At 39.7% G+C, this 115,674-nt stretch overlaps 3 protein-coding genes across 5 annotated transcripts in view; 1 reads left to right on the forward strand and 2 right to left on the reverse strand.

Moving 5' to 3' along the window:
- LOC122655107 (peptidyl-prolyl cis-trans isomerase CYP20-1-like) overlaps positions 1–299 on the forward strand; it is a 348-nt gene extending 49 nt beyond the window's left edge. Inside the window, exon 1 of the mRNA XM_043849346.1 lies at positions 1–299. This exon is cut by the window's left edge and continues 49 nt beyond it. Coding sequence (XP_043705281.1) covers positions 1–299 — 299 coding nt within the window.
- Positions 300–3,703: 3,404 nt separating this feature from the next.
- LOC122657375 (BON1-associated protein 2-like) lies at positions 3,704–30,039 on the reverse strand. Its single transcript, XM_043852064.1, has 2 exons — positions 29,458–30,039; positions 3,704–3,746 (listed from the first exon to the last, which is right to left on the reverse strand). Exons 1-2 carry the CDS (start codon positions 30,025–30,027, stop codon positions 3,735–3,737), a joined length of 582 nt encoding a protein of 193 aa, XP_043707999.1. The 5' UTR covers positions 30,028–30,039; the 3' UTR covers positions 3,704–3,734.
- Positions 30,040–39,006: 8,967 nt separating this feature from the next.
- Positions 39,007–112,255, reverse strand: LOC122640166 (protein unc-13 homolog). 3 transcript variants are annotated; one of them, XM_043833324.1, is made up of 26 exons: positions 111,931–112,255; positions 111,770–111,834; positions 108,802–109,072; positions 108,572–108,638; positions 108,333–108,483; positions 101,541–101,705; positions 101,328–101,426; positions 100,782–100,991; positions 100,579–100,680; positions 99,658–99,885; positions 97,570–97,650; positions 85,611–85,703; positions 85,321–85,506; positions 84,633–84,791; positions 83,577–83,669; positions 78,902–78,973; positions 59,921–60,038; positions 59,633–59,805; positions 46,492–46,576; positions 45,815–45,949; positions 41,497–41,603; positions 41,338–41,415; positions 41,161–41,256; positions 40,194–40,289; positions 39,935–40,118; positions 39,007–39,309 (listed from the first exon to the last, which is right to left on the reverse strand). In XM_043833324.1, the coding sequence occupies exons 1-26, from the start codon at positions 112,103–112,105 to the stop codon at positions 39,146–39,148; spliced, it is 3,453 nt and encodes a 1,150-aa protein (XP_043689259.1). In that variant the 5' UTR covers positions 112,106–112,255; the 3' UTR covers positions 39,007–39,145. The 3 variants fall into 3 exon arrangements, 2 of the variants coding, with proteins under 2 accessions (XP_043689259.1, XP_043689264.1); XM_043833329.1 differs by lacking the exons at positions 111,770–111,834; positions 111,931–112,255 and having other exon boundaries at positions 39,008–39,309; positions 108,572–108,648; positions 108,802–108,943; XR_006329633.1 differs by lacking the exons at positions 39,007–39,309; positions 39,935–40,118; positions 40,194–40,289 and having other exon boundaries at positions 41,212–41,256; positions 41,338–41,424.
- Positions 112,256–115,674: the final 3,419 nt, after the last annotated feature.

Here is a 115,674-nt window from a genome sequence, read left to right on the forward strand (position 1 = left end):
ACGATGCAAGCTTGAAGAAAATAACTCACAATGTATACTTTGATGTTGAGATCGACGGAAAACCTTCTGGTCGTATTGTCATGGGCCTCTTTGGGAAAACAGTTCCTAAAACCACAGAGAATTTTCGAGCGCTTTGCACAGGGGAGAATGGTATTGGGAAGAGTGGGAAACCTCTTCACTACAAAGGGAGCACATTCCACAGGATTATTCCCAACTTTATGCTTCAGTGGAATTCTAAATCTCAATTCCAGAAATATATTGTTGTGTATGAATCACTTCAACACTTCAGCAGTTCTTGAATGAATAGAGTACTCGATTTTTGTGGATTAAAAAAATATATATATTTCTAAATCTCAGGAGCCTTTAAAGATCTTGGTTGCGAATGGATTCTTATGAGCTCCATTCCTCCGAAGCCGACTGTACTCCATTCTCCTTAGCTTCAGTTTTGGAGCTTTGATTTTCAGTTTTTGAGGTTTTATTTTAGGGTTCATCTTTCCCAAATGATTTAGGGTTTGATTTTCAGTTCCAAACCCTAAACCATTTGGAGAAGATGAGGGCATTTTGGACATTTTATTTTAAATTATGGTGGGCTTTTATTAGAAGGGTATTTTGGTCATTAGATACCCTAAAACTAACTTCTAACGTTCTAATTAACGATAGGGACCAAAATGCTACAAAATTTTGAAAGTAAAGAGGAGTTTGCAATTAGAAAAGTTGTAAGGGGGGCATTTGGATAAATGGGCATTTTCAGGGGGCATTTGACAAAAACCCTAATTTAAATGGACCCCCACTAGAGATAAACCATATATAAGAATTTGTTAGAAAAACAACGCCCTAGAATAACGATTTTGTAGAAGAAAAACGAAAAGAAAGAGAAGAACAAGCACACAAGACAAGATTTACGTGATTCACCCCAAGAAGGAATGCTCCATCCATGGCCGAGCGATAGAACAATTCCACTACCTTTGTGAAGTAAAATACAAACCCTCAATTTCACGTCTCTCATAGAGATAACACCATTATATAAAAAAAACCCTAACTCAGAAAGTACAGAACTGTCTCTATACATCCACCTAGTCTTATTCGGACCTGAACCAACATATGTCGAAATACCTATCAAATCGAAGATCTTGACGAAGGTAAAACGATCCGCCAAAGAATCATCACAACACTTTCTGGAATAAGACCAGGTTTCACCAATAACACTTGCGCGGGTGGGACCCGAATGAGGCCCATATTTAAAAGAAGAAGAAGAAGAAGAAGAAGAAGAAGAAAGAATGAAAGGTAACGGGAAAACAGATGTTAGTTGAGTAAGGCCCCTGGTTGTAAAACCTTTTTCTATCCAAAACCAAAAGGAAGACAAAACGGTGTATCAGTCAAAGAGACCGGAAAGTTCATAGCTGTATGCTTCTGTTTCTTTATGTGTAAAATTTGTAATTAGTGTGTGGCCCATTAGTCCACATCAGGAATTGGAGGAAACAGGGGAGGATGCAAACTTAAGCGGTTGCGTTAGATATGTATTCTTGGAATCCATTCAGGTAGAATTCGCATTCAGGGGATAAAATAACTATTTTTATCATTAATTATCCAAGGGGGACATATTTTATCCCCTAAATATGTTCTTCAATGGATATTCAAAAATTCGATTCGATCTGTGTTCTGAATCAATCCAAAACTAATCAAATACGAATATGATAATCCCTCTATTTGATCGATTATTTTTCAAATTATTTAGCAATCCGATAGTAGTAAAATATCTTAAATATATCTCTGTGTTCGTCTATCCTTGTAAGTTACCTTGTTGATTTTTGTTATCTTTTTTTTTATAATTTTGTAAGTTAAGATAATGTGATTTTTTTTCTATATTTTCTATTGATTTATATATATATATATATATATATATATATATATATATATATACATTGTTTTATGCAATGTGATACATGAAATTACATATCTATGTGAGAAAATCAAAGACTAAGAAGAGTAGAAGAAATGGTCGTTGTTGAACTCTCAGGTGTCAACCCTAATCCTCATCATAAAAACAGTCAAGATGTCAACGGATAGTCGTAAATTCGTATTTGATCTGCATTCATATCCATATAGGAGAATCCGTATTAAAAAACATACTATTTGGAAGCTATCTGAATCCGTCCGAAAACCGATAGGATATTATCCGAATCCATCCGAATATAAACGGATATAAATATGATAATGCCACTATCCGACCGAATTCGATCCATTTACATCTCTATTTAGGGGTGGTTGTCCAATGGATTCTATATAGTAATGGATGGGAAATGTGTCGGGCACTAGTCTTAGTACTTTTATCCTCTGAATTTGCCTGCCCGTACCTGACATCAAGTACATCTAATAGAGGGAGGTGGACTCCACTTCGAGCAATAAGTTCGGACAGGGGATAGGATAATCATTTCCATCTCCTTTGTCAGATGTACTTGACGTCAAGTACGGGCAGACAAATTCAGAGGATAAAGATCCCTAATCTTACATGCAGCGTTCACGTACGCACGTCTAAAGAAACTGAACCGACATTATAAAACTGCGCTGGTCAAAACCTGATAGCTATTGAAGAACATATTTACTAATTTAACTTTGGAACTTAGAGAGCCACCAATGAATTTGGAACTCACGTTTTGCTTAGGTTATATGGAACCTTAAGCAGCTTCAAACCTAGAATTTTCATAACGAAGCACATTGGAGCGTGTCCTTGTCAAGTCATGTATACACTAATGGCAATTTTACATTTTTACCCTCGTCAAAAACATAACATAAAACTTTTTCCCCATCTACCAACAATTAAAATTAGTACGCCATTAAAAGATTTTGTTACTATCTAAAACAAGTTAACATGGGAACTGATAGCCCTCACATTTCTCTAAGTGGTTTGGTTAATTTATATTTTTTAGATATTAGGGTATTTTAGGAAGTTTATTTATTTGAAATCATAAGCAATAGCTAACTTTGGGGATTAAGTAACATATTTTCAAAATCAAAACTATTGAATATAAAATAAATTTTAAATGTACTTATCTTGTAATTAATTTAATTATCTATTGGATCCAATCTAGGCAATTTCCCCTTTCTTTAAAGATCAACAACTTAGAAAGGAAATAAAAAAAAAAAAATTTCTTCCTCCGTTTGCAAAAGAATAAACTCCTTCGAAGAACAAAGACAAAGGGCTTAGTGGTTTCTCTACAAGTCTACATGCCCGGAATGGAACCAAAGGGCGTTGGTAGAATACTTGCTCATTTCTTTCATAGACGACGAAGGTCCAAGTTTGATAGCTTGGACGGGGCTCAACTTTTGTGGTTAAGTGAACAGTGTATCTCAAGGTCTCTACTCTGTGTGTCAAATTTATATTTAAAATAAGGGAGAATGTTCTCTGTGCTGTAGCGCAACCTGCGTCCAGATACATGGGCAGTCTGTGCAGGGGCGCATGGTGGTCATTGTGCCCACCTCCATGTGCTTGGGCCCAGATTACGCTCTGAAACAGAGAATTTGTGAAAAGTAACAAAATAAGAGGATGCAAAGACAAACATGGAATGGAATATTTGAAAATATTTTAATTCTTTGTACGTCCAAATAAAGATTCCACGCAAGCAAATACATGTAGGAATTACGAATAACAAAAGAAGTAAATATTTATTAATCAAAATAAAAGTCCATTAATTTGTCCAAGAAGTTAGCAAGGCAGGATGATATGGCAGCAACAATTAAACCCCATATTCCCCCCAAAAAAAGACAAATAAACCCTATACCCGTGCCCGTAATTGTAGGGCACTGGAACAGGAACACTAAGGGCTGTTCCGGCTGTTCCACTTCTACTGACAGCATTGATCTTCTGATTCGCGGCGGCGGCCGGAAAACCTAAAGACTGGGGCGGCTGAACGGGCCAAGCTTTTGTAAAGCTTTGCGACCATCCAAACACCCTGACAGAGAAATTAATGATACCGTTACGTACGTTCACCATTGCGATCTCTCAAGCGGTAACTAAGAAAATGTAAGTATTGTGGAGGCTTATAATCTCCCATGAAATCTGAGATTGGAATTTTTGAGGTTCCAACAGTCTTGACGACTCCTGAAGACGTCTTGCATTGCACCTCCACCGTAATCAACTGAACCGAATTGGGTAAAGGCAGCGGCGGCTCTAGCTTCTCGTTCCATGATTGGTAGCTTCCTCCTTCCCCATCCATTCTTGTCCATCTCTGGTTATCTGAGTCAATTCTTACCATCACAAATGTATTCAGATCGTCCGTCGAGGCACAAGCCCTCGGCAGAGAGAATAGTGACTTCCAACGAACGTGTTGCCTTCTCCATGTTTGATTGATTAAAAGTTCTTGTCGCTTAATCTTCTCTTCAAACTTACTATATAGTTTTAAGAGAAGAAAGACGTAACGAAAGCAGAAAGAAGAGTCCGAGAAGCGATTTCTGAATTTTCTGCCCTCGGGTTTGGTTGCCAAACACTAAAAAAGTGGATCTCGGAACTTGGATCGATTCGATTTTCAAAATCTTTGTTTCCTTCCTTGTACCCAACTTAAAAAGAAAGTACTTGTTGACTTTCCGTTGTCTCTAATTTATGTATGACGTGGATTAGTAATGATTGTGTAACACGTCATATAAATAATAAACAAATAAGGATCGAGATCCTCTACGACGCGCTGTCCGTGGCGGCCTGAGCGACGCAGACTTAGCAGCACGTATAAAGACTGCCTTACCTTTGCCCAAACATCTTGCCCGAACTGGGGTAAGGCGGTCATTGTGCATGCGGCCAAGTCTGCACTACACAGGCCGCTACAGGCATTTGTGCCGTAGAGGATCTGAATTGAATAAATAATCGCAAGGGACGTGGCCTAAGAAAGTTGAGGGTCTTGAGTTTGACTCCGCCTCCCCCATTGGATCACCCGCCTGAGAGGAAACACCCTGGAGAATATGGGGCCTTAGTATCTCCCAGTTCGTGTGTGTTGCAGGGTCGTGCATGAGCCCTGAGGGAATTAGTCAGCCAAAGGTCGAACACGTCCAGATCCTAAAATTAATAATAATAAATACAAATTTATTACTTGTAAGTAATAAATACTATAGGCTCTAGCCATTGCGGAGTCTAGGGGAATCCAAATCATCTACGGCCTGCCTGCCCGTAGCAGCCATAGCAGCCCACCAATGAGGCGCCATGCAATGACCGCCTTACCCCTGCCCAAGCGCCTTGCCTGAGCAAGGGTAAGGCGGTCATTGCGCTGCTATGGCTGCTACGAGCAGCATGCCGTAGACGATCACGATCCAGTCTAGGGAAGGTCATAATGTACGCAGTCGTACCCCTACTTTTCGCAGAGAGACTATTTTCATATTCGAACCTATGACCACTTGGTCACAATGGAGCAACCTTACCCTTGCTCTAAGGTCCACCCTTAGTTGAAGTTTGATTGAGGATCTTTGTCACAATCTAAAACCATTTTGAGAGCATGCTTGAGTATTAATTCAGGTAAATGGAGGTATTAGGTTACAAATAATAAAGGATAAAAGTTGTCTGTGAAAGATTGTACCACCCATGCCCAGACTTAGACGAGAGAGGGGGGGGGAGAAATGATCACCCCGCCCTCATGAAAGACAGAAATCTCATCTCATGATGCCAATGTGTGTGCTCTCATTGATCGAATACGCACACAAGGGCCACTCTCCTCCATAGAGAATGCTGATCCAACTATAAAATAAGGGGTTTTGGAGGAGAGTGTGGGATCCCACATTATGTGTCTTGACGTGTAATAAATTTAAATAACCATAGACACTCTTTAGTGCAAAAAACGTTCTCGTGAAATTTTTTGAATAAAAAGAATACGCAGAGGAAGAACAAAGGAAAAAACAAAAACCCAATAGTGAGTCTATGAAGAAAGGTGGCAGCTGACTGTTTTGGATGAGGATGTCAATTTGGGATTAGAATCAAGAAATGTCTCGGAACCAACCTGCCATTTTACTAAATGAGACTATTCTCGGAACTAATTATAAGATTGAATATCAAATGTGATTGAATAATTCTGAGATGGACTCTTAAAGAGACCAGAACTGAAAGACAAATAAGGGTGTGGAAGAGAGTGGATCCTACTCTTTATTAAATAAGAAGAGTATATTGAAATCTACCCTTAAAATTATATCACTCACCCAATTGTCTTTTAAGGAATGTTTTTTTCTTTTTTTTGGTAGAAAGGCAAACTGTTGAAAAGAACAAGATAAACGCCCATGGTCTGGTATAATCTCACCAGCTACACAAGGATCAGAATTAAGTCAAACTGTCCTTCCTATACTGGACAGTGCCCTCCTGGCAAGGGAATCTGCAACACTATTTGCGGCCCTTTGAATATAAGTAAAATTACAGTAGTTTAGATTGGTACATAGATGGCAAATGTCCTCCAAGATTAGCTGAATATATAAAGGAGGAAGAACAGACGTAGACTTCAAGTAAGAGATTACACCTTGATTATCACTCTCAATCTGTACCTTTAGTGTTCCTTCAGAGATGGCCTCTCAGAGCCCTTCTCGAATTGCTAAAGTTTCACCAATCATGATATCACTGAAATGCACTGGATTGGAAACCGCTAGTTTCAAACGACCTAGGTGATCACGAATCAAGAAACCTAGTTCACTTCTCTTGCCATCCTTACTCAATTCAACATCGCAATTTATTTTATGAAAACCCATTCTTGGTGGTGACCAAATTGGGTTGGAAATCTTTAACACTGACTGTGTTCCACCCCTAGGTTTGTTTCCAACTGATAGAAATTTCTCAGAAGCAGAATGGGCCGTAGCTATCACCTCCTCGGGACTCCAATTCCGTGTGCCAAATATGAGATCATTACGGGCTCGCCAAAGAAACCAAGAATGTTAGTTAGTGAAGTAATTTTCAATCGTTCGAGTCTTCCTTCCAAGTTTTATTTTAAGGAGAAAGTTTTCTTATGGAAATGTGTTGTAGACTTGAATCATGTAAGGAATGACGTTCATTAAGTGACGTCAATGTGAGCATGCATTAATATTGCTGTGATGAAAGAGTTATATTATTGTACCGAAGGATATATTAATTTAAATGGACCCACTAGAGAGATAAACCATTATATATATATATATATATATAGGAGACAACTGGAAACAAGAGGAGGGAACTGTGTGGGTGGGACCGGAATTGAGGCCCATAGTTATACAAAGAAGAGAAGAATGAAAGGGAAAATGAAAACAGCTTTAAGTTGAGTGAGGCCCACGGTTATAACACCTTCTTCTATCCAAGGGGGAGGGGGAACTTTTTTTTATTTATTCCCTCGAATCGAAGGGGTGGCTGCCCCTCTATGGGTTGTAATTGGCAGTGGATGGGATAGAATCCGGATCCTCTGTCGTACTGTAGTCTGTAGGGTGCGGTGCAAATCCTACAACACAATCGAGATCACGTGGTACACATGTGTTTTTGTCCTTTGGACTTTTTTTGTTTGCCCTTTTTAGCTTCTTTCTCTATTGCTATAAAGGAACATATAGAAAGGAATATAGATCGAATACGACACTTCGCACCTTCGAAAGTGTTCGAGAGAGTTTATTAGTAAAAGAAAAAGAGTGTTCCAGAAAATTTGTGAATGAAAGCAACAATTAGGACAAGTGGATCCTAAACACTAAAAAACGCTTTCCTGATTAATAAAAAATTGAGTAATAATAGAAGCTTTTGAGGGAAAAACAAATAAAAAACAAAGGATACGGAACTTTGAATACTTTATAGGTGTTATAGGCTTATAGCCAGCCTCAATGAATGATCCAACTAGGAATGAGATTTTACTTTCTTCATCGGAGTTGGGTCCCGCGATAACAGACGAATCCGCAGTAATAGAATTCAGAACAGCTGTGAAGGAATGAAGGTTTCAGAAAAACTAAAAGAGAGGGAGTGTAGTTGGGTTAGGAATCATTATCGTCTACGGTTCCTGATCGATGTAGTTCCTTAGTACCTCTCACAAGAGGAGGATGAGACCCACTTGGGGCATTAGACCGAACACTCTGTCTAGGTGGGGTCTATCCTTCTCTTGTGAGTAGGGATGTAAATGAATAGTTGAAATTCGTTTTCATATCTATGTCTGTATTCGTTTAGCACTATCCGAATCCGTCCGAAAGCTAAACGGATGTGGATATGGATAGGCTATAGCTATCCGAAAAGCTATATGTACATGTAAACGGATAAAATATCCGATATGTATCTGTTTAGCATTATCCGAATCCGTCTGATAGCTAATCGGATGCGGATGCGGATATAGCACTATCCGAGATGAACGCGATCTGTTTACAGCCCTACTTGTGAGAGGCACTAGGGAACCGCACCGGTTAGGAAACCGCACCGATCAGGGAACCGCATACGATAAAAATTCGTTAGGTTACCCCATCTTCAAAAACCCCCTCTCCAAGGGCAAAGTTTTGTCAATGTAAGGGTAGAAGCTAAGCTCCACCTTTAGGTCCCTCTCGACATCGCCTCCATCTATCTCCCCAAATCCATAGAGACTCAGAAAGGCCAGCTACCATGGAAGAAGCTCTTAGCTAGGCGACTCAATGGTCTCACTCACTTGTCGAACATCAGATCCAGAAGACGTGCATGGAACTGTAGTAGTAGAAATGCAACAATGACCTATAACATAAGATGCATTACTGGTAGTGGTGAGATTGCAATGTCTCTGGAGAAGGAAGGGAGAAGTGGTGGTTATAGAGAACAAGGTGTTAGATTCTATATCTAGATTTGTATGGGACGGAAATGTAGAATCACGAAAAATCTCACATCGCTTCGGGGTGTGCCATAGAATGCGCATAAATGTTATGATATTTTTACTTGGTATGATACGTTTTAAAACCGTGAACCCACCTGCCAAAATGTACAATATCGTGTCATCGGTGGAGTCGGATTAATAGCACTTCATTGGGATCAAAGTCAAGGATGGGTTTGACTGTCGGGGATATATCCTCAGTGGAAGCATAGATGTAGAACTACGTAAAATCCCACATTGCCTAGGAATGGATAGGGATGGATAGGTGGTGCAAGTTTAGCCCAGCGAGCCCAAGCCTACCCGAACCAATATGGCTTGGGCTAGGCTTTTCAGCCCGCAGATTGGGCTAGGGTTGAGATTTTCAAGCATGGGGTATGGTTAAGTTGGGTCTAGGCTAAGGCCTTGGGCTGAGCCTAGATTGATCTGGCCCTGTATATATAAATATATAAATATATAATATATGATTTTAGATAATACAATCTTTAAAAAAAACAAGGCTAGCTTGACCTAACCTAACCCTAAAATGATAAAAATAAGAGTTGGTCAAGGTCAATGAGGGCCACCTGACCCAACCAATCAAGGTCAATCAGGTCTGAGCTAGGTTAGGTTGAGCCTGGTTGAGCTGAGCATGGGCTGCGATATCCTAACCCAACATATAGCTGGGTTGGGCCTATGTTAAGCTAAGGGAACCTAAGGTTTTGACTGTTGCTTTAAAAAAATCCAGCCCAGACCTGATTACACCCTTAAATTTGGGCATTTTGGAATCACGAAGGCGTGGCCAGCTAGGCCAAAGATCATATTATGATTTCTAGTTTTTGTTTCTTGACAGCTATCTGGCATTGGATATATTGGAATTTAAAAACGAGAAAAAGAACTCTGTTCGGGAGTGTTGACGTAGTGTGGTCTACGTCAACACTCCCTTGAGTCTATCTCTCTCTTCCTTATATGAAAAGACACCTATGACCCCTTGTTTTGAGAAGGAGAGAGATAGACACATGGGAGTGTTGGCGTAGGCCACACTACTGAATAGAAAACTACTTCCATTTAAAAATATTTTGTGATGATTGTACGATGAATCTTTGGAATTCACTTCTTTGTCGGAAAGGTGGCTTGTTTGAGGTGAGGAGAGAATCATTTCATCCATCACTTTTGGTGGTTGGTTTTGTGGTTGATTTGGATGAAGAGAGAATCACTTCATCCATCCTTTATGATAATTGGATGGAACTCCTACAATATATAATAATGCCATGGGTATTATTTCATACCTCACCATATATAATTAAGAGATTAACTATGAGATGAGAGTGATGAGATTCTCTTCAGCACAAGAGAAACTTTCTTGGAGAAGTTGTTTTGAGTTCTTGGCTTCTTGGGGGAAGACTAAAGAGGTAGACAATAATGGTAGCTGAGCCAACTGATGCACTTTGGATTCCTTGACCGATGCGGTTCCCTAGTTCCTCTCACAAGAGGGGGGTGGGACCCATCCGGGACACCTGATCGAACAGTCTGCCCAGGTGGGGTCCACCCTCCACTTGTGAGAGGAATTAGGGAACCGCACCGTTCAAGGAACCGTACACAAAAAAAATTCCAATGATGTGGCATAATCTGTTGAACTAAGTTAAAAAGGCATTTGTTGAACAAAAGGGGCGGGCGGCGTTGCCGACAATTTAGGAATTTAATTAGGATATGAAAGTTTTAAGTTAATTTGAGATGCATCTTAAATGATCAGGCTTATTAAAAAGTAAGTTGGATACCCCAGCGTAGTAGTGGCTCTCAACATGGAGACCATAATATGAAAAATAAAAAAAATTCCCATAATTTATATCCAGGACATTCGTTTCACACTGGAATTGCACAATTGACTCCTAGAACGTGCATTTGCTATTTTTGTAATTTATAAGGGAATGAAGGGTATTTATGAAAACAAAATAAACATGTGATTTCCTCTGAAATGTACGTTGCTGAGACCAAAGAAGATGACAGCTTTTATTTGTTGTTAGTTTGCTATTGAGCCTCAAACTTGAGACCTCCTGGTGATCATGGGCATGAAGAGAGCACTACAGTTCGTAGTGCTCACCAACTGCACTAGACAGATGTTGATATATATATATATATATCTTATTTACCAAAATAAAAAAAAAAAGGCTATATCTCTTTGGAAATTTTCACAAAATAAAGATATGAGAAAAATAATGTCGGCAGATTCAGGGGTGTCAAAAAAAGCCTGGTCAGACCAGCCCACCTTGAGCCCATAAAGGTCTTAGGCTAAGTGGTTCAGCCTGCAGGGCAGGCCAGGGCTGGAATTTGCAGTCCGATGCTGAGCCGGGTTGGGTTTGGACTGAGTTGGACCCGGTCTAGCAAAACCCAGCCCGACCTTATGTATACAATAAGATGTCACACTTTTTTTTTTATGTTTCCATTCACCACCAACACCTTTTTTTTTTTTTTAATTACATCACCCAGATCGATCTTTACTTTTTTTCTTTTTTTTTAATATATATTTTTAGCTTTCAAAGCTTGAGAATGAGCAGACCAATGGTCTCTCTCTTATTAATGGCAATATACAAGGGTTGCCAGGGTCAATCAGGGCCGGACTTGATTGGGCTGAGCTCAACAGGAATGGGCCAGGGCTGAGATATCCCAACCCGACTACGGGTTGGGCTGGGCCTGGGCTGAGTTCAGAAACCTTAGGGTTGGGCTGAGGTTTAAAAAAATGCTCCAACTCGACCCATTAACACCCTACCTGATTGTATGGCCCCTGAGTTAACGCCAGACTTTCTATTTGAGGTTAGTAAAGTTTTATAGTTTTCCACCCAAGGCAATCTGAAGTCTGGGAGCCTTGCGGCATCAACAATCGACAAGGATTTGCAGTTAAGAATTCAACACGAGCACGCAGATGTGGAAGAAGTGCAGTTTTTCATGAATTTAATTTAATCTACTCTGAAATAGGGTTTATAAAATTTAACCAACGAAGCAAAATTCTGTTGATGTTTACAGGACGAGACTGCATCTGCGATTGAAGCAGCAGAAGCCATAGGTTCTCCCCAATTTGTGAGTTTCATCGGTGAAGCACATGAAGATGTTTCCACCGTTGAATCAGATATCGAGTGTTACGTGCAGGTTTAGTAGTTAGTGCATGTAATGGGCGAGTGCTTGGTCAGCAGGTGGTGTAAGTAGTGGTAGACGTGAGTTAAGTCCTTATTTGGTTTAGTTTCATTATTGCATGTGAAGTTGTTATCACATGTGGTTGTTAGTCATGGGTAGTGCTATCAGCATGTGTAGGGGAATGTGGGTTCAATTTATGTACGTGGGTGAGTGTTGGTAGGGAGGTGTATCACAATATAGCCTATTTATTCCATTAAAGTTAATGAAAGGGAGGAGATTTGCAACCAACAAACATCTCTCTGAGGTTGAGGCAAGGTTTCCTCAATTAAGCCTACGTTATCTTCCCTGGTTCCTATTTCCATCTTTAGACTCAGCCATCTTCTCTCCAAAATAGGTAAGCAGCGCACGTACGTGCCAGCCTCGCTAAAAATTCTCTATTGAGAAAGAGGCATGACTTCCTCCGTAAAGTCAAGAGGATCGGCTTCCTCCTAATTAAGCCAAACTCATTCCTTATTTTCTCTCTCTCCTTCTTTCTCTTCCTATTTTTTCTCTTCTCTTTCCTTATTTTATTTTAGATTATCCGTGCACTTATCATTTGGTCTCAGAGCCTATTGATCCTATGGCTATGGGTATGCAGATTGAGATCATTGAGGTCATGCATTCATCCATTCAGAACATGATGACGATCTCCAACGAGATGGTTAAAGTTTATCAACGCGTTCAACAAAGTTTGGCGGAGTTGAGGAAGGAGAAAGTGAAGAAGAAGAAGAAGAAGAAGATGATGACGAAGGAGAAAGTGAACAAGAAGAAGATGATGATGAAGAAGGAGAAAGTGAAAAAGAAGAAAAATCTCAAGCAATGCAATTCATTCTCCGCTTCCTTCATGGTGATAACATTCTCTTCAATGAGATCGACGAACCATGAGATAACCAATCATTATTCATTCATTGGGATTTTTCCTATTACGATATGGGATCCTGACGGACGCTTCCTCAATTTCATTGTCCTTGAGGACAAGGACGATTCAAAGAGAGATGGAATGTTACGTGCCTTTATTTTAGCAATTAGGATATTTTTAATAATTAAGATTTTAGTTATTATTAGTTATTTATGTATAATTAATGGGAGGGAGTTAAAAGATAATGGGGGTTGTGTTGTGCGTGGGTGGTTTTGTGGAAGAGTTGTAGGATTTATAATTACTTGTTTTACTTTGCTCTCTGCAGCCATTGAAAATGGGTTGAGCAGAGCAATTAAAGGCGAGAACGTTAATGCCAAACCCAGTTAGCGATCCGGATTTGGGTACTGGTACTACTGATTTAGCGTGGGAGGAATTACTAAACGCGGATTTGATTGCAGAAACAAGCATTGTTTGCACAATACCTTATTGATGTCTTTTGCCCTCCTTTGAAGAAGAAGTAGTAGTTACCTGTCAGAGCAGCAGGAGGTGGTCGCCGGAGCTACAATGGTTGATGGAGCAAGAGCTGTTCGCCGGCGCAGCTGGTGCTTCCAAACCCTTCTCGCTCTAGGTACAAGGTATGCAATTAAGGGTATTATGGGCAAAATTGTCTTTTCAAAACGAAACTAATAAGTTAGCACTCAGGGGTACAAATGTAATTTAAAGATTTTCATGAATGGTAGACGTAATAGTTTGAAACCCCAACGGTGGTATACCTAAATTAGATGACGCAAAGGAAGAACAAAGAGATTTTTTTTTTTGGATAAAGACGAAAGAATAAAGAGATTGAATGGTTCTGAGAAGGGAGCCGACTGTTCAATTTAGGATCAGAACCACGAAATGTCTCGGAACTAATCTGCGCACACTATTAAATGAGACGATTCTGGGAACTAATTTTTTTTTAAATTGGAGAGCTTTAATGGGAGGGGGGGGGGGGATCTCTTATTTGAGGAGTTGGTCTTTTGCCAACTGAGCTGACCCCTTGGGGTCTTGGAACTAATTTTAATACTGAATATCAAATGAGATTGAATAGTTCTCAGATGGGACTCCCAAAGAGACCAAAACTAAAAGACCAATAACGAATCGGCCAGGTTTGGAACCGTTAGGATTGGTTTAAAATGTTTATTTCATTTATTTATTTATAATTACATAATATTGAAGGAGGGTGAACGACCTTCCCCCTTAATTAAACGGAACAAGATCCTAGTTTCGAGACAGTAATATATAAGAAGGTTCTAAGATTGGTTCCCTTAGGCACAAAGCCGGTAAATAACCATCTCATTATCCAAAAAGGTTAAAAAAAAAATCTGCATACTACACCAATAAAGGTGTGAAAGAGAGTCTTAACGTAGACCTTACTATTTATTATGTGAGAAAAGTATATTGAAATCCACCCTTAAAAAGGGAGGTACCCGACAGGACCATGCTGCCCCAGACGCAGTGAGGCGCATAATAACCGCCTTACCTCCACTCGAGCAAGATGCTCGGGCAGGGGTAAGGCGATCATTGCACACCTCACCATGTCTAGGTTACACGGTCCTGTGGGGCAACTCAGCAGTAGAGATTCCAAATTGCACTTTATCAAGGAAACCTTTTCTCAACACTCACCCAATTGTGTTTCAAGGAATGGTAGTGGAGTTTACCCAAAAAAAAAAAAAAGAGGAATGGTAGTAGAGCAATATCTATCAATTGAATCTTCCTTCCAAGTTTTATTATCTGGAGAATGTTTTCTTATGGTAATATGTTGTATCATGTAAGGAATGACGTGCCATTACGTGACGTCTATGTGGGCATGCATTAATACCGCTCTGATGAAGAATTATGTTACTGTACCGAAGGATCTATGAATTTAAATGGGCGCACTAGAGATAAACCATTATATAGGAGACAATTGGAAACAAGAGGAGGGAATTGTGTGGGTGGGACCGGAAGTTATATAAAGAAGAGAAGAATGAAATGGAAAATGAAAACATCTGTACGTTGATTGATTGAGGCCCATGATTATAAAACCCGAATAATTATCACCTCCAATTCGCTGGCACCTCCAATTCCTCTAATAGGGCGGGAGTGGACCCCATCTTGGGAAGTGTTTTTGGGCACGGGGTAAGGTGGTCATTTCTGCCCCCATGTGAGGAATTGAAAGGGGAAGTGAATTAGAGGGGATAACCCTTTCTTCTATCCAAAACCAAAAAAATGTAGAGAAAACAGTGAATATTGAGTCAAAGAGAGCAGAAAGGTCATTGTTGTTTGTTTCTGTCTCTCTCTGTGTGTAATATGTTGAGGTCGGATGGGGGGATCCGGTTGCTCTCCAGAGAACCCAGTGCCTAGGGAGTATCAGGGGGCATTCAAAGACTGGGCTGTGCCGCACACATCTCGACCTTGAACCGTTGGATGTCGTGCCTGCCAGATGGCGACATCCTAATCCTTATATTGAGCCCAAATTAAGGATTATCTTTGTATATGAGGCCAACTAGGTCATCTTGATAATATTGTTAAGAGGGTCTATGTTTCTGCCACATGATAGATTGGATGGGGTTCAAAATCCTTGACTAGGTATCGATCAACCAATCTAAAGGTTTCTGGACACATAAGTGTATCAAAGTTCATTTAAAACAAAGTTTACCAAGTCACAAAATAAGATTATCAAAAGACAAACACAAACGTTTGAAAAGAACTTGCAACCCTTTGAACGTCCAAAAAAAGATTCCAAGAAAATATATGCATGCACTTAAGTTGGCAAACAAGGTTGCTATGCAGCAACAATTAAACCCCGTATCCATGCCCGTATCCATGCCTGTATCCGTGCCTGTTCCCGTATTTGTAGGGCACTGAAACTGGAACACCAAGGGCTGTTCCACTCCCACTCCCACTCCCACTCCCACTCCCACCAACAGCGTTGATCTTCTGATTGCCGGTGGCCGGGAAAATTAAAGGTGTGGGCGGCAGAACGGGCCAAGCTGCTGCAATGCTTTGTGATCCGATCGTCCGGACAGAGAAGTTAATGATACCGTTACGTTCGCCATTGCGATCCCTCAAGCGGTAACTAAGGAAATGCAATTATTGTGGTGGCGTATAATCTCCCATGAAATCTGAGGTTGGAATCTTTGATGTTCCAACACTTCTGACTCCTAAAGAAGTCATGCATTGCACTTCCACTGTAATCAACTGAACCGAATTGGATAAAGGCGGCAGCGGCAGCGGCAGCTCTAGCTTTTCGTTCCATGATGGGTAGCTCCCTCCTTTATCCATTCTTGTCAACCTCTGGTTCACTGAGTCAGTTCTTACGATCACGAATGTATTCTTCTTTACAGATCGTCCATTAAGGAGTAAACCTTCCGCAGAAATAATGTTGATTTCCAAACAACGTTTTGCCTTCTCCATGTTTGATTAAAGGTTCTTGTGTGATCCAATTGCAGAGAACCCTCTCCCTCCTATATATATAAATACTGCAAGAGGTGAAGGAAGAAGTGGAGAAGGCGCAGGAAATTGGGGAAGACTTAGAATTGACGAGGTCAAGGGTCAAGGGTCGTCCAACTTGAATTTTTTTTTTTTTTTATTTTTATAAGTTTCCTCGTTTTTTCTTTTGTTTCTATTATAGGTATGACGTGAATATTAGGTGATTCCCATTTGCGACGCCATATAGGTAACTACTATTTCCGGTTATCCTCCGCGGAGATGTTAATTCCGGTTAACTCTTTTTGAAAATATTTGGCAACTCTCGGGAAACATCCCCGCAACTGCGAAGATGGGGAAATACATAATATTCGAAGAGGAGGAAGTTACCCTCCTCAAGAAAAATTCTTTAACCTCGGTCTCGTTTGTTTGACGGATAAAAAGCGACAATGTGTGTAGCGCAATCATTCGATGGCCCACAATATTTGGACCGCGTGCCCAAACATTGTAGTCTGTTAGATGTGCGTTACACACTGTGTTGCATTATAGAAGATTCAATTCTTTGAAAATTTGAGAGAGTGGGTCCCACATATTGTGGGTTGGGTTGACAAGAAAAAAAAATAATGAAATATATACTTTGTAATGGAAAGAGATTTAGTGGGAGAAAGAGGAAATAGACATGAGGTGAGATTTCATGGGGAAAAAAAGAAATAAGAGGAGAGAGAGAGAGAGAGATAGACTCAAAAATAACTTTTTTTTATGAATAATGCCAAAATTCTACTGATAAATGCATTTAATGAGCTTGTTCGAAAGTTTCCCACCCAAGCTAACCAAATAGTCACATTTGCTGTAGCTTTTGTGAAACAAGAATAAGTTTCCCATCCCTTTTTACCTTTTTTCACTTTTCTTTACACGCTCTATGTCTGGAGGATCCGCAAATCCCTTAATAAATAAGGTCTTGGGGGTTTGGAAATTTTTTTTTTTTTTTAGGTCAGAGAGGGTGTTTAATTTGGATGGTGTGAATAAAGTTTTGAGAAACAATGAAGGGCATTATTGATTTCTGATCATAGGAGAGTAGAACATTTATGATCCTAAATGGGTGTACTTTTGCTTCATCGCAATGATAGAAAACTTTCTCGTACACAAAAATCTTTAGAATCTCAAGACTTTTTTGAAATTTCCTATGATCTTTAGTTCATCTTCAACCAAGGAGTATTGACATGGTCAAAAAACACTTTTGCAAAAACGTTCTCGTCAAGCAAAAGTGTTATGAATCAGAAATGACACAAAAGGAAAAAGAAAAAAGAAAAAAAAAAACAATAGTGAATTCTTGGAGAAAGGTGGTAGCCAAGTCTTTGGTTAAAGGTGTTAATTTGGGAATGGAGCTGGACCTGTCATGTTACTAAATGGAAGAATTCTAGGAGCTGGTTTTAGGATATATTTTCAAATGGGATGGGATGGATTTTCCAAAAGGTTTAGAACTGACAGAAGAATAAGGAACCAGTTGGAACTAGATTTGGTATGACTAATTTAAAATGCATATTTACTTATTTACGGTTACATAACTTATAAAATAGTTATGATGGAATTACAATCTATTGGTTTTAAGCGTTACAATCTTGTTGTAACCAACCAACCTAATTAGTTATAACAAAAATTTTCCTTTGCCGTGACCCAAGGGACATGACATGAACAATATTCCAAGTTTCTTTGCTTAAAAGCCACACATAGGTAGTCCACGTCCAGAGGTCATAGCAGCCACATCCATGTGGTTTCAATTGGGTTGAGCCATGAGGATATTTTGTGTAACTTGTTTTTCCGGACTTGATTCCAATCTTAAAATGGGATCGGTTAGAGTCCAATCCATCTATGGTTTCTGTCATTACGGGGTTTGGGGAGGGTCATAATATACATAACCTTACCCCTGTTTTTACAGAGAGACTGTTTTCAGATTTGAACCTGTGACCACTTGGGTCACAATTGAGCAACCTTTACTATTGCACCATGGCCCGGCCTCTATAAAAAGAATCTGCATGCTACACCAATAAGGGTGTGAAAAAGAGTGTGAGCATGAACTCCACTATTTATTATGTTAGAAGAGTACGCATATTGAAATCTTCCCTTAAAATTGTATCACTAACTTATCAGGGAAGCCTTTCCTCAACAGACACCCAATTGTGTTTCAAGGAATGTTATTGGAACAATTTTAATCATTTGAATCTTTCTTCTAAGGGGTTTTTTTTTTTTGTTTTTAGAGAGTTTTTTTTATTGAAAATGTATTGTTTCATGTAAGGAATGACGTACATTAGTGTCGCGCATTAGTGATGAAGAGTAGTGTTACTTTACCAAAAAGATATATTAATTCAAATGGACCCCCTTAGAGATAAACCATATATAAGAACTTGTTAGAAAAACAATGTCCATAATGGCGATTTTGTAGAAGAAAAACGAAAAGAAAGAGAAGAACAAGCATATAAGACAAGATTTACGTGATTCACCCCCAAGAAGGAATGCTACATTCATGGCCAAGCGATAGAACGATTCCACTACTTCTATGAAGTAAAATATAAGCCCTAAATTTTACATATCTCATAGAGATAACAACATTATATAAAAAAATCCTAACACAGAAAGTGCAGAACTAGTCCTAGACATCCACCTGGTCAGATTCGGACCTGAACCAACATAAATTGAAATACATATGGAATCGAAGATCTCGACAAAAATGAAATAATCCATCAAAGAATCACAACACTTTCTGGACTGAGATCAGACTTCACCAATAACACTTGTGTGGGTGGGACCCAAATGAGGCCCATAGTTAAAAGAAGAAGAAGAAGAATGATAGGTATTGGGAAAACAGATGTAAGTTGAGTAAGGCCCATGGTTGTAAAACCTTTTTCAATCTAAAACCAAAAGGAAGAGAAAACGGTGTATCAGTCAAAGAGATCAGAAAGGTCATAGCTGTCTGCTTCTGTTTCTTTATGTGTAAGAATTGTAATTAGAGTGTGGCCCATTAGTCCACATCAGGAATTGGAGGAAACATGGGAGGATACAAACTTAGGCTGTTTTTGATATGCATTCTTGGAATTCATTCTAAGTAGAATTCAAAATTTTATGGGATAAAAATAATTATTTTTATCATTAATTATCAAAGGCGGACATATGTGTCGGGCACTAGTCTTACAAGCAGCGTTCACAGACGTGTAAAGAAACTGAACCGAAATTATAAACCTGCGCTGGTCAAAACCTGATAGCTATTGAAGAACATATATATTTAACTTTGGAACTTCGAGCCACCAATGAATTTGGAACTCACGTTTTGCTTAGGTTATATGGAACCTTAAGCAGCTTAAAACATAGAATTGAATTTTCATAACGAAGCACATTGGAGCTGTATCCTTGTCAAGTCATGTATACACTCATGGCGATTTTACATTTTTACCCTCGTAAAAAACATAACATAAAACTTTTTCCCCATCTACCAACAATTAAAATTAGTACGCCATTAAAAGATGGCTTTGTTACTATCTAAAACACGTTAACATGGGAACCGATAGCCCCGACATTTCTCAAGTACCCATATCCAGTGCACAAGGCTCCCACGTTTAGCAGGGTCCACGGAAGGTCAAATGTACCACCTGACGTTTCTCAAGTGGTTTGCTTAATTTACATTTCTTATTTTGAAGAAAGAAGGAGGTTGTGGTGGTTCCCACAAAATGTGATTAAAAATAAAAGAATTGAATAAAAATGCAAAAAACAGAAGAAAAAAAATGGAAAGAGAAGATGATATTAGGGTATTTTAGAAAGTTTATTTATTTATATTTATTTTTTTGAAATCATACATAAGCAATAACTAACTTTGGGGATTAAGTAAATATTTTCAAAATCAAAACTATTGAATATAAAATAAATTTTAAATGGACTTATCTTGTAATTAATTTAATTATCTATTGGATCCGATCTAGGCAATTTCCCCTTTTCTTTAAGGGTAAAGTACACGTACCCCCCTATAATGTAGCCAATGTTCCTCGTACCCGCCTAAGCAGCTCAATATTCCACGTACCACCCTTCAATATTCCACGTACTACCCCTGCTTTACACCCCAAATGTCAGATAGGTCCAATCCGTTAAATACCACCGTTAGGTGCCAATATTTTGACCATTTTACCCTTTGCTCCATTTTCTTTAATCTGAAAAGACTTAATTACCCTCACTTATTTGTTGCCCTAAACTATTTGAAAATGACCATTTTACCCTTTGTTTTATTTTTATAAATGAAAAGACCTAATTGCTCTCATTTATGTATTATCCTAACCTAATTTGAAAAGACTATTTTACCCCTAAATATTTGTTCCTAAAAACCCCAAAATGCCCTCATCTTCCCCAAATTCATATTCTTTTACATACCACCACCACCGCCACCCACCATTAACACCATCACCAAAGCCAATACTACCACCACCACCCACCATTGCCGCAACCACCACCACCTACCATTCTAGAAATCAAATCCTGATTTGGGGGTAAGAAAAAACATAGATTTTTTTTATTTATTTATTGGTAGATGCAACAAAGTAGCACCACCTCTGTTCGCTTAGTTCTTTCCTTGTCAATGCATTTAACTTAATTTTCAGTCTACAACCAGCACAATATCTTCTAAAGTAACAATACTAATCTGTTACTATTACACGCATGCATGGGTAGTGGGTTTAGTTATTGAGATGGTTACCTAACTGGTTGAGTAGTAGTGGTTTATAGTAGTTGCACATGTTGGGTGTAGTGTTGTACTTAAGAGTCATTGTTGAGTTAGTTATTTAATTATGGGTCAAGTGTTGGGAAGTTACTATAACTCCTATGTTGATGTTGTACGTGGCTTATGAGTCACGAATATGCTGTCCTATTTATTAGCAGGTCATTAAGGGAATGATATGAAGAATTTATCCCAACTGATCTCTCTTGAGATAGAGGCAAGGTTACCTCAGTATAACCTATCGTTCTTTCACTTCTTTCCATTTTCTACCTCATCTTCAAGATAGGGAAATGTATCCAAGCGACGTACGTACCAGCTTGGTATCAAAGCCGGAACATGGATGAACGGGTGGAGTGACTAGAGGAAGAAGTAAGTTCTCTCAAGGAGGGACAACAACAAATTCTTCAAGAGCAACGCCAGGTTTTGTCTCGGCTCAATGAGCTCTTTGAAAAATTCAGGCCCTCTCAACCTCATTCGCAATACGAGGTGGGGGAGAATTCAAAAACTACCGCCCCGCCACCACAGACACAACCATTCAGTCATCCAACAGCAACACGCTTCTCCAACTCCAAACAAACGTTTACTCCCAAATTGGTCAAATTGGACTTCCCACGTTACAACGGGGACGAAGACACGACCAGTTGGACTTGTCGAGCTGAGCAGTTTTTTGAATTTCATCAGACACCACCAGAGGAGAGGGTGGCACTAGCCTCATTTCATTTGGAAGGGGACGCACAGACGGCACAGTTATGGTTTCAAATATTCAAACAAGACCAGGAAGCGGTGAATTGGCGGGTATTTTGCGATGGGCTGCATTCTCGGTTCGGGCCAACTCTCTTTCAAGACTTCTTTGGGGAACTAGCCAAGCTGCAACAAATTGATACGGTACGTGACTACCAATCTCGATTCGAGAAGTTGCTCTCTAAGGTGGGTCCCTTGCCACCACCAATACAGGTGAGTTTTTTCATTAGCGGGTTAACAGATCAAATCAAGGCCGATGTACATGCCGGCTGCCCCACCACCTTGTCTGCCGCCATCGGCTTAGCCAGATTATACGAAGCTCGAGATTCCAGCCAATCTCCGAACAACAACGGAATTGAAAAAGGGAGGTCCCCTCTTCCTATCAATCGACTAACTCCTTTTGAGATGCAAGAACGACGAACGAAAGGACTATGCTATAATTGTAATGAAAAATTCGTCCCAAGCCATCGCTGCAAGAAGTTATTCTTGATCGAGGGTTGTGATGAAGAGGGAGATGACGACGTAGAGGCCCTACCACCAGACCGTGGAAAGTTTTAGACCTTGAGGACAAGGTCAAAAATTAAGGGTAAGGGAGTTGTTACACGCATGCATGGGTAGTGGGTTTAGTTATTGAGATGGTTACCTAACTGGTTGAGTAGTAGTGGTTTATAGTAGTTGCACATGTTGGGTGTAGTGTTGTACTTAAGAGTCATTGTTTGAGTTAGTTATTTAATTATGGGTCAAGTGTTGGGAAGTTACTATAACTCCTATGTTGGTGTTGTACGTGGCCTATGAGTCACGAATATGCTGTCCTATTTATTAGCAGGTCATTAAGGGAATGATATGAAGAATTTATCCCAACTGGTCTCTCTTGAGATAGAGGCAAGGTTACCTCAGTATAACCTATCGTTCTTTCTCTTCTCTCCGTTTTCCATCTCATCTTCAAGATAGGGAAACGTACCCAAGCGACGTACGTACCAGTTACACCTGTAAACAAATTCTCATAGTGTCACAGCAGGAAACAAATTCTCCTTTTTACTCTGTTTTTCTCCCAATTTCAATTTTTCTTTTCACATTGTTTCCCTTTCTCACTTTTGGAGTTTGGTCTTTGAATAAAGGGAAATAGAGAGGTTAGGATAGAGAGAGAGAGAGAGAGAGAGAGAGAGAGAGGAGCAGTGCCTTCCACTAAAAATCAGAGATGGAAGTATTAGAAACTCTGGTTTTATTTGGTAACAGAACTTCCAAATCTTTCCATTTTGCGAAAGACTCATCGCAAATCGCAATTTTTTGTTTTCTTCTCTTGATCAATTATTATCTTTTTAGTTGTTTTCTTGCATTGGACATCAAGATTAGTTCAAAAAAGTTGAATTTTAAGTATATAAGTTTCATCATTGGGTTAGGGTTTCATCGAATTGGTTGACAAGAGGGTTAGGGTTTCATCGAATTGGTTGATAAGAGAAGCTTGTACTGAAATTGATTTGTTTCCAGAGAATTCACCTCGTATTTGTCTTAGAACCCAAAGCCAATGGTGGGTGGTGGTGGGTATGTAAAAGAAGATGATGATTTGGGGAAGATGAGGGCATTTTGGGGGGTTTTTAGGAACAACTATTTAGAGGTAAAATAGTCTTTTCAAATTAGGTTAGGGTAATACATAAATGAGGGAAATTAGGTCTTTTCATTTATAAAAATAAAACAAAGGGTAAAATGGTCATTTTCAATTAGTTTAGGGCAACAAATAAGTGAGGGTAATTAAGCCTTTTCAGATTTAAGAAAATGAAGCAAAGGGTAAAATGGTCAAAATTTTAGCATATAACGGTGGTATTTAACGGATTGGACCTATCTGGCATTTGGGGTGTAAAACAAGGGTGGTACGTAGAATATTGAGCCACTCAGGGGGGTACGAGGAATATTGGGTGCATTATAGGGGGGTACGTGTATTTTACCCTTTCTTTAAAGATCAGCAACTTAGAAAGGAAATTAAAAAAAAAAAATTCTCCCTTCGTTTGCAAAAAAATAAACTCCTTTGAAGAACAAAGACAAAGGGCTTAGTGGTTTCTCTACAAGTCTACATGCCCAGAATGGAACCAAGCGGCGTTGGGAGAATACTTGCTCATTTCTTTCAAAGACGACGAAGGTCCAAGTTTGATAGCTTGGACGGGGCTCAACTTTTGTGGTTAAGTGAACGGTGTATCTCAAGGTGTCTACTCTGTGTGTCAAATTTATATTTAAAACAAGGGAGAATGTTCTCTGTGCCGTAGCGTAGCCTGTGTCCAGATACATGAGCAGTCTGTGCAGGGGCGTAGAGTGGTCATTGCGCCCACCCCCATGTGCTTGGGCGTAGGCTGCACTGTGGCACAGAGAATTTGTGAAAAGTAACGAAATAAGAGGATGCAAAGACAAACATGGAATGGACTATTTGAAAATATTTTAACCCTTTGTATGTCCAAATAAAGATTCCAAGCAAATACATGTAGCAATTAAGAATGACAAAAGAAGTAAATATTTATTAATTTTTTACCAAAAAAAAAATCCATTAATTTGTCCAAGTTAGCAAGGCAGGATGATATGGCAACAACAATTAAACCCCAAATTCACACCCCCCCCCCCCCCCAAAAAAAAAAAAACAATTAAACCCTATACCAGTACCAGTACCCGTGCCCGTAATTGTAGGGCACTGGAACAGGAACACCAAGGGCTGGTCCGGCTGTTCCACTTCCACTGACAGCATTGATCTTCTGATTCGCGGCCGCGGCCGGAAAACCTAAAGACTGGGGCGGCTGAACGGGCCAAGCTTTTGCAAAGCTTTGCGACGATCCAAACACCCTGACAGAGAAATTAATGATACCGTTACGTTCACCATTGCGATCTCTCAAGCGGTAACTAAGAAAATGTAAGTATTGTGGAGGCGTATAATCTCCCATGAAATCTGAGATTGGAATTTTTGAGGTTCCAACAGTCTTGACGACTCCTGAAGACGTCTTGCATTGCACCTCCACCGTAATCAACTGAACCGAATTGGGTAAAGGCAGCGGCGGCTCTAGCTTCTCGTTCCATGATAGGTAGCTTCCTCCTTCCCCATCCATTCTTGTCCATCTCTGGTTATCTGAGTCAATTCTTACCATCACAAATGTATTCTTCTTTACAGATCGTCCGTCGAGGCGCAAGCCCTCGGCAGAGAGAATGGTGACTTCCAACGAACGTGTTGCCTTCTCCATGTTTGATTGATTAAAAGTTCTTGTCGCTTAATCTTCTCTTCAAACTTACTATATAGTTCTAAGAGAAGAAGACGTGACGAAAGCAGAAAGAAGAGTCCGAGAAGTGGTTTCTGAATTTTCTACCCTCGATCGGGTTTGGTTGCTAAACACGAAAAAAGTGGATCTCGGAACTGGAATCGGTCGATTTTCAAAATCTTTGTTTCCTTCCTTGTACCCAACTTCAAAAAGATAGTACTTGTTGACTTTCAGTTGTCTCTAATGATGTATGACATGGATTAGTAATGATTATGTAACACGTCATATAATTAATAAATAAATAAGGATACAGATCCTCTACGGTGCGCTGTCCATAGCAGCCTAAACGGCGTAGACTTAGCTGCACATGCAAAGATCGCCTTACCCTTGGCCAAACACCTTGCTCGAGCTGAGGTAAGGCGGTCATTGCATGTGCAGCCCAGTCTACGCCGCACAGGCTGCTACAGGCACCTGTGTCGTAGAGGATCTGAATTGAATAAATAATCGCAATGGACGAGGCCTAAGGAAGTTGAAGGTCTTAAGTTTGACTCCGCCTCCCCCATTGGGCCACCCGCCTGAGAGGAAACTCCCTGGTGAATATGGGGCCTTAGTATCTCCCGGTTCATGTGTGTTGCAGGGTCGTGCATGAGCCCTGAGGGAAATAGTCGGCCAAAGGTTAGATATGTCCAGATCCAAAAGTTAATAATAATAAATACAAATTTATTACTTGTAAGTAATAAATACTATATAGGCTCTGGCCATTGTGGAGTCTAGGGGAATCTAGATCGTCTACGGCCTACCTGCCCGTAGTAGCCATAGCAGCACACTAATGAGGCGCGGTGCAATGACCGTCTTACCCCTGGACTACCACGATCCAGTCTAAGGAGGGTCACAATGTACACAGTCATACCCCTACTTTTCGCAGAGAGACTATTTTTAGACTCGAACCTATGACCACTTGGTCACAATGGAGCAATCTTACCCTTGCACTAAGGTTCACCCTCAGTTGAAGTTTGATGGAGGATCTTTGTCACGATCTAAAACCATTTTGAGAGCATGCCTGAGTATTAATTCAGGTAAATGGAGGTATTAGGTTACAAATAATAAAGGAGAAAAGTTGTCTGTGAAAGATTGTACCACCCATGCCCAAACATAGACGAGAGCCCGGGGGGGGGGGGAAGAAATGATCACCCCGCCCTCATGAAAGACAGAAATCTCATCTCATGATGCCAATGTGTGTGCTCTCATTGATCGAATACGCACACAAGGGCCACTCTCCTCCATAGAGAATGCCGACCCAACTATAAAATAAGGGGTTTTGGAGGAGAGTGTGGGATCCCACATTATATGTCTTGACGTGTAATAAACTTAAATGACCATAGAAACTCTTTAGTGCAAAAAACGTTCTCGTGAAATTTTTTGAATAAAAAGAAGACGCAAAGGAAGAACAAAGAGAAAAAAAAAAAACCCAATAGTGAGTCCATGAAGAAAGGAGGCAGCTGACTATTTTGGATGAGGATGTCAAATTGGGATAGAATCAAGAAATGTCTCGGAACCAACCTGCCATTTTACTAAATGAGACTATTCTCGGAACTAATTATAAGATTGAATATCAAATGTGATTGAATAATTCTGAAATGGACTCTCAAAGAGACCAGAACTGAAAGACAAATAAGGGTGTGGAAGAGAGTGGATCCTACTCTTTATTATATAAGAAGAGTATACTGAAATCTACCCATAAAATTATATCACTCACCCAATTGTCTTTTAAGGAATGTTTTTTTTTTTTTTTTTTTTTTTTTTTTTTTTTTTGGGTAGAAAAGCAAACTATTGAAAAGAATAGGATAAACGCCCATGGTCTAGTAAAATCTCACCAGCTACACATGGATCATAATTAAGTCAAACTGTCCTTCCCGTAACAAACAATGCCGTTCTAGCAAGGAAATCCGCAACATTATTCACAGCCCTTGGAATATAAGTAAAATTACATTAGTCCAAATTGGTACATAGATGGCAAATGTCCTCCAAGATTGGCTGAATATATAAAGGAGGAAGAACAGAGCGTAAGTAGGAGATTTCACCTTTTGTATTATTGCTCTCAATCTGTACCTTTAGTACTTGTTCCTTCAGAGATGGCCTCTCAGAGCCCTTCTCGAATTGCCAAAGTTTCACCAATCATGACATCATTGAAATGCACTGGATTGGAAACCGCTAGTTTCGAAGGACCTAGGTAGGTGATCACGAATCAAGAAACCTAGTCCACTTCTCTTGCCATCCTTACTCAATAATGCAGCATCGCAATTTATTTTATGAAAACCCATTCCTGGTGGTAACCAAATTGGGTTGGAAATCTTTAACACTGACTGTGTTCGATCCACCCTTAGGTTTGTTTCCAATTGATAGAAATTTCTCAGAAGCAGAATGAACCGCAGCTATCACCTCCTCCGGACTCCAATTCTGTGTGCCAAATATGAAGTCATTACGGGCTCGTCAGAGAAACCAGGAATGTTAGTGGACCAATTTTCAATCGTTCGAGTCTTCCTTCCACGTTTTATTTTAAGGAGAAAGTTTTCTCATGGAAATGTGTTGTAGACTTGTATCATGTAAGGAATGACGTTCATTAAGTGACGTCAATGTGAGCATGCATTAATATTGCTGTGATGAAAGAGTTATATTATTGTACCGAAGGATATATTAATTTAACTGGATCCACTAGAGAGATAAACTATTATACAGGAGACAACCGGAAACAAGAGGAGGGAACTGTGTGGGTGGGACCGGAATTGAGGCCCATAGTTATCTAAAGAAGAGAAGAATGAAAGGGAAAATGAAAACAGCTTCAAGTTGAGTGAGGCCCACGGTTATAACACCTTCTTCTATCCAAGGGAAAATTATCGCCCCCAGTATTAGGTGCGCTGCTGTGCGCATCGTGTGGTGCAGCAGCGGCCATGTGTGCATAACGGGTCCCACTCACACATGGCCTCTGTTGCACCGCATGATGTGCACAGCAATGCCCCCAGTATTGGGGACGATAAAGATCCCTATCCAAGGGGGAGGGGGAACTTGTTTTATTTATTCCCTCGAAGGGGTGGCTGCCCCTCTATGGGTTGTAACTGGTAGTGGATGGGATAGAATCCGGATCCTCTGTCATACTGTATTCTGTAGGGTGTGGGGTGCATATCCTGCAACACAATTGTGACCACGTGGTACACACGACACACATGGTTTCTGCTGTGCCGCAGGATGTGCATTGCACACCCTAAAGTATGGCAGAGGATTTTTATACAGATAGGATATGTGTCAAGGGTTGTTCGTACATGCAGTGTTCATGTACGTGTAGAGAAACTGAATTCCGAGATATATGGTTGGTCAAAACCTGACAGATATTGAAAGACAAAATGTTTTTTTATAGCTTCCACATATGATGGATTATCTCTAAACAATCGATTTACTACTTACCACAGGAGACGATGTCTGGAAATTCCAAATATAAGATAATAAAAGTAGGACTGAGTTTCTCTTAAGCCATAGTGAAAGAGGAATTCTTTCATCAACGGCTATCATTCTATTCGCATATGGGTTTTAGGGAACAATGAAAGATATTTTTGGACCTTCAACACATCCGGGGAGAATAATGGTTATTTTTAAGGGTGTTTTACACGTACCTTCCATGAGATATCATGTATCTACAAAAATCTTCCTTGAAGTATCATGTATCTATAAAAACACCCGTGAGATTTGGATATTTACACATGCCCCCTACTTTCCAAAATAATTGATAGTATACTCAAGTCATTAGTAAAATTTTGGCTTTTGAAAGATACTGAAATTAAAATCGAAATCAATGTAATTCTTAAAGGCGCTTTTTTTTCTTTTTTTATTTTATTTCATCTATTGTATGTTGAGCTCAAAGGATTATCTTTGTATATGACGCTAAGTTACCTAGGCCATCTTGATAATATTGTCCTGAGGGTCTAAGTTTTAGATTCAGAACCTCTATTTTCGAGCTGCCCCTATTGCCTTGTACCCCAGACATAGCAAGACGGTAAAGACCGCCTTACCATCGTTTGGGTAAGGCGATCGAGCAGGGGTAGGGCGATCTTTTTTGCCGCCTTGTGGTGTTTGGGGCGCACACGACAATAGGGACAGCTCGACAATTGCAGACCTCGACGCCTAAGTTTTTGCCACATGATAGATTGGATGGGACTCATAGATGATCAATTAATCTCAAGATCTCTTGATAATACGTGTATCAATTTAATTTAAAACAAAGTTCATCAAGTGACAAAATAAGATGATCAAAGACAAACTCAAACACAAACTTTTAATCCTTTGAAAGTCCGAAAAAGATTCCAAGAAAATATATGCATTAACTACCAAAGACGTAAATATCTATTAATTTGTCCAGTATGCATGCACTTAAGTTGGCAAACAAGGACGTTATGGCAGCAACAATCAAACCCCAAATCCATGCCCGTATCCATGCCCGTACCCTTGCCCGTTCCCAAATTTGTAGGGCACTGGAACTGGAACACCAAGGGCTGTTCCACTTCCACTCTCACTCCCACTGCCACTAGCAGCATTGATCTTCTTATTCGCGACCGCCGGAAAACCTAAAGGCTGGGGCGGCAGAACGGGCCAAGCCGCTGCAAAGCTTTGCGATCCAATCGTCCTGACAGAGAAGTTAATGATACCGTTACGTTCGCCATTGCGATCCCTCAAGCGATAACTTAGGAAATGCAAATACTGTGGAGGCGTATAATCTCCTATGAAATCTGAGATTGGAATCTTTGATGTTCCAACAGTCTTGACTCCTGAAAACGTATTGCATTGCACCTCCACCGTAATCAACTGAACCGAATTGGGTAAAGGTAGGGGCGGCTCTAGCTTCTCGTTCCATGATGGGTAACTCCCTCCTTCCTTATCCATGCTTGTCAACCTCTGGTTATCTGAGTCAGTTCTTACTATCACGAATGTATTCTTCTTTACAGATCGTCCATCGAGGCGTAAACCTTCCGCAGAGATAATGGTGACTTCCAAAGAACGTGTTGCCTTCTCCATGTTATTAAATTTTCTTGTAATAGCCAGTCTTCAATGGCTCTATCTTATATATTGGACTAGTACATGCAAGAGGCGAAGGGAAGAAGGAAGAGGTGAAGAAATTAAGCAGAAAGAATGAGTAGTGGTTTCGGATGAATTTCCCACTTTGGAACGGTCGTAACGTATATGAAGGTTTGGCCTAATTCTGATCCATGGATTGTGGAGTTTGTTTCTTCTCCACCTATGTGTAATAAATCTACTTCCTCCGTGTCCTAATTGGCGGTGCATTGTAGTGCTAGCTTGAGAGTTCGACACATGGAAAATGCGACATCTAACGATGTTGAACTTGAGAAGATTAAAAAACAAAAAAAAAGAAAAAGAAAAACTGTCTTGCATTGAACTTGCACCGTTCGATAAAGCTTCTTCCACGTGTCGAGCTCTCAAATCCGTACTATGACGTACCACCAGATACCAGCACTACAGAGGATTTTAATCCTTTCTTCTACCTAAAAAAAGAAAATTTTAAAATATAAGAATCATTGTGCGTACGGCATCAGCAAGGTTCGTGGAACCGGGTGACGGAGACAATTTTGACACGTCATAATACGTGGAACGCGCCGGCGCGTGCTGCCAAGTCAAGAGGAATATTAGGTCCCGCTTTATTTCTGTTTTAAAAAAAGAGAAACGTGTGGGTAGACCGGTATTGACGAGGTCAATGTTTGAACTAGAATTTAGTATGAGGTGAATTACGTGACAATTATATGCCACGTCATATAAATTTGAGTGTTTGAAACTTTTGAATATTCAGAGCAGGTGGAAATGGATTCAGATTTTGAAAATGTTTGGTAGTGTGGAAACATTCTCGCACCTGCGAAGATGGAGAAACATAAAATTCTTGGAAATTACTAGATTTTTTGTAAGACCTCAGTTCTTGCTTGACCGAGGATTTTCTCACGATAAAACATTATTTTACAAATCAGTTATCATTATCCTCTCATGTTCTCCGCTCGGTACAGTTGTCTGGTTTCTCTCATAGAAAGACGGAAATGACGACCTAACCCATTTTGATGGCCTGGCTTGACCCAAGGGACATGACATGAACAGTATTAATTCCAAGTTTCTTTACTTAAAAGCCACATATAGGTTGATGGAAACTTCATTTACCCGAAAAAAGAGAGAAAAAGCTAGACGAATACCTCAAAGTACTCCAATTGGGAGAGGATCTAGATCTTCTATGGCGCGGGCTGCCAGTCCTGCCGTGCTGGGTAGACACAAGGTGGCGTGTATTAACCACCTTACCCCTGCCCGAGCGGGAGTAAGGCAATCAATGCGCACCGCCTTGTGTTTGCGCAGCACAGGCAGGACAGGGCAGTGCACCGTAGAAGATCTGTATTGAGAGACGGTTGTAATATATCTTTACAAAAGAACAGTTCAAGTCTGGAGGTCGTAGCAGCGACATCCATGCAGTTTCAGTTTGGTTGAGATATGATGATATTTTATGTAACATTTTTTCGCACACTTAATTTCATTCTCCCATCTAAAATATGTCGTGTTAATTAGGACTCCTCAAAAACTAAAAATGTTGAATAATTAAGATAAGGGAAAAGGAATGCCACCTGGTCGTGCATTTGGGGTGTATCTACGTCCAGACATAGTCGGGCGTGAAATGACCACCGTGCACCCATGGAAAGGTAGGGGTGTGCAGGTCATTTCTTGCCTGACTGTGTTTAGGCATAGGAACACGCCCAGATGCACGATTGGGTGGCGTTCTTTCTCCCTTAAGATAATTAAAATGAAAGAGATCGAGAGAGACAAGGTCTGTTGGTTGCGTGGCTCCTGCACCAACACAAGGGACCAATGTGAGAATCTGTCCTAGCATCCAATATGAGTGGTGGGGTGATTATTTTGCCAACCCTGTGCGACCAAGCTGCATTCTCTTTCTCTTAAAATTATATCACTCACATATATCCTATGCTACATTAGTGGATTGAATCAAAAGGGTAGATCGAGGTAGGATCCCATTGGGATTCCACCTAACATGCCACATGGCAGGTCAATGCCACATCCTCTATGTGGTATTTACCAATACACAGATAGCCAAGTAGGTGTAATCAGAATCTCCCAAATTAATAAGTAGTTCATTACGCATCAGTCTCCCACAATGCAATATTGCTTTATAGACTATAGGGTAGGCGCGCACTATCATAATCATAATCTAATGAAAATTCCATTTCAGAAATTCTGTAATATTGGATTGGACTTGAAAAAACATTTTTCCAAAAATGTTTTGTAAAAATAAATATTAATAAATAAAATTATTTTTGAAAATTTTACAAATAATTTACCAAAGTGCCACCGGTGCTGGATTTGCATCAAATCAATTATAGACATTCTCAGTTCTCGATATTCTCCTAATAAGGGAAGTGTTAGGATCAGGATCCTTTGCAATACCAGCGGGGTGGCAGTGCACATCCGACGGTACAGCAGAGGTCAGGTGGCACACATGGCACACATGGCCTCTGTTGTGCCATTGGATGTGCACTGCCGCCCCGCCGGTACTGCAGAGGATTTTAATACATTCTATATTGAACATTTCTTTCGAATATAACCACACACTACAAACCCAGTGCACCGATATTCAAGGAGACATCAAACGGTGCACCAAAACTCGGAATATGTAACAGCATCGATAAGGACCACTCATGTCAAGGAACCGTTTGTACACGATAGATGAGAATTTTCTTCAAATTCAACTAACAGTAATACAGATGTAAAATTTTTGTTAAAATACAATTCAATGTACACACCATATATATCCTCACACATTTATGTCCTAGAATTTCCATTCTTGATGACTATATAGATAGAATGTCCAATCCCATCTCCCTAGTCGTAAGCAGTTTTAAATTAAAACGTAAGATCTACCAAAGCTATGTAAATACAAATAAATTGGATGGAGACATTCCCAACAATTCCATTGATTGGAAAGAGAGAAACGAAGACTAACATTGACAATATTTAGTATTGAATCATGATGTAAGGAATGACGTGCATTCTGTGACATCGTCTATGTTGGCATGCATTACTGCTGTGATAAAGAAAAGTGTTATTGTACCAAAGGATATATATTAATTGGGCCCCATTAGACATAAACCATAGGAGACAAAAGAAACAATAGGAGGACTGTGTGGGACCCGAATGAGGCCCATAGTTTTTTGTTTCTTTGTTTTTTTGGTGGACGAGGCCCATAGTTATATAATAAAGGAAAAAGGAAAACAGCTGTGAGTTTTTTTTTTTGTTGTGAATCTATCTTAAGGCCAACTACAAGCTAAGGGGGAAGGCTAAGACATACCCACAATCTACAATTAAAAGGGGAGGGGGGGAGATGTGTCTTTTTGGCACAAAATTCAATCCAGGAGAGTCGATCCCTTGGCCTCCTGGGGGGCACGCACTCAACCGGCAATGCCTCCCACCTACCGAACTAGCGATTATTCGTAAAACAGCTATGAGTTGAGTGAGGCACTTTGATAGTACAACTGTGAATAAGTCAACAACAAAAACGTCTATTTCTTTGTGTGTGTATGTGCGTGTGTAAAAGAGTATGGATCAGCTAACCACATGGGGGTGCCACCCCATATGGTAAGAACCAACCAAACAGAATCTTCATCTCATCTGGTTCGAGCTATAGAGATTCTGTTTGGTTGGTTCTCACCATGTGGGGTGGCACCCCGCATGGGTGGAGGATATGGACTCGAGCTATAAGCCTGGTCAAAACCTATTCAAAGGAAAAATGTGTTTTTTTTTTTTTTTTGGGGGGGGGGGGTTGGGGGAGAGAAGCTTTTTATACAACCCATTTACAATTTCCCACATGAGAGGATCAAGTTTTTCATAAGCTATGGTGAAGGAGGAATCCTTTCATCAACGGTCATCATTGTGCTTGGATGGGTGTTAAGGAATACTAAAAAGGTATTTCGAACCTTAGCATTTAGGAGGGAAATAATACTAACCTTACACTTTTGGCGGTTTTGGGTGAACCCTTCACCATGATTGAAAGAGAACTTTTCCCATAAAAGTATGATGTCCTTATTTTTCCTTCCATTTTTTATGAGAAGAAAATTAAATTAAATTAAAAGAAAAGAGCTAATACATTGTTCCAATATTCAGAGGTTGACAATGGTAACTTGGTACAGATAGCCTTAACTGCTAACCTCTGGAAAATGGAGCAAATATCCTTATTATCATCATTACAAAAAAAAAATTATTAAAGAAATGTAAATAGAGAGTTGCATTAAAACATGGAAAGATGCCCAATGTCATGGATGTGTCAATGGCTTCCAAAGTATATCCTGGAAATCTTAAGACACATTCCAAATATGAAAATTAGTCTAGCCTAAACTAAATGCTACTTTTAGACGTTTGAGAAGGCTTTAGGCTTTTGGCTTTTCAGCCTAAAAAATTTGTTTGTCAAAATATTATCCAATTCTATAAGACACCCCCCCCCCCCAAAAAAAAAAAAAAAAAAACCATGATATAGAAGACCAAGACCATAAGCCCATCCTGATGTGTTATTGTTAAAATGTCCTACACAAATTAGAATGGGATATTATATTAGTTTTATAATATAATCATCAAATAAGGAGCAAGTAGAAGTACCACATTGATTTGGAAAAAAATGAGTGATCGTCCAAAGAGAATGGAAATAATCGTATACTCACATGTCAACGATCCATCGATTTATCTTGTTCATAATCACCTTCGGATTAGGAGAGGTATTCACCATAACGACCTAGTTCCTATGCTTCCAAATAAAGTATGATGTAATAAGGACTACACTAAAAATCCATTTACAAGTTGTGGAGGAAGACGACAAAGAGTTAAACAACTCGAGAAACATGTAAGGGACTCGGATCTTAGGTCTAAGGGATCAGATTTCCAAATTCTTTTGGCAAACTCACACGAGAAAAAAAATATGTCAAGTTGTTTCAAAATGATTATGGCAAAAAGGACAAAGCATATCTAGATCTATCCCCCAAAATTGATTGAATTGGGATGGCTTCATGTAGCACTCTCCAAATGTGTAATTTAAACTTTGGATGGATATTGAGGTTCCAAAATAAATTCATCCATCTAGTCGATATGGATTAGACGAAAACAGAACCTTTAGAAGTTCACAAATGATATTTGGGTTGAGGAAAGTAGAAAGGATGTTTACATTCCAAGAGTTTGAAAGAGTATAATTGCTAATCTTTGCATTAGAGACATGGTTTGGTATGGAAGCTAGGAGAGCCTATAAGCCGGTTCGAAAGCCAAGGATCATAACAAAAGAAAGTGTCAACACTATTCCTATTTTTCAAAGGACCATGTGATGGAGGCGAGGAATGATATTAATGATACAATTCCAAGTCCATGATCCTTTCTTAGCAATAGTTCTTATGTCAAACAAAGATCTATTATGAAAGTATTTGTCCTTCAAATATTATCATAAAGGTATGATGTTGATTACTTGATTGGGACCGTGCCAAGTTTTATTTTAGGGTAAGATTAAATTCAATAATATAAACTCCATGTATTAGCGTTCACTCATTTGGTTGTCCATTCACCTTTTTGGTAGTTGTGGATTTTCAAAGCATTATTTTTCTTAATGAGTTTTTTTATTTTTTTGGGAGTTAAAAGTTTAATTTGTGAGTATGAGACCTTGGAGTCTAGTTGTCCATAAAATTTAGGTCATATCTGACTGACCCACCATGTGGTGGATACTTGGATTATATGCAAGAAACAATTGTCCTTTCTAGATGGACAGGATATTTCCTATAAAAAGAAAAACAACTCATTTTTGCCAGTGTTAATTCCTTTTGGGTTGAAACTTGACTTGTAACCTTTGGTAAAAGTCGTCTGAAAACAAGATAAAATTTGCATGCATTAGCAAAAATCGAATGGATCGATAATGGCTGAATTTGGTTCAAATCTTGAAACTTGATTTGTGAATAGGGGATCTTGGGGTCTATCCGCAAAATATTTGACCAGAAATGTAGTCGATAATGGTTCCTTCGCAAATTATGCAAGAAACAACTGCCCTTACCAAATGGGCAGAGAATATTTTCTACAAAAGAAAAGTAAACTCACTCTTATCCTTGATTTAGGAGACCCTAAGGTCTATATTTGTCCATTAAATATTTGACCAGTCATGTTGTGGATAAAGGTGCAAATGATATTTCCTACAAACGAAAAGTAAACTTACACGTGATTTATTTCTTTTGGCCACAAAGTCTGGGCTCCATCTGACCATGTGGTGGACGCTTGGGATCATAGAAGACGGTTCCTCGGTAGACGTTGTAGGAAACAATTGACCGTATCAACTGAGCAGAGGATATTTCCTACAAAAAAATATGTAAGCTCACAATCTTGTGGGTAATTGAAATACAAAGTAGTTTAACGCAAGACTATGACCTTAGAAAAGGACTAAAAGAGTTTATCCTTTTCCTTGGAAAGACCGGAATAGAGAGGAATTTGCTACTGAAACATTGGTAATTAACAACTAAAAGAAGGGCGAATGTTCTCTATGCCGTAGCGCAACCTGTGTCCAGACTCATGGGCAATCTGTGCAGGGGGCAAGCTGGTCATTGCACCCACCCCCATGTGCCTGGACGCAAGCTGCACGTGGCACAGAGAATAGTGCCCTATAAGATGAGAAATTTTCTAGAATTGAATTTTTTTTTTTTTTTTTTGTGAGAAAAATATCAACACATCTTGGTGTGGATTCTATTACACGTTCTCTCACATAAATAAGGTCCCTACACTTTCTCTCTTCCATAAAATCCCCTATTGACAATCTGTAAGCCCCTTAGGTCACCGGAATTAGATTTTTTTTTCGTGATGATAGAAAGCCATCAGTATCCATCTTGTCTAGCCTAGGGGTGTCAAATTTCAGGCCGATCAAAAGATCGGTTCCGCTTGGACTGAATCAAACTGAATCCTTTTCGGGGCATGTTTTGGTTTGGGCTTTATGAAATCGGTAGAGATCGAAAGCAATTAGGCCGACCAAACCAGATAAAAAACTGAAAAAAGTAATAACAAAAATAGTTTTTCATATAATGTATGAAAAACCGAATCAAGCTGATAACAAATCGATAAGAGCCCATTAGCCTAGCCCGATACAAACCCAAAACCGAATTGGATCAAAATTGAATGGATCCTAATCTTATCAGGCTGGAATTGGTTTGGACTAGTTTAGACCAAACACCGAATCAGCCCGTTGGAATTCAGACCGAACCATTCGATTAACACCCTTAGTCTGACCCTAGAAAGCAGCCGAAAATGAGAAACGACTCTAAATAAGAAGAGAGGGATCAGGGTTTTAAAATTTGGGAATAGAATCGGCCAAAGTCAATTCTGATTCTGGCTGATCCGATTCGATTGATCCCCTTCCAAAAACTAGAGTAAGGGTATATTTGGCCCAATTCTGGATTTTAAACCCTTAGGAGGGGTTCTCTCACTGTTGGATGCTTTTCTGTCTTCTTTTTCTGAGTGCTACGCAACATCTGGTTCCTCATGCTGGACTTTCGTTAGAAGGACTTATAGTTTGGCTTTCTTTTCTCCCTCAATCACATTTGTTCCAAAAGGAAATTGCTTCATAATGCATTCTAGACCCAAAATGTATTCCGAGAATGCATACAAAAACTATAGATTAACACAAGTTACTGAATTCTACAGATCAAACCACAATCCTTCCAATTCGGCTTCGAATGGACGACCACGAGCCCAACTCTTGCACAGATTTAGCTTGATCATCAGAGAATCAAAAACATAACACACCCATCCAGAAGCTCCAAATTACCTGAAACTTCCCTCAGTAAACAATAACCCTGTGCTCTCATTACTCTTAGCAAAGTCTCATTTGGGTCCTGACAGTGGAGGGATTAGTCTTTTCAAATACATTAAGGGGAGGAATATGATTTAAGGTCTCCAAAAAAATTGAAATGTGAGCATAATTCTACAGGTTTCCAAACCTTTTGTCCTGATACTAGATGGTTGCACCACTTCCCCCTGTGTTCTGGGAATATCACCGGTTGTTATACCCACAGTTCTATCGCTGTCTAGCCAGGAAGGCAGCCTTCATCCTTTCTAAAACCTCAGACAAACAAGATTTTAACAATTACCACATCTATGATCTAAGCAGAGAAGGGTATACCTAACATGGACAATGGAACTGTTTGCAAAACTAATTCCTGCACGTATCATCATCTCGCCATATTAGGAAAAAAGAAAGCAATCACATAGTGGAAGGTCATCATCACCATTATCGGCATGTAACTTTGGCAGACTTACGGTGCGAAATTGGTTAATTTTAAGCCTATTTAAGCCAAAGAGCAAACCAACCTGGCCTGATTTGTTTCAGAGAAAAGAAACCCCATGGCAACTGTGGATTTCCTGAAATTTTTCGAATACAAAATCCAAGGCCCTTGTATCCATATGAGAGTGAACAAAGTGAAAGAGAAAAAAAGGTTTCTTGGATCACAGGTCTAGGAAAATCCTCTGGTTTGGGGCACATATTTTTGTCCCATAGAAAAGTGATGCAACAACTCCAACCGTTGGAAATCTACGAAATGGCTTGGATTGACCATGTTTCAAATATGACTCTTTATACACCCCTCCCATGCATGAATGTCCATGCATCCTGTTTGTAGTCTGTGCACCATGTAATCCTAGCTTTTTCAGTGCTTTGTATTGCCATTTGGCCAACTCCATCTGAGCTCAAACCATGGGGGCTTCTTGTACACAAAATTTCAGCCACATCCAACCTGCCATGCATAGTGCAAATACAGATTTATCCTGGGCCAGCCACTCAGAACTTCAATTGCTAATTTGGATGGGGTAACCCCTTTGATCTGGTTACCTCATTAATTTACTTGGATAGTGATTTTACCGTAACAGGTTTATACCTTACAAGAAAACATTTTATGCATTCTCCAACACAAAGACTGGACTAATAGAGCATGAACCACCTTCAATAACTGGAATAACAGATACACTTTGTTGATGCTCACATATTACTAGTGTTTCACATTGAAATTACTTCTACAATCTGGTCATCCAAATTTACATCAAGAACTTGAGGTGCCCCAGAGACGACTATAATTGTCTACCATGCGGCTGGCTTGATTTCAGAAGTGGCTTCTTTGAGTTTCTTCTTAATGGACTTGAAACTTCTCTGGCTAGTCAAATGTATTGATGCACTTCTTTTAAATAAATCTGATATGAGAGGTGATATTGAACTGGACTCGTTTAATTGAGTGTCGTCATATTCTGCAGAGATGGTCAGGATTTAAAGCTACATGCTCAGATTGTATGAATACAAACAATTCTTTTAATATTTGCTAGATCACAAGGATTGGATTGTTGGAAACACTCCATGGAAAAGAAGAACTCATCTTAAACAAAAAGGCGCACATAACACTCAACCAGTAAAACTATGGAGGTTGCCAATCCATGATGTATCAAATAATTTGGCAAAATCACCAAGGTGGGGGTAAAACTGTAGATCTATTTGGATCTGCCTAGCACTCAAAACTGATCCTTTAAACTTTTTGCTCTCCCTCCTCCCACCCACCCCCCACTCCCGGGGAAAAAAATGAACAATGGGGACTATGGATAAAGACTGTAAAAGGACAAACCTCATTTATAAAAAACACAAATGGCTACTAAGCTACTATCTAAGACATTAAATTAACCCTAGGAAAGAAAAAAAGAGTCAGTCCCACTAACTTCAACCCAAACCTCTAAGGACTTAAAAAGCATACTCAAAATTCCAGGAGTGTATTAGAGTAAGCACTTGCAACATTGGGTATGCTTCAGTCACCTCAAATTGTATAGGGATATACCAAGAATATAAACAACCGATAAATGGAATCGGGGTAGGAAAGATGCTCACCTGAAGATTTGGGAAGTTGATATTGCCTTTTCAAAAATTTGGAGGCTTCTTCGTCCTTTTTATGGCATAATACCCGGAGTAGTGTGTGGGCATCTTCCAATTGCCTGTTGCCAGGTTTTGAACAATCCAATCCCGTTGAAATTTGTTCACTCGCACTCATCAACATGCCAATTACAGTTTCAGTCTGGAAAGAGAGAAAGGAATGTGAATTACAATTTCAGTTTTTGAATATAGTTATTGCTACTATGAGTCAACATACATCAAGGGAATATAACTTTATGATCTGAAGAGCCAAGTTTGCTTCTTTCTCGACCACTGATTGGGGAAGACCTTCCCCATCTGCTACAAAAAAATCCTACATGATAACAGAGTAAAAGTCCATTTGTCAGCATTAAGGCAATGGTGCAATCCTGTAAATATTACATTTGTAATGCTCTACAATTGTGTGCATTTACCCACACCAACACACACACCCCCCCTCCAATACACTGCTTGGACACTCCATGGAACAATATGCTACTGCTGAAAAATGGAAGAATTTAAATCTTAGATCAAAACACTATGTATGGATGGTATGAACTGCCTAAACAAGAATTCTTGAACGGCGAACAACCAGAGCCTATTACTCTCAAAACACTATGTATGGATGGTATGAACTGCCTAAACAAGAATTCTTGAACGGCAAACAACCAGAGCCTATTACTCACTACGTCGAGTCACTGGGACCCTACCTGCCCTTTCGAAAAGGGCTTTGCCATACCAGATCAATAGTCTCAACCAAAAGCCCTCTTTGACCATGTCCAGGAATCCACTTCTTTACTATTTAAATAGAAACCGAAAACCAACCTTAAAAAGGGCTTGCAGTTCTTGGCCAGACTTACCCACCTGCCTGTTTTAGCAGGGTTGGGCTTCCAATATCTCAACTTGTTGATCAGTGCCTCACAAATAAACAGCTATTCCATTCAGTTTTCTCCAGGTTTGTGTTGGCATAATTCATCAAATTAATAACTGGATTTGAGCTAGGACCAAATTTGACCTAAACAATTGCAATATCTTACAACAGATGCAAACCAGGGTGCTGTGTATGTGGTCTTAGTGTTTTCCCTATACCAAAAGTTCAAGACTAGGCATTCTTGCATCATTTGGATATCTTCAGAAATACACATGAAATATACCTCTTAACATTAGTGTTCCATAGCATGTGGTTTTTTATGCTTTCCGTTTACCTTCAACATGTTAAGGTCTTCTTGCAGCATTTGAATGTCAGTGTCAGAGAACACGCGGGAAGGGCCTCCATCCAACAACACCCAAACATAGCCCTCCTGAATAACAAAATATGTGCAGAATTTGAGCCATAAAAAAGTCAAAGTCTAATCGATTAGACTATGAAGGTGAGAGAATACCAGTGATGCTCTGCAAACACTCAAAACAATCTGATCCCTAAGAGTATCAGCAATCAAAGCACATATTTGGTCAAGGGCCTGCATTCACACTCCAAAAGATTAATATATGCCCATTCAAAATGAGGAAGGGAGAGAGGCACATTCACTTCATTAGCTTACAGTATCAAGTTGAGGGAGAACACTTTCCAATCGAGCACTTTCAACATTGCCTCGATACAGAAGAAACAGGAATGTATCTCTTAGATCCCAGAAGACAACTCTTGCTCCTTGAAGATCATTAATCAGATGTAAATGCCTTTCATATGAATCAAAAGTTCAACATCTTATGAAAATATGATATTATAGCTAAAATATAACTTGAAAAAAATAATATCAACTGCAAAGTCATTAATAATATCATCAAATAGGTTTTGAGTAAGGTTAACATGTGTACTTGTGAAGGTTAGAGTGTTGAGTAGTGCCTAGAGAAAGAAAATGTACAAACAAAAGAAACAAAAAACGATGGCAGGGAAAATTATTGATAGTGCACAAACCACCAGCCCAACTAGTATATAGCGACTGCTTAGATGACCTTTACTTAAAATATATGCTCTAGGGTCCTTTTCAAGAGCAGCTTGAATGATGATATTGACAGAGCCCAAATATTAATTTTCCATAGACACCTTGCAAATCTAAGTGGAAGGAAAGCTAAGAAACTCCAGTTGAGGTGTTTTCTCAGCACTAAGACCCTTCTGATTTTCAATTCATGTAACTATATGCTGTAGTGCACCCTGTAAAAGCTCTTTATATAGGGGCCTATCCAACTCAAGGCAGCAAGTCTTGATTCATGAAATGAAGAAAAAGCATTAGGGGAAACTTAACAAGGAATTCCTGGTTTTGAAGATTTTCCATTTAACTGCTCCAAAATCCAGAATGGCCCCCAAGCTTTTCGAATTTGAAATGCTTCAGTCTATTCTGTAATGGAAAAGTCAGAATTGCCCTAGTGAGAAGTTTAAAACTATTATACCTGCTTTTCCTGTTCTCATCTTCTTCGGTTACTTCAGTGTTCAGTTACCTTTCTACAGGGGATGGTGTTGCACGGGAATATGAGATATCTACAGGAACGACTACAGAAATAGACATCAATATCGCTTTTGATAACAAACTGAAAGACCAATCATTCAAAAGAGAAATTCTAATCATCACTTTACTTGTACCTTGGTCCTCCACACTAGACAATCACTCAAGACTGGAAACGCTTGGGAACCCAATATCTATTGAAGTGAGTCTCATTTGATACTATCTTGTAATTCTTTCACACACAGAATGCTTCTAGAGGTGCAACCTTGAGCATATTTACAGGCCTAAGAGAGTGTTTATTCTTGATTAGCCAAGCTATCTGCAAGCCAGATCAAGATGGAATTCCAGAAATCTTTAGTTGGATGCCAGATTGGGACCTATAATTTAACCCCCAAAGATGGGGTACATCCATTGGCAGTGTAACTTTGGGTAGAACACTGAATCATTTGTGGTCTCTGGGAAGAAAATGATTCTCCAGCAGATTGAATCATTGATACTTAAGTATAGTTCAAAAACTCGACGAGATCTTGAAAATCTTGGAGATCTCGACCTGGTTGAGACGAAACTGTATTCGAAACATTGGACTTGCAATGTTTTGACCGAGACAATCGAAATTTTGGTACTGTTTGTACCATCTCTCCGAAATGACACAAATCCCTATATAAAAAGACCAAATCTCGAGATTTTAGTTTGAAATTTCGACTTCATTTCATCTGTTTCGTGGGTTTCGACTTGGAGAAAAGGAAAAAGCCTGGACTCTTTTTTTTTTTTGCCACATCACCACTCAATACTACTGGGATACACTACTGGGGGTTGCCACATCACTCGAACACTATGACATGGCATTCATATGTCATGCAGACGGAAGATAATGCACGCCGGCTCTATGGAACCATGAGCGGACTCGATCCAGCACATCATAGTTCATATTAGTAGACAGTCACAAACTCACAGTATTGTATTGTTGGGACATGGAAGACTAGGGTGTCTATGGCATATGAATTATTCACTGTACTTGGGTGTCTATGCAATATGCATTGTTCACTGTACTTTGTAGTTTCTACTTTTAAGTCTATAAATATAGTAATCTTCAGATAAAAAATAGTTTTGAGCTAATGACTTGAGCAGATAAGAGAATAATAACCTTCAATCTCCCCCTCACGTGTAGCATTACACATGGACAAACACCGCCAATAATCAGCATCTCAAAGGATAAGCATCACAAAAAATCCAATAATCAAGAGTAACGTTGCAAAAGGATCCCAATAAAATAGTCTCCAATTCACCCCTTCACGGTAGAAAATCTCCATGCAAGTAAGATCCCAATAAATAATTTCCAATCTCCCCTCATGGTAAATGATTGTCAATAATAATATCCAACCTCCCTCTCACTGTAGCAAATAAATGCCATGCAATTACCAACCTTCAAAGAAATTCAAATCCCAAATTGATGTGAATTGGGCCCACCAAATCAATAAATTTGCAAATAGATAAGCCCAAATGGCAATTCTGTAATTACTTCATGCAATCTCCAAGTGATGCGAAAACCGGGTCAAAATACCCAATTGGGTTTGGTGTGGACCCACCCAAGTACACAATAGGCGATATCAAGGGTTAATGGCAGAACAGTAATTAACCAGAATTTTTCAAGGGGCAATTGGCAAATAAAGAAGTAAGGGGATAGCATGGCTGTAATTTAGTTGAAATCCAAGTAGAAACACAAGCAAAGGCCAAAGAGTAAATGTGGAATGAACTATAAAATATGGACATTGGAGGATACGGGAAGATGATAAGAGTATAAAAGGGAACTCACAGAATAAAAGAAAGCAACTAATGCATGATAGAATTATGGACCAAGGGACATGAGGGACAGATGACATGGGGGACATGATTGACATGGGGACATGGGAGACATAGGGGACATAATTGACAGGGGTTAAACAATAAATAAAATATGGACATTGGAGGATAAGGGAAGATGCAGGCTTTGGAAGAGCAAAACATCAAGCAGTAGTAGCAGCAGCAGTATTTTCTTATGAAGTTCTTCAATCAGCAGATGAAGAAAATCAGAAATCTTCAGCACATTAGAGATTGAAATAAATCTTCAACCCACTAGATAATTCAGCAAATCGACAACATGAAAGCAGCAGCAATGGGGCTTCAGCAAAGAAGAATCGATAAGCAGTAGCAGTAAATCTATGGTAGCAACACGATAGCAGGTATTTGAAGATTATTATTCTCTTATCTGCTAAAAAAAGCAACCCAGTGCACAAGGCTCCCACTATTGCAAGGTCTGGGAGGGGCAAATGTACGCAGCCTTACACCCTGCTTCGCAAGAGAGGCTGTTTCCAAGTTTTGAACCGCAACCAACAGTTTGCAATAGCACAACTTAACCATTGGGCCAAGGCTTGCCAGCTGATTCTCTTATCTGCTATTGAAGATTATTATTCTCTTATCTGCTCAAGTCATCAGCTCAAAACTATTTTTTATCTGAAGATTACTATTATTTATTTGTTCGTGTCATCAGCAACAATTTTATCTGAAGATGATATTCAACAAGAAGTCATATTTATTTGGTCTACGACAACCTGATGTTGTCTAGTCCGCAATAATCTATACTGCCCATCTAGTCTGTAGTAACCTAGACTGCTTATTTGGTCCGCAATAACGTATATTGTTTATCTAGTCTACAACAACCTGATGTTGTCTGGTCCGTAGTAACCTATACTACCTATTTATCATTGGAGTTTTAATCTAAGACCTTTTTTTGGGGGCTCTATATCTGCCTTTGTTTGAGCAGAATACTACTTACTACTTGCCTTTTCCTTGAGAAGTGCTTTTGATGTAGCCGTTGGATGCTGCACTTTTATCTTTCTTTGAGAACATGACTGCCTACTACTGGCCTTCTTTATGAAGTACTGTTGATATTGTTGTTGCTGCTATGAAACTATGGATTGCGGTTCATGTTCACTACCGCCTATTTTGTTCGTTGCTAATGGGTGCTTTTGATATTGTTGTTGCTACTATGATATTATGGACTGCGATTCATGTTCACTACCGCCTATTTTGTCTTCTTCTTCTTCTTCTTCTTGGTCGCTTTGATACCATGTAACAAAATCGACTAGAAAGTAAACCAGAATCTATGAAGAGAATAGATGGGAGAGATAAGGGCACAGCTTAGAAACAGAACTCAATACCTGAGCTATCCCCCCCCCCCCCCCAAAGCTTTATTTATAGTAAAAAGGAATTACAAAGATTTCATGCATACATAAATACACATGAATCACAAAAGAATAGTTCAGGAGCAGGAGAGAAAGTATATTCCACAGAGGACGTCCTTAAAATTATAAGAAAATCTGTCTCATGAAATTTTTTTTTTTAAAAAAAAGTGTAAAGGCAATCAAATTTATTAGCTCACCAGTGAAGTCACAGAATTTGTTGATTGCATCAACTATAGTTCTCCTAATGTTGTTAAAGATAGAAAATAGTTCATCAACTGATTCAGTACACCTTAGCAAGCCGTCCGTCAAAGGTCTTTGAAGATGTTCTCTTTCTGCATAAGACAAATAATTATAGCGACAGCCATAATTGTTCAAATTAGAAGCTCATACGCTGATCCTGCTTTCTAACCTCAAATCAACTGAATTCTAAATGCCAGGTTACATATTTCAAACAGGCATAGCAACAGATAATACCGAAACATATAATTCCCAAAAAAAATGTAAAACTCCTGCCATGGTGGAAGAAATCTTATGAAAGTATGCCTAGGGAATACACCATTTGATCAGGTAACCAGTTTCCTACAAGGGGACATGTTTACATGTAGAAAGTTGAAATAACATTTTTCCAACGAAAGGTGATAAGGTTTTGTTAATAACTGGTAATAAAATGCCCCTTTCTAAAGGAAACGATTAAATGGAAAATTGTCACATATTTTCAAAAAAAGAGTTCAGCTACGTTGAAGTGGTTATATCACCATAAATATTATTTCTTATGTGGTTTTTGATATAATAAAAATATTTTTTCCATTCCCATTAACATACCTTCTAATTTTCTACGTGCTTTCTCAATAATCAATAATATGTTGAAACTTACTCCATCTATTATCAGAACAAGGTCTAACAAGCGCCCAAGATTGTCTGATACCATCTTCTAACATGCCAATTTGGCTTTGAATGTACTGTAAAACAAAGAAGCCATGAAATAATCTGAGAGATAAGGGATATAATATCTACATTGTGTTTCACAAAGCAACATCTAGATTAAAAGAAGAAATATCCATAATGAGAGACCACAAATTTGATTTAAATAGATTTAAAAAAAAAGGAAAGGATGACCAAATAACAAAAAGATGGCTACAATCACGGAATCACCCCCAAAATACCATAATAGATGTAGCAACACCCTAGGACACTTCCAGCAACAAAATATTGTCAAACAAATAGTGTTCTTTACAATTAAATCGAAGTGCTTCAAATTGTCAGGTAGAAGTGGGTGTGTGGCCGAAGAAATTTGGCGGTCTTGGCTCCATAGTTCAAGATCTCGGCGAGATCTTGCTTTTAACTCGATCACGTAGGATCTCGAGACGAAACGCCATGCGATACACAAATATGTCATTATCTCGCTCGAGATCTCAGTATCTCGCCGAGATCTCGAGCTATTTCTTGTTTCGGTTTGACTCGGTAGAACCAGAAAGCTCATAATACACCATAACTCGACAAGATCTCGACTCGCTCTCGCATGTCTCGCCTCTGTGAAGGGGGAACTCCATCTTTGGGTCATTTTTTTCATTTCTTTTGGCAAATCACACACCTCATCAAAGCTTGATTCATTAAAGATTGAAGCTGCTAATCTCCTCCAAGCTGCATCTCAAGAATCTAAGGTAACCATTCATCTCAAAAACTATATTCTTCATAGAAACATGATCTAAACTTGTAGACTACCAACTTAGGGTCCGTAGTCAAAGTAACATTTTGGATTTGAATTTGTAAAAACTAAGGGTTCCACTGTGTTTAGAAGGCCTAAAATAGGGGGAATGTCAAGTTTCAGCCCCTATCTTGGCCATATGACCACTGAAACCTACCATTGACTTCAGGAAAAAAATACATGATCTTGCCAAGATCGGCGAGATCTCGGTTTCGTGGCCTGGCGAAACCAGTGGCGGAACCGAGACCTAAAACCTTGCTTGGCTCTAAAAGATTTAATTGAAGAAAAAGATCTTTAAGAGAAGTAGTAGACGTGGATAGTAAGAAGGATGATGCTTTGTGGAAGCAGATTGAAGTGGAAATAGCTGTGATGATTGAAGAAATTCAGTTGGCTTGGTTTTGAAACATTGTAGTTGGCTGTGATGCTGCTCATGGGAAGAAGGACTTAAGGCCTTTAACCCAGTTGGGACCACAAAGATTTTCGCATGTTCAAGTGTTATGAAAAGAAATTGTGAAACACCCCAACGTATCTGTAACCTGCACAAAGCAGAAAACAGAAAGAAATTCATATTTAAGAGAAGAATTGTTGTGGGATTGTGTAGTTCAGTAAAGCATGGCTGCACTTTCATTGACTGGTACTGTTGGGAACTACCAATGAAACCTTGCCTTAGGTTTGAGATGAAGAGATTGTTTGCCACCTTTGGCTGAGCCTAAAAGTATTGGAGGAAGATGCTAATTTGTTTCAAGAATGATTATTTGCAAGTTTGAATCCAGTGTTCTAAATGCCTTTCTAAACCCCACTATTGGTCGACAAAGAGATTGTGAAATATTAACAAATCTTATAAACTTCTACATTGAGTAAATGAAATTTTTACAGGACATTGGAGATTTTTAATCATTAAAATATGTCCACTTGTGTTAGTTTTAGTAAATACCAAAGTACATATCCATCTCAATCCCCTTTACCTTTTTTTGAGGGTTGTAAAGAGAATAAAAGCCCAGACTAGTTTTTCAGTCTTGGAATTCTGAAAGCTGAAATTCAAGACCTGCAGAAATGCTTCGATATTAGCAGCAGTCATCCTCCTTGCCTGAGTTTTAAGTCAGTCTGGTGTCCTGCTATTTGCTTCAGTATTACTGTTGACTACAAGATGCTGATATCTAAAGCTTGCTTATGTTTTTATTGTGGTTTGATGCAATCTAGTTGCTGCTTATTGTTCCTTAATCTGGCAAGTTTAATCATTCAAATTATACAACCCTATAGGTTAGATATTTTTTAATCTGATGCATTTTGTCGAGCACCTGGTGCAAACTCATTTAGCACAACAACCTGACCATTATTGCTACTCAAGATACTGGGGGCCACTGCTAAATGTAATTGGATCAAATAATTTGTTGATAATTACTCAGTAAACACTTCTGGTCTGCATGGAACCTGTGGTCCATGATAAAGAACTTCCATCTTCTAAATACTATTTTGTTTTGATATTTGAGGGTTGTTCCGCTAAGTACTGTTTAATAATCTACAAGAAAACATCAATTATTAATTTACAAGGTTTTTTAGATGGAATCTCTATGGCTGGTTCCTGTATGGTGAATATGGTAGGCAATGGATAATTTAAACAAATTTTTATTAGCCCATAGGGCCTCTGCCAAGAAAAAAAAATTTTGGAAGGGTTCTGAATCTGCTATTGAACCCTAAAGTTTCAGCCTAGTTGGATTACAATCAGGGTTTTAAGTATTGGTAAGTATCGAATCTGGTAGGAAGGATAAAGTTAGGAATGACCACATTAGAGCTGATTTGAGAGTTGCCCCGATGCAGGATAAGCTGGGAGAGTCATTTGAGGTGGCAAGGCCATGTTCAACGGAGGCCTTGGGATGCACCAGTTCGGAGGAGTGATTTGATTCGGGTTGAAGGATAAAAAAGAGCTAGGGGCAGGCCTAAAATGACCTTAGGAGAAGTAGTGAGGAAAGACATGCATAGTTTAGCCCTTGTCTCAAACATGATCTCGAATAGAGCTGATTGGAGGGCAAGGATCCGGGTAGCTGACCCCATCTAGGTGGGATATAGTTGAGTTGTTGTTGTTGTTGTGCTCTTTTATTTTTACTATCACTTTTAGTATTTTGTCCTCCTCAAGATCCATGAAGCCAACACCATTTAGTTGGGATAAGGTTGAGTTGTTGTTGTTGTTGTTATTGAAAGTATCAAATCGTATCGGCAAATACGTATCGGTATTGGTGGGTATTGATAAAAATCATAAAATTACGATACGATACTTATTTTTCAAAAAAAAATTGTATCGACCGATACAGGTCGATACAGGGACGATACAGTACCAATACAGTCTGATACAAGTAAGATACACTTGATACTCCTCCTTAAACCTGTAAAACCATGAATGAGATACAAAACTGAGAGTAACCGAAGACCTTGGAAACTTGTTTCTCTCTTCAATATGAGTTTGAGGAAATCATCTAACATAAAAACCAATTCAAATCTTCACCATTTCAACAAGTTTGGGGATTTACAATGCTCAAATCACAGATCGAAACAGATTTGAACAAAAAAAATGGTAAAGTTGAAGATCTCTTTTTTCTCACCCTTTTTTTTGGCATCACTAGTGTTAAGTTGTAATTCCTATTAGGTGTCATGGACCCCTATTGGACATTCTCCTAGTTGGCGATAATTAAGTTAGATAGTAGTCATGATAGGGGGAGTTCCCCTATCGTGAGAGATTTTTAGTAATTCCTATCTAGAGTACAGTTTCTGATTATAAATAAAGTACGGAGGTCAGCGATAGAACATACACACTGATTCTATCACCGAACATACACTCTCTCTCTCTCTCTCTCCTTCGAGCTCTAGTTGACTGGTTATTGGGTTCTCCCTTTTCACAACTAGATTAGGTAAAAATCGATTCACATCCTTGTAGCAAGCTGATGTATATTTACATATTGCATAATAAGGTGTCTTATACTTCAAAACTGTATTTTATATGCATCATAAGCACATCCATGCATTTCTTGATCATTTCCATACGTATCTTTAGCGTCTCTTGCACCTCTCCAATATGATACGATACGATACGACTCTTAAAAACTGTAGAAATAAGTGAATGGCTTGATTGATCAATGAGATCAGTCAAGCTCTCTATTTATAATAATAATAATAATAAAAGAGATTACAAAGGGAAACACTGTTCATGATACTGTTCACTTGAACAGTGTCACAGCCCAAATATAACTCTAATTCTAACTAGTTAAATAGAGCTAGAATAGAACTAGGAAAGGGAAAATAACTAAAATAGAAATAACACCCCATGGGTCGATCTTATATCATGGATCGACCCATGTCACATGTAATACCCAAATACCCATATTCCAACACTCCCCCTCAAGTTGGTGCGTAGATATCAGTCATGCCCAACTTGCACACTAGAGGTTGAAAAACTTTTCCACTTAAGCCTTTGGTGAACAGATCAGCCAACTGTTCCCCAGATTGCACATAAGGAACACAAACCGTCCCATTATCCAGATTCTCCTTGATAAAATGACGATCAATTTCAATATGTTTCGTCCTATCATGATGCACTGGATTATGGGCAATGCTTATTGCTGATTTACTGTCGCAGTAGAGTCGCATAGGCAGAGTAATAGGAATACTCAATTCTTGTAACAAAGTCTTGAACCACAATAGTTCACAAATACCAAGAGCCATAGCTCTAAATTCAACCTCTGCACTAGAACGGGCCACCACTGTTTGCTTCTTGCTGCACCATTTAACACAATTTCCATCCACAAATGTACAGTAACATGTGGTGGATTTTCGATCATGGGAACCAGCCCAATTTGAGTCAGTGTAGGCCTCAATCTGTAGATGATCATGACGAGAGAATAATACTCCTTTACCAGGAGCCGACTTCAAGTATCTCAAAATCCTGAATACTGCTTCCAAATGATTAGACCGGGGATCATGCATAAATTGACTGATAAGACTCACAGCATAGTCAATATCAAGCCTAGTGTGAGATAAATAAATTAGTCGCCCAACTAGCCTCTGATATCTCCCTTTGTCCACTGGTTCACCATCAGTGTCTGGGAAACGAGCATTTGCCTCAATGGGAATATCCACAGGAGAATAGCCTAACATTCCAGTTTCAGAAAGAAGATCTAGAGTATACTTGCGTTGAGATAAGAACAGCCCTTGAGAAGAATGGGCCACTTCAATCTCTAGAAAATAGCGAAGTATGTCTAGATCCTTAATCTCAAATTCCTTGGCCAAATAATTCTTCAACTTGGAAATTTCAGCAGGGTTATTTCCAGTTACAATTATATCATCGACATATACTAGGAGGAGAGTAATAATGCTGCCCGATGCCTTGATAAATAAAGTGTGATCTCCATTGCTTTGTTTATAACCAAATGTCAACATCGCTGCCTGAAAATGACCAAACCATGCACGTGGTGATTGTTTCAGACCATACAACGCACGCTTAAGTTTACAAACCTTGCCATGAGTTGTAGCAGATGAGAACCCAGGAGGGACATCCATATATACCTCTTCCTCTAATTCACCATGGAGGAAGGCATTTTTAACATCAAGCTGTTGTAGGCTCCATCCTAAGTTCACAGCACAAGAGAGAATTACCCTGATAGTGTTCATTTTGGCAACAGGTGCAAAAGTCTCCAAATAATCTATCCCATATGTCTGAGTAAATCCGCGAGCAACCAGCCTTGCTTTAAAACGATCAACAGTTCCATCAGCTTTTTGTTTAATTACAAAGACCCACTTGCAGCCAACAATCTTCTTTTGTGGTGGAAGTGTGACAAGATCCCAAGTACCACTCTTCTTTAGAGCTAGCATTTCTTCGATCATGGCCTCCTTCCACCTAGTATCTGCAAATGCCTCCTGCCAAGTTTGTGGTATGGAAACAGAGGATAAAGAGGAAACAAAAGAATGAAATGATGGGGATAAAAATTCATACGAAACAACCTGTGATATTGGATGTTGCGTACAGGACCTTTTTCCCTTTCTAAGAGCAATGGGTAGATCAAGTGATGGATCAGAAGTAATAGGAGAAGTAGCAGCATCTAAAGGATTAGAAATATTACCAGAGGAGGTGTCATTCGATCCTGGGTCAGAGGACAACTCTTGGTTTGGTAATTTGTAGTGGTGGGCTGTTGTTGCCCTTTTTTCTTTCGATTATATCTTGTGTGAAATCTTTCACCTGGCTGTACCTGCGCTCCCCTTGAACATCATTATCTAAAGGTACATGATAGTCATCAATAGGTTCATGTAGAGGAGGAATGGGAATCGGCACTTCTTCTAGAGTAGGAATGGACTCCCCCTGAAGAGGTGCCGAAGATGGAAAGAAAGCCACAGCCTCATGAAAAACGACATCCATGGAAACAAAAACATGACGAGATGTAGGGTGATAACATTTATACCCCTTTTGGGTGGGAGAATAACCAATGAAAATACAGCGGAGACCGCGGGGATCAAGTTTGCCGTGGTCTCGAACAAAACAAACACACCCAAAAATTTTGGGAGGAATAATATAAGAAGAAGACCCCTTCAAAAGATCAAGAGGAGATTTATAGTCAAGTACTCGAGAGGGCATCCTATTGATAAAATAAGCAGCTGCTAAAACAGCCTCTCCCCAGAAATGAGAAGGAACATGCATTTCAAACATAATAGAGCGAGCTACATCAAGAAGATGTCTATTTTTGCGTTCAGCCACTCCATTTTGGGGTAGAGTGTCAACGCAACTGGTTTGATGAATAATACCCTGAGCAGCAAGAAATAATTGAAAGGCTCCATCTAAATATTCACGACCATTGTCACTCCTGAGAGTTTGAATGGTAGCTTGAAACTGAGTTTTAACCATGCTATAAAAGACTTTAAAACAGGAAAAAACTTCACTCTTGTGTCGCATTAAGTAAACCCAAGTGGTGCGTGTGTGGCAATCAATAAAGGTGGCAAACCACTTAAAGCCAGAAATAGAAGAGGTACGTGAGGGACCCCAGACATCAGAATGAATCATAGAAAAAGGCTTAGAACATCTTTTATTTGAACTAAAATAAACAGAACGAGTTTGTTTTGCAAAAACACAAGCCTCACATAATAAAGAGTGAGGGTTACAATGCTGAAATAAAACAGGAAAAATCTTAGCTAAGGTTCCTAAAGATGGATGGCCCAGTCGACGATGCCATCGATGCAATTCAGATAAATGATGTTCAGCAGAAGTAGCAGTAAGAGCCTGGCCAGACAAAGTAACAACATTAGAGATAAGATCATCATCAAGCAAGTAGAGACCACCACGCATTTTACCAGTTCCAATCGTTCTCCATGTCCCCAAGTCCTGAAAGACACAATGTGAAGGATAAAAAATAGCTTTGCAATTGAGATCAGATGTCAAACTACTGATAGAAAGCAAATTAGAAGTTAACTTAGGAACATGTAAAACAGAGGACAAAGATAAAGAAGGAGGACAATGGATGGCTCCCTTCCCTGAGATAGAGGAAAGAGAACCATCGGCTATTTTAATTTTATCTTTGCCTGAACAGGGAGAATAACGAAAAAATAAATTGGATTGACCAGTTATGTGGTCAGTGGCTCCGGAATCAATTATCCAAGGATGAGATAATGCCGAAGCACAATGACCAGCAAAAGAAATACCTGGTTTGGAGAAAACAAGGTTCGATTCAGAAGAGGGAACCACAGTCGAGGTAGAGGCAGGTGCAAATGAAGAGGCGAAGGTAATCATCATACTACGAAAGGCAGCAAGTTCCTCTGCAGAAAGTGTGGTAGTAGGGGCTGTTTCAGTAGCTTCAGAAAGATGGGCCTGTGTGCCACCACGACCACCACGACCCCGGCCACGGCCTCCACCACGACCACCACTATGACCATCAGAAGAGTCAGATGGCCGACCATGTAACTTCCAGCAAAAATCCACAGTATGTCGCTCCTTTCCACAATGAGTACATTTAAGAGGTTCCTTCTCAGACGAGGAACGTGTACTAGTACTAGAAGAGCTACCTCTAGAAGAAATTAAAGCAGATCTCTCTGACTGTGTAGTTGGTAACATGGTGGAATGACGAGTATCTTCCAATTGTATCATAGAGTAGGCTTGCACCAAAGTGGGAAAAGGTGAACGACTCAGAACTTGAGACCGAAGCTGATCATATTCCACATTAAGGCCAGTCAAGAAAGTGTATACTCTGAATTTATCCTCCCTAAGCTGAAATTTGGTAATATCAGAAGGACAATCAAGCTGAAAGTTATAATAATAGTCAAGCTCTTGCCACAGGCTATGGAGTTCATAGTAGTATTCAGATAAAGTAAGTTCACCCTGTTTGGTTGCATGGATTTTTCGTTGAATATCATAAACTTGTGCATCATTCCCTACCTAGGAATAGGTACCTTTAGCAGCTTTCCAAATTTTTGCCGCTGAATCAAGTAGTGTATAGCCACGGGCAATGGATGGAGTCATTGCACTGAGAAGAAAAGCCATAACAAGAGAGTTGCTGGAACTCCATTTGTCTTGTAATGTGCCAGCTTCACTTGGTTTGACAGTGGTACCATATATATATATCCCTTATAGCCCCTTGAATCAATGGAAAGAAACATTTGTGTAGACCAAAGTAAATAATTAGTGCCATCGAGCTTTATCGGGCTGACTGGAAAAGAGGGATAATCATGATGGGTCCCTGATGCAGATTCGTCACCGAAATGGGCTTATTTCTTTGGAAATAAGTCTAAGGTTGGGTTATATGTATGTTGGGCCTTTGATCCCATGGGTTTTCTATGTAATAGGCCACTTTTATGAGCCTAAAAGAGGGGTACATAGGTTGCATACGGGATTAGCCCAATATTTAGTCTATTTTTATGTTTTTAATGGAACCGGTTTAAATTGGTTGCATCCAATTGGTTCAATTGGTCTAATTTAAGTGAAGTGATCCTATTGGCTAAGAGGTTCTTATATCTTATTGGCTAGTAGGGAATCTTCTTTATTTTAAGTAGTTTAAGTTGTTTTTAAGTCATTAGGACTCTATTTTGAGTCTATTTTAGTTTCCTAATCAGTTTAAGTTATCTAATAGGTTAGGATTGGGTTAGGCCTTTCCTTTCGTAGTAGAAGTCTATTTTTGAGTCTTTTATATATGGTTGTAAGGGGCAAAGCCTGGAACACGAATTTGATTAATGAAAAGCTTTTTGTTTGCTGCCATAGCTGTTGCCCCGCTTTCGTTGAGTGTGCATCCTTGTGGTTCTATCAAGGTGGAAAGGGACTGTGGAATCCGGTTGACTCTTACGCCGTGACGGTGGGAGGATCTTCTTTCTTGAAGGTGGCTTCATCCTTCAACCATTCAAACTGCTGTTAGAGGATTCGAGAGTGAGTTTGAATTTATTATTTTCTGTTTATCCTTTCTTCCCTTCCCCAATCAATTCCTTTTCTCTTCGGCCTATTTTCATAAACCCTAGAAGACTCTAAACTCGATTCAGATCTGCTCCTCCATTGGAATCTGATCAGATTTGGACCATAACTTCCCTCATCACCATCTCCACTCGACCCTAGCTGCTGCCCATTCTGTCCATCCAAACCCTAAGATCCCTCTTCTCCATTGACCCTAAAAACCCTAATTTTCTGCTGGGACACGTTCAGCCATCGAAACCTTCCATATTGCAACCGAATCTTCCCCTAGCCCTCTAACAGTTGACCTTAACCCCTGCCCCTAAATCCTACTTTAAACCATAATTTTAGTTGTTTTTCCTCATTACAAAACCCGAAACCCTAACCCTAAATCTGCAGAATTTTGAAACCTAACCAAATCCAGATATTTTTATATCATAATGACCCTCTAAACCTGCAGATTAAAACCCTATAAACCCCATTCCCAAATTCCCATCCTAAACCCTAATTCTGCCCTAAAACAGCCCCTAATCAGCCCTAAACAGCAGGCTTACCCTAAGCTTGGTTCTACTTGGTTCCTAGTGGGATTAATTCCTATTCTAGGACTACATTAGTCCCTTGTGTAGAAGATTGGCCAGTGTTGGTGGTAGCAATGGATGCAGCTGAATCAGGCATACTGATAGAACTTCAGTAACCGAGAAGTGCAGGAAATTGCAGAATATTCTGCAATAGGTAAATAGGCAGCAGTTCTTCAAAATAAACTCTGCAGGTTGTATAAATAAACAACTACAGTGTTGTCAAACAAAGAGAAGCTGCAAATCTGTATACAGAAAAAAAATCTGCAGGTCTTCAAAAAAAATACTGCACTCCTGCAAAAAAATCTGCAGATCTTCAACAAAAAAGCTGCTGCAGGTCTTCAATAAAAAATTGTTGCAGGTGTTTTTAAACAGCTGCAGGTCTTCAAAAAAAAGAGGAAAGGAGTCTGCAGATCTTCGCACAATATGGATTTGCAAGTCTCGAAAAAATTCTGCAGGTCTCAAGAAAAAAATTTTCAGGTCTTAAAACATCTGCAGGTCTTCTAAATAAAATTCTGCAGTGCTTCAGTCTTCAAACATGGAGAAAAAATACTGCAGGTCTTCGAGAGAAATAAATCTGCAGGTCTTCAAGAGAAATAAATCTACAGGTCTTCAATCTTCGAGAAAAAAATCTGCAGGTCTTCTAAAATAAAATCTGCAGTTCTTCAATCTTCAAACATGGATCTCACTGTGCATGGAGATCATAAAATAGGATAAAGTAAAGGAGGTAAACTCTAGGGCAAGTACTAGATCATATTTAGATCACCTCAAAGTACTGCCCCCAAGAAATAATGAAAACGAGAGAAGGGAAGAGAGAAGGAGGGTCTCGGTTGATTTAGGGTTTTAGGGTAATGGGTTAGTTGATCTAGGAGAGATCAATTGTGGAGGGAGACGATGGAGGAGAGCAGAATTAATTTCTCAGATATCGAGTTTAGGCTTTGATACCATGTAGAAATAAGTGAATGGCTTGATTGATCAATGAGATCAATCAAGCTCTCTATTTATAATAATAATAATAAAAGAGATTACAAAGGGAAATACTGTTCACGTGAACAGTATCACAGCCCAAATATAACTCTAATTCTAACTAGTTAAATAGAGCTAGAATAGAACTAGGAATGGGAAAATAACTAAAATAGAAATAACACCCCATGGGTCGATCTTATATCATGGATCGACCCATGTCACACGTAATACCCAAATACCCATATTCCAACAAAAACCATTGTGATACTTAAATCCTTGATTAAAACTGATTTTCTATGAACTGGGCAGTTAATTTCTAATTAACTCTTGAACACTGCATATTATTGCTTACTTTTTAAATAGTTGATTGACATAGAGCTGTCCACAATGATAAGTACATCGAAAGGTTGCCAAGTCTAGTTTCTTATACTAGAGTTTCAGCTCATTTGGACATCATTTTCTCCTTTATTTATTGTTATTGTTATTTTATTTTACATTTTTTTTTTGGGGGGGGGGGGAGATTTACAAGTCGTTCTGCTCTAAACCTGTTATTTTATCTTCAAACCTGTTATTTTATCTTCATTAAGTTGACTGGTATCAGATATAGAACTAACAACTGATGAGCTAAAAAATAGAGGTTTTACTCTTACTGCAAACACAACGCTGTTTTGTGATTGGGCAGATGAACAGATCATAAATACAGCAGACCCCTTTTTCTTTATTGCATAGCTGCAACAGTGGTTCGGAGGTACTTTCTGATTATGGAACATGCAGGATGCAACTTTCTGGCCTTTTGATTCCTTTGGGACTGTGGACCAGATTACAAAGAAATAGTTCCTTGCTCTGCTTTTGAGGGATTCTGGTGGGAATGAAGCAGAAATTTCTCTTAAAATAATAAAAGGCGCTAAGCTCCTATAACTGTTCTAGATGCGGGTCTTTTTTTTAACTGATTGGGCTTACCTAAAGAGGTTGAAGGGATAGATATGCTTCTTTTGTTGTTGGTTGAAGACCGATATCCATTGAGGACTGAAGCCCCAAGACACTGTTTCTGAATCTGGTTTATTGTATTATGTGTTGATATGAGATGTACATGCTTCAGTGGACACTGAGGTTCTCCTTTTATTTTCAGCTTTTGTTTTTACTTCAGGAAGATTTACGAAATTTTTGTATTTAATAATAAATCTTTCTTCTATGGTTGCCAAACAGAAAATATAAAAAAGAAAAAGAGTTCCTTTCTGTCTTTGGGAAGGGGTTTTGTGGCGTCCAAATATTTGCAGGAGACTTTCATGTATTGGCAAGGGGTTTGACAGGACTAAAGCAAACCCCCCCCCCCCGCCCCTAAAAAAAAAAGAGGAAAAGATAAGGACATGGAAACATTCTCATGCCTTCTGTTGAGGCCTTTAGAAGTAGGATGAATAGAATAAATCTTAAAGACAATATCTAGTTGCAAAGATTTTTCTGATTTCCTATGAAAGTTCATTGATATTAATTGCACAGGGTTCGTGAGAAATTGCTCTCTTGTTATTGAGCAATATAGAGACACTGTAAAGAATTTCCTTCTTTCACGGAAAACCTTCGCTCTCTTTGATGCCTTCTTCCCACTTTTATACATATGAACTTTTTATCCACCAACCAATCCACGGAGAAGGTTGGGCAGAAATCTACTTACAAAAAGTAACATAATGAATACAGAAAAAAATATCAGCAAAGAAGCCAATGACAACCGGAGGAAGAAAGGTTGAGCACAAAACTAGTTATAAAATAAATTTTAAAGGCAACATCTAGTTGCAAAGATTTTTCTGATTTATTATAAAGAGTTCATTGATACTAATTGCACAGGGATCATGAGAAATTGCTCTCTTGTTATTGAGCAATATAGAGACACTGTAAAGCATTCCCTTCTTTCACGGAAAACCTTGCTCTCTTTGATGCCTTCTTCCCACTTTTATGCATATGAACTTTCTATCCACCAACCAATCCACAGAGAAGGGTTGGCAGAAATCTAGTTACAAAAAGTAACATAATGAATACAGTAAAAATATCAGCCAAGAAGCCAATGATAACCGGGGCAAAGGTTGTGCACAAAACTAGTTATAAAAACTAACATAATAAACACTGTAGAAATATCAGCAACGAAGCCAATCGCAAAGAACCGTGAAGGTCTACTCAACCATCATTCGGTACGGGGAGGTTGTGCAAATATCTAGTTATAAAAACTGACATAATGAATACAGTAGAAATATCAGCAAAGAAGCCAATGACAAAGAACCGTGAAGGTCTACTCAACCATCACTTGGTAGACATTCACTCAACCAAAAACTTAAAAGACACTCTGATATGGAAATATCAACAAATAAACACTCACCTGAAGGGTGTTTAACATAACACACAGTTTGGATATTGACAATTTATTCAACTTATTGAGCACTTCCTCAGTCAGAAACGCACAATCAACTGACTTCTTCTTGATAATCGGAATCAGAGTCTCCTTATGACGTGTCAAAGCAGGGGCAGCAGGAAACAAGTGATTCTTCTCAACTACACTTTATAGGCAGCAAAATCAATAGCTCAGAGTAGAAAATTATTTGTAAAATATATTGAGACAAATAGTGGGCACAAGCTTGTACACCTAGTTGGGAAGCTTATACTTTACCTGATTGATTGATCACTTTCAACAAATAGGTTTCCAAGCTCTGAAAAATCACACAAAGTAGAGATTGCAAATGTATGACATCCACTGGTATCTTCAAGCTGAAGAACTGATCCACAGTCTGCAAGCCACAAAAACTAGGATCTAAGACTCAAGAGAAAAACAATTGGCTTAATATCTAGGATATAATAGGTGAAAGATGTAATTCAACATGTATTCACCTGGAGAAAGTTAAAAAAAAATGAAAATACACACTCCAAGCGTCATTTCATGAAGAGATATATTAAACAATCACTACACACAGACAAAGAGGGGAAAAACATAAGGGGGGGGGGTCTCCCATTGATTCCTATAATCTACATTTTATTGTGAAAGCCCAATTTTAATTCAAATGATCCCCTTATATATATGTTAGAAGACATTTCTTTATTGTGTCAGTAACAATTTTCACCTTAAAAAAATTAATGTCACTGGCTATATGACTTACATCGGACCCATGTTGAATACACTCTTAGAGAATGGGATCCAATAGATATGAAGCCTAATTCCTAGATACTGCTTTAGCATTTTCATCTTATTTTCCTCATTCATTTAGTTGTAATTGTAGTTGTTATAGGCATTGCTGTTGTCGTATATTTTATCTAAGAATTTTCATATGGAAAAATTCTGTCACAAAGTTTTTGATACTGGACATGATATTCTCATACCTTGACACCTGCCTATCCAATTGGCATTAGCTACTACACATAATTTCATACGTTTGGCCCAAAATTGAGAAAACTCAGAACTCAACTCAGCCTTATCCAGTTATCCCAGCCAAATGGGTTGGCAACATGGGTCCTCTTTCGCCAATAAACTATATTCAAGCCATACTTGTTACCATCATAAACTACGCATGTCTTTCCTCACTACTTCTCCTAGAGTAGTTTTAGGCCCTTGGCTCTGTTAGCGCCTCCGATCTTAATCATATCACTCCTCCTTAAGGTCTTCATTGCACATGCCCATGCCACCTCAAAAAACTCTCTTCGGAGCTACTCCTATATTAGTTCTAATTTGTTCATTCTTTATTTTCCAGTTTTACTGCTCATCCATCTCAACATCCTCGTTTCAGCTGCACTTGGTTTGTTTATACATTGTTTCTTCCACCACCCAACATTCAGCCAAATGAAAATAAGGATGAGGGGAATATTTGGTATTTCATCCATACCACAGCATCCCCAACTTGTGAGTCGACCCTAATCCTGTCATTTCTCCTTCCTCTTTGTTAAGTTATGTACTGTTGACGGCATAGTTCCTTGTTAGTGATCATGATAGGGGAAGTTGTCCCTATCGTGATATGTCTCTAGTGCTTTAGGTTTATTTAGTTTGTATGTCTCTAGTTTTCTTATTTAGTTATTTGTTTGTAATCAGCATTGTATTCTTAGTAGGAACCCTACTACGATAACATAATAGTGTTGTAATATGGGTATAAGGGTAAATCTGTCCATAGGGGCATTCTTGTACTTGTACCCATCATTCACTTATTATAAATAAAGCAGTAGGGCAGTCATAGACAGTCAATCTTTTCCCCCAATGGGATGTTGGACCTGAAAAATATCTCTCTGGTTTGTTACAGGAATTACTTGCATGGAGTGAGAGAGAAATTTACTCCAGACATGACAACAGAAGGATTCCCTACCATCCCCTTGAAATAATTATGAAAAGAAATAGAAAGAAGGAAGAAGAGAAGAATTGCTGCACAAGTTGGGAGATGCAGCCATAAGACCAAACTGCCCCCAAATCAATTAATACTCATAGGTTTTAACACAGAGACCAAAGAAAGGACCAAAACACCCCTATTTGGGAATCGTGAATTAGCGCTGACTCTAATTCACGATTCCCTCCCCCTTACATAAATTGACTTCTAACACTCCCCCTCAAGCTGGAGCATAGATGTTAATCATGCCTAGCTTGTTACAAATATAATTCACTCTGACACTCCCTAAAGACTTTGTAAACAAATCAGCAAGTTGCTCCCCAGTACGAACATGACAAGGAGAAATAATTCCTTGTTGCAGCTTCTCACGAACAAAGTGACAATCAATCTCAATGTGTTTCGTTCTCTAATGAAACAAAGGATTCTCAGAGATATGAATAGCAGCCCGGCTGTCACACCACAATAACATAGGAGAATCATCATACAAACCCAAGTTCAGTCATCAATTGTTTAATCCACATTAACTCACAAGTGCCATGTGCCATAGCCTGGTACTCTGACTCTGCACTAGACCGAGCTACCACAGTCTGTTTCTTGCTCTTCCATGAAACAAGGTTTCCTCCAACAAATACACAATAGCCTGAAGTAGACTTTCGATCAACTGGAGATCCTGCCCAATCAGCATCAGTGAAGCCATCAATTCTTCTATGGCCATGATTAGAATATAAAAGACCACGCCCTAGATCCTTCTTAATATATCATAATACCCTTATAACTGCATCCCAATGAGCTGTCCGAGGGGTGAACAAACTGACTCAGTACACTGACAGGAAAAGAGATGTTAGGTCTAGTCACAGTCAAATAGTTACGTTTCCCTACAAACCTTCGATACTTCTCTGGATCATCCAGGACACCACTATCCTCTGTCATAAGTTTCAAATTAGGATCCATAGGAGTATCCAAAGGTCCAGATCCCAGTAACCCTGTCTCTGAGAGCAAGTCAAGAGCATACTTTCGCTGTAAGAGCGAAATCCCTTTCCTTGATTGAGCTACCTCAATACCCAAGAAATACTTCAGTCGTCCTAGGTTCTTAGTCTGAAATTGCTGTCCCAAATGTGTCTTCAAGCACTCAATACCTGAAGAATCATCTCCCGTGATAACAATGTCATCTACATAGACTACCAAAAATATCCTCCCTGCATCAGAATGCCTAAAAAACCCTGAGTGATCACTCTCAGACTGAGTCAAACCAAAATTCCAACACAACATCTGTAAAACAGCCAAACCACGCCCGCGGCGACTGTTTCAGACCATACAATGATTTCTTCAACTTACACACCTTATCAGACTCCCCCTGAGCAATAAACCCAGGAGGTTGCTCCAAAGGCCAATGATGTGTAGCAGCCAAAGAAATTAAAATGCGAACAGAAGTAAGTTTTGCAACCGAAGAGAAAGTATCTAGATAGTTTACACCATAGACCTAAGCATAGCCCTTAGCAACAAGACGGGACTTCAACCGAGCCACAAACCCATCCGGATTAACTTTCACTACAAATATCCATCGACAACCAATGGCAGACTTACCAAAGGGTAAAGAAACAAGGTCCCATGTCTGATTTTCCAGTAGTGCAGATAATTCCTCAGTCATTGCATCCCTCCACCCAGGGTTAGCCAAGGCTTCTGCCACAGACTTAGGAATAGGATAACGATCAGTAGTAGACAAACAAGCAACAAAAGTAGAGGACAAACCAGCATAGGACACAAAGCGATCTATAGGATGTTTGGTACAACTCCAAACTCCCTTACAAGCAGCAATAGGAACATTTAGATCAGGAATAGCAGGAACAGTAGAAGACGAGAAATTACCTGGAGCAGGATCTGGAGGCGAAGGAGACGTGGTAGAGGTTGCTAACCGGGTGTTGTATTGCTCAAAGGGTGTAATGCGATGGGTCGGCTCATCGGATGAGCAACGGTGAAACACAGTAAGTGGTTTTGTTGGAGGTCGCACAACGGGCAAAGGATCATGCACAGAAGATGAAGTGTCGACAACATAAAGAGGCAAATCATCGTCCAACTCTGACACGGGCAGCGAGGACTCAATAAATGGAGTGGATTCAAAGAAAGATACGTCAGAGGTAACAAAATATTTCCTTAAAGCAAATGAATAACAACGGTAACCCTTTTGAGTTTTAGAATACCCCACAAAAAGACATTTAAGAGCTCTAGGATCCAACTTAGAGCGACCAAGACGATGATCCCGAACAAAACACATACTCCCAAACACCCATGGTGGTAATACAAACAAGGGTTGTGAAGGGAACAACAAAGAATACGGAATACCACCATTTAAAACTGAAGAAGGCATGTGGTTAAAAAGGTAACACGCAGTCAAAACAGCATCAGCCCAAAAGATTTTAGCCACTTTCATCTCAAATAAAAGAGAGCAAGTGACTTCCATCAAATGTCTGTTCTTCCTTTCGGCTACACCATTTTGTTGAGGTGTATCCGCACAGGAGGATTGATGAATGATCTCATACTTAATCATAAACTCATTAAATGGAGCAAAGAAATACTCTTTTGCATTGTCACTACGAAGAATTTTCAATGATGTAGTAAATTGATTCTGAATTTCAAGTACAAAGGCACAGAAAATGGAAAATAACTCAGAACGATCTTTCATTAAATAAATCCAGGTAACTCTGGAAAAGTCATCTACAAAAGTGTCAAAGTAACGAAAACCTAACGTAGAAGTAATAGGACAAGAACCCCACACATCTGAATGAACCAAAGAAAAGGGTTGAACAGCCCGTTGATTGACTCGAGGGGGATAACTCATACGGTGAAGTTTCCCAAACTGACAAGACTCACAATGCAAACTCGACAATGGCTGAAACCTACTATCTAAAATGTTCAAACTCTGCAACGAAGGATGACCTAAACGACAATGGATTTGATGAGGAAGTGTCGAGAGATTTAAAATTAGGGAAAGGCTTGGATGATTAATTATCATCCCAAGCACATCTATTTATAATCATAATGAAGTATGTGAAAAATAATTACATAAGCAATGTGGGACTAATCCACACATACAAGACATAACAAAAGACATAAATAAAAGAGGAAAAAAATCCAGAATACCCCCACGGTATTCTGGCCCCATATAATCTAACACTCCCCCTCAAGTTGGAGCATAGATATCATGCATGCCCAACTTGACTAAGATAGGAAGAAACAGCTTGCCACTTAGTCCCTTAGTGAACACATCAGCCAGCTGATCAGTAGACTTCACAAAGGGAACACAAATGAGGCCTGCTTCAAGCTTCTCCTTGATGAAATGTCGGTCAACCTCCACGTGCTTAGTACGATCATGCTGGACAGGGTTATGAGCAATGCTAATGGCGGCTTTATTGTCACAATAAAGCAACATGGGAAGATGGACAGCAACACCAATATCCTGCAATAATCCTTTAAACCATAGAAGCTCACAAATTCCTTGGGCCATTGCACAAAACTCGGCTTTAGCACTGGACCTTGCCACAACATTCTGCTTTTTGCTACGCCATGTGACAAGGTTCCCACCCAAAAAGGAACAATAGCCAAAGATAGATTTTCTGTCAGTAGAACCAACCCAATCGGCATCAGTATAAGCTTCAACCTTAAGGTGACCATTGGGAGAGAGAAGAATTCCCTTTCCTGCAGTAAACTTCAAATACCGCAGAATACGACGGACTGCATCAATATGTGAGGAATAGGGATCATGCATAAACTGGCTCACCAAACTTACAGCAACAGCTATGTCAGGTCGTGTGTGAGAGAGGTAGATTAGTTTGTCCGCTAATCGCTGATAACAACCCTTGTCAACAGGTTCACCCTCTTTCTCCTTAAGTTTTGTAGTAGCTTCCATAGAAGTAATGGAGTATCTGAAGGATGATAACCTAGCAGCCCAGTCTCAGTCAATAGATCAAGGATATATTTTCTTTAAGAAAGAAAGATGCCCTTCGAAGATTGAGCAACTTCTATCCCTAGGAAATATTTTAGAGGGCCAAGATCTTTTACTTCAAACTCACGGCCAAGGAAGAGCTTCAAATTCTTGATAGCATCACCATCATTACCAGTGACCACAATATCATCCACATAGACCATGAGAAGAGTTACCTTGTCACCAACTCGTCTGATAAACAAAGTGTGGTCAGCATTACTCTGCTTATAACCTGCTGAAATCATAGCCTTGTGAAATCTGCCAATCTACCAAACCAGGCCCTAGGTGACTGTTTCAACCCATAAAGTGCACGCTTCAATTTACAGACCCTGCCCTTGGTCCTGTCATTAGAGAAGCCTGGTGGAATGTCCATATATAACTCCTCCTCAAGCTCCCCATGGAGGAAGGCATTCTTTACATCTAACTACTGAAGATCCCACCCAAGATTTACAGCACAAGATAATAGCACCCTGACAGTGTTGAGCTTTGCTACCAGTGCAAAGGTCTCCTGATAGTCAACTCCATAAGTTTGAGTGATCCCCTTTGCAACCAGACGTGCCTTATATCGATCCACAGAACCATCAGCCTTTTGTTTGACCACAAAGACCCATTTACATCCAACTGGTTTTTTCCCTGGAGGAAGAGCCACAAGATCCCATGTATTATTTTTATGTAGTGCTCTCATTTCTTCCAACATTGCTGCCTTCCACTTTCCATCTGTAGATGCTTCTTGCCAATTCTTAGCAATCGAAACAGAAGAAAGAGAAGATACAAAAGCACGAAAAGAAGGAGAAAGAGAACTATAAGAAACAACACGAGATATGGGATGTAAAGTGCAAGTCCTAGTACCTTTGCGATGAGCAATAGGTAGGTCGGAAGAAGAGGGATTACCAGGAGATGGAGGATCTGGATCTGGAGTCGGCAATTGGATGGGTATTGGTGCTAAAGTGGATTGTAGCTGCCCTCTGTTGGTCCTGCCCCTTGTGTAGGTGAGTATGTTGGAGTTGTCAATTCTCTTCTGAAATTCACCAATAGTTCTCTAGACCATAGTTGTCATGGCGTCGCCATGGCGTCGCCATGGCGTCCTGGCGTTGGGAGAGGGGGCATATCGAGCTACGCCATGGTGGATGTCAATATATCGTTCGATATGGCTTCCATGGCGACGCCATGGCGTCGCCTGGACGCCATACCACGATATGTTGGCATATCGGTCGATATTTGTACATATAAAAATTAGATTAAAATTTTTTTTTTAAACCATTTAATAGCTTAGATGCTTTGCTCCAAATCACATACACTAAAGAAAGACTATTGCTATCAAGCTTCAGTAAACAGGTTAGCCTATCATTTGATTTTTACTATTGCTTTCAATTATTTGATAGGTTAATCTATATTTTCAATTTTTCATACTTTCATATACACTAATGGATATTAGTTACACTTTCATGAATTAAACCATAGTGGCATAGTATATTAGTAGTAGTGTAAGTACACTTTCATGTTGATTTTTGATGTTATAGGACATATATTATAGCATACTAAATGACATTAAAAATACAGAAAATAAAAAATAAACATGTCGACATGCTCGATGCGCCACGTGGCGCGACATGTCGATATATCGACGTGCCCTTCCACCGACTTGGATCGCGGACGCCGTGACAACTATCTCTGATGAGTCGCCTCCCCGAATAAGAACATTAACAACACTATTTTCTATAGTCTCCCTCGTAAAGGATTCCCATTAGCATGGTTTAAAATCTCGCGAAATTTCGGCGATATATCGCCAAATTTCGTATATCTCGACATATCCGAGATACGAAACCAATCCGAAACCAAAAAATACAATATTTCGTCGATATATCGTGAGATATCGACGATATATCGTGGATCTCACGATATATCGCGAGATATTGAAAAAGTGACAAATAGTGTCACGTGAGGGGCCATTTTATACCATATTTCGCAGCTCTTGGTCGATATTTCGACCGAGAGCTGCTGAAACTCTATTTTTCTCTCTTCTTCCTCATTTTTTGATCTTCTTCCTCCCTTCCAAGCCTCATCCAAGCATTGTTGAAGCTCCTTGTCGCCGGGAAGATGTCGAAGGGTCATCTAAGCTCATCATCCAAGCCTATTTTCATTATTTAAGGTAAATTCTATTTCTCTAAAACTATTTTTTTTTAAAATACTTTGTACAAATGTCTTTGGATGTTGATGATATTAATATATGTTAGACACCGGAGGCCGATCTACAGCCTCACGGTGTCGAAATTTTTTTCCCATATGTATTTTTTTTTTTATTTTCTGGTTTTAAAAATTCATTTTCCCACAACTAAAATAGGAAATAATTAGGGGTAATATGACTTAGATGGTAATGAATTAAATATATGTTAGATACCAATGGCCGATCTACGGCTTCACAGTGTCGGATTTATTTTTCTGCTCTTAAATAATTATTTTAATTTTCGAAAATTAAGAAAAATATATAAAAAATTAAAAAAACAAAAATAAATAAGGAAAAATATGAGTTTTAAGTTTAAAAAATAGTGAAAAAATATGAAAGTTATTTCTATATGTTTTGAAATGCATTACATGTATATTATGTTTACTAATTTTTGGTTTTGTTGTGTTAGGTCAATACTTATATTAACATTATATATAAAAAATTTGTTTTAATTATGTGAAAAATATAAGTGTTAGGGGAATATTATTAAATAACTATACAAGTGTATTAGTAATCTAAAAGTGTCAATTGAAGTGCATCTACATGACTACATTAAGTTTTTTAATTATTTGTGTTACTTACATTGCAGTAAACAAGTATCATTATGGCGGATCGTGATAGACAACGTGCGAAGGGCAAGCAAAAGGTGGGGGAAAGTAGTCAACAAAGGGGGCAGAGGGAACAAAGAGAACAGAGGGAACAAGAGAGACCAGCCAACCAACATAGGGGTGACATTGCATGGTTACATGGTACTCCCATTGATGGGGATAAGAGAAAATCTAATTTATGGGAGGTGGGTCCAGTATACTTAAACAACATCTGACTGGAGGATCTAAAGATGTTGTAGGTTGTCATATGGTCCCTACTGAAGTAGCCAGGGAGATTAGTGATAGTTTAAGGGGAAAGAAGAAGAGGAAGGCTGACAAACAAAGGATAAGAGAACAACTTGAGGATACAGTGAGGAGTTCGATGGGAGGAGGAAGACGATACAATGATGATGATGATGACTCCTCCTCCTCTGATGATGATGATGACATTGCAGTACCTGATGACATACAAACAGCAGAGGAGGCTAGGGATTTTAGGCGGACTGTTTCAAGGAGTAGAGTAAGTTTTCAAGATGATCAGTAGAGACAAAGAGTAGGAGGTCGTGGAGGAGCTGGCAGTTCTGGAGGTCCTAGAACTTTGAATCCTTTTAAAAGATCACAAAGTGTGAGGGCAGCCCCAACACCTCTACCAGTACCAGTACCACCATCAACATCTGATCCTAAATTGCATAAGAAAGGAAGCAGTCAACCCAGAATCAAAGGAGCATGGAAGGGGATGAAGGGATTGGTTAATGAATCAATAGCTAAGTGGATGCTATACCATACCATCCCAGCAAACACTGCACAAGGCCCCCATTATGATACCATGATAGATACCATTGCAAAGGCTGACCCAGGATTCAAGGGCCCCACCCCATATGAGGTAATGAATGTTTATCTACCTCAACAAAAGAGTAAGATTGATGAGTACATTAGTGAGATGAGGAATATGTGGGAGACATATGGGGTGACTATAATGGCAGATGGATGGACTGGGCCTACAAGAAAGTCCATCATCAATTTCATGGTTTATTGTGATGGGAGAACAGTGTTCCTCACATCTGTGGATGCATCCAAAGAGATAAAGGATGCAAAATATATTTACAGATTGTTAAAGGAAGTAGTGGAAAAAGATGTGGGTATTGAGAATGTTGTCCAGATTGTAACAGACAATGGAAGTAACTTCAAGCTGGCCGGTGAGAAGATGATGAACAATAGTAAGTACCGGCTCTTCTGGACTCTTTGTGCAGCCCATTGCATTGACTTAATGCTAAAAGATATGGGAAAGTTAAAGTTGGTGAAGACTGTGGTTGAAAGTGCAAGACAAGTCACCAACTTTATATAAAACCACTCCTATGCACTCAATCTATTGAGGAAAAAATGTGGGGGTGACTTGGTTAGGCCTGGCATCACAAGATTTGCCACCAACTACATTGCCCTCAAAAGCATTGAGACAAAGAAGGCTGGGCTGAGAAGCATGTTTGCTTCTGAGGAGTGGTTTGAATAGAAGGGTTCCAAAACTGTAAATGGGAGGGAAGCACAAGCAACGATGTCATCTGAGGACTTCTGGACCAAACTAAGCAAAGTGGTGAAAGTTTTGGAGCCAGCAGTTAAAATTCTACATGTTGCTGACTCCGCTCTGAAGGGCCCAACCATGCTAGTCCTATATACTGCAATAGACTTGATGAAAGATAGTGTCTATAGTGTGGCTCCTCGCAGTAGCAAACACTTCTTAGATATCATAAATGTTCATTGGGAGAATCAACTTATGCATCTACCGTATAAGGTCGTGAGTAAATTTGTTTTATGTTTACTAATTCATAGTATTATTATTTACTAATTACCTATGCATTTGACAATACCTCTATTCTATATGTCATATTTCAGCATAATACTTGAACCCTAAGTATCAATATAACAATAGGTTTGGGTTGGAAACTCAACTTATTAATGCTGTGAAACAAGTAGTGAAGAAGTTGGAGCCAAATGATGCACTACAAGCAATTTGCAACAATGAGGTGAGTTCATTTGGAAACTCAACTTATTGATGCTTTCAAATAAGTAGTGAAGAAATACTTACTAATTTTTCACATAGGTGTAGATCAAGGTATTTAGGGATGCATTGGGAAGTTTTGGAACTGAGGCTGCTATACAAGGCAGAGCACGTGGTGATGCTGGTAATTCTTTTAAGTTTTAAATTACATATGTATTGAAATTTGAAAGTTGAAACAACATTTGACACATGTCTTTTTTGTTGTAAACTTGTAATGCAGCTGAATGGTGGGTGTTGTATGGGGAATCGGCTGAAAACTTAAGAAGAATAGCAATTAAAGTCCTTGCCTAAACATGTTCTGCATTTGGTTGTGAGAGGAACTGGAGTACCTTTGCACTCATCCACTCCAAGAGGCGCAACAGATTGGGGTCTCAACGTTTATCTGACATGGTGTATGTGCACTACAACTTGAGGCTGAAACTGCAACACATACGCATGGGACATGAGGGACAGAGGGGCACCATTGATCTAGCTGACATCTTTCAAGTTGACTCAGACGATGAGGACCCTATTGTGGATTGGGTGAGGGATAGAGGTGAGCCAGTGTTGGATGAGGAGGGAGGTAGGCCCGACCCCATGATAGCTTCTGAGATTGGTGCTGATGTGGACGAGTATATGGCTGACAAGGGTCAGATACATGCAAGGGAAGCCTCACCCATACCATTCCAGCCCACTGGTGGCAATGTTGTTGATGATGAAGACTGGTCTAAGTCCTCAAATGATGATGATGGTGATGATGGTGATGCTGGTGGTGGTAATGCTGGTGGTGGTGATGTTGGTGGTGGTGATGCTGGTGAAGAATTTGACGGCATGCGAGAGCGTTATGTGGTAGGCCAGGAGGCCCAGGATACGGCACCTGTAGAGCTACTCCGATTTACTGGAGAGACACAGTTTGATCATGCCACACAAGATACAGACCACGGAGCACGTGCCCCCGCACCCCCACCCTCAAGAGGCCCCCTACATACATACAACAGGAAGCGTAGGGGTCGACAAACACAGTTGCAACCTGATCACATGGACATTGATAACCTATCTAGCTCTGTTGGTGGTTTGAGTATGGGTGATAGGGAGGGAGGACCGACTGGACATTGGCGTGCCCCATCTTTTGACGCACATACCACTCCATTGGCAGCGGATTATGGTGCATCACAACCTTTCGGTGGATATGGATATAGATCATCATCATATGGGCAGTTTAATGGGGTAGGGGACTATGACTACCAGTCCCAGTCCCAGGGACATACTGGATCATCTTTTGTAGATAACATCTTTGCATACCCTAGCAGACCTAGCTACCAACCTCACCAGCCATACATGCAACCAATGCCATCGCCTCTTGCGCCAACGCCAACATCATATCACAGTGGATCATCTTCTTCACGGACTGGATCGATTGGTAACCCTAGCTTATATCTTAGGATAGGTTACCTACAGTATGTTGATGATTCCATTTACGTGACACTTGTGGATGACTACACTCGTTTCTTCTCCGATTCTATACCGTGGTCCACATATGTCCTTCAAACAGAGAGCAATGGACGTCAACTCTAGCGAGGCATGAATGGGATTGATCCAGGGAGGCACAGCAACTACTATTAGTAGTTTAGCACTTGTAATTTGTAACTTAAGTTGTGATTTCATTGATCTATGAACTTGTGAGTTGTGACTTGCGAGTCTTGTGACTTTGACACTTAGTGTATTACCTTTAAGGCTTTAAGCATTTGAGCTATTGAGTTTTGAGTTATTGAATATTATGGAGTTTATGAGAATCATGGTACTCATCAATGTGTATTGGCTTTAACTTGATATGTGATGAAGTTAAATACTATTATTAAATATTAACTGCCTAATCTATGACACTATGTGTATTTAACTATTTATACATTAGGGTCGGCGACCGTATGTCAATCAAGGGTGCAAGCCCAAAACACCAATTTGAATTCATATTTTTGCAAATTTTATGGTTTAAATGTGTTTATTAAGCTTAAATAAGGCTGTCCATGAAGTTTCAGGCCTAGATATGGCCAAATACCCTCCGAGATGGACCCCCGAAATATTGCAGAAAAAATGCAATATTTCGATCATATTTCGCGATATTTCGGGTATCTTGGATATCTTGGTGGGCCCGAGATACCGAGATATCGCGAAATATTAAACCTTGCCCATTAGGTGAGGGAGGAACACCCAGAGGAGGTTGGGCATTAATTAAAGTAGGATGGGTAGTATCCAAAGGAGGCTGGGCAGCAGTCAAAGGAGGCTGGGCAGCAGCCGTGGGTGGTGGTAAAGGAGCCTGGGTAGCAGCCAGAGGAACCTCCAGTGGAGGAATCTCAAAAGACACATCTTCACTAGAACTCTCCCCCTGAAGAGGTGGTGAAGAATAATAAGAAAGGGTCTCATAGAAAACAACATCCATACTAACCAAGGTACAGCGGGAAGGGGGATGGTAACACTTATAACCTTTCTAGGTTGGAGAATAACCCAAGAAAATACACCGGAGCCCCTTAGGTTCAAGTTTGCCTAGAGATCTGGTATCTCTAGCATAACACACACACCCAAATACTTTGGGAGGCACAATAAAGGAGGAATGGCCAAGTAAAATATCAGAGGGGCTACGGGAATTAAGAACCCGAGAAGGTAACCTATTGATGAGATAGGCTGCAGTGAGAACCGCATCCCCCCAATACTGAGATGGGACATTCCTCGCAAACATCAAAGCCCTGGCCATTTCCAATAAGTGGCGATTTTTTCGTTCTGTCACACCATTCTGGGCAGGGGTATCAACACAACTAGTTTGGTGAATAATGCCATGATCAGCCAAATATTTTTGAAATTGGGATTCAGTATACTCGGTTCCATTATCACTTCTCAATATTTTGAGAGTAGCCTGGAACCGAGTTTGTATCATTTTATGAAAATGCTGAAAACATAAGAAAACCTGATTTTTTGTGTGCAAAAGATACACCCAAGTATTCCTAGAATGACAATCAATGAAAGAGACAAACCAACGATGATCAAAAATAGATGGCTTACGACTAGGGCCCCAAACATCAGAATGCACCAAATTAAAACAAGAAGAACTCCTTTTATTTGAAATAGGATAATTTGAACGTGTCTGTTTACGCCAGAACACAAGCCTCACAAAAAAAGTCATCCTTAGCATGTAGGGTGACCAAACTAGGAAATAAATGAGCTAAAATTCCTAAAGGGGGGTGACCTAACCGAGAGTGCCACTGGGAGAGTTCAGAAGAGACCAAGGAGTGTTGATGCAGCGGAGAAGGTAATGATGGTGGAGAGAAGCGACCGTCATCAAGCAGGTACAGTCCACCGTGCACTTTACCCAATCCAATCGTCTTCCCAGAGTCCAGATCCTGGAACACACAATGAGAAGGGAAAAAAGTGACTTCGCAGTTTAGATCACGAGTAATACTACTAATTGAAAGAAGGTTGGTAGTAAAATTAGGAATGTGCAAAACAGAAGACAAGGGAAGAGAGGAAGTGCAGTTGATGATTCCTTTTCCAGACATGGAAGAAAGGGAACCATCAGCCACTTTGACCTTATCTTTCCCAGAAGTGGGAGAATATCAGTGAAACAGACTAGAGGAACCGGTCATATGATCTGTAACTCCAGAATCTATGAACCAAGGATGGGAAGCCACAGAAGCACAATGACCTCCAAATGGAATACCTGACCGGGCAAAGTGTGAATCTGAAGGAGCTGAAGAATTGGCAGTAGCTGATGTAGTAAAGGCAACAGCAGCGGAAGACCTTAGCATACGTAGGAGTGCCTGTAGATCATCCTGGGATAGACCAATGTCAGTAGCAGGGGCTGCAGTAACAGTCTCAGTCTGATGGGCCTTGGACTTTGTCTTTATCTTTGTCTTGGCAGCCCTTTTAGCTTCAAAATCAGCCGGTTTCCCATGAAGTTTCCAACACTTCTCTTTGGTGTGATGGGGTTTGTGACAGTGCTCACAAACAACAGCCCCTGTAGTAGAATCACCAAGAGAAGCAATGCCACTAGGTGCAGGAGTGGCAGGGATAGCAGCCTTGAGAGCTGATCTGTCAGTAGTAAGAGGGTGCAACATGGCAGCCCTAGGGTTCTCCTCAGAGGACACCAAGGCATAAGATTGTTCAAGTGTGGGAAAAGGCGTATAGCCCAACACTTGAACACGAATCTGATCATACTCCACAGTTAAGCCAGCCAAGAAATCATAAACCCTGATCTTGTCCACATGCTTCTTATAGGAAGCAATGTCAGCAACTGTAGTAGGGTGAAAGTCAGAGAAGTGGTCCAACTGTTGCCGCAGACTGCGTAGAGTAGCATAGTATTTCGAAACTGAAAGTTCTCCCTGAGTGGTGTGAAGGCCCTTCTTCTGAAGTTCATATACTTGGGCATCATTGCCAAGCTGCCTGTAGGATTCCTTGCAAGCAGCCCAAATCTGGGAGGCAGTGTCCAAAAGAAGAAAGTTATGCTGCAAATCTAGAGTCATAGAGCCTATTAGGTAGGACATGAGAACACCATTACTGGCAAGCCACCGTTCCTGAGCAGGTCCTTGGTCACTGGGCATCACACTAGTGCCATTAATATGGCTGGTGAGACCACGGCCAGCAATGGCAAAGGAGGCAGATCTGGACCATAGAAGGTAATTTGAGCCATCAAGTTTAATAGGGTTGGGTGGAAAACTGTGATAGTCTGTCATGTTGTGGCCATCATGATCCGAAGTAGTTGTAGAAGTAGAAGAATCACCCATATTGGCAGCAGAGAAGCCCAATAATATCTTCAAGTGACGAGCTGTAATATGGAGGAAAAACCCCTTGTACGGAGATGACAGAAGTCCCCAAAAATCAGAACCAGCAGCCAATGAAAAAACCTAGATCGATATTGTCAGGGTGTTGAACAAAATCCTGAATTGCTGAAATCGATGAAGGATCCAAGAGACCAAAAAAACTGCAGTGAATTTGCTGAAACTAAAGTCGAGGAGCCCTTAATAATGGACGAAAACACCTGCAAAAAACCAGATTCAATAGGCAGCAACAACCCCAAGATCGATAGGTTTCCGGGTTTTGAAAAAAACCCTATGATGGTGGAATCGATCTCAAGGAGGTCTTCAAAAAACTGAACTGTTGAAGCCCAAAGTGCAGGCGAGTGGGTCCTTATAAGTGGAGAAACAGCCTTCAAAAAATCAAAAACAATAGAGGGCCCAAACTTCTAGATCGACAATTGTCAGGGTTTTGAAAAAAACCCTGTTTTTGTAAAAATCGATCTTAGGAGGTCTTGAAACTGTGATCAAATCTGAGATAAGAACTTGAACCAATAAGAGGAAAATCCTGCTGCAGGTTGTGGTCTTCAAAGGGAGGAGTTGATTCCTTGTAAGAGAAGTAGAAGCAATTCCCCAAAAAACTGAAGCTCCAAATTTCGCAGGCTGGAATGGCTGGTTCCTATCGAGCAGAATTATGTAGCATCCATGAGGTAATGGGGGCAGCAACTGGATCGAATGATCACCTCATCAGTGCTGCCCTATGTGAGAATAGAGAACAAGGGAGAAGAGAGAGAAGGAAAAAACTGAAATTTGAAGAGGGGTGGTCCCTAATTCGAAATCTGCTTTGATACCATGTTGAGAGATTTAAAATTAGGGAAAGGCTTGGATGATTAAGTATCATCCCAAGCACATCTATTTATAATCATAATGAAGTATGTGGAAAATAATTACATAAGCAATGTAGGACTAATCCACACATACAAGACATAATAAAAGACATAAATAAAAGAGGAAAAAAGTCCAGAATACCCCCACGGTATTCTGGCCCCATATAATCTAACAGGAAGTGCCACACTCGAACAAGCCACAGTTGAAGCGTCTTCAAGTAGATCCAGTTCCCCAGACACTCGACCTCTACAAATCGTCTTCCCCAACTTGAGATCCTAAAACTCACAATGATCAAGGAAAAAGGTGACAGAACAATTGCTAGCTTTGGTGAATTTTCGAACTGACAATAAATTAAAAGGAAATTTGGGCAAATAAGAAACAGAGGACAATGACAAAGAAGGGATAACATGCACAGTGCCTGTACCCCGAACTTTAGCAAGAGACCCATCGGCTAACAACATTGGAGGAAGACTCACGAACCAAAGAAAAAATACCTGAATTTCCAGTCATATGATCCGAAGCACCTGAATCAATGATCTAGGGACGAGAAGTAGATGAAAGGCATGCAATAGCACTACCTGGCTGAACTAGTCTAGCAGTGGAGAACTGAGATGACTGAGAATTCTGAAACTGAGTGAATCGCTCATAATCTTCATCAAACATGGTTATTGTTTTACCTTCAGGCTTGGAAGAAGGAGGAACCACCGAATCACTGCTGGCTGAATTTGCAAACTGAGGTGGTTTACCATGAAGCTTCCAGCAAAAATGCTGCATGTGACTAGCTTTGCCACAATGATGACAAGTTCGCCTGTCCTGGAGTCTCTGAATTACCACCAGACGTGGGGGATTTACCATTCCCTGGCCCACGACCACAACCACAACCACCATTACTTGTCCCACCAGTGGACCTACGGTTTGGAAAGGCAGCAAGTGCCGAACTGTCACCACCATTGGTGGAATCTTGGCTGCTCTCACGGGAAACTCGTAAAACTCGAGAAAAAGCCTCTGGAAGTGTGGTGACCCTATCACCTCCGAGGATTTGAGATCGTACTGGCTCAAACTCTTTACAAAGTCCACCCAAAAATACCATAACAGCAAGCTGCTCACGCTGTCTCTGCATCTCTTGTACATCAGAAGTGACAGGAAGAAGGGAATTCAGCTCCACATACAGGCGCTTGAATTCAACAAAATATTGAGTAACAGTCAGGGTCTTCTGATCCACTTTATAAAAAGCTTGGACAGATCATAGATTCGAGACAAGTTGTCCTTCCCAGAGTAGAGGACATTCAAATACTCCCATAAATCCTTTACCATGTCAATGTGAGTAACCAGGTCTGCAATCTAGTTATCCATCGAATTCAACATCTGACTCAATATCCTTGCATCCACAGTATCCCATGTTGTATCACCATCAGGTTTCGTTTGTGTCAAGTGATCCTGTTGATCACGTCCTGTCAAGGCCATCGAACCACCTTCTTCCATTGCTGAAAGTTAGAGATTCCTTCAAGTTTCCTTTCAGTAATGCAATGAGAAGATGCTGACAGTTCAGTCATAGTGGTCTTTGTTTCACCCATTCTCTATTAATCAAGTTGAATCCTCACAAAGGAATCGATTTCCTGATGAAACCGATGAACCAGCAAGGAGTCTCAATCTGCAACAATCACGAAAAAATTCTGAAATTGATTTCTTAGTGAAATCAATGCACCAGCCAGCAAAACCGATAGCCACCAATAAATCGATTCAGGAAAAGGACCGAAATCAATCACTAAATTGCGGAAAAAAACACCTGAATCGATCTCAACTCTCATACACACCAAAAAACGAGACCTAGTTCTTTTATATAGACATGAACTAGTCTCAAACAGTTCCACAAAATCGCAGCATAGGGTGCTGCATCCCCTTCAAGGAATGATCACGAAAACCCTCAAAACCTGAAGTCTTCAATACCGCAACCCTGACTTGATCAAATCGAAGGGAATAGAGAAGGTCTGAGGATGTTAGATCGACTCCTACAAACCTTGCTCTGATACCATGAAATAATAATGAAAAGAAATAGAAAGAAGGAAGAAGAGAAGAATTGCTGCACAAGTTGGGAGATGCAGCCATAAGACCAGACTGCTCCCAAATCAATTAATACTTATAGGTTTTAACACAAAGACCAAATAAAGGACCAAAACACCCCTATTTGGGAATCATGAATTAGCGCTGACTCTAATTCACAATTCCCTCCCCCTTACATAAATCGACTTCTAATACCCCTCAGGCATGATCATCAACCCACAATGCTGGAAATTTCCATTTTCACTTGAAATTACATTATCTAACCGAAATTCAAAAATCAAAATAGATGCATCACTCAAAAACAGGGCAACATAATCCAGTGCCAAGATCTTGCACATCACCTAGAAGTCATGACATGCAGCAAATCCCTTTCATATTTATTCAGTCTTTCAGTTATTGTTTTCAATCCACTTGGATGGCTTTTGCATTATTCCATCATATTTTTATAGTCTATATTCTATGAATCGTATTTAAAAAGTTAAAAACATCTGCAATAAGCAACAAGCAACCTACAGACCTCTATATTTTGCAAGTGGACTTTAGTTCCATATGAACAAACATAAATAAGAGGAGAGAAATTGAAAGTTTAGGTATTTCACCACAAAATTTACAAAAATGAATGGCGCCAAATCAAGTAACCATCCTTATACCCAACAATAAGCATCTCAGTTAGGCATGCTCACTAAAATCGTGGATCACTAGAACAAGCAAAAAACTGTCTCGGTAAGAAAATTACCTCCTCCAAAATCCTAAAAATTTCAATTATTGATGCAGCTTGTCTCTGTTGAGATGACAAAGGCTCCCAATCCTGCATGAGAATGAAATCTGTAACATATCCTTCATAATTAGAGGAATGTTCACAATAAGAGGAAAGGGCGGTGGGAATCTGCCCCTCCCCCACTCAGATGATGTTAGTAACTGTTGTTGTTGGTGGTGGGGGGGATTTATAGGAAAATCTCTAATGGGTAAAATGCAAGAATGAATTCTACCCAACTCAACTACGCTTTTTCCTTATTGATGGGGTTGGGTACATGAATACTATTGCACCATTCAACACTGATAAAGCAAGAATTAGAGATAAACCTAAGGCATCTATATCTTTTGTCACTACTCCCCAGTAATCTTCAGCCTACCCTAGTTATTTTAGCTCCTCTAATGTGCTAACTATTACTCTTCCCAACCATGCATTCAATGGTCTCTGTTGTGCATGCCCTAATCACCTCAAAATAACAAGGATCGAGATCTTGATTTCGGACCTGGTTTCGGTCAGGCCAGAAGCCGAGATGTGCCAGATCTCGTTTCAAGGTTTCGACCCTGGGCCTCCCTTAGTTGAAACCCAGGGTTGAAGGTTGAAACTTGGTTTCAACCCTGGGGTTCGTTTCAGCCACGCCTGAAACTGAGACAACTCAGAGATTTCGATCAGTTTCAACTGAAATTTAGTTCCATGCAAAATACAAGAATGAATTATAAGAAATAGAATGATTTATAAGAAACAAGAAAGACAGCAGAAGCAATCTGATGAATATGGCAACAATGGGAGAGAAATTGGATAATCAGCAAAATTTGAGGAAGGATGTGCGACAATGTAGAAGTAGGGAACAGAAATACGTTAGAACAATATGAAAAGATGAACAGGAAGAAACCAATTGGATGTAGAAATTTGAATAAAGAGATCAAAAATGGAATGAAAACATTACAGCTTCCATTAGTCTTCATCAGTCTATTTGAGAACTAGAAAGAATCACAAGTTGTGACTGGAGGTGAATAGAGTTACCACTGAGGATCCAGATTTGATCTATCATTCACTGATTGAGTACTTCAACGCCATGTTTGCATCCCCCCCCAACCCCCACCGCCAGCCCACCACCACCTTCTTCCCCCCAACCTTCTTCCCCCCACCCTCCAAAAAATAGAGATAGATAGATAGATAGATAGAATAAACATAATATCCCCTTACCATGGATGGGGCACATTGAATTATATCATCTCAGGACTCAGTCGACCACCTGGATTGAGAGAAGAGTCTATAGTTTTCAGCAATGGCATATGAGATAGAGTAAAATCCAGAATAGCAGATGATAATCCTTGAACTTTTCCCAGAACTGTTAAGGGCATTGTGATAGGGGAGGTAGAGAACCTAATGAGGTTGCTATGAGTTTCATGATGGAGGGGTCTCTACTCTCTATAATAAGTACAAATGCAACTTTTATTACACTTACTCCTAGAAAGGAAGGTGCTCTGGTCCCTAATGATTTTATAGTTTGAACCAATCATCTTGACAGAGTGTGTTTTGCTGTAAAAAATGCCAAATCACATCAACCACATCACTCCTTAAAATAGACACATGTATTATTAACTTGCCAACATGAAACCTCCTTTTCAATTGCTTTGAAGTATACTTCAATAATACCATACAAAGATTTCCACCAAAGAGAGCACCCTCCCAGTTCATTGCATCAGCACATCAAATCTCATGGTAGAATTTCAAATAAATAAATAAATAAACATAAATACCTTTCAAACCCTCTTTCCAACAAATCTACAACCTGACCTATTCATGTTCATCAATCATCACAAACTCCCGTATCCTTTACAAGCAAGCAAATCAGCATTAGGTATAAACCTTCCTCGGTCAAACCTGCATTGATAAGCATCTAAAGCAGTCCCATTCAACACTCATAACCATAGTTGTCACGGCGTCATGGCGATCCAAGTCGGTGGAGGGGTGTGTGATCGATATATCGACATGTCGCCTACCATGGCGATCCTGTCGACCATGGCAGAATTGTAATTAAATCCAAAGTTGAATGGCAAACTAGTAGATAAATCAAGATTTATAAGAGCAATGGCAGAGTTGTAATTAATCTGAAGTTGTAAAGAAGGAGTGATAGAACTGTAATTAATGAAAATCAATTTAATAAAGAAAATAAACCAGGAAGTGGGATAGCACGTTTGATGGGTAAAGGGCATACTTGGAACAAAACTAAGGAAAATGGGTTTAATAGATAAGAAATCGAGAAACAAAAAACAAAGGAATTCAGTCTTCTTCAACCTCATGACTCCTCAGCCAAAGTAGGAACCATAACCCAGTGGCAGAATGGAAGTTATTTCGAAGGTGGGCCTTCCTCATAAGAACCCAATCGATACGAAGCTTCAGGCAAGAGTCGGAACTGAACCAAATCTGACGGTAGTCATGGAGGTCAGGTCTGATGTGCGATGGAGCCTCAATGTTGAAAGGGGCTGAGCCAAAGGTTTGGAAGGATGAATCGCCCAGACCTACGAGACATAGCCCCAAAATTCTGCTGGCAACCGAATGGTGAGAGCAAGGCTAAAATAGGAGATTTAGGGAAAGAGGGATGCCATGGCATTGGTCGATATGGCCATTTCTCCAGCACCAGGATGCCATGGCAACGCCATGACAACTATGCCCATAACCTTAGTGATCACATTTTTTTATAAGCTTTGAGCTAAGAAGCAAGAGTTAGCCCCTGTAATCCTAAATATTAGTGTTCCCATAGGATATAAGGTATAACCCTGGATTGGCTACATGAAAGATTTGTCACCCATTTCAAACACGTGGCTCATAATGTACTGGAATCTTCCCCTTGTATTTCCATTTGTCCAAATATTTATTCAAAAAAAAAAAAAAAAGGGAAAGACTTTTCAACCAATTCAACTTTTTATTCTGACCCATACAGAAGTCCCATCTTGCTGAAACTTGACAGGAACAGAGGATGATGTTGACAATTTGTCCACATATTTTGGGAATCAATGGAACTGCCATGTGGGAGATATACTGCCAAATAAGAAATTCTTCAACACAACCCTTTACTCCTATCCAGACAAAAAAAAATTCTCCATGTGGCAAAACAAAGCTTCATGAGTTCAATATTATCAAGAGGATATCGACAGCTGAAAATACAAAAAAAGTTTAATACATGATGGGTCATACAATTGACAGGTGCCTAATCTGGGGGGACACATTATGTGTCCAAAAGTCAAAATGGCCAAATCATGCCTTCAAAGGGCAGAAATAGATGACAGTGTAGGAACGATTTCCTCCTGTTCCCAATGTACGAAATTTCTCCCTAATAATAATAATTTCGGTGACAGGGCCACAATCACGCATCAGATCTTCTAATGGGAAATCTGGGTAAGATATTGACTCAGCAACCTAATTACAAGAGGAAGCCCCCTCTTTATTGCTCTATTATTTTTTATGATTAAATGAAATTCTGAAGGGCGAGATGGCGACTAGGGTTGCTGTTTTATTTATTACAAGCATAATTGTCAAGGAGACTAGGTGACATGGCAATGGAGGGATGCCTAGGCATCCGCCTAGGTATCACCTAGGCACCCTAGCCCCTAGGCATGCAGTATAGCAATGATAATTTTATACAATTATTGTTTAAGTGCAACATAGAAGTTATATCAATGCAATATGATATAATTATGTTAAAAAATCAATATACGATAAACAAAACACAGGATATAATATAGGCACATTCATCAAAAAATAACACAATAAATATTAATCAATGTAAACTCGAGAAGTGTCAAAAACTGATATAATATAAGTGATGCTGTCACAAGGCCACAAGGAGATGTCTAGGAGATGCCTAGGTGTCCAAGGCAGTTGACTTTCTTGCATCAAGCAAGGCGTGCTATCACCTTGAACCCGAGAAGGCACCTGGACGCCTAGGCGACGCCTTGACAACTATGATTACAAGAGGTCACTGCCTGCCCAAGTCTGTATTTTGAATGAGTGATGATGAAAGAGTAATTCACCAACTTCCAGGGTGTCTTTGGGCTGCATAAGCATGGAATCCTATACTAAAGGATTTTAATGCTCTTTGAGTAAATTCTTCAAGTCTATTCAACCTACAGAGTCTCGGAAAAAACGAACTTTGAAGTTTGAACTCAGGAAGGAAGAGATTTTGTCCGTTAACTCAGGAACAGCAATATGTACAATATGGAGAGAGAAATATAAGGGTGTTTGAAGGGCATGAAAAACCAGCTTACAAGGCTTTAAGTATCTTAGACAAGATTCAGCTATGGACTTCTATTTGTCCTGAATTCAGAGAATTCATTGCCTTTTCAATCTGAAAAGAGTGGAATCTAGTATTGAGAAATGTCTAGGGGGACCACCACACTGCATTGGATTTCAAGGAATCAAATGTTCCTGAAAAGGAGGCAATGAAATAAGGGGGATACTATATGGTGCAAGTGCATGGAGGGTCCTCTAGATAGCTGACCCCGGGATCCTCCAAGCATTGCTCTATGGTATTAGCAGAGGGCATTGTATAGATAGTTTTTTCTTTCTTAATAATAATAAAATATCATGCAACAACAACAAGAAGATTCCTTTAAGATTCGACAACATCTTCCCAGAAAAGTAATCCAAAACTAACCTCAATAAGGAAAGCACGTTCTGTCCATTCTAAGATACGCTCATTTTGAGCATCCAGCCAATCAAGAATAATTGGCCTAGAAACTTCCCCAATCTGTGGGAAAAATACAAAGTCAAATAATTAGTTTCCTTTCTGGTTTGAACAATTAAGGGAAAATGCATCCCCTTCTTTGGGTACTTTTTATGACATAAATATCAGAAATATTGGAAAGAGACTTCTAGTGTTTTCCACCATAACTATTACGTTTACAAGATATCCAAATATACAAAAAGAAAGTTCAAACACTCCGAACCTTGACACCATTAAATTCACAATCAAAAACATGACATGCCATATGAGACACAAAACATTTCACCCTAGAAGAGAACAAGTACTGTTTCTAAACTAGACAAACACAAGTGAAAATGAAAATGAAATAAGAAACAGATGGAATGTTTATAATGATAATATCTAAACCGGGAAAAAAAAAAACAATACAGTCAACACTTAATGCATCACAAAATGCATGAGTAAACAAATTAACCATTGCAGGATATCCGGGCATATGCTTCTTGTAGTATATCTGTCCATACGAATCATCAATATGATCATCATCATCAACCAAAGCCATGTCTGAATTCTCCTAGCTAAATCTAGTACACTACCCTATTGAAGGAATAAGCCAATGAACAAAATAAAGATGATTTCCCAAAAGAAAAATAGCACTAACCATCAAGGAGGTATAGTAATAAATAATTATTTTGAATTTGAAAATGATAGGAAGACAACATTTAAGTGCATCAGCAAATGAGAAATATTCTCCTCAGGTAGCTAGAGTGAATTCAGGGCTACTTTGGCAACAAAGATGTTCATGCTACAATTAAAGGGTTTTTTGTCTTACAATAAGGCAAGGTTAAGCAGAAACCAAGATAATATTTAAATTGTATAATGCAGACAAATGAAGGAGACATCTTGTCAGGGGGTAGAAACCAGAAACCAGAAACCAATAAAATGATTTAGATATGCAAAAGTAAGACAAGCAGTTGGATCCATGAGTCTCAGTGATAAGACTCTAACCTGATATCGATTCAAATCCTTGGTAACATGTGACGGAGATCTATCTTCTCCATGTGGACAATAATATAGCTGAGTAAGCTCACGTTCTAACATGTCAGCTGCAGGGAGCACTGATCTGACATCTTCGGAAAGAAATGAAACTCCCTCAAGGAATGGTTTCTACAGACCAAGAAGTATCCCCATTAGTACATGTATGCATATATGGGTTTTGTCTTCCTTCTAATAATGTACCAACCAAGATTTGAGTGTGTTCAAGGGTTGGCTCATGATATAGTTCAGAATTGATCTAGAATTACATTAGACTGGCCTTGAGCTGAGCCCCTTTCAAAGCTTAACACATGCTAGCCATTGTTCAAAAACTCGCTAAAATTTCGACATGTCCGAGACAAAAACAGGAGATGAAACCCAGAATCAGCTCTGGTTTGCCAAAATTTCGTTCATTTCGGTCACAAAAATGCACTGTTTTGTCAAAATTTTGTTCATTTCAACCGCTTGCCCCCTGAAATGGCCAAGTGAAACTCAAATGAAAAAAAAAAAAAACACTGTTTCGGTGAAATTTCGGTATTTCGCTCATTTCGGTCTGACTGAAATGGCCCACCAAAATGAGATTTTGGACAATGATGCTAGCCAAGGCAGCGCCACCCCTGTCAAGAAGAATAGTTCTAACAATACAACATCACAAGCTCACCAGTTTGTCCCCATAAAGTTGGTGCAATAGAGTAGAGGAGATGATCCCAGCTGCAGGGCACCAACACAATAAGACAGGGTTAAATACAATGGATTCTCTCTCAACAATCATCTTTAGGTCATCAGCAAGCACAGCCAGAGGATGTCGTTTTTCTGTTTCAGATTTGAGATCTATGGTTTTCAAAGCCTGAGAACATGAAAATGATAAATTAAATTACTCATACCTGGTTCAGTTGATGAGTATTTGAAGAGATCATGTTAGAGTCTAATTGACCAAGTAACAAAACTCACCCGCCTATATGCAGCTTGAATGGACTTTTTGACATAGCCTTCGAAGTGCCTAGAAGTCATTTCACTAACAGCTTCAGCATCAGCACTAGTTAACTGCAATTATGACACCATGCATTTTTTTAAACAAACATAAGGATATCAAAAATGGACCTTTTGCAACAGTAGAGAACAGTGAAGGAGCAACAAATACACAGAGCAGACCCAAAAAGATCCTCCTCAGATAGTCAAAACCTGGATATGTTAAGCTAAATAGTGATGGCTACACTCCAAACAATCCAGGCCACAGTGGAGAAGGTATGATACAAATGGAAAAGATGATAGGGAGGCTATTTTGCCTGTTACTATAGCTTGATTTCCCATAACATGAATGGATTGTTTGCTTCAAAAGCTTTGCAGAAATTTTGGTATGTGTAATGCAGATTTAGAATGTGGTTCCCTATTGATCGTGAATCTGTTTATTTTTCCCACTCAACAAATTATTTATTATAAGTAGAGGTAAAGCTGTACAGTGCCCACAGAGTTGGACAAAACAGCTATAAGAAGGTGAAAGGGATGACGTTTGCAAACCATAAATCTGATGGGACTTGAAACTAATACATATTAGAAGTCCTAATGGGGTGAGTATATGGTTAAAATATCAAAGCAAAGTGATGGTTAAATTAGGAGAAACAAACATGGACAGAAAATAGAAAGTAAAGAGAGCTGATATAACTTCCAATCTACAAGTACGATGACTACCGGTTTGGGTTGAGTGGAGTATAAGGGAAAGGGATTAACATATCCAAAATGTAGTCCAATCTGGATGGTTAGATTTTCTGAAATCAGAGACTGAACTTCAAACTTAGATAATGGAAATAACTCCTATCACAAGACGTATGCACATTAGCGCTGTGGGGGGGGGGGGGGGGGGGGGGGGGGGGGGGGGGGGGGGGGGGGGGGGGGGGGGGGGGGGGGGGGGGGGGGGGGGGGGGGGGGGGGGGGGGGGGGGGGGGGGGGGGGGGGGGGGGGGGGGGGGGGGGGGGGGGGGGGGGGGGGGGGGGGGGGGTGGTGGGGGGGGGGGGGGGGGGGGGGGGGGGGGGGGGGGGGGGGGGGGGGGGGGGGGGGTCGGGCCCCCTTTTCTCCCTCTTCTGTTTTCTTTTTTTTTCCGGTTTTTTTTTTTTTTTTTTTTTTTTTTTTTTTTTTTTAGAAGATGGAAGGAAATATAAGAGCAGCAATAGAGGATTATTAGGACACAAAAGAAGTTTAGAAATCACCCATGAAAAGCCCACAGTAGAGAGAGAATGACTGCAGGAATCTCTGCATAACAGTAAAGGAAGAAGAAGAAAAAGCTATGGCTTGGCTTCACCACCAAAGCCTGCAGTTGTGCTTCACCACCTTGGTTGCAACTGAATCACCACAGTAGCACACACTCACATGGAGCAAAAATCATCACAGAGTCAAAACCAAGGCTAGCTGCCCTCTTCTCTTTATTTATAACTTCCAACAAAAACAACAACAATAAACTCAGCCTTATCCCAACTTAATGGGGTCGGCTACATGGATCCAAACAAAACAAAGTAGGGAAAACAGAGTTCTAACCAAAGTAGGGAAAGAAAGATGGGAAAAGAGAGATGAAAAAGCAAAGGAAAAATGAAAGATGGGAAATAAATAGAAAAATGAACGATGAATGATAGTAAGAGGAAAGAGGCATAGCCCACAATACAAACTAGAAAGGAAACTTTATTTATAACTTCCAATAACCAAAATACAAAATAGAAACTCTCCCAAGCTACTTGGCTGCCAAGGAAACTTTCGAATGGAAACCTTCTAGAAAGAATCCATTCCTAGTACATTGAAAATAGAAAGCAATAAAAATAGAAACTTTTACATAGTATAGCTTAATCACTAAGCAGCTTATTACATGAAATTAGAAACTAGATAATCAGAAATTACTAAGAGAACTTGCAGCTCCAAATCTCTAACCCAAGCAAGCTATAGCATCATGGGGCCCACCAAGTCATGCGCAAGCCAAAAGCTGGCCACACAAGCTTGGTCTAGAGGCTGGCGCAGTGAAGGACCAGAACCAGAACCAGTGTCTGGTTTTATGAGCCTGGTTCTGGCCTAAGACCTTAACCATAGTCTGCAGAACTGCTCTTTTATTCCTACGTGCATACACATTCAGCTCTGCATCAGCTCTCCCCAGCTTGAAATCATTCGTCCCCGACGAATGGATAAAGGCCATGTATTGCTCATACAAGTCAAGGTCAAGCCTCTTGAAATCATCACTATGTATTCATGTAGCATCATATCTAGGGCATCCCTTTTATTTGACCAAGAAGGAATGATAACCGCCGCCACGTCTAGTCATACTGTAGTTATTGTCAAATATCTCCTCGATCTCATCCTCTGTAGGGGAGGTAGCAACTGTGGCAACCTCAACATGTGCTCTGTGGCTCTTTGGTTTGAAACTTTGAATGATGACCCACATAAAGAGTCAAATCTGTCACATTGAATAGATTACTGATAGTCACGGCTGAAAAAAGCTCAAGGACATAAGTGTTCATCCCAACACGCTTAAGTACCTTATAAGGACCCATCTTACTTAGATGAAGCTTAGTATTTGCACCGGAACCTCTCTGAAGAAATACGCACCATAACCATATCACCAGGCTTGAACTACACATAACGTCGATGACGGTTAGCAGCTGCTTGTAGGCATACCATTGCTAACAGCTATATGTCGCCGCACATCTGCATGAACCTCAGTGATGTGGCATAAGAACTCGTCCGCCTTAATGCTAGTGCGAGCAAGTCAATCGGTCACTTGGGCTGCACGCCAAGCACAATATCAAACAGGGTGTGATCGGTTGTCTTGTTCACAGAACTGTTATAGGAAAATTCTGCTATGTCTAGGATAGAAGGCCAACTCTTATGATCTCGAACCAGACATCGGAGCAAATTTCCTAAACTGCAGTTGACAACCTTTGTCCATCCATTAGTATGTGGATGATGAGCTGTAGAAAACTATAGCTTGGTCCGGGTCTTCATCCACCACATCTTCCAAAAAAAATAGCTCATAGATTTAGCATCCTTGTCAGATACAATAGACACTAGTAGTCTATGTAATCTCAAAACCTCTTTGAAGAAGAGTAAGGCTAGACAATAGGCGTCGAAGGTCTTCCAACAAGAGATAAAATGTCCCATTTTAGAAAACAGCCAACCACCAATAGAATCGTGCCCCACGTGTAGCAGGCAACCCGGGCACGAAATCCATATTGATATCTCTCCAAGGGCAGTGGGGCACAGGTAGTGGAGAATAAAGACTCGTGTTCTACTTCGTCCCCTGTGCTAGTTGAAAGACTCAGCACCTCTGTATGACATGCTCCATGTCCTTCTGCTGCCGAAGCCAATAGTACATGTCAACCACCTGTAAGAGAGTTTTGTCCTTCCCAAAAGTGTCCTAGCCCTCCATCATGTAGATCTTGGACAAGATGATGTCGTAGGGAAGTGTCGGGAATACACAGTAGAGACCAAAAAACAAGAACCCATTATGGACAGAGTATTTGGAGTCTCTACCAAATCGATATCAGAGCTATTAACATGAAAGAATAGAGCTCAATGCTTGGATGTATTAATGAACATCCAAGCCCCTATATTTATAATAGAAGAGGGGAGAGAAAAATTACAAAATTGACCCGTCACTGTTCACCATCACTGTTCACGTGAACAGTGTCACAGCCCTAATTACAATTCTACCTTTGCTCAAAATATTCCCACGGTTATTATTCTAATACTCCCCCTCAAATTGGAACACAAATATCAAACATGCCCAACTTGACTAAAATAGGATGAAAGACTTTCCCACGCAACCCTTTAGTGAACACATCAGCCAGTTGATCAGCAGACTTCACAAAAGGAACGCAGATCAGTCCTTCTTCCAGCTTTTCTTTGATGAAATATCTATCAACCTCCACATGCTTGGTACGATCATGCTGAACCGGATTGTGAGCAATGCAAATGGCAGCCTTGTTGTCACAATACAACATCATAGGGAGATGGACAGGATCACCAAGATCTTGTAATAAACCTCCAAGCCATAACAACTCACAAATGCCTTGTGCCATAGCACGAAATTCTGCTACAGCACTGGACCTTGCTATCACGTTCTGTTTCTTGCTACGCCAAGTGGCAAGATTTCCACCTATAAATGAGCAATAACCAAATATGGTCATTCAAAAAGAAGATCCAGCCCAATCAGCGTCAGTATACGCTTCAACTCGTAGATGGTCATGAGGAGATAAGAGAATTCCTTTTCTCGGAGTTGACTTCAAATAACGAAGAATACTAAGAACAACATCCATATGAGAGGAATAAGGATCATGCATGAACTGACTTACCAAACTCACGGCAATGCCTATATCTGGCCGTGCGTGAGAGAGGCAAATAAGTTTCCCTACCAGCCGCTAGTAACGATCTTTGCCAACCAGTTCACCCACTTTTTCCTTGAGTCGTGTAGTAGCCTCCATAGGTGTATCAGCAGGGTGACACCCTAACATCCCGGTCTCAGATAATAAATCTAAGATATACTTCCTTTGAGAAAGAAAGATGCCCTTTGAAGATCGTGCAATCTCTATCCCTAGAAAGTATTTCAGCTTTCCCAGATCCTTTATTTCAAATTCACACCCAAGGATAGTCTTCAACTTGTTGATCTCATCACCATCATTCCCTATCACCACAATATCATCCACATAAACTATGAGAATTGTTACTTTATCACCATTCCTTTTGATAAACAAAATATGGTCATCATTACTCTGCTTATATCTCACAGAAACCATAGCCTTATGAAATCTTCCAAACCAAGCACGAGGTGATTGCTTTAGCCCATATAAAGCACGTTTCAACTTACATACCTTGCCATTGGCTTTGTCACATGAGAACCCAGGTGGAATGTCCATATATACCTCCTCTTCAAGCTCTACATGGAGGAAGGCATTCTTCACATCCAACTGTTATAAATCCCATCCCAGATTTACTGCAAAAGATAGTAACACTTTGACAGAGAATAATTTAGCAACAGGTGCAAAGGTCTCCTAGTACTCAATCCCAAATGTCTGCGTGAACCCATTTGCCACCAACTGTGCCTTATATCGATCCACAATGCCATCAACTTTCTGTTTCACCACAAACACCCATTTACATCCAATTGGTCATTTCCCTGGAGGAAGAACCACAAGATCCCATGTATCATTTTTTGTAAAGCTCTCCTTTCTTCCATCATTGTTGTCTTCCACTTTCCATCTTCAAGAGCTTCCTGCCACTTTTGGGGAATACAAACAGAAGAAAGGGAAGAAACAAAAGCACAAAAGGATGGAGAAAGGGAATTATAGGAGACAGCATGAGATATAGCCATATAGGAAACTAAGTACAAGTCCTAGTACCTTTGCGACAAGGAATAGGTAACTCAGGAGAAGGGGTTTTACCTGGAGTGGGAGGATGATCCGAATCCTGAGTCGGCAACTGAATGGGTATTGGTGCTGCAGTGGATGGAAGTTCCTTGTATTTGGAACATCCTCTCTGATATGTTTTGAGATTTGAGTCATTAATTCTCTTCTGAAATTCTCCAATGGTTTTCTGGACTGGAGTAAGCTCCCCCTGAACAGTAACTGTGCCATAACTAGTATCCAAGGTCTCCCCCTGTGTGGAATCCTCTTCATTAGATGGTATGTGAGGGAGAGGAGTGGGTTCAAGCTCGTTATACACGGGAGCCTCAAGAGGGAGAGGGCCCCAAGAGTCAACACCTCTTCACTAGAATTCTCCCCCTAAAGAGGTATAGTGCGATAATAGGAAAGGGTTTCATGGAAAATGATATCCAGACTCACCATGGTACGACGGGTGGATGGATGGTAACATTTATAACCCTTCTAGGAGGGAGAATAGCCCAAGAAAATGCACCGAAGGCCACGGGGTTCAAGTTTACTAGAGGACCAAGTATCTCTAGCATAACAAACATAGGTGGAACTATAAAGGTTGAGGAGCCATTTAAAAGACCAGCAGGGGTACAGGAGTCAAGGACTCAGGTAGGCAGCCTGTTAATAAGGTATGCTGCAGTAAGAACAGCATCCCCCCCAATATTGGGGAGGAACATTACGATTAAACATAAGTGCCTGAGCCACCTCTAAGAGGTGGCGATTTTTTCTTTCAGCCACTCCATCTAGGCAAGGTTATCCACACAACTGGTCTAGTGGAGGATCCCATGGACAGCAAGGTAGTTTTGAAACTGACCTTCCATATACTCTTTGCCATTGTCACTCTTCAAAATTTTGAGAGTGGCATTATATTGGGTCTGAACCAATTTATGAAAATGTTGAAAGCATGAGAAAACATCACTTTTATTATACATCAAATACACCCAGGTACTCCTAGAGTGATAATCAATAAAGGAAACAAACCAACGATGGACAGAAATAGAAGGTTTCAGACTAGGACCCCACACATCAGTATGAACCAGATTAATAAGGGTGAGACTTCTTTTATTAGAAAAAGAATAAGTTGAACCAGTCTGTTTGGCCAGAACACAAGCCTCACAAAAAAGGTCATCCTTATTACATTGTTTAACTAATGCTGAAAATAAATGAGATATAATTCCTAAAGGGGGGTGACCTAATCGATTATGCCATTGCTGAAGTTCAGAAAAGACCAATGAAGTTTGATGAAGGGGAGATGGTAGTGGTGTTGAAGGAGTACAACCATCATCGAGCAGATACAATCCACCATGCACTTTACCCCATCCAATCGTCGCCCCAGTTGCCAGATCCAGAAAAACACAGTGGGAAGGAAAAAAGGTCACTTTACAATTCAAGTCACGAGTAAGACTACTAATGGACAGAAGGTTAGTAATAAAATCAGGTATATGTAAAATAAAGGATAAAGAAATAGACGGAGAGCAACTAATAGAGCCTTTCCCAAAGAGGAGAGAGAACCATCAGCCACCAGAACTTTATCTTTCCCAGAAGTGGGTGAATAGCGATAAAAGAGGCTAGAGGATCCGGTCATGTGATCAGTGGCACCAGAGTCTATGATCCAAGGGGTGGAGACTACTGATGCACAATGACCAGCAAACAGGCTACCTGAGTAGACAAAATGGGAACCTAAAGTGGCGGATTGATTGGCAATTTAGCAGGAGTTGATGTAGTAGATGTAGCAGAAGCCTGTAACATACAACGAAATGCCTGAAGTTCATCCTAGGAGAGACCAGTATTAGTAGGAGCCGTGGGAACAGTCTCGGTATGATTGGCTTTGTTTTTCAATTTTCCACAAGCAACACGCTTGGCCTCAAAATCAACTGGTTTACCATGAAGCTTCCAGCAAGTGGCTTGGTGTGATAGGGCTTATTGCAGTGTTCACATCTCACAAATTCCTTTGGAAGAATCACTAGGAGCAGCAGGAGCAGCAGATATGGGAGCAGCAGCGACAGCAATCTGTAAAGCAGATCGGTCAGTGATTGGAGTATGTAGCATGGCTGCCCTACAATTTTCTTCAGAAAGAACTAAATCATAGGACTGCTCTAGGGTAGGGAATGGAACCCTGCCCAAAACCTGAACTCGAATCTGGTCATATTCAACGCTTAAACCAGCCAGGAAGTCATAAACCCGAATCTTATCAACATGCATGCAATATGCAGCAATATCGGTTGCATTAGTGGGCTGATAATGTTAGTGGTCCAGATGTTGCAATAGACTACGAAGGACAACATAATACTTAAAGATGGAAAGGTCTTTCTGAGTAGTGTCATGAATCTTCTTGAGGAGTTCATAAACCTGGGCATCGTTTCCAACCTGTCCATAAGTTTCCTTCGCAGCCATCCAAATCTGAGCAGCAGTTTCGAGTAGCAAATAACCATTGGCCAGATCTGGTATGGAGTTAAGTAAAAAGACATGACTTGAGAGTCATTGGAGATCCATCGATACTGAAGAGGACCAGTAGTAAATGGTTTCTCGACAGTGCCAGTGATATGTCCTGTGAGACCACGGCCAGCAATAGTGAGATATGTAGACCTGAACCACATCAAGTAATTAATTCCATCAAGTTTGATGGAGGAAGCAATGGGAAGATACTCTTGTCGTGGCTGTCCATCAAGGCCAGAAGTAACAATAGAAGTGTCGTCAGACATTAGGGCACAACAGAAGAGAACCAAGCCAAAAAATAACAAGATCTTCACATTCAACCGTGGGAACCAGCCCAAACAGGGATCGAGTGCTCTTGCTGGTAATAGGAGATACTACTCCAAAAAATGGCTGCAGATGATGAGAGGAGAATGAGATCGATCCTGTCAGGGTTCTGGGAGAAAACCCAAATCCCAAGAAGCCGTCCAGGTGAAAGAGAACCAAAAAAACAAAGCTGATGTGGCCAAGAAATAGATCGAGTGCTCCTTAGTTGATGGTGAAACACTCCTCCAAAAATCAGCAGCAACAGAAGATTGATCTATCAGGGTTTTGAAAAAAACCAAAAAATTTGGCTGACATCGATGAAGGGAAGAGGCTGAAAAATAGTAGCTTGTCCAAGAAATCCCTGATGTTCTTGATCTTCTAAGAAAAAAGAGAATTGATCCTCATTGATAGAGAAGGAAGCAGTCCCCAAGGTGAAGCTTCAAAAATAGCAGGTAGGAAGTGGCACAGCTGCTATCGATCTTGAATTAGGTCATCAATGAATGAGGTATTGAGGGGCAGCAACTAGATCCATGGATCACCTCATTAGTGCTGCCTTGTAATAATGGAAGAAACCAGAGAAAGAAAAGGAGAAAGAGAAAGATGGGAGAAAAAATTAGGGGAAAAATGGGAGAAAGAGGAGGGATTTGAATCCACACTCAAACCTGCTCTGATGCCATGTTAACAAGAAAGAATAGAGCTCAATGCTTGGATGTATTAATGAACATCCAAGCCCCTTTATTTATAATAGAAGAGGGGAGAGAAAAATTACAGAATTGACCCAACATTGTTCACTGTCACTGTTCACGTGAACAGTGTCACAGCTCTAATTACAATTCTACCCTTGCTCAAAATATTCCCACGGTTATTATTCTAACAAGAGCAAACCTGGTCGATGGATCCAACCCTCTTGCTCACTATCCATCAACAACCTCAACCTCATGCAAGAGAATCTCAAAGAGACTCAGCGACAATGCAAGGAATTCAAGAACCAATTGCTGGTCACAACTGATCGTATGGACTCTTCCTTCGACAAATTGATCTGAGTCATTGAGCAAAAGGTGGAAGAGTCAAAAAACGAGCCACCAATGATGGGGACGAGATGGCGCCACTGATCATTGAAGATCAACTTGTGGAAGAGAATAAACCAGTTGATCTCTTGAGTGAACTAGTCATTTTGTATTCCCAAGTTGTTACTTCAACAATGATCTTCATGTCATGGATTTCGTACTGTTCGAGCTTGGTCTGATCGATGATTTCATACAGTCAAAGATGGATGCTGATTGAGTGGTGATGATTCTCCTATTTTACAAAACTCCAGGGTATTTTTTTTCTCAACACCAGGGGAATTGATGCAGATTCGTGGTTGAACCGGCTTGACCAGTTTGACAATTTAGACCAAGATGAACCAGGTCCCAACCTTGATAGTACATTTAGGGTATTTTACTTTGTAATTTTTTATTATGTGAGTTTTAGATAGGATAAGTAGAAACGTAGTAGATTATATCTTAGTTTCCATTGGGAAGTAGTTTCCTATTTTAGCAACAGTTTCCCCCTTTTTAGGAATTTATTTTTCTTCATATAAGCTTGTAATCCCCATCGTGGCAGTGGGCAATGGTGTCATGGCTGGGTCAGCGGGCAAGTGGAAGCAGCATGTTTCAGTCGACCATGCTCAGCCTTGGGAGGCCGAAGCCTCTAATGTATAGGGCCAAACTCCTCTTAGTGATGGAAAAGGAAAAAAATACTCAAAAGTATTTGGGCTACCAATTGAGAAGAAGAGGTTTGAGTCTTTGAGAGAATGGATTGGTTTGTCTAGAATGACAGAGGCCGTTCTTTATTTATGCTAGGTAAGGCTGAGTCACAAGCCTTAACCTAACATTCAGTGAACCTAGACAGTCTAGTTATCTAGTCAACTTTTATCCTTTACACTTAACAGGCTAACATGTGCCCTCTCTCTAGCTAACAGCTTAAGCCCCTCACCATTTGATTTCTATTATTGGATATTTGGATCCCAATTTAATAAGAGACATTTAGGCCGAGCTCATTATTCTCACTTGGAACAGAAAATATATCATGGACTTACTGAAGTAGGTAAACATGTTAAGAGGCAAATCCAATCTCTGCTCCTATTTTCCTGGTTCTCACCTTTCTCTTCATGCCAATGTACCTTTCTCTAATCCGATGCTTAATTGGAGTATTGCCGAATCTTGCAATGTGCTTACTATGACAGGCCTGAGATTTCCTTTTCTGTAAATCAGGCTTCTCAGCTTATGCACACTTCCAAGTTTCATCATTTTGCAGCTGTGCAACGTATTTTATGGTATTTGAAAGGCACCTTCTTGACCTTGGTATTAGCTTCACCCTTTTACTTTGCCTACCATTTTGGATGCTGATTGGGTGGGTGTCCTGATGATAGCCTGTCTTCTGAGGTATGTGCATTTTTCTTGGTAATAACATCATTGTTTGGGGTTAACAATTTCTATGCCTACGGTTTCTATGAGCAGCACTGAAGCAGAGTACCAATGTTTGTCATTTACTCCTACTATACAGTGACAATCTCTCAGCTACATATCTTGGTGCTAATCTGATATTTCATGCTCAAATGCATCATATTGAAGCTGACTACCATTCTGTTGGTGAACGTGTTGCTCAGAGCCAGCTTTGGGTTCAGTTTGTTTCTAGTCAGGATCAGTTAGCTGATATATTGACTAGAGGCTTTGATGGAACCTTCCTTCCAATTTCTTCGGTCCAAGCTGACCGTGGCTTCTTCACCTTGCTCAGCTTGCAGGGGGGGTAATGGAGATATGATTTGTTTAGTATAGAATCCTATAGGTGATACACTTCCTTGTTTAAAATTATCATTCCATTGGTATCACTTTCTCTGTTTGTACCTTACCACGTTTATTCAAACTCTTTTGTACTCCTTTCTATATAATGAGACTATCACCCCCCCCCCCCCAAAAAAAAAGGGGGTACTCCACAGACTTCTGATTTCAAAAAATTTACGAATCAAAATTCATAAATTGAAGCTGTGAACCATATTCTTACAACTAAACAATCTCATTGGCCTGTATGGTACTAGTGGATGGAAGTTCAAGGCCTTATTACCTTTGACAGTGACAAGATATCTCACATTTATAGTGAATGCCATCAAGGAGCCAACTTTCTTGGGATAAAACTATCTCAAAACTAGGTACAAATAGTTTTTTCAGGATAAGAATCAGTTTGACACCATGAACAAAGCATTTTTTATGACAGAACAGGAATGTATCCCGTCCAAAGAGTGTTTCATTAGTTCTTTATTTTATTCCTCATAAAGAGAAATGTCTTGCATACCCCCCCCCCCCGGCGGCCTTGCCACTAAGTTTTTTTACCTTACATTTAACACAAAGGAGGGGAGGGAAGTGGGAATCACAATTAACAAAAGAGAAGAAGAGACAACATACATTGAAGGAACTCAGGAAGGGATAAGATAGGTAGAAGGAACATGCTTCTTATAGATTAGATGATTCTAGACATAAAGAGACATTACTTCTTTTTTTTAATAGAATAACCAAATTTTATTAGTCATTGCATATAAACTAATTTGGCATACATAAGAAAGGCAATATCTGCTTACAGCCTTACAAACAGAGAAAAAGCAAGTTATATATATATATATATATGTAGAGAGAGAGAGAGAGAGAGAGAACAAAAGATGGAAATGCAAGCATATGAAGGACTTTTGTAGTTATGTCATATTGTCATGGTCATAAAATAGCTCTTCCACAAACCTTTATATCACCACTCTCATCAGCAGTTGGTACTCCAACTAACGTTACCAAGGTCACCACCCTTCCAAAGCAAATAGGTTTCTGGGGAAAACAAATTCAACAGTTAATTATTAGTGCAAAGGCCGAAGAGTTTAACAAAAACTGGAGTTCAGTGTACATGGCAATCAACAAAAATGAACTGTTTGAAAGTATATGAGCAGCATCTTGTTGTAGCCACCATCAGGCAACATGTTTCATCGTAGCTGTAGTTCTCAAGTCGCTTTAAGTCATATATCAGAGTATATGCAAAATATGGATTAAAATGAAGCATAATGTAAAAGGTACAAGGAAGGAGGTATCAAAATGAAATTTTAAGGGAATAGGGAGTCCCCTCAATGTACGGGGGAGATGAAAGAGAAAAGAACCTGTGAGAGATGAAGATACTAACTTCAATCCAACATGTAAATGCATAAACCAACATTATCAATGTCAAAAATTAGATAGTTAGGGGTTATAGCTTGGTGTAATGGTCAAAGCACAGGATGCCAGTGTGAAGATGGAGTTTGAGTGATGTGGATCAGAGGTTCCAGCAGAAATATGTCCGCAGGAACAAGAGGGACCAGCCATCATAGGCACAGGTTTGGTTATCTTCTTGGGCCAGGCCTAGGCCCAATTTTTAGTCCATGCATGGAAGGAGTTTCTTGAAACAACCAGCAGCCAGCATACCTTGTGTGGAGATCTAGGATCTAGTTTATATTTTGCTAGTTTCTATTTTGTATTGCTTTACTTTTATGGTGTAGTTTCTAATTTTATTACCTTGGCTAACAAGTTAGCTGTTATTAGTAAAGTTTCTATTTTCCTTTACATCTTTATTTTAGTAACTCTCCCTTAGCCATTAATTCTTGTAATAGCTTTACACTGTTATAAATAAAGAAGAGGCTTCCATAGTGGCCACGATTTTAACAGCCAAAGAATATTGCCATATGCATGTGTGTGAGTGAGAGACTTTCCAGCCGTGTGAGACAGCAACCCTTGGTGAGATTCCAGTTGAAGACTAGTGAGAGGCCTTCTTCTAGTTGGTGGGAGACCAAAATATCTCTGTTCTTCTCTTCAGTTCTTCATCTTCAACTGCAAACCCAAATCAGCCATTGATTCATCCTTCCTACAGTTGATAAGACTCTTCTTTATCAGTCCTTTTATTATACATTGATTTCTATTTTTTCAGCTACTTAATTCTGTCGGCTATCAATTCTGAGTCATCTAGTTTTATTGTTGATTTGAATCCTGATTAGTAAGCCTACTGATATGTGCATGGTGCTACAGGACTGAGACTCATCAGTTATTCTTTGTCCAGGCCTTTTCCAGATTTAGAAACTTTCTAATTTCTCAATCTTCTAATCTGGTGTTGCAGGAGTCTTCAAGTGTTCTAAGTTCTATCATCCTTGAGGCTAATAATCTCTGATTACATCTGAAGTTCTGACTTTCTAATTTTGTTTTGAATAGTTTCTGTTTTCTGTCATAGACTATATCTCTTGTTCCTATAGATGATTTATTCTGATACTTTGAGGCTTTATTCCACACCCAACATAGACCAATCAACCAGAGTTTCTGGTCCATCTGATCATAGGATTGAGAGTTACAGATTTTCTCCCTAATCTGGTCATTATCTGTCCCTGAGGGTTCTGGGTTTCCTTTGGATTCCTGATCACTATTGTTAGGTGATTATGATACAATTAGAGTCATAGGATGGCCACTTTTTGCAAGAAGTGCCAAATGTTAGGACCAACCTCAAATCATCCCTCCTGGGACACTCTGAAAATGTCACTTGCACCAGGTTATGGCCCGCTTTTTTTAAAAGAAAATAGATAATTATAAACAGAAAAAGAATACTGAATATTTCATATATTGTAAAATTCCATCAACATGCAGGAAAACAGCTAAGAAGATACCACTGCATCACATGTAGATGGAGTGATCATGGACTAGTCAGAATATAAGCGATGCAAATTGTCCTTTCTTGTGCAGTACTTTAAAAAAAATAATAAGCATACTCAAGAAAGAAATTAAACAGATTAATAAGAACATGTACAATAAAGACCAGGAGCAAACCTCACTAAAATGCAGATGATAGTCCTGCAGTTTTTTATCACACCAGATGCTAATTGACACAAAAACAGCATCCAGCAAACTAAGATCTAATTTTCTGCTGTTAATCACAATTGAACTAAGAAGGCTATCCAAATATGCCCCTTCCTTTCTATCATCCTCAATGGAGAGAACTTTCTGTATTTCCGAAGTAGCATATTGTAGGAGCTGAATCTCACCTGTCTCAACAAACTAAAAGGAAGAATGGATGGAAAAGAACAGAGGGAGAGGGAGAGACAGAACTGTCAATTGGCAGTATCAAACTTACAGCATACAATATCCCTAATGTGACAAAGTTTGGAAACGCAATACTGTGTTGAAGGTGTAGGTGCCTCTGCAGTATCAAACTTGCAGCATAACATATCCCCAAATCTGAGTTGTTGATTGTGATTGAACAAAATTGAGTTTTGGAGAAGATTTTTCTCCTAATCCATTTTTGTGAGAGTGGTGGATAACCAAAGTGATTTCTCTAAATATCATTCAACAGGCATTCACCTAATTGTAAATTCTTTTTAGGGAGAAAAAAAGCCTCACTTTTGTATCTCAAGGGCCATGTCGTATCAAATAGCAAGGAAGCCACTAAGTAACTATCAAAAACATGGCTCACATTACATAGAAAGGTAGCAAGCAGACATAAATAAGAGTTTTCACTTGCGATGTTTTTCCACTAACATTTGGTTGAATTAGAATATCAGCTATGGAAAAGGTATCTGCATGATCTGGTGACCCAAAAATATTCAAACAAAACTATGTTACAAGAAACAATGTGCATTGGGAACCCAGAATTTGTCGGTTTTTTGGGCAATCAGTTCCATGATTCTACAACCAAAAAAGCCATAATATGCAACTGTTAAACTCAATATTTTCTTAGGAGAGGAAGAATACCTTCTGAGAAAGTACCCACCCATATAATAGATGGTGCATCTTCTGAGTGATGCCTAAAGTAGACCAGGTCAATTTGATAAGTGTAAGAACTTCATCTGCTTCCTGACAAAGATCCCAAAGAGGCAAAGAACAATGTTAGCATCGTTAGAGAAAGAATACAATCAAATATCCCACTAAATCACCATGAGGAAGATCATAAATACCTCAATGAACTGGCCTTCTTCAAGAATATCAAAAACACTAGAGAGTAATGTCTCGTAGAGCTTAAGGCTCAAGTGATAGCCACCTGTCCAGTAATAGGTTTCACCTGGAATACCAAATTTTCCAGGAGCAGATGACAACTTAGAGGCAAACCTTTTAATGACCAGCAGACCCTCTGCATTTTCCGAAGGGTATGTTTGGATGTTCCATTCCTGTGGCATAGATTTAACCAAGCAGATTCATTATTTACAGAAAGCTGACCGAAAGAGGAGTTGGAAAAAATTAATTGATTGAAGATGTATGGTTTGTTGCCATGATATTGACACTGATAGAGGAGGACATATGTTTACTGTACAACCCAAGGACACTTGACGGAAAAATATTTAAACAACTATGCCCAAGGCCCAAATGAAGAATCATAGTTGTTCCTTAAAATGTAGATTATCCGCAAGGACACTAGGAAAAAATAACCACATAATGCCACCTCAATGAACAAAAAAATTTGAACAGTTAATCAAAGTCAACATACACCGAAATAAAGAACATACCTCAGAATCTCTAATTTTCTTAAGGGAACTTTTAATAGCTACATGTTCGGCTGTAATAGAACTTGCAGAATGGTATAGAACTTCTTCAAGAATGTTTGCCTGTGAGAAGTATTGTCAAACCATGCAAATATTAGCAAGACAGAGTCATAGAGTTCCTAGGTTAAAAACCATAGAACACTAACAAGTTAAGCACTGTGCACGGCTGATCATGACCTGTCTCTTCTTCCACTGTATATATGACTTCTCATTAAGAAAATCATATCTGCAAATGCCACTTAAGAGCTCCAATGAAATTTGAGGAATATCAATATGTTCACATGTCCTTGAAGTGAATTCTGTCATTCTTTGCCAAATCAATGTATTCATTGCTTCAGAGATCTAGGGAAGAAAAACAAGAACCAATTAAAAGAGATAGAAGAAAGAAGAAACCATGATTACAGATCCATCACAGACAAGCAAAAAAAAAAAACAAATAGAAAGAAAAATAATCACAAAGAATCTTTAACACGCTTGTCTATTGCATGCAACATTAATCCATGACCAGACGTCCATGATAACTAAGATAACAGACTGAATGGATGAGACGCATTGGCAAATCTGATCCCAGTTAGCTTTAAATAATCTAAGGATGCTTGCATACTATTCTAGATACCCAACTGCCTTGAAATTGATCAACATGAGGTTGTAAACTCACTTAGTTTCCTACAAACTGCATTTCATTGTGATAATTTTCCTCCAAGTCTATATTCTGCTCAGGCAAAAGTTGCTATAGACTGGCCGACCTGATAAGGGTGGCCCACCAATGTTAGCCACGTGGTGGAATGATATAGCAATTCTGACCTTCAGATAGATAGGTCTATGGTTCGATTACTCACATTTCAAATTTTAGGACCACATTCAATCAAATAATGTGGTCCTTCTATTTGTATGCCCGTGTAATGGCACAGATCCTTCTATTTGTATGCCCATGAAACCTCTTGTAGTTCCTAGATTTTCAAAGCTTTATTTTGCCACTTGGCCAACTCTGTTTGAGCTGAAACTTGGCCCATAGGCTGGGGACCTTGAGGTCTACCCATCAACAAAATTTGGGCACCATCTGATCTGTCACCTGGTAGAAACTTGGGCAGTCCTGACAAGCTTATCTGGACGGCCCATCCTGAGTAAGTTATAGCCTGTATGTTCATAAAAATTGGCCAAATTGTTACTTCTGTAAAATTGTTGCTCAAGTCAATGATTCATAGGTGAAGTTGCCAAACCTGCTTTGCCACCTGAACTTTACTATTTTCAGCTACATAACAAATAGCAGTTTTACATTTTATGGCCATGTCACAGATGCCCATATGAACACACCAGGAGACCTAGGTTTTTCGTTTTTCCCCCCTTTTCTTTGCTGTAAAAGAGGTTAAAAACAAAAGGTGATGGAAGAGGAACAACACACACACACACAAACAGATGATAGAAGAGGCACAACTGTGCATCCCTATGCACAACCCCCTTCCCACACATGCAGACACAAACATGTCCATGTCGGACACTAAAATACATGCCTGCATCCTTTTTCATTGATTTTTTATTTCTTCAATTTACTTTCTATTTCTGAACTTGTTCTTCTTTGAATAGGATTCCAAAATCTTCCAGAAACATTTTCAGTGAAATGGCAACCAAACTTGCTTCTAACATTCTTCATTTTCCTCTCAAATATAACCCGGCAATTGGGATCTCTTCAATACCAATCAACAATTTTAAACCCGAAAAATCAATGGCTTAGATTCATTATTCCTCTGTGTTTTTTCTAGACCTCAAAACCTCCAGGTCTCTTAAATCTCAAAACCCATAAATACCTATTGATCCTAAGTGGGACCGAACTCTCTTCACTAGGAAAGATCCTCTCTCTCTCTCCTTTTACCTTCACTTTGCTCCCAACAATTTTCTTCTTTTATCCCACACTCTATTGTTCTTCTTTATGTCTTCTCAGTCACAACATATGTTTTAAAGATTTTGTATGCTCCAGAATATGTCTAGTCAGATTTACCCTCATTTTTCTATTACTACTGAATTTCATTCTGTCTTCTTCTCTTCATCTTTTTTTTTTGGTATATTTTTCTCTTCATAATCATCTTCTTTTCGTTTCTTTATGTATTAAACTCTTTTGTTCAACTTGTATTCCGAAGCTGACTTCAACTTTGGTGTCAGATCTAGACCCAATTTTCTAATTTAGTTCTACAATTGGTTTCTGCCCAATTATTTCTTTTCCATATCCAGAAATCTGATCTCAAAGTCAGTTAACTACATCATTCTTAATCAGTGATCTATTTGGGACCATTGCAGAAGATCTTTGATCCTGGCTAGATCAACACCCATATTAGTCACTGTGTCCATTCTTCAGGAATCATCATAAAAAGATTAAGTGGGAACAAGTGAATGAATCATATGGTTCTCCTTTCTTTGTGGATACCAAGAGGATTGGACATTATAAACTAAAAGAAAATTATGGCGAGATACAGCCCCGAAGTATACACGGTGGTGCTCACATCACTCTACTTAGGAGTTAGGAATGATTCTGGGAAATTGGGACAGATCTAAACGATTGTGGCCTTTAGGGGGACAATCCCAGAACCGTCCTGTTTAGTTAATTGGTTCCAAATCTAGGAACCGGAACCCAATTATTAACGGGTTGGGACGGCTATGGTTCCTAAACGGTTCTGGGCACAACGTGGTGTCCCCACGAAGTTAAGAGGGACCTGCCGCACCTGAATAAGAAATTCCGAGATTTATTGAACTTATGTTATGAGCAATAAGGAGGGTTTCTTTTACCTGGGATTTCATTTTCTTCCCACCAATAATGTGTTTCATAATACCAAGAAACCAAGACATCTTTACCCCTAAATCAGAGGGGGGGGGGGAGGGATGAGATTCCTTGAAAAACCAGAGTAAGAAAACATAATAAATCAAGCTTATCAGTAAGACCACAAGCTGCTGAAGAATCATCTATAGCCAAGCACTACGAGAGTTTACAGAGTTTACAGAGGAAGCGAACATGCACAGTTGGGTTTCTCAAATCACAGTGCCTCAACAACGTAAGTGGAAGCAAATCAACCACAGGAGTTGAAAACTCCAGCATCTTTGTTCCCAGGTGTCAAGGCTTGAAACTCGGAAGACTCATAACTGCTAGTAGAGGAAGCGACCATGCAAAGTTGGGATTCTCAAAAGATGCAAAAGCATGTTTGTAGACTTGATGCAGATAAAAGTCACCTAAAGGGCTTATTTTATTGGAAATAAGCTTTGGGTTGGGTTATGTATGTGTTGGGCCTTCGATCCCATGTGTTTTCATTGTAATGGGCCACTGTAATGGGACTAAAATATGGGTAGAAAGTAGGCATACGGGATTAGGCTTAGTTTTAGCTATTTAAGTTTTCCTATTAGTATTTTGATTCCTTTTTCAACTATGTTTTATAAGTAGCAATAGGATTTTATTTTCCTAGTCATACAAGGATTCTTATTTCATTTTCTATATATAGCTTGTAAGAGCCAAGGCTCATTGACGATTTATTATGAATAAAAGTTGAAGTTTCTTCAAGAATGTTGTGTGATTCAATCATGGTGAGATGGCTTGGACAATGAGATGTTGATCCTGTTTGTTGTGCAGCCTTGGCAGGGGCTTTTAGGAAATGGCTGGCCTTGCCGCAGAAGAATTTTACCCTTCTCCAGGGAATGACCCTTCCCACATCTGGATGGAGCGTAATCTTCTCAGATAGACCTCCAACTCTCGTTCCTATGACAAAATTTGGAAAGTCATATTTTTTATGTTAGTTCCAAGCTTTCTGTTTTACCTCATTGCAATGTTATAGATACCCCAAGGAACAAGCTCATTGTTGTCTCCTGGGATTTACCTGAGTCCCTGATTCAGCTTCTCCCCATCTCCTAGGGGAGGCTCTTTCTTGGTTCTCTCTCTTCTCCCCCCCCCCCTTGTATATTCTCCCCCCCCCCCCCTCCAGGGCTTTTGGAATTGAATTATTTATTCACCAAAAAAAAAGTACTGTTTTCTATTCTCTTCATCTTCTCTTGAAGGTTGTCGATTCAGTTTTCTGTTCTTAAATAACCTGCAATCAAGTTCAAATCTGTTCCTGCGATTAGAGGCTTTCTTATTCACACTAGGATTGCAGCAGTTCTCTGATTTCAAATCTGATTTCAGAAAACCTTTATGGACAGTGTAATCATTATTCTAATATCAATTTTTGAATCTGCTGCATAAATACCATACTCCTACTCCAAGTAGGATTCAATTATTGCTATTTTGAAGGCCATTGATTCTATATCTGATATATGCTGGTCTGTTATACCCGACTTCAATGGCGTTAGTTGAATTATTGTTGGGCATATTATATCTGTACTCTGATCATTCATTCGATTCCTAATTTGACTGCTTTTGAGTTTTTTTATTTACACTAGGAGTTGTCCACATCAGCAGATCTGACCATTGGATCTAGCTGAGTTTTTCAGCAACTATTACCCCCCTATAAAGGACCACTCAACCAGCTTTATAAGCTGATCTGCTTTTCTGATCTTGTTTAGTTTGAGATCTCCTATTTTGTGGATTTCAATTTCAGAATTGGTTAAATTTTCAATTATTTTTAATCCGACCGTTGGATCATTCCCATCTTCTGAAGGACATCTATAATAATTCTTTGTGAGTGATTGTTAAAGTCTCACCTTCATCTGAGAAGGTTGACTTTTTGTTGATTTTTTTGGTTTGGGTTTGCTTGGGATCCTGTCCGAGGGGTGTTTAGCCTGAACCGAGGGTTCATCCTACCTACCCCCCCACCAAGATTTTGATGGCTCATGGGGGAAATGAGAGAAGACCCTCTCAGTAGAAAGTGGGAACTGAGAAGCGGAGTGTGCCTGGGTCCTCTTCAGCTGCTGAATGTGAGCATTGGTCGATGGCTCTCAGCTCTCTGCCTCTCTCTTCATCAAACGACCCAAACCCTAACTGATGCAGTTGCATTAGACGTTAATCCCATATGGAGGCCTATGCATAAGTTTAGAAGGCCCACAAGGAGCAGTTGGTAGTCTAATGGGCTGAAATTGAGCTTTGGGTAATTATATTATAGATTAGGAATTTTATTTTCTTGGGTTTCATTGTAATGGGACTAAATTATAAGCCCATATTATGGGCGTAAAGAATATAAGTTATGGTCTGCTCATGGTTGCCTTTTTCGATGATGCTTGGTGATAGTTTCCCTTATCCTCCCCTCTGCGGCCCTCATCCACTAGTGTCTGCTCTCGCCCCATTAGATGGTGCTGGGGGAGGGGGACCTAAATGAATATACAGGCCCAGGCACTCTTTTTTAAGAGTTATGGAACTGTTGAGCTTGGCATACAGGATTGGTATCCCAGACTTGATTTCTTCTCTTTTTCTTCTCCATTGATCACAAGGTTAGTTTCTGTAATTCTCTTCTATCTTCATATCAATTTCTAGTTCTGATTTTGTTCTTATCACAAAAATCCTCTCTTTTTCTGGTTTCTTGAATTGCTACTCCAACTAGGAATTTTCTGAAACTTCAAACATAACCACTGGATTTGAATTCTACTTCCACACTTAGCAATTGGTTTCTGTTCTGATCCTTCTTACCGTTTCAAAATTCAAACTTGAAACTGATTTCCCTATTTTTCTACTACAATCTGATTTCAGTTTAGTTGATTTTCAAAGTTTGTTTTCAAAGTCTGATCTCAGATTTCTGACTATCAGTAGGCTTGTCATTTGGTACTGAAACCAATCTCCAATCTGGTTTATCTGAACCTTCTATCGATTCTCAGATTTGGGAATTCCTCTTCAAGTAGGAATCTTCAAATACTAAGAATCAGAGATTGGATCAAGCCTGATTACTGATATTATATTCTCCTATCCAATTAGAACCTTCGACCACAATTTTGTCTGCATCGGATACTTTGATTCTCAATTATTAAAATTATTTGGAAATCTAGTTTTATTCTTTACCTGCGATCCTATTGCAAGCTGATCTCCCACTGGATCTCACTGGTTCGAGATTAGCACTGAATTACTAACTCTTAAGGCTTAACTTACCTTATATATGTCATTAAAACAGTTCTGACCGTTTCGATTCCAGCCAGCTCAAGATAAATCTTCCGGTTCTGGAACCATTGGGAAACCCATCCCAGAACCGACATTAACTGGTTCCAAAGCCAGAACCCACCGTCCCGATTATTAATTGTTAGCATTAGGAGTTATTTTTTCTTTAGTTCAAGCTGGATCTTCTTTCTTTGCTTATTTGTATAATCCAGCTTGAGGGGGACTGTTGGAATATGTAATCCAGAATACCGTGGAGGTATTCTGGTCTTTTTGGGGTAGTTTTTTTCTTCTTTTGTTATTAAGTGTAAGTGGGCTATGTGGATTTTAGTCTCACATCACCTAGTTTAGTCATGTTGGCAGAATCGTGGGTTAGAAAGAGAGAATGAGAGAAAATAATGTGTGGTATTCATTGCTAGGTAAGCCACTCTATTTATAATAGAGGGGAAATTACAAAGAGACTAAACTAGGCGAAGTGAGACTAAACTAGGCGAAGTGGGACTAAAACCCCCATAGCCCACTTATACTTAATAACATAAGAAGAATAAAACTACCACAAAAAGGCTAGAATACCTCCACGGTATTCGGGATTACATATTCCAACATTAATGTTATGATCCAGAAACGGGTTTTAGCAGGTTAATTACGGGATGGTTCCCGGTTCAGTCCCAAATTGACACCCTTAATCTAGAAGGTCAAGGTAAGAAAATTCGATGGATTTGACTTAGACCCTAGATTCACTCATCACAAGGGAACTGCACAATGGATCCCATACTCTTCTGGAATGAAAATCTGCTCGCCAGTCTTTTGTTAGAGAGCATACCAAAAATTTTCTCAAAGGTATAGAATAACAAATTTAAAGAGAATAGAAATCACTGGCACTGCTAACATCAAAAAACAAGGACTGCATTATGGCTTGCCTGCATTTGAACACGCATGATGTCAAGCAGCTCAGTATGGTCATTTGTTGACTGGGGTTGTGAATTTACTTTCTCTCTCCTACTCCTCAGCCTTGCAAATATTCTAGATTTCTTTTCCCTCTTCTTGTCCTCGAAAGAATACACATGAATCCTAGTTGTCCAAAGAAGAGAGAGTGTGGAACACAGACACGAAACACACTGAATGTTCAAATCCATGATTTATAGAAAGAGAGAATTACCCAGAGAGGACCACAGAAGCAATAAATATCTCATAGGCTGTCTCCCGTAAATCATCATCAGATAATCCTTCAAAGATCTTACAACAGTTTATCAGTAAAAGGGAAAGATGAAAGCAAATAGATCCACTTATCGAACACAACAATTGATAGAAACATTAAGAAACAATTACCACATAAAATAAATGGAAAAAAAAACATACAAATATTCTGAAACAAATTGCAACTGATACCTGTACTCAAGACTGGTAAGCCTAACGAGGGAATAACAGCATCATTTCTAGGATCACAAGATGTATTTTCTGCAGTAGTACGTCTAACCCCATTTTCATCCTCACAATTTTTAATTTCCTCAACTACAGAGGGGCCTGATTGATTCAGTGAGCATAACGAATAACTAGTTCTGGGATTAAAGTCAATTTGAGGAGGCACACGGCGAGGCGGAGATCCAGAAAACATCGGATCTGAAATAAGAAGGTACGAACTTCCTGATGGAGAATTAATCTGTAAATAAAAAAACAAATCTACTTCACTTTGGCAAAGAGATGATAAAAGTACACTTCAAAAGCACATTGTACTCTTATCAAGTACCAAATTCATATGAATTTGCATAGAACAACCAAAACTTCTTTCCCTCTACAAAAGGGCAAAAAAATGAAACATTCTTCTAATGAAATGGGATTGAAAAGTGTCATTAAAAGAAAGGAATGAAAGACTTAAGCCAATTAACAAGAAAGCTCAAATAAATTAGATCAATTAACAGGGGTAAGAAATGAGAAGAATGGCAGCAGAGTGACCATAGTCAGTTGAAAGCATCTAGCATTCACTAAATCACTTGGTGTCATAAGCAAATAACCATTTCCCTTGGAAGCCAAGGGAGAGCCAGGACCAAGCTGACAAGTTAACCAAGCAAGGCATACTCCATCCTAGATTATGTTTCTGGGAAAGTTTATCTTCATGAGATTGTAGCCTCTTTTTCTCTTTTTCAGTTCTTGTTTTTTCCTTGTTCTCTCTCTTTGTTATGGTTTTGCCTGGGGCTTAGGCTGGGTTTTCTCCCAGCCGTTGTTTTACTGTTAGCACTCCTTTTTCTAAGAAAATTCGTTATTCATACCCCCAAAAAAACCAAAGGAGAAAACAACAACAAGAAGAAGCTAGTAAGGGAGCACCCCGTGATAACTTCCAGAGACAGACTAGCATAAAAGTGAGAATCGTAAATAGTCGATAGAATCAAAAGATACGGTTTACACCTTAATCTGGTAATGTTCCCCATTAATATTTTTCAACTTAACTCAACTAAGGCTTTCCAATGTTCGTAGAAATATAGATGCACCAAATTTTCTGGAAGGACAATCAATGCCTTGACTACTCTTCAATCAGAAATTCAAGATTGTAAGCATTATATGTATGACAGACTTCACGACCTTTAACCCAATGGGAAAAAAAAAAGAATTGTCCAATCGAATGACTTCAAGACAATGATTTACTTGTAAGTACTATCCATGGAAGATTTTCCAAGAACCAGAGAAAGATGAAGATTAAATCAACTCTTGTTGAAGAAAAGTTTGCAAGGCAGTTGAAGATCTAAGGAAAGGATAAAAGGGTCCATGAGACAGAAACAGCAAGGGTCTAGAGATGACTCAGAACTTTTATACTAATTTCATCCTTCCACCTTAATTCTGTGTCAAGCAAGTTCTGTTATTGCTAAATATCTTCCTACTCTCATGTTTCATAAGATCCCTTCAACTAATTGTAATGGCAGCTTGTTAGCGACTATGTTCACAAAACTTGTGTTGAGTTTTTTCTTCTCAACTAGGGGGGGAGGGGGGCGCATTGATGCAGGAACACCTTTATTATAATATTTTGTTAAATTACTTTTAAGTAGACTTTCTTCACCATTTTAATAATAATAAATTGGAGAAATGTTCTCTGTGGGGGGAGTGCACCCCCTGCACCCAGACACATGGGAGGCAAAATGACCACCCTGCCCCCCATGAAAGGCAGTAATGACCACCCTGTTGATGCCACCACGCAAGCTCACATTGCCCCCTGGCGCGCAGAGGCCACGCTCCCCCACAGAGAACTCTTGCCCTAAAAATTTTAATTTTTTTAGCACACCATAGTTCAATATTCATATTAAAATCTTAAAACTACTATTTATAGGGAAAGTGCAAATATTACTATAATGTGAAATACGTTTTACTAGGTTCAGTAGGATTACGTAATTAGGGGCCAATGCTTGGAGCAATGGTAAGAGGTTCAGGATGCCAAGGCAAATGCCCTGGTTTAAGTCTTGAAAGTGGCCACTTTGCTCAAAAAAATGCCGAAGGTTAGAATCGTCTCAAAACTCACCCCTCTGAGGACCCTATATACGCGGGAGTGCAGGACCAGCACTGGATAATGGCCCTTTTTTTAGTAGTTTTACAAAATTGAATTGGAAAATGAAAATTTTGGTTGGGATTTTTGGGGAAGTCTATGTAGAACAGAAAAAAGTGTACAAGTGAAGTTACTGCCAACAATTTAGGAGCATCTACCTCTGGATACTGCTGCCTCAAGCTACTGGTCTATTACATACGAGTTGAGTGTTTTATTTCAAAGTTCCATAAAGAGTTGAAATAATTGGATTTTGATTAGCCCGTGCATGCAGTTATGATGTATTCACACAAGATGCCTTGAGACTGGCTGCCTTTAAGGGGTTTCATGTTAGCACCCATTTTATCAAATACATAACCGCCACCATGAAACCCAAGTAACACAAAATGACGGTTCTATATCCTCATGGCCAACACATTCAGACAAACATAAGAAGCACCAAATGATAATAAAGAAGTACTTCCATTCATTGTGCCCGCAGTGTTTAACAATTCTGCCCATATCAACTCACAGAAGTAGCCATAATTGTTTAACCATAAGAAGCACCAATATAATCCTCCTAGTTCTTCCCACATTACCTATCCTGCTTACAATTAACCGTTGTCACGGTTGCTCTCACATTTTCGCGTATTTTAGTCAGTAATATATGAGTTTTGAAACCCATTAAGCTACATCAGAGGTTGGCCACCAATTGCACAAAAAGAAATAAGTATATGTTGCAGAAAAGAACTTTCCTCGGTTCACATTTAAGATTGAGGATCAGATTAACCAGATGAAGGCCGAAGAGAATGAAAACAGAAGTTCATGGCATCGAGGTTTATGTTTCTTTACCATTGCCGGGTAGCCAAGTTCATCGTAGTATTTTTTAGTTGCCTCGGCAATATCCAGTATTCCACCTAGAAAAAAAAAATTAAAAAAAAAAACTAGAAGTGTTAGTTAAGCCATGAAAATCAAATTTGAGCAAATGTGAGAGTGGAAGGAAGAGAAATTACCTGATCTCATGCATTCGAGTACATAATCAGCACTAACAGTATCCAAATCAACACCAGACAAGTCGACATCACCGGAAGGAGTTTGAACTTGTTTGATTAAATCGGTAGACAAAAGGAAATCGAGGAGCTTTCTACGGTCACGGCGGTATCTTTCTCGCAACCCAAAGGTCTCCATCCGAACGGAGAAGAAGCAAATTAGCAGAAGAGAATGTCACTTTCGGAGTTCGGGTGCGGTGTAGTTTAGAAACAACATTAACAGAATGAAGCCACCGAACAAACTCACTCACAGAGAGAGGTGACAGAAAAGTAAAACTTGGAGCAATTTCGCAGCATGGTTGCGCTTTCTGGCTTGTTTTTTTTCGTTATTTGGTAAAAGCACTAATAAAGCATGGTTGAATGAAGTCGGATTCTTTAGTGCCGGAACCGAAAGTCGAAGCATATGTCCAAAAAACCTCGAAATGAACGACGGCACCGGTATTTGGTCGTTCTAAACGTCACCACTATGGTAACTTTAGACTTGTCACCATGTGCCAGAGGGTGTCAATCGGGTTCATGGAAACCAAACCAATAAAGAGTTCGGTTTTGGTCCGTTTTGGACTCGGATTCCGTTGGATTTGTGTTATTAGTTTCGATTCGGTTTCAAAACCGGATATAGACTAATTTTGGGTAGGGATTAAGTTGGGTTTTTAGGGTTTAGGAATTGGTTTCACTGTTCAATCCTATCGGTGGCCAGTCGGTTTAGCCCGAACCAATCCGAAACCAAATGGTGCTCTAACCCACAAACTGATAAGGCCTCAGTTCGATTTGGATCGGGCAGTTTCACCGGTTCATTTTAGGTTTTTGACATCCTTACCACGTGGCAATGGGTGGGACCACCTTACAGATAATCCACGTGGCCACCTGGCTCATTGGTGAATCAGTCTCAAAAATAGAATTGAGATTTTTTAAAGAGGAAAAGGTGCATCTTTATCCTCTTAAGTACCCCAGTGCACCTCACCTGTGCATCCAACGATGCATTAGGCAATGCACCTTCAAAGGTCATCCTCTCAGTCTCATGGCCACCGTTGCCAGTGTACCTCACTTGTGCATCCGATGGTGCATTTGGCAGTGCACCTTTAAAGTCCATCCTCTCAGTCTCATGGGCACCGTTGGATGCTCAAATGAGGTGCACTAGGTAGTAAATTCGGGGAAAGGGTGGACATGTGGGCACAAACCCAACTCGTTAACTATGTGTCTATCTCTCTTCTCCCAAACATAAAATGACTTCTCCAGCTCTCATGTATGATACTATTTCATCATATTTTATTGATGCATTTCCTATGCCGCTTGTTCAGAGAACCCTCTTCCATTTTACATAAGGAAAAATTAAGATCAGAATTTAGATAAGAGGAAGAGTTCTCTATGGGAGACCATAGCCCCAACACACACAAAAGCATTAGCAGTGGTGTACTCTGTGAGAATACCATTTCAGAGTTGAATCTAGTGGTAAAATTTTATATTTTTTTAAATCTAACAAATGTTAATTGAAAAAGGGAGAGGTATGGCCGCTGCTAGCGGGGCGACACCAATCAAGGCATGGGACAGGGCATCGTATAGGAAGGTCAAGGGGTCATTTTAAGAGGGAAAATCGAGACCTCTTGATATTCATCTAGTTTAGGACCCCCTCCCCACCCCCATAAGAATGGAACATCTGCATGTATCAACAGGTGAACATACACGTCAGAGTCAATCATATTTTAATTTTGTTTTCATAAAAACCCCTCCTCCCCTTGTAAATGGCAAAATTAGGACAGTTGGTTGGATCTCACATATACGTTCACCTATTGGTATGTGCAGAGGAGTCAAACTCAAAAAAAAAGTGTTGTTAGGCTTGGCAACACAGTATGTGTCTAAATTTGACCACGTGCACGTGATATGACAAGTGTAGATAGGAATTGTCCATGTGGGGTTAAATACATGTAAGATTTGATGTTAAAATCAATCATAAAACCAATTCATAATGGATTATTTCTTTTTCTTTTTTCTTTTTTTTGTAAAATGCACACTATGGGATAGAATGGCCATTGCGCCCAAACTCAAAGAGGCCGAAATGACCACTATGTTCCCCATGAAAGGCGGAAATGCCTGTCTTATTGATGTTTTCGTATGCACAAGATCCACGCTCTCTCACAGAGAACTCTTCCCTTTAACCAAATTCTGACCTTAATTTCTCCTTCGGTATAATGGAAGAGGGTTCTCTGAGCAAGTGGTGTAGGAGAATGTATCAATGAAATGCAATGAAACAGTATCAGACATGAGAAACAGAAAAGTCATTTATGTTTGGAGGAGAGAGATAGATACAAAAATGCTAGTGTATCCAACACCAGTAGTTCAACAAATCTTTTCTTCAAGTTAAGGAAAATTTATCTGCTCCATTTTCTGCCTGGTCCATTTCCCCAAGTCTCTCTAATACGGGATATGGACCCCACATGACAAATGTGTTCAGAGAGGGGGTAGGGTGGTCATTTCCGCCCCCTATTAGAAGGACTTAGGGAAATGGAGCAGACAATAATCCTTATGTTAAGTTGAAATTTTATAAACAAATTATACTGGGAAGCAGTTTTCTATACAAGAGTGTGGCCTACGCCAACATTCCCATGTGTCTCTTTCTCTCCTCATTAAAACAATGAGACAGAAGTGTCTTTTCACATGGGAAAGAGAGAGATAGACTCATGGGAGTGCTGGCATAGGCCACACTCCCGGACAGAGAACTTTTTCCCAATTATATTATAACGTCTAACAATAAAACAGACCAATCTACCATGCCTACTCTAAATTTAAACATACATTCTACTATATAACTTTTAGAGAAAAATTCCCTGCATGGGACGTGGGGCCATGCCCAGGCACATTGGGGGACGAAAATGAACCCCCATAACAGAAGTTCCGCCCCCCTAATGTGGCAGCGCACGTGCTTTCATTGGCTGCCATGCGCAGGAGCCACCTGCGCTCCCATGGTTCCCCATTTTATGTGCAGGAGCTGATGCACAGGTATTGAGGTCTCGCCCCCTTCCCCCCTCCGCGGTGTTTTTTTTTAGTTTTTTTCTCTCTTATCCCTAAAATTTGGGTGTGTGAAAACCACATAAAAAGAAATCACGTGATTTTTACGTTGAAACACCCAGAGCCTAATTAACAAAATCAACTCAGGTGTATTTTATACTTGCACATAAATCTACCATTTTAGTAAGCCCCAGGCCCAGACTCATTATAGACGATCCAGTAAATAAATCTTACACGTGATCAATGGATTGGAGCCACAAAACTTTGAGGCATTGCAGGAGCTAATCTTTTGGCAAAGCAGAATTTTCTGCAATTCTATACTCACTGATGTTTGTGGTTGTGTGGGTAACTTGAAGACAGACCATGCTCTGCCCCATTGCTCAACTCACCGCAATTTGGATTTGTGAAGCAAGGGAAGCTCTCTCAATCTCAAGGCCAAAAAATGGAATTGATGAGAGCAGTCAAAGGTGTCTCAATGAAAAATAAATGAGTTTGGGCAGAACAAATAAAAGGAGAGGCTGCATGTTGGGGGGAGGAGGGAGGGAGGGGAGATGCAGAGGGTGGGGGAGGAGGTGGAGGTGGAGGTGGAGGAGATGCAAAGGGTCGCGGGAAGGGAGGAGAGGGGAGGCTAAGGGAGGGGAGTAGGGGCAGTTTAGGGATTTTAAATAAAGAGGAGAGAAAGAGAGGTTTGCTTTTGGGGTGGGG

Source organism: Telopea speciosissima, chromosome 1, assembly GCF_018873765.1.
Source record: "Telopea speciosissima isolate NSW1024214 ecotype Mountain lineage chromosome 1, Tspe_v1, whole genome shotgun sequence".
NCBI classification, from domain to species: domain Eukaryota; kingdom Viridiplantae; phylum Streptophyta; class Magnoliopsida; order Proteales; family Proteaceae; genus Telopea; species Telopea speciosissima.

Coding starts and splice junctions, on each gene's coding strand:
- LOC122657375 (XM_043852064.1), bottom strand. CDS start 30,027: ATGGAGAAGGCAACACGTTCTTTGGAAGTCACCATTATCTCTGCGGAA.
- LOC122640166 (XM_043833324.1), bottom strand. CDS start 112,105: ATGGAGACCTTTGGGTTGCGAGAAAGATACCGCCGTGACCGTAGAAAG. Junction 85,507..85,610: donor TTCAAGCTGCATATAGGCGG/GTGAGTTTTGTT, acceptor TCATGTTCTCAG/GCTTTGAAAACCATAGATCT. Junction 40,119..40,193: donor TAAAGTTATATTCCCTTGAT/GTATGTTGACTC, acceptor CTCTCTTTCCAG/ACTGAAACTGTAATTGGCAT.